Here is a 144,179-nt window from a genome sequence, read left to right on the forward strand (position 1 = left end):
GGTAATATTGTCTTGTATTTTAATATCATAAATGGTTTGCTTATTAATCATGTGATTTTAGTTTCAAAATATTAAACCGCTCTCAGTAAAGTTCTGAGGGAATGAGAATAGTTTTTTTCCTTGTAATCCATGGTAATTGTAGTCTCAAAAATATTATGTGCCTTTGAAAGCTGAATAAAGCCCATTGGGTCCAATCGTTGCCCACTTATATTCCACTTCTTACATGTCTGGAAGATTATTTAAATACATAGCAAAGCAAGATGACTCTTTTTAATGCAAGGCCATATTTCTAGTCCCTGATCTCACCAACAGATTCTACCAGTAGTCCTTATAATGATGACATCCAAAGTGGCTTTTAAGGCTAATGTCAACTCCCTTTACCCTGTAGTATCCATTTTTATATCAATTAAATAAAAAGACCAGACAACTTGAAGACTTTTCATTTATTCTGTAAAACCTGATCAATAATGCATTATAAATTGCAGAATTTTGCATGTCTATGTTATAGATAACAGTTTTCTATATATGTAGGCCCATAGAAATAGATGGGCCATTTATAATAACATTGAGAAATAGATAACTACTTTGCATAAGCATATATAAAATCCGAAAGATATAATCCAGTCCATAAAAGTAGGATACACAGCCCACAGTTACAGTTGCCATGAGAAGAAACCCCTCAGAAAACCCTTATAACTAAAACATTTTAAATATTTCATTCTTTCTTTTCATATTCATTTTGTAGATGTTACAAATCTTCTTATATTGTTTATGGGACTTGGTGATGCTCTTGCAAACTTTATGAAACAAAGTGTGGAAAAAATTAGAACAAAAGTACAAAAGGGAAACTAGCAAAAATGAAAGAAATGCTTTTTTTTTTAAGAGATGTGAGAATTTAAAGAGGACAAGTTGGAAATGGTCATGTATGCAGTGTGTTGGTACACATTCCCTTAGGATGAGTTGTTATGCCTTGGTAATATCACTGAAAGTAGAATCCCATGGACTACTTCTTGTCCCTCACATGAAGTTGAAATCCATGGATCATCAGTAACTGATGAAAAGTCTTTAAGATGTAAGCATATCCCTTCCTGAAATAAGAGCTCTCTTGACCTATCTGTTCTTCTACTCATACCACTCTTGACTTCAACTTTTCTGAAGCCTTAAGTCTGGACATGGCTCAGTTCCCTGAAAAGTTTCAAGATCATGAAAGTGAGGGAGACACAAGTATGAATAATAAAGAAAAAACCCGTAATTTAGTACAAACCACAAACCTGTGTATGAACTTAATCATCAATCATTCTTGAAATAAAAGTTTAATGCAATTTAATATGCCACATGTCACAAATTATGAACCAAATTGCAAAATATTACTAAGATTTTGGCAAGGTTATATATCTATATGGTTTAATATTTTTAAGGATGGAATGGTATTACTTTTCTGCATATTCATTCATTTTCAAATGTTTTCTAAAACTCTCTTAATGCAACCTAAGTCTTATATATTCTAAATTAAGGGTGATCCCGTATCTTTTTCAAATTTTTTTCTGTTCAAATGCATGACTTTAGAAATGGAGTAAAACTTAAAGACTCCAGTGTGTCTTCCTCTCTTCAAATGGGTAAGAATACATTAACTGTGGCCCTAGACATGCAGAATTCCCTTTTAAACACAGAGAAGGAAAACAAAACAAAACAAAACAAAAAAACATAGTTGTCCTGTATTGTATCACACAAGCCTTGGGCATGCTCATTAGGCCTTCTCCATTACTTGGGTATCTTAGGAAGGTTACAATTAATTTAATTTTTGGAGAAAGAGGGTGATGGATTACAGTGTGCTGCCAATCCTCAAGCCCTTAAACACAACCTTTAAAAGAACAAGGCTAGAAAAGCTTGTTAGAGCAGAAGTCCTGGTGTTTCCTCCAAATTTAGAATGATACAGAAGTTTCTTGTTCCTCCAACTTTCCCGGTTTCTTCTCAGGTGTGTTGACTATGCCAACTAGTCTGATAAACAAAGCAGAGATTTTCTGTTTGGAGCCATGTGATAACCAGTATGATCCTTCAGAAGGTGGGGTGGAGTGGAACTAACTCTTCAGCTAACTGCAACTCAAAGCCTAGGAGGGAAACCCAGGAAGTCACCATGCCCTAACAAAACTCCAGCACCCAGTAGACACATGTTTTCCAGATAACCAAGTAGACACTGTATGTTGAAAAATAATGCAATACAGCAATTCCGTATAGGTTCACTACAACTCATCTTTGCATGGACACCTTCCCACACAACAGGTATTTTATCAGGCGTGAGTAGAGCACTTGGACACTCTTTATTCCTTTTGTTTGGTTGGGCCAAGGCCAGGTTTCAATGAAGCAATGAAAAATCATTCTTAGCTCCTTGCTGATTCCAATTCCCAACAGGAAGAAAAGAATATGGTAATCTTGGCTAATGGCATAAGAGGCAATTCCACATGTCGACAATCTTTTGCTTAACCCAATGGCTTCCTCCAAAGACAAAAAGCAGCAAATCACAGCAGCTGATGGCTGTTGTGCTCAATAGGATTTCATTGTAAAATGCAACTTTGTTTTTACAGCTCTTGGAATGTGCCACAACATACAAGTAATAAATCCTGAAGAACTGGTAGGGAAGAAAACAAATAATAATGATACCTATAAAGAAAAGATTTTTCAGTTGTGCCCAGAACTCCTGGTGGGATAGTAAGGAGTGGCGAAACTTCCGCACCATGGACAATGTGATGAAGACCTGGAAACCCAAGAGAATCAACGCAACAGCTATGACAACAATGACTATCATATAGTTGATAACTCGCACAGAATCATGGCCAAGTTCTTTATGGAATCTAAAGCACTGTTGCTCATTGTATTCTTCGCTATTTCCATACTGAGAAACCACCAAGGGCACAACAATAACAATCACCAGAAGCCACATGGCAGAACTTGCAGCAACTGCATGCAATTTTCTATAGAATTCTACTTTGTCTCTACGCTTGAAGAAGATGAGGTATCTGATGACTAGTATCACCACGTAGAAGAGGAACGTGAGGTACATGTGGATATGTAACATGGCACTCACAAATTTGCAGAAGGGTAATCCAAACGTCCAAGTCCCTTTGATGAGGTATGCCAAGCGGAAAGGCACCGTCAGTAGGAAGACCCCATGAACCACCACGAGGTTGATGACAGCCATGGTGGTCACTGAACGTGAGTTCATTTTCACCAGCAAGAACAGGATGGAGATGAGGCCTACCAGTCCTCCAATGAGCACTATGAAGTAAATCGATGTTAAGTGGTGTGCCAGTATAGGGTCACAAGAGGAATTCTCAGAGGTATTATATCCATCCATTCTTCAAACATTACCTGCAAAAGCAAAAACACCAGTGCATCTGAACAAACTTCCAGACTGTTGATCACAGCTCCTCCAGTGCACTGACAAAGTGGCTCTGAAGTTTATCTGTTTTTATGACATATACTTTATCTGTTTTAAGAACGAAGATACCAGTCTCTGAATTTTTATAGTCTCTATACCTAAAACACCAAGTCGTTTTCATCAGTCAGTGTGATACTGATAATAATGCAGAACTGCAGACTGAGTTTAGGAAGAGGTTCACAGTTCTAAGAGCTCAGGGTCAGGCCACATCTGATTTGTCTTTTCTTTGGACAGAGTTGTAGGGAGGACACAGAACACAGGGACTCTGAATGTGAAAATATCTCTTCTAATCTCCTACTCTTTTCACAAAAGCATCAGGATTTAGCCATGAGGATTCTACCCCAAGGCTGATGAAGTCATACAAAATAGTCTAAGCATGGTTCTAGTCCTCTAAGTTCTTCCAAGTAAATAGAAGATGACCTAAGGATATTCATGCACAACTCCTTAAGAATGCTGACTAACTTGACCAAAGCACAGGGAAGAGAAGGCAACAGAGAGCTATATGAAGCTTCTTTTCTCATGGTGGTTTTAACATCATCCTCTATGAGGCCTTAGATAAGTTCTTTCACCTGAAATGTGGCATGACTGCCAATCTCTCATCTTGTATCTAGTGTCTTGCAAATTTTAAGAGCAAGCACCTACTCTCACTTCTTTGGACTCCTGATAAACCCCTTTTATGAGTGCTCATTCCCCTCTCTAATACATTCTCCAAGTTCTTATCTTCTTTATTTTATTTTATTTTATTTTATTTTATTTTATTTTATTTTATTTTATGTGTATAAGCATTTTACCTGCATCTATATGTGTGTACCACTCGAGGGCTTGGTATTGAAAAATGTCCAGAAGAGGATGTCAAATAACTCTGGAAATGGGGTCACAGATGGTTGTAAGCCACTAAGTGGATGCTGTGAGTTGAACCTGGGTCCTCTGGATGGCCAGCAAATGTTGTTCTCAACTACTAAACAATTTCTCTATCCTTCCACATTCCTCATTAATTATTAGTATTTTGAAATCTTTCAGTTTTACTACACAAGTCAAATCTAATTTCCTTTTCTTTTTCTTTTTTTATTAGATATTTTCTTTATTTACATTTTAAACGTTATCCTCTTTCATGTTTTCCCATCCAACCCCCCCATCCCTACCCCACTCCTCCTGTTCACCAACCCACCCACACCCACTTCCCTGCCCTCATATTCTTCTACATTGGGGCATTGAGCCTTCACAGGACCAAGAGTCTCTCCTATTATTGTCCAATAAGGCCATCCTCTGCTACATATGTAGCTGGAGCCATGGATCCCCATAGGAGGAACAACAATATGAACCAACCAGTTACCTCCACCCCCGCCTCCCGCCCAGAGCTCCCAGGAACCAAATCTAATTTCCTATTTAAATCTTTCAATTCTTTCGAATCCCAAAATACCGATAATATTCTTTAAGTACAATATGAACTTCTCAAGGAATTAATTAAAACATATTCTTAAAAGTCCAGAATGTGCTGGATTGCACCACTCAAAGTTTATAGGTTAAAAGAAAGAAAAGGAGCTCGGCCACGCCTAGCATTCTGACTTGAAAAGTTGGGTAATAATGAAACATCTAAGGTATTTATTTACTGATGTTAGGAAAATTGGAGCTGAGCAAGAACAGTAACTCACTGGGTACCTGGCCTTTGTAACACATTTGCAATCACTCTTAATGCTTTTATGAACATGTCTTCAAACGTGTATTGTTACACAAATTATAAACCAATTATTAAACAAATGATATTCACAATGTTGATGAATCTCAAAAGCTTTGTATAAACCATGTAAATTCTCAGCAAGGAAACAGTACTTCTAAAGATACAAAAAAGGTTAATGAAGTGTAAAAATATTATTTTATGTATCAAGTAGAAATGTGTGTATAGTAACTAACCAGACACACAGATATCCTAAATTTTCTGAGAAACAGGAAAGACAATTAGAAAAAATACAATCTCTAAAATCTTTTCTAGGAAAATAATAATTTCTAAAAAATTTAAAAATTCTATATAGTAATACAAAATGCCACAAAGTATGTGAATATATATATATCCTAAAAATTTCAAAACCAATGTGAGAGAAGACAGATAAATGTAGCCAAACTAGTAGGGGGAGATGTGGTCTTTAAATTGGTCTGTACAACACCGGGGTGATGGATGTCTGATGTCATCACTGAACTATACACTTAAAATGATGAGTGCTTATCTAATTTCTAATTTCATTAAAATGTGATGATATGCTAGCCCCAGAAAATCTCAACTTCTGTGGCCACAGAACACACTTCAGAGAGCTGTGGCCCACTTACCAGTATCTCCCTGGAAGCTCTGAAGTTGGCTGGGTTCTACTGGGTAGTCCCTCTATTCACCTTTCCTTTTTCTCTGTAAAAGAGCAGTTCTCCTGAGTAAAAGCAGTCCTGTTTTCCTTTGAGTCAAGCACGAAAATGCCACCAACACTTCTGCTCACCACTTCCTTACACCGTTAGCGTAGTAAGACTGATTCCTGAAAGAAAAGAGTAAGGTCAGTGCTTCTGCTACTTGAATCAATTTCTTTGTAAAGTTCCATGATCACTGCCTTTCAAATATCAGAAGCCCAAGTTAAATGATTTCTGTTTGCCAGGACTACATTATATTGGCCTATTTACTTTCACAGTAGGCTCCCAGCTGCATAACATGTTGTTACATAGAATTTAAGGTGGTGAAATAGTCTTGATGCCTTCCTTTCTGTCTCTCCATAAGCAGTTGCGGAGACACAAAACTAAGAGTCTATAGAGTGGTTCAGTCTTTCTTGTTTTGTCACATTTACAGACATTCAGAAGCTATAGTTCCAGAATGTGACTTTGTTTCTGCTGCTGGAGACAAGAGTTAGCTTACGATGGATATCCGTGTGCAAAAGGTTCAGTTCATCTGGTAACAGGGTCGTGGGCTGAGCCATTTGCTCTTGGGACAGTTGTGGCAGAATTCTGGGTTTTGGTACTATAAGTTCTGAACCTCAGATATGAAGATGACATTTTAAACATCCATCATAATGTTGCTGACTGTAAATGGAATAAAGCAATAAAAAGTCAAATCAAAGACTGAGGATTTTTGGCTGAGTTAAAGAAGGAGTCTGCTTCACAACATTTGCAACGCTACATGTAAGAGTCAAACACTGTGGTGTGCTTGTGTATTCACTATGAAATGCTCTCTTCAGTTCTGTTTGTTTTGGAAACAGAGTCTGACTAGGAGGCCCATGGAATTAGTTTTTATTGTTAACTTACATACCTACAATCACCTGAGATGAGAGAGCATCAGTTAAAGAATTGCTCAGATCAGTTTGTCTGTGGCCACGTCTGTGACACTTGTCTTGATTGATGTGGGAGGCCCCAGGCTACATTGGCAGCACCATACTTACCCAGGTGTGTTGGGCTGTGTGAGGAACCTAGCCGGGCATGAGCCAGCAAGCAGGATTGCTTAGTGGTTTCTGCTTCAAGTTCCTGCCCGACTTGAATCCTTGCCCCAACATCCCTCAGTTGACCACTGTAACTTGTAAAGTCCTCTTCCAAGTTGTTTTTGGTTTGGGTTTTAACATAGAAACATAAAAGCAAACCAGGACAGACTCTATGCTGCCTCAGACTCATAATCCTCAGACGCAGCTGGCTGGCTGGCCAAATACTGAGATTATGAGTATGTACTGAAACATCTGGCTCTGATTTCAATGTTTCTAATTTTTTTAAAAGTCTACTTTTCCTGATATACTTGAGCCTGATTTGTTTACAATGGTTTTCAACCTGTAGGTTGCAACCCCTTTGTGGGTCACATATCAGCTATCCTACATATCAGATTTTTATGTTATGATTTATAACATTAGTGAAATAATTGTTATGAGGTTGCAATGAAATAATTTCATGGTTGGGGGTCACCACAACATGAGGAACTGTGTTATAGGTCACAGCATTTAGAAGGTTGAGAGCCATTGCTCTAAAGTCTGTATTTTGCACTTTTTTTTTCATTCTCTTTGCTTAAAGTCTTAAGAATTCTTAGATTTAAAATATATTTAAACAAAAATTGTGTTTGCCTGTCTTGTAGCACTACAAATTCAGAGTATTTTGACTCTATTTTCCCCTTATTGTTTCCATGGGTTTTAAGTCTATACATGCTTTATTATTTTAGAATAAACAAATGGATGGCCTGTGGAAGTTTTTAGACGAGCTATACAACATGGTCACCATCGTCGAAGTCACATTGGTATTAGCTCTAAGGTTTGATGCTCTCATATGCCTTAAGAGACTCAAGCTCTCCATTTACTGCAACTAAACAAAATGAGATCATCTAGACAGTGTATTTTAAAGGAGCCGGTAGCAGATTTTAACCATCACAGCTACATGATAATGCTAAATGTGGTAAATATGCTGATAATTTTAAATTAAGCTAAAAAATTGTATTTTAAAAAATTCTTTTAAAAATACAAAAATTGGAACAAGTGATTCACATGAAAGACTTTTGGAAGAGCCATATGAATACCTACTACTGTTGATGCTGATATATATATATGTATATATATACTTACATACATACACACACAGTTTTTTTTTTTAAAAATCACCATATAATGAGGGAGACAATACTCCAATTAGACATCTTATAATACCAAGTAAATCTTCAGTAACAGGAATGAATTACATCTTATTGAGTTATTGGTTAAATGGGTTCCATAGAATTCCCCAATCCCAAACATCACAGAAAGGACTATTGCTTACTTTCTACAACCTGATAGTAAGATCCTGTTTGTGAAGACACCACTTACTTATGACATTGAACATGGGAAAATTAAGCTGGTTCCCAACTAGATTTAACTTTACTGACTAGTATTCATGGTGCTAGAAGGTACTTTGTACACACTAAACAACCAAAAGTAACCAGCTTCAAACTTATGACCTAAAACATTAAAGTTCCTGCAAAAATGATACTAGTGCACTAGTGACAGAAAAGTTATGGGAGTAAGCAAGTTTTAAGGTCTGCTCCATGAGAGGGAACCCATATGTGCCGCTGCTAGGGTGCTCAAAAAAGAGACTAGCTAGGTCATGGGCCGTGGGTGGAAACCGACTGTTATTCTGCTAAAGGGACATAGCAATATAATGACATAGTGCTATACACATAGATCAGTGTCTAGCTCAACTCGCATCATCAAATGCCTTCTTTCAGTAGGTGATAATCAACATTGACACAGCCACCCAATGTTTACAAAGTAAGAGACTTTGAAGCACTCAGTTCTAAATAGGATGTCTATATCAAATTTCTCTCTTCAAGGGTCAGGTATCTACAAAGAATAGGAGACAGAAAGATTAGAAGAGCCATAAGTAGTAGATGGTGCCTAGGAAACAGCTTTTCAGATATAGCAGGGCTTATAATATGTAAACTCACACAGATTGCAAAAGTATGTATATGATGTGCACAAGAAACTTAGAATACCCAAGATTCAATTTGCAAAACACATGAAAATCAAGAAGAAAGACCAAAGTGTGAATACTTCATTCCTCCTTAGAAGGGGGAACAAAATACCCAAAGAGGGAATTAGAGACAAAGTTTGGAGCTGAGACAGAAGGAAAGACCATCCAGAGACTACCCCACCCAGGGATCTATCCCATAAACAGCCACCAAACCCAGACACTATTGCATATGCCAGCAAGATTTTGCTAACAGGATCCTGGTATAGCTCTCTCTTGTGAGGCTATGCCAGTGCCTGGCAAATACAGAAGTGGATGCTCACAGTCATCTATTGGATGGAACACAGGGCCCCTAATGGAAGAGCTAGAGAAAGTACCCAAGGCGGAAGGGGTCTGCAACCATATAGGAGGAACAACTATACGAACTAACTAGTACCCCCAGAATTTGTGTCTCTAGCTGCATATGTAGCAGAAGATGGCCTAGTCGGCCTTCATTGGGAGGAGAGGCCCTTGGTCTTGTGAAGATTATATGCCCCAGTACAAGGGAATGCCAGGGCCAGGAAGTGGGAGTGGGTGGGTTGGGGAGCAGGGCTGGGGGAGGGTATAGGGGACTTTCAGGATAGCATTTGAAATGTAAATGAAGAAAATATCTAATAAAAAATTTCTATAGTTAAAAAAAATAATTCAAGAAACACAGAATCTCAGCACAGAGGAGAGGACATGTGTACAAAGTCCTACTCCTAACCAAGGAGCTATTTCTAATTGCTTCTTGCTGGGGCAATGGGGAATCAGTTTCCTCCAGTGGAGTGACACTGGGTATAATAAACACAACTCAGGGGCAGGAAAGATTCTACTTTCTAACAGTCAGCAATGATCACGATGATACATCTAAGCTCTGCTCACGAGTTCCAAATGGTCAAGACAGAAGAGAAATCTACCAATCTGTATTTAATCAGCAAACACTGAAGATGTCTGGATTTTATTCTGTTGTGTTTCTAAGATTGTGCCTATTGAATGCAAACAGTAAAAGGAAGAAATCATGACAGAACAGAAGTGGCATATATTTGATGATGTGATCAGCTTAAACAACACTCCTGGATAGATTCCAGTCCATGGAGTTCTGCGGTTTAGGGGACCTTGATCTCTCAGTGCTCTACTGGCTATTTGCTAATGAAGCATCTAGGTTAAAAGCAACCAAATAGTCTTCATGATATATATATATATATATATCACAGCCCAAAGATCTGCCATGGTGGAGAACTCCTAGCTTTCAGATATCTAAGCATGTTCTTCCAAGAGTGTCCAAAATAGTTTGATAAATTTTGGTCATGAAATGGGCTTCAGGCTCTAGGATGAGGTATTCTGGAAGACATAGCTCAAGTTTAAAAGTTCCTCTTTCAAAGATGGAATTCCAAGGGATATCAATAATCACATGAAAGTAACAGGCTTTACTCTCTTCAGATTTGCTCTCATGTCAGGAGGTATATCACCAAAGATAGTAAGGGGAAAGGGACCACAGTCAAATGACTCACCAGTGACAACTATTATAGTAAGGGAAAAGGGACCACTGTCAAAATCGCTTACCGGTGACAACTATTACATGAAGATAGATCTGGAGCTTAAAGAGAAGGTCAGAGTTAAAACAGTGAGGTCAAGAAAACTGGAATGAGAGATAAAAGAGTTTGAAACTGGGTATGAAATAACCATAAGGAGGAAATAAGAGGAGGGAGTGGGCTCTGGACCAGTGTCAGCAGACTGCCTGCTTCCTCAGAGCCCTCCTTCCTCAGAGAGCATATGTAAGGCTCCTTTGCCCTTTTATGTACCGTTGCCTGTGTTGCAGCTAAGTGGAACACACTCAGTTGTAAGGATGGAGATTCCCAAACTGCCCCATAGACAAGGAGTTAAATATTATGTAATCAACAACAACTCCAGCTCCATTGTGGTAGCTCCCATGGTGAAGCTACAAGTTGACTGTAGAAATGTGATATCAAACACAGCACAGGATAGTTTGTAGCCAGCAAAACACTGGACAAAACGTCATAGATAGTTAGGATCACTAGTTAACTGATAGATGCTTAGAAATTAATAAAAGTGGGATTTCATCCACCCCTAACTGGGTGAAAAACATGGATAGAGCATGCTCACCTATCATACATGTCAAGGCTATATGCACAGAGCACATGTGCCCTCTTCTGGCTCAGCCCATGATAGACCAGAATAACCTGTCTCAACAGAAAAGTGCATCTGCCTTTGTTCCATTTCAACCAGAAGGCCTCTGGAGATCCTGAGACAAACCAGCTCAACAGCTTTTCCTCTCTTGGTCTCAGGAGTATCTCTCCATCTTCCTTACCTTCTCATCCCGCCCCCCCCCCCCAACTTTCCTTAATAAAGTTCACTTCCACTTTGTCTACTCTCAATGGATGTCTACATTTTTCATCTCTGTTGGTATAAGACAAGAAGCCAGTGTTTCAGGTTGACAGCTGAGTGACTGTTGAGTTTCTGAAACCATAAGTGCCTGGGTCATGCAATCCTCTGGGGAGAATTGCCAATTCTTCTCAAAAGCTGCATCATGCTAATGCCAGGTACTGGGTTTCTGTGATTGGCCTCTGGGCAGCTTTCATGTCAATTAGTGCTAGATCTAGCTGCAGTCATCTTATATATGAGGAATCAAATTCCTCACATGCTATGTATGCCTCATGCAGTATTACTAGAAGTATTTCAGCCATAATTTTATATTCATCTACCTAGTTTCTTTATCCATTACTTCTTCATGCATCTCCTGATTTCTATCCAGGGTAAGTTTTCTTCTGCTTGGAAAACTCCATTTAGTATTTTATTTAATGGGAGACTGTGAATTCTTAGATTTTGAGAGTGCCTCTGAAAAATGACTTCATTTTATCTTCATTTAAAGATACACTTTAATGGCATAGCAGCATAGAATAAGGCTTTCTTCCAGCATGGTAAAGATGCTGTGTCATCATACTCTAGCCTTCATCATTGGTACTTAGGCCACTGATGCAGCTGCTGCATCTGTTAATGTTGTACTTCTTTTTTCTTAAGCTTTATGTCAAGTAGATGATTTTCTTTGTGCTGAGCATAGTCTTGTGTCTGTGGGTTTTTCTCTGATTGTTCTGATTGAAATTCCTCTTGTTTCTTAAGTGAACTAGTTGATGTCCTTTCTAACCTGAAGGAAGGCCTCACCTATGACCCTAGAGACACTGTTTTGTTCCAATTCATTCTTTCTTCTCACAGTTCAAATATACTTATGCTAGACATTTTCAGTGTTTCTCTTAAAGCTCTACTTTTTCCAACTCTTCTCCTATCTGGGTGTTTTCAGTCATTCTCGTTCACTTCTTTTATAACTAGCTATGTCTTTTCAATTAAAACAACTGTGTTCATAGTGAAATCCTTTCTGTTCTAGACTGCTTACTTTGATTAATAATTTTAATTGGCTTTTGACACTTTCTCATAAAGTATTTTATATTTTATACCTTCCAATTCTTAACTAATTTTTAAAATCTTGGTACTCACACTTATATTTATATGTTACTTTTCTTCTGTTTACTATTATATGATCATAATATTTCTCATATCTAGCAATTTAATATGAACTTTGGAAGCTTAGTTTTTAATGTAAATCTTCCAGGTTATAATTCTTTTCTTACAAATAGGAATTATCTTTTATTCCAGAATACATTTTGAGTCATGTTTTGTACTGTTTACCAATTTCCTCCAAATTGAAACATTGCAACCTAGAACAAGTAAACATCTGGAAACCTCAGAAAGATCCTGAAACTTACAAGCTTACCAGGTTTCCTCCCAAAGTTATATGGGGAATAAAGATGAGCTGAGGTTCTCCACTCCTTGGGTGGCCTGCAAGTCCTGGAGGGCACTCTAGGGCAGCAGCTTTTGTGAGTCATTGTCCATCCATGCTGTTGACTTTTCAATGACACAGCTGTGTATGTGTGACATTCCTCCTCAGTCTATAGCCCTCCAACCACAGTTCTGTAACGAGTGTACACATTGTTTTACTAACTTGAATGTGGCTACAGTCATAATTGATCATTCATTGGCTCCCTCTCTAGGATGAGTAAAAGTTTCTTCTATCTCTCCAGGACAAGTCACATAACAGTTCCTTCAGTCCTGGTAAGGCAGAGTTTACCGCTTTACTCTGCAGGCATTTTCTGTTCCCTTTATTTTTTAATATTTATTTATTGAATATTATACGTGTTACTACACTGTCGCGGTCTTCAGATGCATCAGAAGAGAGCATCAGATACCATTATGGGTGGTTGCGAGCCACCATGTGGGTGCTGGGAACTGAACTCAGGACGTTGGGAAGCTCTTCATGCATTTTCAACAATAGTCAAAAGTATTTATGCTGGGTACCAGTAGAAAATGATATAGACTAGCAGTTCTCAACCTGTGCGACACATATCAGATATCCTGCATATCAGATATTTACATTACAATAACAGTAGCAAAGTGACAATGAAATAATTGCATGGTTGTGGTCACCATGACGCTGTGTTAAAGGGTCTCAGAGTTAGCAAGGTTGAGAACCGCTGATTTTGACTCTCTTCAAACCTTTTCTTGCAAATCCATTTATATATCTGACATATTTTACAAAAATTTTCTGTTTTAACACTGTGGTCTCTCTCTCACCCCAGAATCCATCACATTAGGGAAGAACTTGAACTTGTAACTCTGGGTTAGAAAATGCCAGTATGGAAAAGATGTTTCTTAGGTTACTTCTTTGAGTTGTTCAGGAGGCTTGCCTGCTTTATTCATCACCTTGGATGCACATTCCAGCAAATCAATTTTGCATTTTACATAACTTAGTTAAGTTTGGTTCTGGAGGTTGACCCCTAGGGCATGGTAGGTAAGTATTCACCTTTGGTCTTTATCGCCAGCTCTGTGTTTTATTCTATTTGACCTTTTAGGTTGTTCTTGATGAAACCTCTGATCATCTGATAGTCATTTCATCCCTTGATGATTCAGATGCCAATGACATATGGGGTGTTTTGGTAGCACAGTAAATAGTGTTTTGAAACTGTTGAATTTAACTCAAGAGAAAAGGGAACTTACCTCTAAACATCGAAGATTAGATTCCTAACTTTGTGAATGTGCCACTATGAATTGAATAATTCCATTATGAATTGTAAATTATGGATGCTGTCATGAATTGTAAATTTGGAAGTGCATTATCTAATGCTTGCATAAGCAAGTCCACTCTTCAGTGTCCTCCAGTCACCTATGCCCTGGCTACACTGGCCTTGCTCCAAGTGCTGCAATATTTAGATTCTTTCTGTCCAGCACTCCCATCTCAGCCTCATTCTCCAGCTATCCACTAATTCTTTAGAAATCAATTCTGCTGTTAGTGCTTTAGGGAGGCTGCTTTATATCCTATGGTAGGTCAGATCTGTCTGGCCTTTTCTGTAAGAATGGTGTATGCTCTTCACTTGTGTGGCTAAACTATTACTTAGGCAAGCAGATTTCTCCTCAGCCACACCCTCGGGGTTACAAATTCTGAGAAGATGGAATGCTATACATTTTATTACCTTAAACACTACATAGAAGAATAACTAAATGTCTGTCTAAGAGCACAGGGTGTTATTTCATTCTTTGCTTCTGCTATTGTTTTCAAAGTTACTGTGGAAAAATTAGTCAATGCCTATGAGGCTCATTTTTCTCATCTAAAATGTGATCTCCAACTCAAATAATCAAGACAAATGGCATAGTGTATGAAAATATGTGAAAAAATATATAACTCAATAATTAATATCAGTTACTCTAAGAGAAAGAAAAAGCCAAAAGTATGAAGTAGAGATGTTTTCCCAGAATGTCCTAAGCATCCTCCACTAGCAAAAAAAGTCCCACAACATTCTGGGTTCTGGGAGAAACAGGAAAGCAGTCTGCAGGCAGCTGAAGCAGCAACAGTTGATGATGCTAAACTAAGTTCTGCCTTTCCACGACTGTCATCCCCAACGTTCTCAAGTCAGTGTGTTCTGTGGACATGCAATTTGTTATCTCAAGCTATCCCAAGGACCTAAGGCTTTCCCTGGCCTCAGAACTGGACCCCAAACTGTTTAAAGTGACATTCTTCACCAAGTAACCTGTGGAAGAAACTAGTCTAATCACAGCTAGAAATTGTTCATGTAGAGAAGAAGCACAGGAACGGGTATATCTTCCCACACTGCCGATGCCATCCACACAACTACTCATTCTTGCCTTGCCACAAACATCGTTTGGATTCTCCATCTAACTGACACACTTTGGCTCACTACTGGCCAGTCCTCTGACTCAGCTGCTACTCTTCTGACCTCATTTGGTTGTTTCTTAAAGAATTCCATGTGGCAATATCTTGCATCAGCCTGACTCTGAGGTTTGCTTTTCCCTTAGAGAATATCCCTTCTTCCAGCCCTAGCCTCCGCATCACTTATCATTCTTTCCAATGATTTCAGTTTAACCTTAAGTATTGGGCTAGCCATCTGGCAGACAGTAAGTGTTTGTTGACATGTCAGGAGGTTCTGTTAAACCACACAGTCCCACCCTGTCCTCAAGATCGCTCCAGCAGTACTTTCTTTTCAAGTCTTACTCTGGTCCTTTCCCCAGGTCTACTCCCAGGATGGCCTGTGCTGAGCCATCAATTTTATAGCATATTGGTTGTCTCTGTTAGTGTTCTTGATAGTGAAACTTGCTCATCCCACCTGTCTAGAACACACCTACCAACTAGGAACCTGGCCCTGAGGGACTCTCCTAGGGCTACCTTTATATACCTCCCTGGACCCAGCTTCTTGCCGATTTATATTTTCATTGCTACTGTGCTTTATTCACAGGGAATCAGAATATTGTTAGACTCCCAGATATTGGGTATGACCTGAAACGAGAGTGTGCCCTCAGCAGACGTGCATGCGCGCGCGTGCACATACACACACACACAAACACACACACACACACACACACACACACACACACACACACACACACACACACACACGGGGAGGGGGGGGGAGAGAGAGAAAGAGAGAGAAGAGAGAGAGAGAGAGAGAGAGAGAGAGAGAGAGAGAGAGAGAGAATGTATGTAAGAAAAGAAGCCTTCCTATACAGAGGGTATAGACTAACTATAGGAATGCTAAGACTTTTAAATGAAATGACCTAAACTCTTTCTTTCCTTCTTCATTTTTTTCCCTCATAAAGGTGATTCATTAGCCACGTGGATGAGTAGCTTACAGCCATTGCTTTGCATGTCTAGTGTCATACCAGCAGAGTTCAAGAGTGACAGAATCACCCGTGTAGGGAAAATGGCATTGTTAAACTCACAACAGGCCATTTTCTAAGCTATGAGAACTGATGACATGTTGGACCAAATGACTTTTATCAATATCACATCCAAGAATTGTATATTACATCCAGATTGAAGCAGAAACATTGAAATCTGTGACGATTCTTATGTGGCATTTGATGTTAGCTATGGTGAATATCTGCCTTGCAGGTTTTCAAATAAGACATAACAGGAGCATTAGTTAGTCAAGGCCAACTCATTTGTTTGAATCTAGACTCAATAAATATTCCACTTCTCCATTTGCCTGTTAGACTGAGACTCACAAGGAATAGTGGATGAGATCTAGTCCACAGATACTTTGGGCAGGCAACAAACAATAACAACAAACCCAGATGAACAAACAAACAAACAAACAAAACAGACCTAGAAGGCACCCAGGAGAGAATGTTTGAGATATAACAGTTAAAGTTAGATAAAGACACCACCTCATACATAAATGTTATCAATGAAAGGGAGTATAGTTACTCTATCTATAATGATTCCAGAAGCTCATGAAAGACAAACAATATGCCAAGAAAATGTGTAGCAGAAAAGTGAGGAAGAGCATGAAAACACAGCACAGAAAACAAAGAGACAGAGTAGGGAGGAGGAAAGACTGAGGGGTCCCTGACAGGAGGGCTGCTGTCACCCGGAAGCTTGGAGTCACCTATGGCTGCTTTCTACATCCAGGGAAGGCTGCAAACTGATTTACATACATAGCTGGCTGATGTTTAATAAAACATAAACTGTTTGCCAACAAGGTAGCTGATCCTGTCGACCTCGTGGAAAATAAGGGATGTCATTTCTGCTTCCCTGGTAGAAGCAGCCATGGCAACTGCCTGACGGCATGAGCAAAAGTTACTGGAGTTCTTCTGACGTCTCACCTATGCCTTTCCATCACACTTCCTCTTCTGCAGGAGTCCACCTCTCCTATGTTCCTGTGTATCCTCTGGGTCATTTCTTCAGAAACCCTTGCTTGTTGCTGTATGCATTCTTGGAGCTTCTCGAATGATTTATGCATATCTGATAGCCATCCTTTCCTTGGTTCGTTAATCCTCAATTTCACTCCGTACTTTTGTTATTTGTATACTTGTTTTTAACTTTGATTGCTTTTAACATAGCTTTAGTGCTCTAATAGTGGATATGAGTTGTTAGCTAAGCGGGTGAAATAAAGCTGAAGAATTCAGTGACCTTATTGCACGTTGTCTTGATAGGCTCCGGATTTACTCTAGACCAGATGTGAGGAACACAGAAGCAATCTCTGGCCCCTGAGAAAGCTCTCTCAGGGTGCTTAGCATCCTCTCTGTCTGTGCAGCAATTACCGGTCCTGGCCTGGGACCCCTTCTCTGTCTCTGATTGGTCCTAAAGGACCAGCAAGAAGCCTTGTCTCAAACTCCAATCCCCTTACCTCTCTTATTTTCCTACTTGAAAACTCTTCTTTGATCTCTTTTGGTCAGACCCAGAGTGCTTTCCCTGTTCTGTCATTTATATCTTTTTCAATCCATTTCAATCTAGCTTCAAGTCATATTGCTTCTCATTCCCACTTCTTTTTCCTTCATCCTACTCCTAGGTTTACCAGTCCAAGAATATTCTCCTTAATACCTCCAGGTTGTTTTTTATCCTTATGCGCTCCAAATGAACAGCTAGACAACCAGACTAAAGTCTTAATTGCATCATAAATGATTCTAATTCTTTTATTTAAAGCATCCCCCAGGCTTCTGCTGTGTATGAACGATATATACCCTTATTAACATGATATACTAGACTAGAATCCAATGACTTTTGCAAGCCTAAGCCAGTCTCCTCCCCCATCACATCTCCAGACAACTAGAGCACGAGAACTCTGTTGGGCTGCTTACATTTCTTGAACTTCCATCTATGTAGGCTCGCCTGAAGCTCAGCTGGTGATAACTTCCTTCTATCTTGCCAGTTCCCTCCTGATGCTTTGCCACAACTCCCTTGGGCTGTGTGGTCATTACCCATTTCACCAGGAATATGTCAAAATCAGAAGTGAGATGTGGAAGTGGTTTCTATGACTGTCTCTTAAAGAATCAATGATAGAAACAACACTAGTGAGTAGCCTACAAAAATGAGACTCCTAGAAATGTTATAGAAATTTACAGAGTAATATCATCCAATCCCCTATCCTCATGGGCCTATAGTCTATTTCCAGATCATCTTTCCATTACAGGAAGATTGGGAACTATGATCTACAGTGAGACTTCCCACCTTAGCTGTTAAGTAATATCATTTTAAGTGCTTTTATGTTTAGTAGGTAATGTAGATTGTCTGTAATGGATCAAGCACATCTCTACATTTAAATTTCCTTCTTCGTGGTAGGAGACAAATGCAAGATAAAGCACTTAATAGAATTCTCGAGTGTATAAAGAACTCACACGTAATTTTAAAAGAAGAGTTGTAAGTTAAAGATAAAGAGTGAAAATATCAAGTGGAAGAGAGGAGCAGAAAGGTTGTAGTAGCCAGAGGATAAAGGAGTTTAATATGAGATCGTGTCCCCTGGTAACTTCAGAAGCTACACGCATAAAGTCTCACTAACATGACTTCCCAAATATGAGCTGACTACAGACAATACAAGTGGACATGTCAGTTGTCAGGGAAAAGCCCATGAGGCCTCACCTACACAAAGAACTATAGGCAAAGGGGAAAGTTGGGAGTGAGAGAGGTGGCTTTCCCCAGCGAAGAGTACACTAAAGGGTTACTCAGTACTAAATGCCCATCCTTGAAAACATGTGTACAAGGGACATTATAAGCACTGAGCAGGTTATATTTAATTATATATATATATATTGCTTGTGTGTGTGTGTGTGTGTGTGTGTGTGTGTGTACAATAATGATCAATGGAAGGAAAGTCCAGGATTTCAAAGGCCATCAGGGATGGGTGTATGGAGGGGCTTGAGGGAAGGGGAAGGGTGAAATGATGTAATTACAATCTCAAGAAATAAAAAAAAATATATTTTTTTAAAAAAAGAATTAAAATTGTTTAGCAAAGTTCTATAATAAGTGCTGGGTTTTGAAGGACATTTTGAAGTTGTGCTTTTGCAGAGGTGGAAATCAAGCACTCCAGGGAAAGAAGAGGCTCTGAGCAAAGGTTTGGATGCATATGTTGGGTATCACCAGTTGCCTGTTATGACTGGGACACTGGAGAGTTGAAGAGAGAGCAGGTGTCTGCTAAGGAGTCTTACCAAATTCTCAGTGTGTGACTGTATGAGTATTTCCTATTTTAGCCTGAAATTACAAGAGATGCAGAGAATTTTAGATTACTAGATGACATTTCTATGTCTTCACCTTTAAAGCTATTTTATTTTTGCAATGGAATGAAAATTAGAGAAAAACCAAGCAGACAAGTTTATATCACTGAATGGACATTCTGTTGGTCAAGTTTAAACAAGGTAAGGTTTGACAAAGGTCAGCACCACATGGGAGAAATTGACCCTATACTGCACAAAAGTTAAAAATGGGTTGAAGAAAAAGGTTTGTGTTTTTAAGGTATGTCCATGCACAAATAATGACAATTCTGTGCCAAATACAAACACGAAAACCAAGATCTAATACTTGAACACTTTAGAACAATGAATCACATTAGAAAGACACCAAATTCCTCAGGCAAAAGAACTAAATTGCTACCTAGCTTCCTAATGGGGAAAGGGTAATTTTGAACATCCTCAGAGAGAAGGAAGAGATGTGAGAAAGACTCCAGGGCTGGAGAGGTGGCTCAGTGGTTAACAGAATTCTTCCAGAGTAGTTAACAGATCTTCCAGAGGTCCCAGGTTCATTTCCCAGCACCCACAAAGCATCTCCAAACCTGGTGGGAGTTGGTTCTAATGCTTTGTCTTAATTTCGCTCCCAAAAGCTGCACTTCTAACTGCCGAGGGTTCCCGAGGGTTGGCATTGATTGATAATAAAGAATTTCTATATAGCAAATGGCTGAGGGAGACAGAGGCAGGGTTTTAGATTGTATCTGCAAGGTACGGAGGGTGGAGGGTGAGCGGAAGAGAATTGTCACAATGGGGGAGCAAAGAGAACGAAGAGAACTTAAAGGCCTGCCAACGAGTAAGAATCTGAGAAAATGACCCTACGGACCCCTCTCCCGATTATGTCTGGGGTAGCAAAGATGAAATATAAAATTTAAAAGATGCTAACTAAGGAATACCAGAGGGGAGTATGTGCTAGCTGCAGAGAGGTTTAGAAGTGCCCAGCCATTGAGATAGCCAAGGCATATCAAAATTAACTGGCATGTATGTGACTTTCATTCACGAATCCAGAGCTCTTGGGCAGGTGCAACACGGGTGGGACCTGCTGGGATCCAAAGCAGATTTACTACAATCTGTAACTCCAGTTTCAAAGCATACTATGCCCTCTTCTAGCTTTGGCAGACACCAGGAACTCAGGTGGTACAAAGGCATACAGGAAGACATAACGGCCATACACAGACAAAAAATAATGTTTTAAATATTTATGTATTTTATTCATTTTGTATGGGTGTAAGTGTGTATATGGCCTCAGGACTGGCCCCCTGATATTGGGTTGCCTTTAGTGGACTCTTCCCAGTGAAGATCATTTCTTACACCCAGCACTTTTTGTTGCCTATAGTTGAATATTTTCTTTATTTTCACTTTCCTGGTGGCTACCGATGCTGAACCTTTTTCTTATATTCTATTTCTTATTTTGAGAATTGTCTCTTCTGTGCAATGGCCTATTAACTGATTGGACATCTTATTAATTGTTTCAACAGATTTACTTGATCTATCTTTGTGGTTTTCAGCATACATTCTTAAAAAGGTATTTTTTGCTAGCCATATAAAAGGACCGAGGTTAGGAAACAACATTTGTGCAGTTGTATTACTTAATCTCAGGCTCTGTTAATAATTTATCAACTACAGCTACAGTGCCATCTGGAGGCTGTGGGTCCTGTGCAGATTGTTGAGTAGTGCAGGGGATAGGATTTCCTCAAGGAATGAATAAACTTGAGGGAGAAACAAGAATTCAACATTGGTTGCCAGGTCTTGAATAAAGCATTTGGAAATGGACTCAATGTTACTCCACAGAGGATTATACATATAAGTGTGTTATGCTGACTGTGTGGGCTGTGTGTGGGTGCATGGGTATGTACGAATGTGTGTGTGTGTGTGTGTGTGTGTGTGTGTGTGTGTGTGTGTGTGTGTCTGTGTGTCTGTGTGTCCATGTGTGGGCATGGGTGGGTGATTGCATGCATGAGTATGTGGCAGCAACCAAATTAGGTCCTGAATTTGGAAGAACAAAGGGTGTATATTTGAGGGGTTAGAGAGTGGGAAGGAAAGGGGCAAATGATGTAATTATATTTTAATTTCAAAGAGTAGAAAAATTTAAAACAGAAATAAGCATGCACATATACATAGAACACTGACATCCCACCTTAACCTGGTCAGAATGACTACTTAAGTGTAGTAAGTGCTAAAATGCAGAAGGTGATGTAGAAAAATAACGATGATTATACAGTCCTGGTGAGGATGCAAATTAGTGAAGTCACTATGGAATCAGTCAGGTTTAAAATTCCTCCAAACACTAAAACTAAGCCAGGTGGCTGTGGTATGTGACTTTAATCCTAGCATGCTGAAGCCAGAGGCAGGCTAATCTCTTTGAGTTTGAGGCCAGGCTGTTCTAAAGAGTGAGTTCCAGGACAGTTAAGGTCACACAGAGAAACCCTGTCTTGTTAAAAATAAAACAGAAAAAAAATAAGTAAAACAAAACAAAAACCCCAAACCTAAAATTAAAATTTAAACAACCATATATTCAACCTCACTGTTCCTGATTGTACAGCAGAAGTCAGAAAACTACACAAATATGTTCATAGCCAAGGTTACTGCAGTATTCACAATAGCCAAGACAGCCTACAGCAAAAGAATGAAGACAATGTGGTATGAATACTTGGACAATCGTTTTCCTCAGACATAAAGAAGAATGAACTCATGTTATTTGCAAGGGAATGAATGGAATTAGAATCATCAAGTTAGTTGAAGTAAACTAGACTTGAAAGACAAATCTGGTTTTCTTTCTTCCTTTCTTTCTTCCTTCCTTCCTTTCTTTCTTTCTTTCTTTCTTTCTTTCTTTCTTTCTTTCTTTCTTTCTTTCTTTCTTTCTTTCTTTCTTTGCAAAATCTAGTTTTAAACATACACATGCATATGCACACATGCCCATGCATGCATATACACACAAATACACATGTGCATGCATACACCAATGAGAGTGAATGAGAACTCTTTGGACAAAGGTAAAGGACCAGCAGGAAGCAGGAGAGGATGAGGGAGGGTAAAGTGGGTGAATATTAGCAAGTATATATTAGCACATGTAAATAAATGTCTTAATGAAACCCATCATTTTTTACAATTATGCAAATAATTAAAAACATGCTAACAATAAAGACCTAATCCTCCCAGTTAATCTTCAAGTTAATTCAAAAGTTGCAGAATGCTTATATTTTAAATTGTGAAAAGTCAGTGTTGTCAAAGGCAATAGAGGAATCTAGGCTAAGCAAATACTGGGGTTCTTTACGTCATTTTATAAGAGTTCTGTAAATGGACAGAAATAATTACTTATAAATAAATGTTATTTAAATTAAGCAAAATCAGTCTGGGGTAGGTATATTTTCAGCTCTTTGACTGTTGAAATTCATCTCTCAGCTGACTCTTTACAACAAACTCTTGAGTTCTTTTTTTTCTTTGAGGCCTCTTTTATTGTCTGTCCTCGGCTCAACAAGCAGAGTTATCTGCTAACAGGAAATGAGATCACTCCTCCCACAATTCTCCAGTGGCCTCTCACCTTGCCCAGAATCACACCGAAGCTTAGAGGTATTCTACATCATCTTGCGGGGAATCCTGACAAGCTTTGCCTTTAGTCTCATCTTCAATCTCTTCCCTTATTAATATACGACACCTGAACATGACCATAGACATACCTCTGCCTCAGGGCTCTTGGACACATGTAAAGACCACCTTTTTAGACTGTTCTCCAGACAGCTGTTGAGCTTGCTAGCTTCTTTCATGCTCTGGCCACAGTCCTTACTCAGAGACTTCCTCCTTACTTTTCTGTTTGAAATGATGATGTCATCCACATTGACTGTCCTTGTCGATGGCATTTGTCTCTGCAGCTCGTACCGATGCGTTACACACGTATTTGCCTGTTTGTATGCCTTATGTTCCTGTGCACGTAGGTATTTTGTTTGTCTGCCCATTTGTCCTACTGATCACTATACTAGAATTAAAAAGCAAACAAACAAACCTGCTTTGTTCCTATTTTAATCCAGAATTTGGATTCAGTCTTTGTGAGTATTATCTTCTTGATATATAAATGTTTAATGATTAAAACTGGGCATCCTATAAATTCTAATGAAGCACAAAATCACCACGTAATCAATAAAACATGCTGCTTACAAACCACGAGAAGAGAAATAATCAAAGGCAGGAAGGACAATAGCGAACAGAAAACCTGCAAGCCAGCATCATACAATAATAATAATAATAATAATAATAATAATAATAATAATAATAATAATAATAAAAGTCAACAATCCTACCTAAGATTGGTGGCGTGCTATAATGCAGCACTTGAGAAACCAACACAGCCAGGGATTGGAGTCAGCCTGGGCTTCACAGGACTGTCTCAAAATACAGCCAAAACCGTTAATGAGCTGAATAACTGAACCAATATAAATGATGTGTGATTCGTTTGCTTTGTATTTTTTAAAAGAAATTATTTCTAGAATGGTGTAATTTAGAAAAATAACTGAATTTAAAAAATAAATCATATACTTGGCGAATCATCTCATAAAGCCATTACTTTAAAAAAGACAGAGGGGTTGAGGACACCAGGAGAACATGGCCACAGAATGATCTATGTAGACTCCCGAAGCAGTCATTGACCCTGAATGGGTATGTGCTAGGTCCTCTGAAAATATGTTAAGGTTGTGTAGCTTGATTTTCTTACGGGACTCCGACTAGTGGGTGTCGGGGATATCTCTTTCTTTTACTGCTCTTGGAACCCGTTTCCTCCTACTGGGTGGCTCCACCCAGCCCTGTGCACGGTGCCTGGTCTTAATGTAGCCTGTTACTCCATGTTGGGTTAACATCCCTGGGAGGCCCTTGAGCATTCCACTGCAGGGATTCAGCACTACCCAGTCGTTTTCTGAGCAGCACTTCTCAGCAGCCTTCCCTCTCCCTTGTCTTCTTTCTCCACTTGGCCTTACTCTACTGCATCCCCAGGGCACAAGGAACACATGGGCTACAGACCAGAGGACCAAGAACACAGAACTACAGTCTTTTGTGAAACTGAAGATCCTCGTGTTGCGAGACTAGATTAAATTGCTGAAGGCACTGAGACCCACATATGAACCTTCAGAAGAGAGCCAGGCACTCACTGGCTAACCTCGGATCTCTGTTTTGTTCCAGAGGCAAAAATCCCCGTGGTGGTGGCCGTGTCCTGTGTTAAGTCCGCGGAACCTCTAGCTCACTCGTTAGGAGCATGAGAGGTTCTGGAGCCCAGATAGAACGGGAACAGCTTCAGGGAGCAGGGGCGGGGGGGTGTCAGTCCTCCACCTTTGTCCAGCCCAAGAAAATCACATCCAGATTCCAATATTAGTTGGAAAGGAATGAAAGCAGACACTTTAATCGCTCTTGGAAAATCAGCAACAAGCTATCCGAAGCACACCAAGAACTCTGGGTGACAGAGGCGCAGTAAAGACTGTCTTAGCCTACCGAAAACCAAAAAAAAAAAAAAAAAAAAAAAAAAAAACCGCCAAGATAAAAATACCAACAGTAGATGAACGGCAACAACAGATCAATCGAGAGAAACCCATTTGAGGAAATCACATAACAGAAGTAGCATTTACAGCCCCCCTCCTCCCACACACTTTTTATATTTTCACTCTCTGGCGGTCATTTTTGTCTGCATCCTAGAAATAATCACCTGGCCCTTCAAAATCAATGGCTATAAAAAAGAAATCTCCTCTTGAACAGCTTCCAGTGAAATGAGACCTGGAGCCTATATAACCAAAGACCACTCACTCCAGTGCAAAAACTAAACAACGGAAATAACAGAAAAATGTGAAAGGGGAATGGAGACGTGGGGCTGGGAGGACTGGACTGGGTATAAATAATGGTAGGAGATGAATGTAAGCAGAATGAATAATTACATACACATATAAAATACTTAAACAGTACATTAATTTATTTTTTTTTTCCAATGCAGGCAGAGAAAGTCTGGTTTAAAGTCTCACTTCTCTCTTGAGAGGCTAAATGTCTTCCTTCCTTCCTTCCTTCCTTCCTTCCTTCCTTCCTTCCTTCCTTCCCTCCCTCCCTCCCTCCCTTCCCTCCCTCCCTCCCTCCCCCTCCCTCCCTCCCTCCCTCCCTCCCTCCCTCCCTCCCTCCCTCCCTCTCTCACGCTCTCTCTTTCTCTCTCTCTCTCTCTCTCACCTTCTGGTTACCTAGAAGGGAAGTGGCCCAAGTCTCTGTGCAGTCCTCCCAGGGAAGGGGAAGGGGAAGACTGCCTGGCTGCTCTTCCTTATTGAGACACCTTATTAAGATGCCTTGTGCATTTTGATTGTCCCCCCTCCACCCCACCCTGTCCTTTTGCTTCAAAGAAATCTATCCAGGGATTGTGATTTGCTCTTTAAAAAAAGAAAAAAAGAAAAAAAGACTGCAAAGTGCTGTGCCTAAAATTCCTGAGGGATTCAAAACTGTCTAGCCTTTTTGTCACCCTTACTGCTGAGTTCTTTTCCATTTTTTATTAGATATTTTCTTCATTTACATTTCAAATGCTATCCTGAAAGTCCCCTATACCCTCCCCCCGCCCGCCCTGCTCCAAAACCCACCCACTCCCTCTTCCTGGCCCTGGCATTCCCCTGTACTGGGGCATATAATCTTCACAAGACCAAGGGCCTCTCTTCCCAATGATGGCCGACTAGGCCATCTTCTGCTACATATGCAGCTAGAGGCACGAGCTCTGGGAGTACTGGTTAGTTCATATTGTTGTTCCTCCTCTAGGGTTGCAGAACCCTTTAGCTCCTTGGGTACTTTCTCTAGCTCCTCCATTGGGGGCCCTGTGTTCCATCCAATAAGTGACTGTGAGCATCCGCTTCTGTTTTTGCCAGGCACTGAAAGAGCCTCACAAGAGATAGCTATATCAGGGTCCTGTTAGCAAAATCTTGCTGGCATACGCAATAGTGTCTGGGTCTGGTGGCAGTCTATGGAATCAATCCCCAGGTGCATCAGTCTCTGGATGGTCCATCCTTCCATCTCAGCTCCAAACTTTGTCTCTGTAACTCCCTCCATGGGAGGGAGTTCCCCATTTTGTTCCCCATTCTAAGAATTATCCATACTTTGGTCTTTCTTCTTCTTGAGTTTCACGTGTTTTGCAAATTGTATCTTGGGTATTCTAAGTTTCTGGGCTAATATCCACTTATCAGTGAGTACATATTGTGCGAGTTCCTTTGTGTTTGGGTTACCTCACTCAGGATGATGCCCTCCAGGTCCATCCATTTGCCTAGGAATTTCATAAATTCATTTTTTAATAGCTGAGTAGTATTCCATTGTGTAAATGTACCACATTTTCTGTATCCATTCCTCTGTTGAGGGGCATCTGGGTTCTTTCCAGCATCTGGCTATTATAAATAAGGCTGCTATGAACATAGTGGAGCATGTGTCCTTCTTACCAGTTGGGGCATCTTCTGGATATATGCCCAGAAGAGGTATTGCTGGATCTTCCGGTAGTACTATGTCCAATTCTCTGAGGAACCGCCAAACTGATTTCCAGAGTGGTTGTACAAGCTTGCAATCCCACCAACAATGGAGGAGTGTTCCTCTTTCTCCACATCCTCGCCAGCATCTGCTGTCACCTGAATTTTTGATCTTAGCCATTCTGACTGGAGTGAAGTGGAATCTCAGGGTTGTTTTGATTTGCATTTCCCTGATGATTAAGGATGCTGAACATTTTTTCAGGTGTTTCTCAGCCATTCGGTATTCCTCAGGTGAGAATTCTTTGTTCAGCTCTGAGCCCCATTTTTTAATGGGGTTATTTGATTTTCTGGAGTCCACTTTCTTGAGTTCTTTATATATATTGGATATTAGTCCCCTATCTGACTTAGGATAGGTAAAGATCCTTTCCCAATCTGTTGGTGGCCTTTTTGTCTTATTGACGGTGTCTTTTTGCCTTACAGAAGCTTTGCAGTTTTATGAGGTCCCATTTGTCGATTCTCAATCTTACAGCACAAGCCATTGCTGTTCTATTCAGGAATTTTCCCCCTGTGCCCATATCCTCGAGGCTTTTCCCCACTCTCTCCTCTATAAGTTTCAGTGTCTCTGGTTTTATGTGGAGCTCCTTGGTCCACTTAGATTTGACCTTATTACAAGGAGATAGGAATGGATCAATTCGCATGCTTCTACATAACTGCCGGTTGAGGTAGCACCATTTGTTGAAAATGCTGTCTTTTTCCCACTGAATGGTTTTAGCTCCTTTGTCAAAGATCAAGTGACCATAGGTGTGTGGGTTCATTTCTGGGTCTTCAATCCTATTCCATTGATCAACCTGTCTGTCACTGTACCAGTATCATGCAGTTTTTATCACAATTGCTCTGTAGTACACTGCTGAGTTCTTCTAACTCCACAGAGAAGCATAGTGCTAGGCAAGCATGCTTATGTGACCAGTTAGGGGAGGGGAGGTCAGACCTACACACAACATGACCCAGTCATTCCCTTTTCTCCATGATTCACTTTCCAAGGTTTAAACCTACTGCTTTAAAAAAAATCATGATTTTAATTGCCTGCATTTCTGTGCCATGAAATTTCTTGTCGCCTTCCCTCATAGGACATGATTAGTCCATCCCTTGATTCAGTGTGTCCATGTCTTTGTTCAGTGTTTCCTTGCCATGATGCGACACTCCCTATACTGACGAGAAGTCTCTAGTTATCAGAACTGCTCTTCAAGTGTCATGGTGGTTTTCTTTCTCATAATCCTTGTTTTACTTAATAACAGGAACAAAGCACTAGCTGCCAATCACAGAAAGCCAAAGAGAAGTTGTAATGTATTTTCTTTGAATAAAAAATGACAATTACTGACCTAAAGATAGGAAAGATATTATAGAAAACTGCTAAAAATCAATGGTGAGAAAGGATTTTGTATCTACGACCTTGAAAAGGGAAGAAGTATGGTAATTTTGCTGCCGTAGTCAAAATGTAGAAGTTATAGCTACAGAGCATGGTAAGTGTGAGGCTTTGAAGGAGAAGCCATGAAGCAGGAGTGTCTGGAACTGCCTGCAGATTCTGCTACCCAGTGGGGTCAGAGTGTATCTTCAAGGATGAGATGAGCTGGTGTAGTCAGCAATGCTAGTGACTTGAAGCACCAAGACATCATAAAGCAAGAACCAGAAGAGAGTAGGTAAGGCTGTTTTCATGAGCTCATTCCACCCCACTCTAGGCCTGGTTCACCTATAGCACTGTATGTAGCAGACTCTCTTTCATTCTTCACCACCATGTAACCTGTGTTACTATCCACCTGCTCATCTGCCCTGAAGTCAGCTTTATTTCCTCCTGACCACTGCCATGGTTTCTTGGTTGTTGTTGTTGTTCCTTTACTTTGTTCTGCTCTGCTCTTCCCTCCCATTCCCTCCCATTCCCTCCCTCCCACTTCCCTTCCCTCCCACTTCCCTTCCCCCTTCCCCCTTCCCCCTTCCCCCTTCCCCCTTCCCCCTTCCCCCTTCCCCCTTCCCCCTTCTCCCTTCCTTTCCCTTCCCCCTTCTCCCTTCCCTTCCCTTCCCTTCCCTTCCCTTCCCTTCCCTTCCCTTCCCTTCCCTTCCCTTCCCTTCCCTTTTCTTTCCTCAGTGATTTTGTCTTTTAATCTTATTGTAAGAAGAGCAACTAAAAGAAACTAAGGAAATTTTCCTTCAGCAAATGTTTTATACTATTCAGTCTATTTCTCAGTATCTTTTATGCATCTGGGTTATTTATGACCTATTGTATTTCAGTTTTCAACATCGATGTTTCTAAGATGCTGAGCCATGAAGTGTCCACACCTTTAAATGGTAGATGGCACAGTGTTTCATAGAGTTGCTGCCTCCAGGGTTGATCAGCCAAGTGCTCACTGGTGGCATGTGTCTAAAGGTCACCATAAAAATCTTGGCAAACATTTTTGTGAATTAAGTTTTGTTCATGTTTTACATCATTTCTAGATGACATTTCATTAGCCATATTATGGGTAAATATTTATGAATATAGATTTATAGGACAAAACTGATTTAATTTGAAACATAATAAATATGACTGGAGGTCAAAATCTATTCTTATCTTTCTAATGTAAGCCTTTCCTAGTGAGTCAACTCTAAGCTTCATCTTTACTTGCTTTTCTTGTGGTTGTGTTTCTGAAATACGCAAGATGAAGCTTTGAGAAATGCTGTCATCATGCCATGAGCCACACACTAGCTTGCAGTTCTCTGTGAGCTAATCCACCTGGAAGGGAACTCCCCCCCCCCCAGCCTCCCCCCCCCCCCCCCCCGCCTCCCCCACAGTGGTTCTGCAGGCTCCTCTTGTTTTCATTCCCCTTCCTCACCAAGCAGAGCCCTGGAGAAATCAGTGATTTCCATCTTGATAATGAACATAATCTGCCAAGCAGTTCAGCTACCGCAGTGGCATCAAAGCCATAGAGTATCAACAGCAGCAGGAGACAGCAGAAACTGTCGGAATATGTGGCTGGGTCTGTTTTCCTGGATGGTTTCATCAGATGAATATTGAATTTTAGCTTTTGCTTTACAGCACTTAGTTTATGTTCTGCCAGTAAAGCTTGAATTTTAAAATAAAAATTGAAAATGTGAAGCCTTATTTATGAAGGAAATAGGTGTTTCTTTCGGAGAATGAGTTAACATCTATGGTTGGAAAGTGCCATAATTCTAAAGTGATTTTGATCTGCCAGAGCTCCCCTCTAACCTGTGATCCATAGTCCAGGGTGTCTATGAACTATACTCACGTTCCATCTTCAGGTGCTTCTGGGGTTCTTCTTTCTCACCAATACTGAGCATGTTTGCTCTGATTACAGCTATCTGGGGTTCCAAGTTGTGAGTCCCTCTCCCAATTCTGGCACCAAATAAAGATTATATATACATTAGTTATTATGCTCCCAAGGATTCTGAAATATGAGTACTTGTTACTCAGATGTTGAAAGAAGAGATATAAGGCTGTGGAAATTAGCAGGTCTCTTTCATCCCCTCAGCTAACTACCAACACTAATTAGGCTCTCAGAGCCATATCATGGGGGACTGGATCACAGACCTCTACTGCAACATCATGCTCTCCCTGGCTGGGAATTCTAGAGAACCAGCTAGTCCCTGTCTTTCCTCTGCTTATATCTCCATGACCAGTTGCTAAGATTCTTGAGGGCAATTCATTTGCATATGAAACAGAAGACTTAGAGAGATCATTTAAATGGGCCTACTCAGTTCTCTAAGACTGATAAATGCTGGAAAAGAAGCTCATCCTGTCGCAATGCCAGGGAGGCAACACTGTATTCTAAACTTAATTACCAAATTTTAATTTGTCCCTGAAAAAAAAATCCCAAGCTCTTCTAAAATATCTTTTTAACTCTTCTGAACCTTATATCTTTCACCTTTGAAATGGAAAATCATGCTGAGAATTTCTTAGGGTGGGGACTGTTCACATTCTCTGCCCCAGATGACTACACCCAAGGCATAGAACACCTAGCCATCAAAGGGCACCTGGCGTGGCATTTGTAAGTGCTTTCTGTCCTGTCTCGAGCAAAGCCCAGGAGAGTAGCCAGTTGTGGTCCTCTTCTCAAAGGTCTTGAAGTGCCAGACTTGAGTCATACTGTGCCTTTCCTCTGACTGTTTTCTGCGTAGCTCCAGGTTCTTCTCCCACCTCCTTCTGCATCCCAAGCCTTCCTGAAGGCCACCCAACTCTCCTCACTCCACACTCCCTTCTCATACAGCACAGCTGTAGTAACAGTTAGATATGCCTTAATGAATACTGATCTCCACAAGAGCATCCTCTCCTCAGATTCTTGCTGTTACCAGGCTCTGCTGTTCTTTAGGGTGTGGATGCATTTTCTGCACTTCATGCTGGTCTCCATCCTTCTTTGACTTAGACCTAAAGAGCTTCTGTAACATTGGAAATCTACCTTTCACTTTTATCCCCTCAACTTTTAGTCCCAAAATTTTATTCACCATCTCATTCATCATCTGATAGAAAATTTTTTTCACAAAAGTCCCCACTGGAAGGTGTGGTGCAAATTGCCTCAGTGCCCCATCTAATCTTCAGGTTCTCTATCTGGCTTGCTTTCAGCTATCCCTGTGCTGCACACTCTCTCTCAGCATGGCTGCAGTGGTCGACCTCTGACTTCTCTAAGATGGAACATTTAATCCCTTCCTGGAAAACTGACGCATGATTCACAGATGCCGAGGAAAGGATGACTGTCGCTATTGTGAGGATGGGAATGTGGCTGCTAGAAATCTTTAGGTCATTTCTACAAAATGCTAAAACCTATTTTTCTATTGTGAAACAGGGTGAAATTTATGTTAAAGTTAGGGTGATTTTTAGAAAGTGCCAATCCTGGAGGAAGGAAGAAGAAAGACAGCCATCCAAACCTCAACTGAGATTTTCTTGGCAAATTTGTGCATAGAAAATGCACTGCTGAGTGAAAGACCTATATAACAAAAACTTCAAGAATTTGAAGAAATGAGTTGGAGAAATATTAGAAGTCAGAAAGATCACCTATGCTTCTATCAGAAGCAATCTATGATTCAGTGCAATCCTCATAAAAAACACAATTCTTTACAGACCTTGAAGGACAATACTCAGCTTCAAGTGAATAAACAAAAAGCCCAGGACAGCTAAAAGAATCCTGTCCAATAAAAGAACTTCTGAAGGTATCACCATCCCTGATTTCAGGCTGTACTACTGAACCATAAAAAAATAAAATAAAGTATGATATTAGCATAAAACAGACATGTTGATCAATAGAATTGAATCAAAGGCACAGACATAAATCCACACATGCATGGACACCTGATTTTTTATAAAGAAACCTGAAATACAAAATGGAAAAAAAGAAACCATCTTCAACAAATGGTACTGTCTCACTGGATGTCTACATATAGAAAAATGCAGAAATGCAGATGGATCTGTGTCACCCTGAAAAACACTCAAGTCCAAGTGGATGAGAGACACCAACATAAAATCAGATACACTGAACATAATAGAAGAGAAAGTGGACAACTGCCATGAAAACAGGGGACAACTTCCTGAACAGAACAATAGCTCAGGCACTAAGAACAACAATCAATAAATGGGACTTCATGAAACTGAAAAGCCTCATAAGACATAGGACAAAACAGCAGCTACAGAATAGGAAAAGATTTTTCACCAATTTTCATATCTGACAGAGGGCTAATTTTCAAAATATCTAATGAACTAAAAAAAATCATTAAGCCAAGTAGTCCAACTAAAAATGGGGTACTGATGTAAATAGAATTCTCAATAGGCTTAAAAACACATAAAGAAATGTTCAACATCTTTAGCCATCAGGGAAATGCAAATCAAAAAGAATCTGAGAGCCCATATTACACCTATCAGAATAGCTAAGATCAAAAATACAAGTGACAGTTCATTCTAGGAAGGTTGTGGAACAAGGAGAAACATCCACCATTGCTGGTGGGAGTGAAAACTTGTACAGCACCCTAGAAATCACTATGGAAGTTCCTCAAAAATTTTGGGGATACTTATATCTCAACACCCAGCTATACCACTCCTAGCCACATGCCTAAAGGACCATCCATCGTACCACAAGGACACTCGCTCAATTCTGCTCATAATAGGATGTGGAAACAACCAACGAATTGGGAAAGAAAATGTGGTACATTTACACAATGGATTATTACTCTGTATTTTAAAAGAAATATGACATCATGAAATTTGCAGGCAAATAGTTAGAACTAGAAAAATTTTTCCTGAGTTAACCCCAACCATGAAAAACAAACATTTTATGTACTCACTCATAAGTAGCTATTAGCTGTTAAGTAAATGATAATCATGCTACGATCCACAGACCGAGAGAGAGGCTAAGGAACAAGCAGAGTTCTACGGGGAACACGTTGATCTCCCCGAGAAGGGGAAGTAGAATAGAAACAGGTGAACTGGGGTGAGTGGGAATGATGGAAATGGGATTAGGTTCAGAGGAAGTAATGGAGGAAGAGAGTATGGGAAGAAAAGTGGAATCAAAAGGCATTTGGGGGCCAATGTGGATACCAAGTACAGTAATAACTCCCTGGAATCTACAAGAGTGACTCTAGTCAGGACTCTTGGGAAGATGTGAAGCCTGAACAAGCTAGCTTCAGTAACCAGGAAAGGCTTTCAGCCATGGGACTACGACACCAACCCGGCCATAAAACTTTCAACCTACAATCTGTCCTGTTGGCAATATGTGCTAGGTAGGAAGGGTGATTCAGAACTTGTGGGCATTAACCAGCAATGACTGATCTAATGTGTGGCCCATATCACCAGAGGGAGTTCATGCCCAACACTCCCTGGATGACCAGGAACCAAAGAATAGATAGCCTAGAGACCTAGAGTTGCCAACATGATTGGCAAAAATAAAAAGTAAAAAAATAAAATCAAAGGAATGGTTGCTACAACTGCTCTGATATATTTACAGATTAGTCCCTGCTCTAATTGTCCAGTTGTCATCAAAGAAGCTGATGGAAGTGAAGAGCCACAGTCAAGCATTAGGTGGAGAGAGAACCCAGGTTGAAGATTTCTATCAGGTCCCTCTCAGAGTTCAGGGAACCTAACCAGAGAGGGAGGAACTATGGGAGTCAGAGGGGTCAAGAACATGAGGAGAACATGGTGCTTTTCTTCCTACTGGGTTGCCTCACCCAGCCTTGATGTTAGGGTTTTGCCTAGTTTTATTGTATCTTCTTGTGCCATGTGCAGTCAATGTCCCCAAGAGACCTACTCTTTTCTAAGGGTATATGGGATAGTGTACCTGGAAAAGAAGGGAGGTGGGAGGAGAGGGAACTGGGAGGAGCAGAGGTAAGGGAATCTATGGTTGAGATATATTGAATAAGAGAATAACACATACAGATTAAAAAGGGAAAAAATGCATTTCTAGACTGGCAGGCAACAAGATGGTCAATCCTAAATTCTACGTGTTAACAGAGATCTGGGTTTTTACAGTTCTATTTTGGTCTATTTCTTAGTCCACACTGGGTGCCTCCTTAAACTCAAATAACATAACTGTTCTGTGATTGAACCAGTTGCCAAGCAACCAACAACCTCCACCCCACTTCTGCTTCTGAAACAACTGAACAACCCAGATCTTTATGGACATTTCAAAAAATAAATCAGGTATACTTTGTATCATATCCTTTTCAGATTACAAAAGAAAATCAAGATCTACCAATGAAACATGTACAAACAAGAAAGCTATTCTTTAAGCCTCCAAACAGCCCCTTCCATTAAACTGATGACTGGCCGAGAGTTGGCCTGGATTTGTTTTGAATAGGCTGCTTGGTCACCAGTGATATCCCCAATCAATTAAACGTATCTTGAATTGCTGTTTTACTGTCTTCATATCACTGAATATAATGTTCAACTGTAAATGTTTTTTTATTTCTTCATATATTGATTGACCATTTTTCTTATTATATTAGAATCTCCATTTGTATAGTCACCATGATCATTTAGCTCATATGGTGCTGAATACACAGAAAAATCTGCATACTTTTGTGAGCTATTTGCTTAGTTTATGGTTTTATTCTTATCACTTTTACTATTTCTATGCTTTTGAATGATGCAAACTTTTCATATAATTTGTTCACTTCAGCCTAGAGATGAAGGAATACTTTGCCAGATGTTGAGACCAGAGTATCAATTACCAGTTATCTTTATTATAAATTCTCTTTCTGAACATCATGAAAAACTTGCATTTAATTTAAAATGCACCTGTTTACCCAAGAGGTGTGTAAAGATTGCTGTGATGGATAACATTGGCAAGCTGACAGTATCTAGGATTGTGTAAGAGACAGGTCCTTTAGGCATGCCTGGGAGAAAGTGGCTAGATTATGTAACTGAGATGGAAAGAACACTTTCCTTTAGATGGCACCATCCTATGGTCTGGGGTTCCAGATGAGGTCACCTGTAAAGAGCAGACTGAGCATCCATGTCCTTTGATCCCTGTTTCCTGACTGTGAACAAAATGTGATCAGTTGCCTCATGGTCTCTGTCAAGCCTTTCTTGTCATGACAGAAAACCCCCCAAACTGTGAATCAAAACATACCCTTCCTTCTTAAGGGTACATCTTCTCTCTTTCTTACCTTTGTTGAGTATTTTGTCCTCATCCCTGTTAAGTTAATTAATTGCATGGAAATAAACTAAGGATCCAAGGTAAAATGCAGTCAAATTCCTCAAGAAATTCCACAAAGAAAACGGACTATGTGAGGGGGGAAAGGAGATAAAAGAAGACTGTGCCATTAAAGCATAGGTGGGAACATAGTGGAGGAAAACAACACAACCAGACTGTGCTTAAATAGAATAGAGGAGCAGAAAGGATCGGATGATCAGAGAGTGGGTGAAAAAAAGAATGTGGACAAGTGTCAGGACACAAAGACAAACGCCAGCTCTGGAACGATTGCTAATGGTCAGATGCTCTTCTCTGGAGTGATCTGAAAAGCAGCAGGCAGCAAACTCACAATCTCTGCAGACTTTAACAACCTGGCTCCAGTTTTTCAGAGATATCCTCAACAGCCCTAACTGCCAGTAAGATGTATGATCAGTTCTCTTTTTAGTTCAGCGTTGGGCTCCATAGCTTGAAGTGAAAGAAAACAGATTTCTCTTCTGTGCATTTGACACAAGTTATTTTTTTTCTTATGATGACTCATCTATATCCACTAGTCTTCTGCCCTTTTAGAGCATACATAAGGAATTACATACACCTTCCGGTCCCCACCAGCACCGGGGTAGTTAGGGCGCGGAGTCTGCAGACACCTGCAAGGTACCCACAGGACCCTCCATGGGATCTTAAGACCTCTGGTGAGTGGAACACAGCTGTTGCTCCAATCACATCTCACGGGACCTGAGACTGCATTAATTAGGGAAGCAGAAAACCCGGCCTGATCAGGGGCCAAGTCCCTTCCAGGCCCTGCCAGCACCAGGGTAGCTTGGGCGCAGATTCTGCAGACACCTGCAAGGTACACACAGGACCCTCCATGGGATCTTTAGACCTCTGTGAGTGGATCACAACTTCTGCCAGGAGGCAGGTTTGAACACCAGATATCTGGGCACCTTCCCTGCAAGAAGAGAGCTTTCCTGCAGAGAGTACTCTGAACACTGAAACTCAGGAGAGAGCTAGTCTCCCAGGTCTGCTGACAGAGGCTAACATAATCACCTGAAGAACAAGCTCTAACCAGAGACAACTACAACAACTAACTCTGGAGATTATAAGATGGCGAAAGGCAAACTTAAGAATCTTACTAACAGAAACCAAGACCACTCACCATCATCAGAACTCAGCACTCCCACCCCACCCAGTCCTGGGCACCCCAACACACCCGAAAAGATAGTCCCTGATTTAAACACATATCTCATGATGATGGTAGAGGACATCAAGGAGGACTTTAATAACTCACTTAAAGAAATACAGGAGAACACTGCTGAACAGGTAGAAGACCTTAAAGAGGAAGCACAAAAATCCCTTAAAGAATTGCAGGAAAACATGACCAAACAGGTTATGGAATTGAATAAAACCATCCAAGACCAAAAAGGGAAGTAGACACAATAAAGAAAACACAAAGTGAGGCAATGCTGGAGATAGAAAACCTAGGAAAGAAATCTGGAACCATAGATGCAAGTATCAGCAACAGAACACAAGAGATGGAAGAGAGAATCTCAGGTGCAGAAGATTCCATAGAGAACATTGGCACGACAATCAAAGAAAATACAAAATGCAAAAAAGATCCTAACTCAAAACATCCACGAAATCCAGGACAAAATGAGAAGACCAAACCTACAGATAATAGGAGTAGATGAGAATGAAGATTTTCAACTTAAAGGGCCAGCAAATATCTTCAACAAAATTATAGAAGAAAACTTCCCAAAACTAAAGAAAGAGATGCCCATGAACATACAAGAAGCCCTCAGAACTCCAAATAGACTGGACCAGAAAAGAAATTACTCCCGACACATAATAATCATAACAACAAATGCACTAAATAAAGATAGAATATTAAAAGCAGTAAGGGGAAAAGGTCAAGTAACATATAAAGGCAGGCCTATTAGAATTACACCAGACTTTTCACCAGACAATGAAAGCCAGAAGATCCTGGACAGATGTTATACAGACCCTAAGAGAACACAAATTCCAGCCCAGGCTACTATACCCAGTCAAACTCTCAATTACCATAGATGGAGAAACAAAAGTATTACATGACACAACCAAATTCACACATTATCTTTCTATGAATCCAGCCCTTCAAAGGATAATAATAGAAAAAAAAAACAATACAAGGACAGAAACCATGCCCTAGAAGAAGCAAGAAAGTAATACCTCAACAAACCAAAAAGAAGACAGCCACAAGAACAGAATGCCAACTCTAAAAACAAAAATAATAGGAAGCAACAATTACTTTTCCTTAATATCTCTTAAAGTCAATGGACTCAATTCCCCAATAAAAAGACATAGACTAACAGAATGGCTACACAAACAGAACCCAACATTCTGCTGCTTACAGGAAACCCATCTCAGGGAAAAAAGACAGACACTACCTCAGAGTGAAAGGCTGGAAAACAGTTTTCCAAGCAAATGGTCTGAAGAAACAAGCTGGAGTAGCCATTCTAATATCGAATAAAATCAACTTCCATCCCAAAGTTATCAAAAAAGACAAGGAGGGACACTACATACTCATCAAAGGTAAAATCCTTCAAGAGGAACTCTCAATTCTGAATATCTATGCTCCAAATGCAAGGGCAGCCACATTCATTAAAGAAACTTTAGTAAAGCTCAAAGCACACATTGCACCTCACACAATAATAGTGGGAGACTTCAACACACCACTTTCATCAATGGACAGATCGTGGAAACAGAAACTAAACAGCCACACACTGAAACTAACAGAAGTGATGAAACAAATGGATTTAACAGATATCTACAGAACATTTTATCCTAAAACAAAAGGATATACCTTCTTCTCAGCACCTCACGGGACCTTCTCCAAAATTGACCATATAATTGGTCACAAAACAGGCCTCAACAGATACAAAAATATTGAAATTGTCCCATGCATCCTATCAGACCACCATGGCCTAAGGCTGATCTTCAATAACAACATAAATAATGGAAAGCCAACATTCACGTGGAAAATGAACAGCACTCTTCTCAATGATACCTTGGTCAAGGAAGGAATAAAGAAAGAAATTAAAGACTTTTTAGAGTTTAATGAAAATGAAGCCACAACATACCCAAACTTATAGGACACTATGAAAGCATTTCTAAGAGGGAAACTCATAGCTCTGAGTGCCTCCAAAAAGAAACTAGAGAGAGCACACACTAGCAGCTTGACAACACACCTAAAAGTTCTAGAAAAAAAGGAAGCAAATTCACCCAACAGGAATAGATGGCAGGAAATGATTAAACCTCAGGGGTGAAATCAACCAAGTGGAAACAAGAAGAACTATTCAAAGAATCAACCAAACGAAGAGCTGGTTCTTTGAGAAAATCAACAAGATAGATAAAGCCTTAGGCAGACTCACTAGAGGGCACAGGGACAGGATCCTAATTAACAAAGTCAGAAATGAAAGGGGAGACATAACAACAGATCCTGAAGAAATCCAAAACACCATCAGATCCTTCAACAAAAGGCTGTACTCAGGGGCTGGAGAGATGGCTCAGCAGTTAAGAGCACTGACTGCTCTTCCGAAAAGCAGAAGAGGTCGTGAGTTCAAATCCCAGCAACCACATGGTGGCTCACAACCATCCTTAATGAGATCTGATGCCCTCTTCTGGTGTGTCTGAAGACAGCTACAGTGTACTTAGATATATAATAAATAAATATTTTTTTAAAAGGCTATACTCAACAAAACTGGAAAACCTGGATGAAATGGACAAATTTCTAGACAGATACCATGTACCAAAGTTAAACCAGGATCAAGTTAACAATCTAAACGATCCCATATCCCCTAAAGAAATAGAAGCAGTCATTAATAGTCTCCCAGCCAAAAAAAGCCCAGGACCAGATGGGTTTAGTGCAAAGTTCTATCAGACCTTCAAAGAAGATCTAATCCAGTTCTGCACAAACTATTCCACAAAATAGAAGTAGAAGGTACTCTACCCAACTCATTCTATGAAGCCACAATTACTCTGATATCTAAACCACAGAAAGATCCAACAAAGATAGAAAACTTCACACTAATTTCCCTTATGAATATGATGCAAAAATACTCAATAAAATTCTTGCTAACCGAATCCAAGAACACATTAAAACAATCATCCATCCTGACCAAGTAGGTTTTATTTCAGGGAAGCAGGGATGGTTTAATATATGAAAATCCATCAACGTAATCCATTATATAAACAAACTCAAAGACAAAAACCACCTGATCATCTCGTTAGATGCTGAGAAAGCATTTGACAAAATCCAACACCTATTCATGATAAAAGCGTTGGAAAGATCAGGAATTCAAGGCCCATACCTAAACATGATAAAAGTAATCTACAGCAAACCAGTAGCCAACATCAAAGTAAATGGTGAGAAGCTGGAAGCAATCCCACTAAAATCAGGGACTAGACAAGGCTGCCCACTTTCTCCCTACCTATAGCCAGAGCAATTCGACAACAAAAGGAGATCAAGGGGATACAAATTGGAAAAAAAGAAGTCAAAATATCACTTTTTGCAGATGATATGATAGTATATATAAGTGACCCTAAAAATTCCACCAGAGAACTCCTAAGCCTGATAAACAGCTTCAATGAAGTAGCTGGATATAAAATTAACTCAAACAAGTCAATCGCCTTTCTGTACACAAAGGATAAACAGGCTGAGAAAGAAATTAGGGAAACAACACCCTTCTCAATAGTCACAAATAATATAAAATACCTTGGCGTGACTCTAACTAAGGAAGTGAAAGATCTGTATGATAAGAACTTCAAGTCTCTGAAGAAAGAAATTAAAGAAATTCTCAGAAGATGGAAAGATCTCCCTTGCTCATGGATCGGCAGGATCAATATAGTAAAAATGGCTATCTTGCCAAAAGCAATCTACAGATTCAATGCAATCCCCATCAAAATTCCAACTCAATTCTTCAACGAATTAGAAAGAGCAATCTGCCAATTCATCTGGAATAACAAAAAACCTAGGATAGCAAAAACTCTTCTCAAGGATAAAAGAACCTCTGGTGGAATCACCATGCCTGACCTAAAGCTTTACTACAGAGCAATTTTGATAACAACGGCATGGTACTGGTATAGTGACAGACAAGTAGACCAATGGAATAGAATTGAAGACCCAGAAATGAACCCACACACCTATGGTCACTTGATCTTTGACAAGGGAGCTAAAACCATCCAGTGGAAGAAAGACAGCATTTTCAACAAATGGTGCTGGCACAACTGGTGGTTATCATGTAGAAGCATGCGAATTGATCCATTCCTATCTCCTTGTAATAAGGTCAAATCTAAGTGGACCAAGGAGCTCCACATAAAACCAGAGACAGTGAAACTTATAGAGGAGAAAGTGAGGAAAAGCCTTGAAGATATTGGCACAGGGGGAAAATTCCTGAATAGAACAGCAAAGCCTCGTGCTGTAAGATGGAGAATTGACAAATGGGACCTCATGAAACTGCAAAGCTTCTGTAAGGCAAAAGACACCGTCAATAAGACAAAAAGGCCACCAACAGATTGGGAAAGGATCTTTACCTATCCTAAGTCAGATAGGGGACTAATATCCAATATATATAAAGAACTCATGAAGGTGGGCTCCAGGAAATCAAATAACCCCATTAAAAAATGGGGCTCAGAGCTAAACAAAGAATTCTCACCTGAGGAATACCGAATGGCTGAGAAACACCTGAAAAAATGTTCAGCATCCTTAATCATCAGGGAAATGCAATTCAAAACAACCCTGAGATTCCATCTCACACCAGTCAGAATGGCTAAGATCAAATATTCAGGTGACAGCAGATGCTGGCAAGGATGTGGAGAAAGAGGAACTCTCCTCCATTGTTGGTGGGATTGCAAGCTTGTACAACCACTCTGGAAATCATTCTGGCGGTTCCTCAGAAAATTTTACATGGTACTACCGGAGGATCCCACAATACCTCTCCTGGGCATATATCCAGAAGATGTTCCAACTAGTAAGAAAGAAACATGCTCCACTATCTTCATAGCAGCCTAATTTATAATAGCCAGAACCTGGATAAAACCCAGATGCCTCTCAACAGAGGAATGGATACAAAAAATGTGGTACATTTACACAATGGAGTACTACTCAGCTATTAAAAAAATGAATTTATGAAATTCCTAGGCAAATGGTTGGACCTGGAGGGCATTATCCTGAGTGAGGTAACCTAATCACCAAAGAACTCAAATGATATGTACTCACTGATAAGTGGATAGTAGCCCAGAAACTTAGAATACCCAAGATATGTTACAATTTACAAAACACATGAAACTCAAGAAGAATGAAGAACAAAGTGTGGACACTGCCCCTTCTTAGAATTGGGAAGAAAACACCCAAGGAAGGAGTTACAGAGACAAAGTTTGGAGCTGAGACAAAAGGATGGAACATCTAGAGACTGCCATATCCAGGGATCCATCCCATAATCAGCCTCCAAACGCTGACACCATTGCATACACTAGCAAGATTTTGCTGAAAGGACCCTGATATAGCTGTCTCTTGTGAGACTACGTCAGGGCCAACACGTAAACACGTAAGTGGATGCTCACAGTCAGCTATTGGATGGATCACAGGGCCCCCAATGGAGGAGCTAGAGAAAGTACCCAAGTAGCTAAAGGGATCTGCAACCCTATAGGTGGAACAACTTTATGAACCAACCAGTACCCCAGAGCTCTTGACTCTAGCTGCATATATATTAAAAGATGGCCTAGTCGGCCATCACTGGAAAGAGAGGCCCATTGGACTTGCAAACTTTATGTGCCCCAGTACAGGGGAACGCCAGAACGAAAAAGTGGGAGAGGGTGGGTAGGGGAGATGGGGGGAAGGGTATGGGGGACTTTTGGGATAGCATTGGAAATGTAAATGAGGAAAATACCTAATCAAAATATATAAAAAAGAAATTACATACATATAAAACTTATTCAAATATTCATAATGAATTGGACTATCTGACATCAGATGTGTCCTTGGTTTTGTACACAGCCTCTCTTAGTATCTATGATGGATAATGAAAACACACTGGCTACAGAGCTTCTCATGTACTTTACATCAATCTGGTCCCTACTAAGTACTCATAGGACCCTTAGATCCCCACACCAGGCATTTTCTCCCTAGGATATAAATAAAAGTTCTTTCCTCAGACACTGAAAATAAAGAATTTGGGTTGGAAACTTAATTAAACACTCAGCCATCATCTGTCCTCTATGAAAACAAAGCAGAAATAAGTGTATACATTGAAACTTCATTTTTAAATAGAAACTTCTGAGAAGAAACCATACACACTGAGGATTCTTTACCATGTACTGACTTCTTGAACAAACAAGACTAATGCACCCAAGGATACACAAGTTACCACTTTCAGCCAATGAGAAATGATACTGTTGTCTATACTTTCCTGATTTTCTCTTCTTCTTCTTCTTCTTCTTCTTCTTCTTCTTCTTCTTCTTCTTCTTCTTCTTCTTCTTCTTCTTCTTCTTCTTCTTCTTCTTCTTCTTCTTTCTTCTTTTTCTTCTTCTTTTTCTTCTTCTTTTTCTTCTTTCTTCTTCTTCTTCTTCTTCTTCTTCTTCTTCTTCTTCTTCTTCTTCTTCTTCTTCTTCTTCTTCTTCTTCTTCTTTCTTATTTTTCGTCTTCTTTTTCTTCTTCTTTTTCTTCTTTCTTCTTCTTCTTCTTCTTCTTCTTCTTCTTCTTCTTCTTCTTCTTCTTCTTCTTCTTCTTCTTTCTCTCTCTCTCTCCCTCTCTCTCTCTCTCTCTCTCTCTCTCTCTCTTTCTCTCTCTCTCTCTCTCCTCTCTCTCCTCTCTCCCCCCTCTCTCTCCCTCCCTTCCTCCCTTGCTCCCTTCCTTCCTTTAGGGAGAAATGAACCTGAATAAAATAGTGAAATGGGGGTGATAGGGATGACTTTTCTTTTTTTACCTTCAGAGCACTCTGTTCTACCAAAGACTTGACCATCACTTAGTCATCTAATTTCTCTGTTCCTCTTGTTGCCTAACAAGTTTTGTCCTTTTGTGTGTCCCACTTCTCTAAACAAGTTATCACACAGGGCTGAACACATTCCTAGCCAGGTTCTCCTGTTCCTTGTCTTTGGATCTCATCCATCATTCCTTCCAGAAAGTAGTCATCCTAGCTAGCAACAAAACCACATTGACTCTATGACATCACTTCATGTTTGGACTAGAGCTAGAACTCCCACCTCTCTCCACAATAAAGTATAGATATCCATGTAGGGCAGGAGTTGTAATTCCTTTCTGTGTTTATCACTTCTTAGCATGTCTGTTGTCTAGTTGTTTCACTGGGGAAGGACAGTGTTAATAGTCCTCTTGTGTCTCTCTCCCCAAACTCCAGCTCTGTCTCCTCCAATCCTGTTTCCATTCCAAGATCCATGCCATTGGAAGAAAATTACTTCATATCTCAGCTCCTAAAGTAGGTTCTTAACTTGTTCTAAGATAAATTGAACAGTGTGCCTTCATTCCCACCTCATCCTTAACATCAGCTCAGCATGAACATGTGACCTAAGAGGACCAATCAGAATGGGTTTCATGACTCCTCGGGTCGCTGGACAATGGCAAACTCCTGTTTTAAATAGTGGGGTGTGTTTTTCCAAGGACCAGTGATACTGTAGGCATGTGAAGCTACCCCTCACCTCAGGGTGCTAATGCTTACTGGTACCTGCTATAACAACTGTGTTTTAATGTGAAATAAAACAGGATGGAAAATGCCCTACTAAGATTTGAATCTGTCAAGGTCTGATTACAGCATAAAAGAAAGTGAAATCAGCCTTCTGCCCTAATAACAGCAGTGAAATTGCTGTGATGTCTTCATCTATAATGTGGTACATAGCATAAAAGACCAACACAGCTGGGCAGTCACTCCACAAACCAACACATGTCCTTTCGTACTTCCCACATCCAGACGCCTTTGTCTTTAAAAGAAAACCTTATAGCAATGCATTTTAAAATTCAGAATAAATATCTCCCAGCTTTAATGAGGATTAAACTAACACAAATGAGGGCTCCCCAGGTGCTCTGTAATGCCTAATGCTTGAGATAGAGATTAATGAGAAGCCATTGCGAAAATCATAAGAGCTTACATCCAGTTTCTGCACCCTGAAGCAACACAGCATGGGGTAATGGGACTTGCAACACAAGGGCAGATCAAAACAGCACATAGCAAAAAAGTTTCCTTTCTTGGATCATGTCTTTAAAACAAAAAGTGTTCCTTGAAAACTGAGCAGAATATAAACGTTCTTTGAGGTTACTTTAATAATCATAAGTTAAATTGAATGCTGTTAAAGTACTCTTTAACCTTTTTCAAGTTGTGCAAGGTCTGGGAAGATGAATCAGCCATTAATGTATTTGTACACAAGCCTGAGGGTCCAAGTTTAAATCCTCAGAAATCTGCATAGATGTCAGGTAGGCATCACCAAGCACTGAATTTGAGGACCCTGCCTCAGTGAGTAAGATGGATTGCAGATGATTCCCAATATCAAACTTTGGCCTCCACATGCACATGCACCCTACAAACATGCAGAAACACATATATACTCACAGGCATACAATCCACAAACATAAAACTGTCATGGTAGCAGAGACAAAATTTTTTGTGTGACTGGCAATTAATTACCAAGAGACCTACATTACTTAAAATTCCTGATCTACACTAACACTCTGGAACCTATGGGCGTGGTAATTTGAATAGGTATGGCCCTCATAACTATTTTGAGTGCTTGACACGTAGGGAGGTGCACCATTAGGAGATGTGGCTTTGTTTGAGGAAGTATGTCACTGTGGGAGCCAGCTATGAAGTCTGTCACATGCTAAGGCTACGCCCATTGTGGAACTCAGTGTCCTTTTGCTGCCTGTGGCTCAAGATGTAAAAGTTTCAGGTCCTCCAGCACCATGTCTGCCTTCACGCTTCCATGCTTCTTGACATAATAATTGACTAAGCTTCTGAAACCATAAACCAGTCCCAATTAAACGTTTTCTTTTGAAAGAGTTTGCCTTGGTCACGGTGTCTCTTCACAACAATGAAACCCAAACTAAGACAATGGGCTACACTGTAATTCTTTCTCCTGGTTTCTTTTTATGGTGTCAGACTGTGAAAATATCCACACTTATAATTTAAAATTTCTGAAATCTTAAAGGGAAACACAGTCCTTGGAATACACATTAATTGACGAGTTCCATGAGTAAAATTGTGGAGCGTCACACTACCAATTACCATGATTATATTGTTCAGCTGTATGTCTGGGTACTAATTACCATCTACTACAAAAAAGAAGGTTTTCTGATGAGTGCTGAACAATGTACTGTTCTATATGTATAATAGTATGCCATTAGGGTTATTGTAGTGCTATGTTAATTTAGCAGAATAATAGTTGTAGGATTTTCCCTTAGGGCCCATGGTTTATCTAGTCTCCGGTTCTTGGTTTTATTAGCAGTATCAGGTATGGATGCTATCTAAAAGGGAGGGTCTTAACTCATAAAAAATAAGGGGTTAGTTAGTTCCCTAACATTTGTGCCATTGTGTATCAATTGCCATGATGATACACAATAATTTAAATGATACAGAAAGAAATATAATAAGCCTATGTCCCAGCCTTGCAATTTAATGACCTTGCAAGTCTCTTCGCTTCAAACTATTAGGCCTTTTAACTTCTAGAGAATAATAATACAAGCCTTGCCACGCCCACACTTTCTCAAGACTGGGAAACAGGATCCCACTCACATTTGCCCCTAAACTATCAGCATAAAATCCATTCTATTATGTATCTCGGAAAATCTAAAGGCCAAAGTGTATATGTGCAGGGAAGGGGAACCATTGAAACAGAAGACATTTGCCTGCAAAACTCAGGATATCCTCTTTCTTTCTTTCTTTATCTGGCTTTATGTTGAGGTCCTTGATTCTCTTGGACTTTAGCTTTGTACAAGGTGACAAATATGGATCTAGTTTCATTTTTTTTTTTTTTTACATATAGACTGTCAGTTGGACCAGCACTATTTATTGAAGATTTTTTTTTTCATTTTTGGCTTCTTTGTCAATGATTAAATCTCCGTAAGGTGTAGTTTTATTTCTGGGTCTTCAATTCTATTCCATGTATCAAAATGTCTGTCACTGTATCAATGCCATGCAGTTTTTAATCACTATTGCTCTGTAGTATAGCTTGAGATCAGGGATTGTGATTCCCACAGAAGTACTTTTATTGGTACGAGTTGTTTTCCCTATTCTGGATTTTTTGCTTTCCCAGATGAATTTGAGAATTTCCATTTCCATATCTTTGAAGAGTTGTGTTGGGATTTTGATGGGGATTTTAATAAATCTGTAGATTGCCTTTGGGAGGATGGCCATTTTTGCTATGTTAATTCCAATCCATGAGCATGAGAGATCTCTCCATTTTCTGAGATTTTCTTCGATCACTTTTTTGAGAGACTTGAAGTTCTTGTCACACAGGACTTTCACTTGTTTAGTTACAGTTACTTCAAGGTATTTTATATTATTTGTGGCTACTGTGAAGGGTGTTGTTTCCCTAATTTCTTTCTCAGCCTCTTTATGACTTGTATACAGATGGCTACTGATTAGTTCGAGTTATTTTTATAGCCAGCCACTTTGCTGAAGTTGTTTATCAGCTGTAGAAGTTCTCTGGTAGAATTTTTGGGGTCACTTCTATATCATTTGCAAATAGTGATGCCTTTACTTCTTCTTTCTCAATTTGCACCCCCTTGATCTCCTTTTGTTGTCTTATTGTTCTAGCTAGGACTTCAAGTACGATATTGAATAGACAGGGGGAGAGTGGGCATACTTGTTTTTCCTGATTTCAGTGGGATTGCTTCAAGTCTCTCTCCATTTTATTTGATATTGACTGTTGGTTTGCTTTATATTGCTTTTATTATGTTTAGGTACGGGCCTTGAATTCCTGATCTCTCCAATACTTTTAACATGAAGGGGTATTGTATTTTGTCAAATGCTTTTTCTGACTCTAAGGAGATGATCATGTGATTTTTTTTCTTTGAGTCTATTTATATGATGATTTATATGATTTATATGATGGATTTTCATATATTTAACCAACCTTGCATCCCTGGGATGAAGTCTACTTGATCATGGTGAATGATGGTTTTGATGTGTTCTTGAATTCGGATTGCAAGGATTTTATTGAGTATCTTTGCATTGATCTGAGGTTCATTTTTGTTGTTGTTGCATCCTTGTGTGGTTTAGGTATCAGAGTAATTGTGGCTTCATAGAATGAATTAGGTAGTGTTCCTTCTGTTTCTACTTTATGGAATAGTTTGAGGATTATTGGTATTAGGTCTTCTTTGAAGGTCTAGTAGATTTCTGCACTAAAGTTATCTGACCCTGGGTTCTTTTTGGTTGGGAGGTTTTTAATGACTTTCCTATTTCCTTAGGAGATATGGGACTGTTTAGATAACTTACCTGCTCTTGATTAACTTTGGTATGTGGTATCTGTCTAGAAAGTCATCCATTTCACATAGAAAGTTGTTAATAACTATGAGCTAAAATTTGAATAGTCAAAGAGTTGGTTTCACTTATGTGATAAGTAACTGACCAGCATTTTAAAAGTGAAATGGAGGTTCCTTAGTAACCATGTGGAAGACAGCATGCAGTTCAGGTCATCACACAATTGGCTAATAAAGTTTAATGTAGACAAGTACATCATGACAGCCAAGAGAAACACAAGGAATTAAAAAAATGTTGATAGCAAGAAAAGCAAAGAAATCTAAATAAGACCAAATAAATATGAACACGCTGACTACAATTGGTTTCAGAGTTATTCAAACAAAAGTTTTCCAAGTTATCCCAATGGTATTTTATCTAAATTGTATTATAGGTAACATCATTGAACTTAAAAATACACACACACACACACACACACACACACACACACACACACACATATATATATATATTAGATTTTCTACATCATATCTAATATAATCTCCCTCCCGTGTGTGTGTGTGTGTGTGTGTGTGTATTTGTGTATTTGTGTGAAGGACATCATTGGCCCAGTTCTTTATGCTGCCTTATATACATGAGGCCATCACTAGTACATGTCACCATGTAGCCCTTCCACTGCATAATCAGGGTATATTAGTGGCTTCTTGACTTTGTGTTAGTCTGGTTGACTTGTTTTGTTGAATGAATGAAAGTAGAAGAAAGTATGTCAGTTCCAAACTTTGCCTCAGAAGTGCATTTTTATGTACTTCCCCACCCTCACCCACCCCCACCCCATGTCTCCATCATTACCAGGAGAAAAGAACACTACCCTAACTCTTAGTCAGGAGAAAAAGAAAGACAATACCTAGTATATCTAAACCTTCTCAGAGAGCACACAGTCAGCACATATCAGTCATGGGAGCAGCCTCCACTGAGGTCTGGAGAGCCACCCTAAGGTTTCAGACCTGGTGGCTTAAACCTAGCCATTACATGGGTCTCTGAAAACATAGCACCAATCCTTAAGATGCTGAGTCTTCTAATGACATACTACACCACATTCTTTGTCAATACCAAATGGAATAGAATGTTGTGAACTGTTTTTTAAATTATTGTTTCCATCTGCTTGTATAAAAGGAAGGCAAAACACTGCCATCTTTTAGACATCAGGATTACTTATGATCACTGAGAGTGGTAACCTGATACATTAATAATATCACTTGGAGACATGGACACAAGTGATGTGGATAGTAAATTTCAGTCTACTTTCAGTGGTCAATACTAAAAGCAATATTAAATATGCACAGATGGTCTCTATATTTTTCCATGTCTTGTAGTTTCCATCAAACCTATTCCCCAGGCATAGACCTCCAGAGTCCGTTAACCACAGTCCCATAATTTTTAAGTTTTTTTTTTTTCTCTGCAAAGCATATATAATCCAGGAGAGCAAGCCCAGGACATCGAGAGGGAAGGCACTGTACTCAGAAGGATCAGAGCAAAGAAACAACCCCTCTTTACTTATATGTGTTTAAGAGTCTATTGATGTCTTAGTCCCTCACTCACGCTCCATACTCCCTTTCCCTTGGGACTTCCCATGGGCAGATTTTTGTTTCTTCCTAAAACCTATTCATTTGGATTATAGATTTTACTGCTAAACAAATAACAGGGAAGACATGAAAAAGATGGTTCCCTGGGGAAAGTTAAAAAATTTCTAGAAACTTCAAAGTCTAAACATGGCTCTTAGACTAAAGTGTCTGTGTTGCTTCTAATGTGCTTCTACAATACAGAAAGGTCTGGCTGTCCCACTCCTTGGGCACTTCTGGTTTTGACTAATCAAATTTCAGGTCCGTTAATCCATAAATGCGTAGTTTTTTTTTCTCTACAGCTAAAAATCTGTGGCCCTTAGATCAACAGTTTGTCATAGACCTTGCTGTTTGAGAATGTCTGATAGGATATAATCATGGGCAGTAAAGCAGAAGACCAAGACACATAAGATTTCGCAGAGAGTTTGCCTAAGCCAGGAGATTCATGAAGCTGACTGAAGTCAAGAATAACAGTTTAAAATTTGCATTAGACAAGTAGAACTCCCCCCCCCCTTTTTTTTTTGATTTGGCTTTCTGAGAGGAGCTACCCAAAGAAAGACTGAATCCATGATTTAAAAAAAAAAAAAAAAAAGCAAACGAAGACTACAAAATAGATTTATAAAGCATTTGTGTCGTTCTTTACATTGCTTTAGGTAGGAAGCCCTGACTCAAACTACAGATCCTGGCTTTGCAATTCTGGGGCTTCAGCATCTGCTCTCAGGTTATTCAAAATGGTCCAGTACTTCAGAAAGAGTGAAGCCAAGAAGATCCTTACCATCCTGGTCATTAGGTAACACCTAGATCCCTGCTCTGAGTCAAGATATTGACACCAAAAGTGTTAGCGCATCCCTGCCTTAACCACAGTAACAATTCCTGCACATATTAAAATCGGAGGCACACTAACCTAGGTGACCTGGAGCCACTCTGTCTTTGCCTTGGTGTATGACTCCATTTTCCCCCCATATATTTGCATTAAATAATATAGTTTCTTCCCTTGCATGCTTTTCTCTAATTTATGGTGTCTCAGTAGTAAAGGAAGACTTATGGAGCCAGATCAAGTGGTAAGCCATCTCCACTATCACCCTTAAAATGTCTAGAACGCAATATTAATTACAATAATGTCACTGAGTATTTGACTAGGGCATATGGAGCTCTAACACCCATCTGGAGGGAAAAAAAGATTATATCATTATGTAAATAAATGACAATTAAAATGAAATAAACTAAATGAAAGCAGCTCCTATTACTCATTTCTTAGTTCTGTCCAGCAATCACATTCATCACATCAACAGGAAGCATCCTTAGCATCAAGTTGGTACATCTACTTCAATAGTATGCTACACTGAAAGGAAAAACAGCTACCTATAGCAAGCTATGGAGATAGCTTAGAGAGCAAAGCCCTTGCCAAGAGTGGGAAGAGGAATTCAGGTCCCCAGAAGCATGTAAAGGCCAGGTGAGTATGACAGTCCTCCTGCAGTCCTAAGAGACATGATCAAGCTGCTAGACAGACCAATAGACAGAGAGCTCCTGTCTCAGTGATGCTAGACAGACCAATAGACAGGGAGCTCCTGTCTCAGTGAGCGGCCTTCTCTCAATAGATGACATGGAGACCAGCCAATGAGGAGGCACAGCATCAACATCAGTCTCTGCTTTCAACAAACACATGTGTGTGATGTGTGTGAATGGGTATGAGAGAGAGACAGAGAGAGACAGAGACAGAGAGACAGAGAGTATATGCATATATACATACAGAGAGTGCATATGCATATATACATACATAATATATATGTATATATATATATATATATATATATATATATATAGTGATAATCTCTGGTTTTCTGGGGTTTCCTTCACAATGATGTTGTTATGAAGGCTAGAGAGGAGATGGGGTAAACCAAGCCTGAGTGTCTTGAAAATTCATCTTTGCGGCTCAGTAAAACTGAGTTGCATATTATTCCTAGTCTGTGGTTCCAAAATGTCCACAATCATATCTTTTTAGAATGGAACAAGTTTATTTAGCACACCACAAAGAGAACACTGAGTGTGTCAGTGGCAGAATCCCCCAGTAACAGCACTTTGGGGTTAGCATTCTGAAAACATAAAAGTAAGGGAAGAAAACGTGCCAAAGCAAGACACGGGAGTTCAAACGGATGAAATGATGAAGACAGATCCACTTCCATTTTCCTTTCTGAAGCATAGAGAGTAAAATAGGACTTCAGTGCATACCTCCAAGAGAAGCATTTTGTGAGGGCTCCCACTAGGTCACCAGCATGTAAGTTTCTCTGTTTGGAACCTTCTTGTGTTATCATCTGCAGAGCAAGCTTGGGGAAAGAGGCCCCATGCTGTGAAACCAAGATGCTTAGTGCCTGCATGGGGCACCCAGAAGGCATTTATTGACAGTTCCCTTGATTAAAAATACTCAAAGTGGAGAAAAGAGGGAAGCTGACAAGCAGCAGATATATTTAAGGCCCTTGAGTCTCTGGCTCTTGTACTCAATATCTAGGAACACCTCTCTGGTAAGCACTTAGTTTGGCAGATTTAGAATAACGTGGGATTGAATGGTCTTTGCACTCAGTGGAGCTCGTCTCGTGTTTACTGCTCTTTATGTATTGTACTGACAAGTTTAATTCACATTTGCCATTAGTGGTTTTCAAATGAGTGACATTTGTTTGTTTGTTTGTTTGTTTGGGTTTTTGTTTGTTTGTTTGTTTGTTTGTTTCGAGACAGGGTTTCTCTGTGTAGCCCTGGCTGTCCTGGAACTCACTCTGTAGACCAGGTTGGCCTCGAACTCAGAAATCCGCCTGCCTCTGCCTCCCAAGTGCTAGGATTAAAGGCGTGCGCCACCACACCCGGCTCAAATGAGTGAAATTTTAAATGAATAAAAGTACTAAGTTTCTTTCACCTAAGCATTAATTAATTAATTAATTAATTAATTAATATACGATGATAATCTTTAGTGCTGGCAAGAATAAAAATATATAACTTGATAGAATTGAAATTGGTAATGATTCTAGAAATCTACCAGGCAACATATACCAAGTACATTAATGTTCATTTAGGATAAGAATACTGCTCCAGAAGTAAGAAAAAGTTAACCCAGTGTACAGGTAAAAAACAAATGTGTATTCTATATCCAAGAACACATGTAAATACTATGTAAACCATGCTTCCCCTAGATGAGCTACTGTTTCCATTAAACAGTATTACAAAAAAAAAAAAGTAAAGTTTAAGATGCCCTTGAAAAACAAGAAAGACAAGTGTGTTTAAGCTACTAATGCAATAGTTCCCAACCACACAAAAGTGCCTTGAATTTCTCCATTAAAGGCAGTAACTTTAGTATTGTTAACTAAACAACATTCTTGGATGTAGAATGGAATTTGTGTCTATATGTATATTTTTTTCTTGCCTTTACTTAAACACAGTTTAATAAACTCTCCATCAGTCTGTATTGCTGAAGGAAGCATGCTCCACGTGTGCATGGTGGAGTGAGATCAAGTTGGAAATGAGCTGGGAGCTTCCTCCCTATGAGCTATCTTTTATAGTCCTTGAATGAGCCATGCAGGCTGCTCGGGGAGAAAAGGCACCAATGGTCTTAAACAGCCGTGAATCCTACAATCCCTGAGACCAATCTGCCAGGAAAGATTCACCCACTTATGCAGTATTAGCACTATTGCTGTAGGGGTCATTGACTCCTCTCTGAATTTGAGCTCTCTACAGAAGGGAACCCATGGCTCATACTGTAAACATGGACAAAACTCAATGGTGGAAGATATCCTAGGTCCAAGTGGGATCTGAATACTGTTCACCTTCTGGGTAAGACATAGCCATTACAACCACAAACCAGTGAGTCTTCACAAGATTGAGCCCATCAACTGTAAGGCATGAATATGGGGGGAGGGAGTCAGGAGCTCCACTCATCACTGATGAACTATTTGATGCTAATAGATTTGGAAGGTGGGGATTGCTTATTGTCTTCCACTGTATTTCCACTAATGACCCCATCAGAAACCAGTGGATAGTTCCAATATAAATGTCACCCAGATGGCACTGGTTAAATCAAATGAGTCATAAAATAAAAAAGACTTTAATTCTAGAAAAGAGAAGGAGGGGTTGAGGAGAGGTTGATAGAGATAGGAGCAAGATAAGAGGACTTGGTAGAAAACTCATCTCAAGACATTATATGCAAGTGGAATTTCTCAATAACAACAATAACTAATAGACTACAAAGAACAATAAGAGGCATTATATTGACATATTTGAATACATTTCTTAAGCAAAGCCTTTGAGTTTTGCACCTTCTTGTTGCACTACCATTCTGGTCACTTTCAATACTTATGCCAGAGATGAACTCAGGATCTATGGAGTCAGTGCCCTACAGATGCCTCTGCTTCCTCTCCCCACACAGCACTTTGAATGAATCTGCTTTTACCCAGGAGCAACCCAGGATGCTCTGCCTGATGTTGGATAGCATCTACCTCACACACAACACAATGTTCATTTTCCCAAGTTTTCCCAGTTGGCTTGGGTTTGGCTGCTCTCTGAAGATGGAATCTCACTCTGCTGTCTCCTTGCTAGTACTTGCAAAAGCAAGGGGGAAGAAATGCCTATTCCACTCGTAAAATCAAGTTCAAAACAATATCCTACTTAGTTAGAACAAAGGCTTCTTCTCTGGTCCAGCTTTTTCTCCAAGAATATTTTCAGAGAACAGATTTTCGTTGTTTGTTTTGTCTTTTTTTTTTTTTTTAAATGCCTGTAGCACTAGAGACTAGATTTGGGACTCACGTCAGTGACTAAGTTCTTTACCTGGGTTCAACATCTGTCCTAATTATGCCTCAGCTCAAGCTCTTATCAAATTTGACTTCTAAATCTGCTGGGCTGCTGTGGCATTTCCAAGAGCTAATATCTGCAGCCAGAGCACCTTAGAGGCTACCTGTTAGCTTAGAGGTCGTGCATACTCCAATGTTTTCTTCTGTTTGGAGGATTTTTCTAGTATCTAGAAGCTTCCAGGGCCAGAGAATTCACTTTGTTTTCAGGGGCAGACTGTGCCATTGTCAGACAAAGAGCAGCTGATTTCTGTGCAGCAAGCGCACTGTGGTTAGTAGTCTCGGGAGCTTTCTAATTACAGTCTATTTTTCCTTCCCAAACACAATTTTCTCATGAACTGCTCTCTCCTTCCTTCTTCATTTGCTCCCAGCCTTTGTCTCCCTTTGAATCTTGCCATCCTTCGTTACTGAGGAAAGGAGGGTTGTAGTGGTATGTGACTATAAAGCTCTAAATGAAGCTTTGCTTACTTCCATTTAGCTGAGCTATATTTAGAAGCTGACATAGTGTGCCCACAACTAACATATCCTGAATTAATATATTCAGATGATCATGATACTTCCTTCATCTAAAAACTGTTCTATTATGTGCTTTATAAATGCATTCAAGAATCTACCTAAAACATACTTTTGATAATACTTTTGATAAGTGTTGGTTGATAGTGACAGTGAAAAAGAAGGTATTATACTCTGCATGTAGCTTATTTGAACATCTTAGCTTGTCAATAATCTTCATAAATTATAACTTCAAAACTGGAGACATAGAAAAGCTATTGTTAGGAAAACCAGAATACAGTGGGATACTTAGCAGTTGATCTGGATATCTCTTCGTCCTTCCCATTCCTAGAATTTCCTCCTTTATAAAACCAGATGAAAATATCTGCCCTGTAACATAGTAAATATACACAAGCCCTAGCTCTCACCACCAAATTTACAAATATTTATGATCCCCTTGGCAAGCAATAAGCATTTAATATTAACATGTGAGAGGCTCCAGGAGGTTCAAGAGCGCCTGGCAGCCCTGAAGGCAGTGTTTTTCCCATAGGCTCCTGTCTGAGGTTATTCTGTTCTCAAGAACTTCCACCCAGGGCTGAGCACAGTTCACCTGGATCTACCACTAGACTCTTTAACAGGACACAGTAAAGCAAAGAGAAGTGAGTTACGGAGGCATGGGAGAGAAAGGGAAAGAGGAGTGAGGAGCAGGCAGGTGGGTGAGTGGCTGTTGTTTGAAAGCAAAGAGCAGTTGGACAGTAACTCACATAGAAATCAGTGTCTCATATTCCTTTGTCCATGCTCAGACTCATAGTCGAGAGTCAGTCATTACCACCTATGTGAAAAGAAAAACACACCATAAAAATCTACGTCTTCCTTGCTTATAAGGGGCAACAGTGCAAAGGACAAGATTTGGCATCAAACATCTTTTCCCCTTGATTATGGTCACATTTTCCCCTCACCACTTGAATGTCACTTTGCCAGAGCCTCTGCCAACCATACCTAGCAAGTCACTAGACCACGATCTTTGGGTTCTTATTTGCTACTGATATGCAATTGTTTGCACACCATTAGCAGATAATAAATCTTTTAATCATAAATGTATTGAGTCTCTGGTCTTTTCCCAGGGCTCACAAACTCTATTACATACCCATATATAATTTTAGTCGTCTCTAAACACTGGTGTGACTTTATTCACATGCTTTCAAAATAGGTGTGATCGTGTTTAGGGAGCAATGGTGAGAAAATCACCTTGTAAACACAAGCATGGGCCCAGCACAAAGCATGGGCTTTTTTCTGAATAACTCCAATTTTCACTGATTGGTTGAGCTGAAGACTATAGAATCTGTAGATACTCATAGCTGGCTGTGCCTATGAAAAAGTACTTTAGGACTTATCCTGCCCCTAAGCCCTGCTACATTCCTGTGTGATTGGAAGAATCTCAAAGAGACAAGTAGAGATTATTTATTCTTTTCAGAGCTTTGACACTAGTTTCAACCTTAGTATTTTTAAATTGTTTGTGTTCGGAATGAAAACGAAATTTTTCAGTCTCATTGGAGAAGGACCTAAGTAATAGCAACTACACACATGAATTATTTGTTTAAAAAGCATTGACATCAAGCTTGTCACTGATAACCTAATGATAACTAGGCATGAACCATATAGAACAATGAAATAAGGGTGATCCTCTGTTAACAGTACAACATGTCTTAAGCTGCCAACAAGAATTTTCAGAAAGCTCCCCCCGCCCTCTGTTTTGGAAGGACATTGTTGACATTAAACCCAGTGCCTTGTACACACTAGGGAAGCTCTCTCACACTAGCTACAAGATAGTTTAAAATGATTTAAAAATCATGGATGAAATAAACAGAACACCTCCTTATGGGGGTGGGGGAAAGGAGGATCTAGAAATGTAGTTTGGTAAGGTTAGCAGGCCAGTATGCAGAGAACACAGAAGACAAAGCCATGGTCTAAGTCAAGGTTAAAGTCAGACTGTTAATCGACTACACAAAGCTGACTTGAAAGGAAAGAAGCTTGCAGAACAATCCTCTCTGGTGCAAGACAAAGTACATCTTCTTGCTCACGTTTTTATTTTCAGGGGATGAGAAATAAATTCTCTTCAAACAATTCTACCTGAAAGTATCCAGGTGCCCTCACAGCCACCACCTCCTCTCCCCCCACCCCCAAAGGTGAAATCTTAGTCTGAGAAGCTCTGAATATCTGGCTGAAGAAGCTTGGGGCTGGGGGTGGGGCTTCTAAGTCTAATAAAATATGCAAAACAATAAAAGAATATATTGAAAGCAAATTTAAGACGTCTTGCCTCTTGAAAGTCATTTGCTCAGACGTCTTAAAAATTAAAAACCTAAAAGTTACTTTTTAAAAGTTAACTTTCAAAAATAAAAGGTATAGTCATAAAACTAGACTCTCAAGGGAAACATTAAACACAGAGAGTAAAACTTAGTGAATTATGTGCAATAAAGAATAAACACTCTTCAAAGGGAAGCATGGGAATAAACACACTGCACACAGGCTTCAGAAAGGTGCAGCCTCGTTTAAGTCATGAGGATGCCATGAAGCCCAGCGCAGCCTCTGTGCTTTTAGAACTGAGGGCACCAAGGCACAGAAAGACTAAGGAGCCCACCCATTTCCACACAGCTACTAAGGAAGAGATACAGCCAATTTCCAGCCCAAAGAACTGGGTTTCAGTTCTGTTTCCTAGCAACTGCCCTGTGATCCTGTGAGGAAAATGAAATCACTAAAGAGGAGCCCCATGGAGGATAAATTTGTCCCAGAATAAGCAATAGTGAGAGTGAAGCAAATAACTTTTTTAGAGAGATGATGGCTGAAAATTCTCCAGAATTGGAGAAAAGCATCAATCATTCTATTTGATAAAGGCCAAATTTCTTAAGTAGAATTTGAAAAAAAAAATATACAGACACAGATGAGTGAACCCCAGAATGGTAATGTGTAGGAGATGCTGACTAAGACAAATTGATAAAAATGAAAGCCCATTACAAAGGAGACTTCTTGAGGCAGTGATAGAAGCCAGGTAATGTGCAGGGTATTGTCCTAGGAGCAAGGGAAGATGACCATCAGCTACAAGGTGTACCTAGTGGGATTGCCATTGAGGAATGTGAGTAAAATAATGCCTTTTCATGCAAACAAAAAAAAAAAAAAAAAGAGAGTACCTTCAATAAAGAAAAATCTAGAGGACATATCTAAGAAAGAAAGAAAATCATCTAAGAAAGAAACTAAAAATTATAAAGCAAAATGTTAAACTGTACGCGCGTGAATAAATCTAAACCAATTTTCTAGAAATAATTAAAATCTATAACTGACAAATAAGAGCAAAAGAAATAGATTGATATGTTCGTATTCTCATTATTACTGGAGAGACTAATGTGTGAAAACTGTTCACTTGGGAAAGTTAAGGCATTTGGTGAGTGAAACTGATTTTTCCAGTCAGGTCAGAGGAGGTTTGACACAAACTCCAGAAAAATGTATAAAGAGAATAAACATTTGGCCAACACTGGTGGGCACACAACTTCCTACGAAGATGTCCGCACCCTCTGCTTTAGCCTCACGTCAATGCTACAGTAGATTATCAACTCCCTGAGCTACCAACTTACAGATACTACTAGTAAGACTGCTGGAGACTGTGCATTTAGGAAACATGCAGGAGTGTGCATACATCCTGAACTAATGGATACAGTCCAGTGATGGGAGGGTGTTTAAATTAATTCCCATTGCTGTGCAGTACTCAACTGTAAATCGCAATACACCTAAGCAGTGTGCATCCCATACTTGCAGAACAGGGCAGTCTAACAGAAATTTCTCTAGATGGAGAACATGGGCATAGCGTGAGCTCAGCAAAGCAGCGTGAACATCTCCCTGAACTGTGCAACATGTCTCACCTCAACTTAAGCTACACGTGAGACTGAACTAACATGATAAGGTTCGGTGGTCTTGCGGCTGAAACACTGTAGTGCCTTCTACAAAGGACCTTTAAAGAAGGAGCTGATGTGCTCAGGAGCTAGTAGTAAAGAGACTGGGCATTCATTGAGTGCTTACTCTGTCCCATATCAAGCTTTGCCTTAATCCTCCCCAAAGTCTCAGTCTTTTACCTACATAAGGTAAAGTGCCAAGCCCCGGGTAACTTCCTACCAGAGCTGCCAGCTGGCAACTGCTGCATTGTTAAGCTCTACTTTGGGCACTACTTGAGCTGCTAGTGAATTCATATTCATTCACATGTTTTCCAAGCCTTGTGTTAGCTCAGATGAGGGACAGAGACAAGACAAAGGCTATGTGAGTCAGTATGAAGGTGCCTCAAACAGCTGAAAACAGATCCATCTGCTCCATTTACACTACTCTTGAACACATACCTAAATGTCTGTATCCTACTATAGAGAAGAGATACTTGCTCACCCATGGTCATTGCCGCTCTTTTCACAATATTCAGGAAATGGAAACAGCCTAACTGCCCATAAACTAGTGGGCAGATAATGAAAATATGGTACACTACCACAATGGAATATTACTCAGCTATTAAGAAAACTGGAATCATAAAATTTGCAAGTAAATGGATGGAGACAAAAACAGTCAGCCTGAATGAAGTAACTCAGACCCAGAAAGACAAATATCACATGGCTTTTCTTCTTTGTAGATGTTAGCTTTGAACTATCAATATGTGAGCTTTATTTGGAATACTCACAGAGGTCAGTAAATTACTAAGAACCCATGGTATTGGAGACACAGAGATCTTTTGCGCTCATAAACATGCACTAGGGCAGTGATTCTCACCCTTTCTAATGCTCTGATCCTGTAACTCAGTTCATGTGATAACCCTCAGCCACATATTACTTTTGTTGCTATTTCATAACCATTAATTTTGCTACTATTATGAATTGTAATGCAAATGTCTATGTTTTCCAACACTCTTACATGAGCCCTGTGACAATGTCATTTTACCACCCAAAGTGTTCCATTCCACAGGTTAAGAACAACTGCACTGGGGGACCCTGGAAGGTAAAGCCCAGAGGGCTTGTACCCTCAAGGGAAAGAGTACAAAACCCATTTTCACCCAGAAGCCTGAAGCAGCTGTGTTTTCTAACCTGCTGACCTCGCACAATCTGTGTGGCTGATGTGGCTGAAGACAGTCCTTTAGGCCCACTCTCATAAACTTTTCTTTTCAGTCAATCTATACTACCTATTTTTATAAAAGGTGTCATACTTTACAAAGACTTTCAATGAACTCACATCCGATCTATATTTAGCTTACTTTGTTCCTCAAATGGATTTGGGCATGTTTTATTGTACACATGGGATTGAGTTAAATCATTACAAAAATGGTTTTCAGCAGATTATGCTGAGCATAAATGTACTGGCTAGTTTTGTGTCAACTTGACACAGCTGGAGTTATCACAGAGAAAGGAGCTTCAGTTGAGGAAATGCCTCCATGAGATCCAACTGTAAGGCATTTTCTCAATTAGTGATCAAGGGGGAAAGGCCCCTTGTGGGTGGGACCATTTCTGGGCTGGTAGTCTTGGGTTCTATAAGAGAGCAGGCTGAGCAAGCCAGAGGAAGCAAGCCAGTAAAGAACATCCCTCCATGGCCTCTGCATCAGCTCCTGCTTCCTGACCTGCTTGAGTTCCAGTCCTAAACTTCCTTGGTGATGAACAGCAGTATGGAAGTGTAAGCTGAATAAACCCTTTCTTCCCCAACTTGCTTCTTGGTCATGTTGTTTGTGCAGGAATAGAAACCCTGAATAAGACAAATTGGTACCAGCATAGTGGGGTATTCCTGTGACAACCTGACCATGTTTTGGGTGGACTGTGGAAGAACTTTGGAACTTTGGGTTTGAAGATCCATTCGTTGTTAAGATATTGTGTAGGATATCTGTCAGATATTGTGTAGGAGCTTGGAAGATAATGTTGAAAACAGTGCAGAAGATGGAGGTCTAGCTTGTGAAATTTCAGAGGGAAAATTAAAGACTCTTTTCAGGGCCATTGCTGTTTTGGTTGTGAAGATTCTGTAGTTCTGGTTAACTGGGGCTAAAGAATCAGCTGTGATTAACAAGATACCAGAACTACTAAAGCAAAAACTTTGCATTACTGGGACTATTGATGCTGGATAGCTGGAACAAAGAAATTAGCGGTGATTAAGAAGAGACCAGCATCATTGAGGTGATATCTCCTGGGAAGTGTTTTTTGAGAGCACAGAGGCTGTGTTCCAGAGATAGCCCAGGTTGTACCTTGTGCTGTGGCTGGACTTGGTAATCTATAAGAGTTACCCAGGTGGTACTGGGTTTGAAGGCATAAAGGGGTCACGCAGAGCAGCTGAGGCTTGGCACTGTGAGAGGCCATGGAAGGCCATTGGTGAAGGTGCAGCCTCAGTTGCAATTGACGGCCCAGGACTGAAGGGGTCATGCAGTGTTTTGGAGATGCCAGTACCCTGAGATGAACACCAAGAGCAGCAGCAGCAGTGGAATACAGGCATCTGGAGCCTAGAGGATGACTCGTGTGCTACAAAGGGCATGGCTGGAGAAGTGACCCAAGCCCTTGGAGGGGACCAGAAGATCGTGAGTTGGATCCCAGACATTGGATGGTTGGAGATTGATTTTTGCTTTTGATTGTGACTATGCCCTGATATTTTCCCTGTTGAAGGAAGAAACTATTTTAGTGGAACCCACAGTTAAGAGACTTTTAATTGTAAAAAGACTTTGGATTTTAAAAGAGATGGATACTTTAAAAAGATTGAAATTTTAAGACTATGTAAAGACTGTGGGACATTTAAAGTTATTTAGACCTTGGGGTGAATAAGAATGTAAGGGTTGAGGCTTACTAGTGATGTGTTTGTGTGTCAAGTTGACAAGGGGTCAATTGTACTGGCTAGTTTTGTGTCAACTTGACACAGCTGGAGTTACCACAGAGAAAGGAGCTTCAGTTGAGGAAATGCCTCCATGAGATCCAACTAACTGTAAGGCATTTTCTCAATTAGTGATCAAGGGGGAAAGGCCCCTTGTGGGTGGGACAATCTCTGGGCTGGTAGTCTTGGATTCTATAAGAGAGCAGGCTGAGCAAGCCAAAGGAAGCAAGCCAGTAAACAACATCCCTCCATGGCCTCTGCATCAGCTCCTACTTTCTGACCTGCTTGAGTTCCAGTCCTAAACTTCCTTGGTGATGAACAGCAGTATGGAAGTGTAAGCTGAATAAACCCTTTCCTCCCCAACTTGTTTCTTGGTCATGATGTTTGTGCAGGAATAGAAACCCTGACTAAGACAATAAATAAGCCTAAAATAGGCAAAGAAGGGTCAGATTTCCAGTTTGAAAGTCATGGCTACAGAGTTTGGCTACAGAGTCATGTTGCGCCAAACTGCATTCTTGCTTCCATGGGTTGTCTGTCTGCTGTCAGTGAAGCTCGCATAGATGCCTGCTGGAAAGGGTCTTCCAAGGGAGAGAAAGTAGAATACACTGGTATAAAGGGTGAAACTGTCATTATGAGGGGCGGAAGAGATGGCTCAGTAGTTAAAAGCACTGGTTGCTCTTCCAGAGGATCTGAGTTTGATTCTCAGCAGCCACAAGACAGCTTACAACTCTCTGTAACTCCAGGTCCAAGGGATCTGGCACCCCCACCCAGATATGTGCAGGCAAAAATATATCTGAAAAAGAAAAAGTAATTATGTCATAAGAAAGGCTAAATCGGGGTGGAAGAAAGGATAGCAAGGTAGAAGAGAGAAAATGACAGGAATAAATAACACTAAAGAATTTTCAGAAAAGTCATATGGAAAACTACTACTGTAGACGTGTATATACTGCACGCTGGTGCAATAGTGTCACAAACATGGTGGGAGTAACCAAACACTCCATGAGTGAATCTAAGTCCCATTTCACAAGCTACAACCCATATCTAGTATAATCCTCAGGCCAAGAAACTACAACTATACAGAGGTCATAGTCCCTAGAGAAGAACTTACTACTACTATTCTTCTAAATGTATTAAACTACATAGGATTAACTGACTGCCAATGACTTCTTATACCCTTACATAAATGCATGAGTCAACCCTCATCAGAGAAGCTTCTATTTGTTGTACATAATGATTAAAATAGAAACACACAATTGGCCAATGTACAATGAATAAGAGAATAGCAAATGCTTAGTCCTGAGTGAAGCATATGTATCTCATCCCTTCTTCCAGTGTTTGGGATTATCACAGAAGAGCGGACAGAAAGAGTAGAAGAGTCAGATGCAGTGGATGACTACAAGGAAGGATTATCATCTGATACAACATTGCAGATGCACACAGAAACTCACTACAGTTGCAGCAGCATGCAAACACCCTGGACAAGCCTAAGCCAGACCAAATCCTAGCACGAAGAGAGGGATTTAGTGTGATTCCACCAAAAGCCAATAAGGTATTAACGATATTCAGAGAGAGGAAAGAAAGGGGGAAAAAGAACTAAGAAAACTGATAAATTGACCATGCTTCTTTAGAAGTTATTTGAGCAACACAAATTGACCCTGAAAGACAAAGGAGACACAGACTGGATAGTAAGGGAAGAGTTAATTGGCCTAGTATAGTTAGGTAATGAAGAGTAAGAATGATCAAAATGCATTGCATGGAATATTAAATAACTAAAAATCAGAAGAAAAAACTTATTCTAGAAAATCAACAAACTAGGCACTCACCCAGGCACTTGGATAGTGATTTTCCCATCCTCTTCATATTTATTCTAACCAATATTCTACTAACAAGTATTAGTCTGGCAAGGATTATATAACCACTTCCTATTTCTATAAATGCCTTTGCCAAGGTCAAGGATTTTAATGAGCCTGTTTCTGATCTCTGCCCACAAAGAAAATTTGACACTAAACTTTTAATTTCTCTTGTTTGGAACATTATGGAGAAGAGAAAGTTCAGTGCTTTCAGGGAAGCAGGCTGGAAAACCATGGTAAGTGATGTGCAAAATGTTCATGGTGGAATCTGTTCAGAGTAAAGTTCTACTCATCCTAGCCATTGATGAAGGAAGACAAGATAACATAGCTCAATTATTTTTTATGAGACTCTTGGAAGCAAGAATATTTTTCATTATACAAAAGAACAAATATTACATGGACATATTTCTACAAATGCCTTAATTCTATCAAGTTCTTAGAAAATAACTATACAAAAGAGATTATGAAGGACTTGGAGAGAAAGAAAATCAGAAAAATTGCTTGATACGTACAGTTTAGCTTGGGGAAGATAAAAGCAAGTGTCAACTGAAAATGGATAATATGATTATTCTGTCTGTCCAACAAAATTAATATAATAAGCAAATGAACTATATTAACATATGTAAGTAGGTCCATCACCATAATTGTAATTTTAACAGCAGAAAAAGAGGTATTTGTCTTCTACAAAGAACCTCCCCAGGATGAGGAAAGGGTGGTCCAGCTGAGCCCATTGTACGTGAAAAGTAGGAGTCACTTGCAACATTGGAGCTGACTCAGACCTAGAGAGGCCACATTCTGTTCAGTGCTTCTTCTTACCAAAGATGGCCTGGTTTTTGACATCTTCTATTTGGTGCTACACTTACTTAGATGTCAGAAGGAGAGTCCAAATTTGTAGAAGTGAAAGCAAACAAGGGTTTCCAACCAGGAACAGTGAATTCCTATGGAGGGAGCAAGCATTCAGGGATGCATCAGAGTGGATCTCTTTAGGGATTTTCAAAAACATTTCTTCAGGACAATTGCTAAACAGAAGAACAATGGATGATGTTTACCAAGGATGATGCTCACACAGTCTATCACAAAGTAAGTGGTACATCTCTGCTATGTTCCCTGGAGTGAGGAAGCAGCAGCAGGAGATAGATGAGATGCCTCATTTCACATGAGAAGGCATAAGAAATAATACCAGATACACAGCACAATGCTGCCTTTTGTTATTATTTTCTGAAATTGTTATGAGACAAAATCTCACTGTCTCCAAAACTTTTTTCAACTTAAAATTTAAAGGAGCATGTAACCTGAAATACCTTCTCTTTTTCTCTCTGTAAAACTATATCAAATTATTTCTTATACTGTTATTAAATATCTAAACTGTATTTCTTTGCATTAAGTGAAATATTTTAACAAATATATAAATAAAATTTAAATTTCCTCTGAGAAGAAAACTAACTAGCTGCTAATTATTGAATATTATTTTTTTAAGATATTATTTTTGAAGCAAAAAGGAATCCCCCAAGTCCCTCCTCTACTCCATCCAAATGTGAGGAAGCCCTGAGCAGCGTGCACCTTCAGGTAGGCAGATGGTGGGGCACAGAACAAAAGTGTTTGTTATGGAGCAGAATGGAATCCCATTCTCTCTTATCTGACTTTTGACCTGTTTGGAAAACACTCGAGGCAGAGAGGCAGAGAGGCAGAGAGGCAGAGAGGCAGAGAGGCAGAGAGGCAGAGAGGCAGAGAGGCAGAGAGGCAGAGAGGCAGAGAGAGAGGTAGAGAGAGAGGCAGAGAGGCAGAGGCAGGCAGATTTCTGAGTTCAAGGCCAGCCTTGTCTACAAAGTAAGTTCCAGGAGAGCCAGGGCTATACAGAGACACCCTGTCTCGAAAAACCACACACACAAAAAAACAAAAAGCCTACTATTTACATACAACATTCCACAGGGTGTGTCTTCCTGTCCATTTCCCCAAAGGGCAGAAAGTGATCAATAAAACCACTCCCCATTTCTTTTGATCAATTTTGGTTCAAAGTCTATTTTTTATTAGATAGATATTAGACTGTCTACTTCAGCTTGTTTCTTGGGTTTGTTTGCTTGGAAAACTTCTTTTCAGACTTTTACTCTCATGTAATGTCTATTTTTATTGCTGCAGTTTGTTTCTTGTATGCAGCAGAATGATGGATTCTGTTTACAGATCTATTCTGCTAGCCTGTGCCTTTTTATTGGGTAATTGAATCCATAGCTGCTGAGAGGAATTAGTGACCAAAGATTGTTAATTTCTGTTATTCTAATGATGGTGGTGGTGGTAGTGTATGTATACATGTGTATGTATGTGTGTGTGTGTGTGTGCGTGTGTGTGTGTGTGTGTGTGTGTGTGTGTGTGTGTGTGTGTGTGTGTATCTATATTTCCAAGCAGACACAAGAAGGAAGCTGGAGTAGCCATTTCTAATATCTAATAAAATACACTTCCAATCAAAATTAATCAAAAGAGATAGAGAAGGACACTTCACATTCATCAAAGGAAAAATTGACCAAGACCAAGATGACATCTCAATTCTGAACATCTATGGTCCAAATGCAAGGGCAACCACATTTACAAATAAATGTTACTAAAGCTTAAATAATACATCAAAACATATACATTAATAGTGGGAGACTTCAATACCCTACTCATCAATAGATAGGTTATACAGACAGAAACTAAACAGAGAGAAAATGAAGTTAGCAGAGGTTATGAAGCAAATGGACCTAACATATATCTAAAGAACACTTTACCCAAACACACATGCCTTCTTCTCAACACTCCATGGAACCTCTCCAAATATTGACCATACAGTCAGTTACAAAGCAAGCCTTAACAGATACAGCAAAATTCAAATAATCTCTTTTATATTATCAGCCCACCATGGATTTAAGCTAGACTTTAACAACAATAAAAACAACAGAAAGCCTACACTGAGTCAGGGAAGAAATAGAAGACTATCTAGAATTCAATGAAAATGAAGGCACAACATACCGAAACTTATGGAATACAATAAAAGCATTGCTAAGGGGAACGTTCATAGCACAAAGCACCTTCATAAAGAAACTGGAGAGATCGCATACTAGCAACTTAGCAGAGCATCTAAAAGCTCTAGAACAAAAAGCTCTCATACCCAAAAGAAGGAGATAACAGAAAACAATCAAACTCAGGGTTAAAATAAACACTGTGTGTGTTTGTGTGTGTGTGTGTGTGTGTGTGTGTGTGTGTGTGTGTGTGTGTGTGTGTGTGTGTGTGAAATAAAAAAAAAATTAAGAGCTGGTTCTTTGAGAGCATCAGCAAGATAGACCAAGATAGACAAACCCTTAGCCAAACTAACTAAAAGGCAAAAAGACAGTAATAAGTATATAAGTTAATAAAATCAGAAATGTAAAGGGAGACATAACAGACACTAAGGAAATCCAAAGAATCATTAGGTCTTACTTCAAAAGCCTTTATACTACAAACCTGGAAATGAAATGGGTGATTTTCTTGATTGTTAAAACTTTCCAAAGCTAAATCAATTAACAATTGATTTGTTAACGATTTAAGTTGTCCTATAACCCCTAAGGAAATAGTAGCAGTCATTAAAAGATTCCCTACCAAAAAAGCTCAAGGCCAAAGAGTTTTAACACAGAACTCTACAAAATTTAGAAGAACACTTCTCAAACTATTCCACAAAATAGAAACAGAAGGAACATTGATTGCCAAACTCATTCTATGAGTTCACAATCACCATGACACCTAAACCACCCAAGCCTTGTATTGACCAGTTAAACTGGAGAGCAAGGTTCACATAGCATCACTTGGTATATAAGAGGATATGCTTCTCAGGGGCAGCCACTTCTTGAGAAGCCAGTATTTAGCATTAGAATACAAGCAGCATCAGGACAAGCTTCTTCAGAAGGGATATTGCTAAAGTCATTCTATGAAGCTAAAGTCATCCTGATACCTAAAGCACACAAAGATTCAACACAGAAAGAGAACTTCAGACCAATTTCCCTTATGAACATTATATAAAGTACTCAATAAAATAATCCTAAGCTAAATCCAAGAAAACATCAAAAATATTCACAATGATCAAATAGGCTCTATCCCAGGGATGCAGGGATGGTTAAATGTATGAAAATCCATCAATGTAATCTACCATATAAATAAACTGAAAAAAAAAAAGATCATTTCATTAGATGCTGAAAATGCCTTTGAAAAATCCATTTCCCATTCATGTTAAAAGACTTGGAGAGATCAAGCATACATGATGCACACCTATATATAATAAAAGTGATATACAGCAAGCTAATAGCTAACATCAAATTAAGTGGAGAAAAACTTAAAGCAATTTCATTAAAATCAGGGACAAGACAAGGCTGTTCACTTTCTCCCTATTTTTTTAATATAGTACTTGAAATCCTATCCTAGTACTTGAAGTCCTAGCCTAGCTAGAGCAATAAAACAAGAACTTCACATCTCTGAGGAAGGAAATTGAGGAAGATATCTAAACATGGGCAAATTTCCCACGCTCATGAATCAATAGAAATAGCTATCTAACACCCTGCACAAAACTCAAGTGCAAGTGGATCAAATGACCTCAAGATAAAACTAAACATAGTAAATCTAACAGTGGGGAACTGCATTGAACTCATTGGCATAGGAGACAACTTCCTGAGCAGAACACTAGGCTCTATGATCAACAATCAATAAATGGGACCTCATGAAATTGAAAGGTACCTGTAAGGCAAAATGACCATACATGAATTGGGAAAAAAAATCTTCACCAACCCTACACTGGACAGAGAGGTAATATCTAGAAAATATAAAGAGCTCAAGAAGTTAGACACCAACAAACCACCTAACTCAATTAACAAGTGGTGTGCAGAGCTAAACAGAAAATACTCATCAGAGGAATGTCTCTAGTGGCTGAGAAGCACTTAAAGAAATGTTCAACACCCTTAGTCTTTAGGGAAATGAAAAATCAAAACAGCTCTGTTTCCACCTTACACATATCAGAATGGCAAAACACAAACAAACCTCAAGGCACAGCACATGCAGGGAAGGACATGAAGAAAGGGAACACTCCCCCTTTGCTGGTGGGAGTGCAAACTTGTATAACCACTTTGGAAATCAATTTGGATGTTTTTCAGAAAACTGGGAATAGTTCTACCTCAAGACCCAGCTATGACATTCTTGGGCATATGCACAAAAGATGCTCCACCATATCGCAAGGACACTTGCTCATTTATTTTCATAGCAGCTTTATTCATAATATCCAAAAACTGGAAACAACCTATATGTACTTCAACTGAAGAATGGATAAAGAAAATGTGGTTCATTTATACAATGGAATACTACTCAGATATTAAAAGCAAAGACATCTTGAAATTTGCAGGCAAATTAATGCAACTAGAAAAGATCATCCTGAATGAGGTAACCAAGACCCAGAAAGACACTCTTAGTATGTTCTCACTTATACATTAGCCATAAAGTACAGAATAACCACTCTACAATCTACAGGCCCAAAAAAGCTAAGTAACAAGGAGGGCCCAAGGAAGGATACTTGACTCTCACTTAGAAGGGGAAATAGATAGACATCAGAGGTGAATGAAGGGAGAGAAAAGTGTGTAAGAAGGGGATCAGAGGGGATCAGAGGTGGAGATAAGATGTTCTGAGAGTAACACAGTCTGGGACAGGACTGGGAGAGGCATGGAAATCAAAGAAGCGCACCTCTTGGATAAGCCAGAAACCTGGGATTGGGAAGGGTCTAAAGAGTCCATGGCAGTTACCGTAGCTGAGACTCTTTATAGCCAGGAATATGGAGAGTGAAGTGACCTCCTCCTGTAGTCAGTTGAGACTTCCAGTGGAGAGAGGGGGGACACCAAACCACCCACAATATCTTCAACCAAAAATTTGTCCTGGCTACAAGATGGGCAGGGATAAAGATGGAGCAGAGATAGAGGGAATGAACAACTAATGACTGGGCCAACTTGAGACCCATCCCGTGGAAGAGAACCAGCCCCTGTCACTGTTAATGATACTCTGCTGTGCTTGTAGACAGGAACCTAGCATAACTGTCATCTGAGAGGCTTCATCCAGCAACTGATGGAAACAGATGCAGAGACCTATAGTCAAACATCAAGTGGAGCTCAGGGAGTCTTGTGGAAGAGTGGGAGGAAGGATTGAGGGAGGCAGAGGGGTCAAGTACACCAGAAGAAGACTTACAGAGTCACCTAACCTGGAACTATGGGGGCTCACAGAAACTAAACCACCAACCAAAGAGCATGCATGGGCTGGACCTAGGCACTCTATACATTTGGAGCAAATATACAGCTTGGTCTTCAGTGTGTGCCTTAACAACTGGAGAATTGACTCTGACTCTGATGCCTGCGTTTGGATCTGCTTCCCCTCACTGGGCTCCATTATCCTGTGACCTTCCCCTAGCCTTGAGTAAGCTAAACAAAACCCCAGGGTTTTACAACCTGGCTGGAGTCTGCACCTGGCCTCCCTGCATTTGCAATTCCCTCCCTGAGCTTTGAGGAGTTGATCACATGCTGAGATGCTCTGCAACTCAATCCAGCTAAAACAAAGGATGGGTCTGTGGATTTTCCATATATAAATGCAGAGTTGAAAATTAAACTTTGGGCCTTGATCAGAAACCCTTGTCTTGGCTTCATCCTTCTCTCACCCGCCAGTCCTTTTTCATTTCCAGCTTCCCTTTCAGGTATACCCAGTTCATCCATGGCTGCTGGACAGCTACATTATCTGGCCTCAGTAGTAAAGGATGTGCTTATTCCTGATCACCATGATGTGCCAGATTGAGTTTTCATGCATGAGTGGCATCCCCCTTCTCTGAGGAGAAGGGGAGACCGTAACAGGGGGGAGGCATTTGTGAAGGTGGGACTAGGAGGAGAAAAGTGGGAGACTGCAATTGGGATATGAAGTAAGTGGATAAATAAATACATCAGCAAAAATTAATTAGTTAATTAATTAATCAATTAAGAAAAAACTTCACTCCCCAGCCCATCCCAGAAATTAGGGTGCCAGCAAGCTTGCAAGAATCATTCCTCTCTCCTGTGTGAGCCAAATGCAACAAATGCCACTCTTTTTTAAAAGTCACCATAATCTTCAGGAACTGGGCTCTTTAGACAACCACATATTTCAAAATCACAGTTACATTCAAATCTGAAAAGAGAAGCAGCCTTGGAACTCTGCAGCTAGTTCATTTTGAGCACTGGCATTCAGGGCGTTCAGTGTTCCTCTAACATGGCCTTGGCCATGGTGTCCCTTATCGTCTCGCTTGCTCATTTAGGTATTTTTGAGGATATTGCTTAGTGAGCACCAGATTCTGCTATAGAACGCAAAGATATAGAATGTCTATTGCTGTAAACAGTATATTATATTAAAGAGACTATGATCACCAAAACGTAATTGTGGTTGTTATGAATAATACTATTAGCATACAAAATAAAGTAAAACGGGAAAACTAGGAAGATGACTTAGCATAACTTATGAACTAACTTTTCAGATGCTTTCAAGTGTAGTATTTTAGGAGTCCTTTTGGATAGGATGACTCTTTTGGATAGAGTCAAGCTAACTAACTGGAATATCCTCTGAGAAAAATCTTCACCAAATGTAGATGTTTCCCTGGAAGCTATGCTGTTGAAAAGCTGGGAGAATAAGAGGAGGACATAGAACAAAGTTATAGCTGCCAGAATTAGAAAGACTCTGAGTTAATTTTTTTAAAAATGTCAAATTCAATGAATTGAAACTTATTAATATAAGGATTATAGTTGCTAAGTAGAAATATGGAGGGAGACCTTAGATTTGGAGAAAGTGTGTTTGCCCTGGTTCAGGGTCATCCACAGTGTCCTGCCATGGTCACAGCAGAACAAGTTTATAACATGCTATGCTATGCAAGTTAAAACATAGCCATGCTAGGATTCCAATAGAGGTCATAGGTCCAACTCTTGGGAAATTTGTTGATGAGTATACCATCAGAGTGATTGATGTATTGGTTATGTCACAGTCAGATACAGGTATCAGGGTAGGAGCTGTTGATCCAGTGTTCGAAACCAAACTGCCAGAAATGCTAAAAGAAACGGGGATTCTGACACGTCTGTTAGCTGGTATGCAGTCACCAAGGCTTTGGTTGTTGCCATTCTGCCTCTGATATCAACACACAACAGAACTCTGATACTTTCCCTGATAGAGCAGTGGTGGCCTTGGCTGTGGCTCCCACTCAGGGTGTAAAGAAGCCGATTGTTATTAATGCCTTCAGACTGACTACATGATGGTAGCCTTGGAATATCAACCAAGACAACTTCAAATCTGGCCCAATGAAACAAACTATCTACCCAGGCATTAATTCATTAATTAAGCAAATGTCACTACCCTATTATACTATTAATTATCAGCCAAAATGAACTGAAACAAAAGACACTGTTAAGTTTGCCTAAGTAGAGTTGAGTGGAAGGTTTGATACCTCAGAACTACAGTGCCCATTGTGAACAAAGAGAGTCAGTTCCAAAAGAGATGATAGAATTAACCAAGAATTACAATAAGGCTGTAAAAACAAAACAAAACAAAAAACAAAAAACAAAAAAAACCATAACACCTGAACAACTGGTAATAAAGAATGTTAGCAAGCAGGATCCCAAACACTATCGAGAAGAAACGATGGATATAGTTATGACTTCAAATATTGTCCAGTGTTTCACAACAATTTTACATATTGTTTCATTTAAATAAAGCAACACAGAAAGCTTTTCCAAATACATTTGACATATATTCCTCCATTATTCCTAATGCTGACAATCAAGGGGATTCTAAAGGTATATTTGGTGACATGTAGGACATGTGGTATCATTTCAGCACTGTGACACCTCTGGTCTCAGTTACACAATTACTTCTGTTTCCTTAGGGTTTTGTGGATTCCAAAGTTGTGTAAGAATATATCAAAGTGAACAATTTTTTTCTAAGATCCCATTTACTATTTGGCAAAAGAGTAACACAAAAGAAAATACTTTTACAATAAAAAAGAAATACTTGAGCAGTTTTGGAATTTTTCTCAAGTCTCCTTGAAGGACATCATTAATTTGAACAGACTAACATTTTTATCATATCTAGACTTATTATTGCAGTGACAGCATACAATGTTACTTATGGTGCTAACACAAAGGCTTTCACATAGTAAATACTAAAAACTTTGCAGGGCTTGCTGAGTCTCACATTGGAAGAGCATTTTCATGAATAAGTCTGATTTTCTTCACATGAGCTAGAATTTAGGCCACTGTGGTATTTGAAAAGGTCTGTATACCTTTTCTTCCCATTAAAAAACATTTTTGCATCCCCTCAAACTTTTGTAGACAAATTCAGGTGATAGGTAAATCACCCTATAGACAATCCAGTGCTAAAATGAACAATTCTGGTGACCTCTTACTTTAAAATTATGAAAAATGACAGTGGAGAATGGGGACCCTGGGGCAAAGACGTTTGTTCCCTAAGCTCCAGCCACCTTTCTTCTCTCTTTTGTATCTGCTGTGAACTAAGAACAGTTGTTGTGGTTTTAATGTTTCATTTTAAATGGACACATGAATACTAACATGTTGCCTTCAACTTTCCTCAGCCTTCACAGCATAAAATGATTATTATGCAGCCTTTATTTAAAAAAAAAAAGTTTGTCAAACTTTTCTGGCCTAGAAGGTTTAGATAATATTTCTCCAACCAAACAGGATTTTGACAAACAGAATTGCCACCCCCTGATTGATCACCAGCTGCTCTTCCTGTTCTGCCTATTGACTAAGGTACTAACTTATAAATTGATTTAGAAAACAGGATAAGGAGTTGTAAAACTGAAAAAGTAATTTCTCAATTATATTCTGTAGCTGTGAGGAAACTGAAGCACAGTGAATTTAGTGACTTGCAAGAATACATTTAGAAAAAGGACAGAGCTAGCTTTGTAGAGTCAGAGAGTGACTTTTTTTTTTTTTTGCATTTCTAGTCACTTTAATAGTTGTATGAATGCATCAACAAAATTGCAAATCACAGAGTGATATACATAGATATAAAGACACACATGGAAGCATACTTTGAAGTACACATGGATTCATTGATAAAGTAAATTCACATGATGCAACAATCCCCTCTCTTTGCATGTACCTAAGGACATGAAGGGAGTATCATGGAGAGATGTGAGCATCTCCATGTTCACTATTACAATATTTCAACAGCCAAAATTAACAATGTCCATCCATAGATCAGTGGTAATGAAAATATAAAGACATAAATATAGTAAAAATTACTCCTTTGTCTAAAATAAAGGGGTTTTTCTATCTCTACCAGCACATATGAGCCCAGAGGACAATCCACTAAGTAAAACAAGACATACAAAAAAAATGACAAATATTATATCATTGAGAATGACTGTTTTTAAAATATTATCTTATTTCATTCCACATATTGGAAGTATACCATTAGTTGTATATAAGAGATAATGGCATTTTCAGAAAATAAAATTAATTGTACAGGTGTTTATTTATGAGTTCAAAAATTAATTTTAGAGTGTTTCTGTCACATAACTTAAAATTGGGATGACAAGGAGTGTAGTATGCTGAGAGTTCAGTTCAGTGACCAAGTGCTTCCCTTGCCTAAGCAGGCCCTGGGTTTCACGCCCAGAAATTCAAAAGTAAAACAACACACAGATTATTTTGAGCCAATTTCTTTAGAAATTTCTCAGGATGTGATTGCTATGATAATTTTTTTGTATTGATTAGGGTTATCAGAATGGTTCCAAATGAAATATGATGACATTGTCAATAAAAGCATTAAAGGGACTTTATACTAAAAACCACATCATTTTAAAGGTAAGTCTCTAAATAACTGTCTATAAATCTAACACCAAGTCCTCTATGATGCTGTAACTGGGATTCATTTCTGTTTCTCTTTTGGGACAAATTCTGAAATAAGTGTGTCCACTTTAATACCTAATACAAACTTGACTTCATTTTCAGAAGATATGTCACACACAGGAAGGAGAAGGCAATTCTTTTTAGAACAGAGCTTTGTGGTAAAAATCGAGGAGCTTTCTTTTCATAGCACTTGGTTCTGAAGATTCCAAATTAGACCCAGAAAACAACAGGAGGCCTGTTTTTATCAAGGTCATTGCAGAAACCTTTACCCCAGTACTTCAACACTTACCTTAAAAGCCAGATTTCCAGTATGAGTTGCTGAGTCGGGTTACCGGTCTAAATTCCAGAGAGGCTCTCCAGCAGCAGGGCTGTCTTGGCACATCCACCCTCCTTGTTCACAAAGTCTGTAAACTGACCACTGTGCAAAAGGAAGCTCAAGGGTTCTGTGTTCTTCAGGGTGTCATCAGACCACAAAACCTCAAAGCCATTTCAAGCACACTAGCACGAAAAATGCCAAGCATTTAAGGATGAATAGTCCAAAGTGAAAAAAAAAAATGACAGGAAGGCCTACTGTCAAGAAATGTTTATTAAGGTTTGTTGATTACTCTGTTAAGTATTTCTTATCAAACTTTATAGAGAATATGAAATAAAGGCGATATTATGAAAAACAGAAACAAGAGATGAGCCATGTATTATGTTAAGGGTGAAGTATTTTTTCTGTCTCTGTGTGTCTGTCTGTCTGTCTCTGTCTCTGTCTCTGTCTCTCTCTCTCTCTCTCTCTCTGTCTCTCTCTCTCTCTCTCTCTCTGTCTCTCTCTCTCTCTCTCTCTCTGTCTCTCTCTCTCTCTCTCTCTCTCTCTCTCTCTCTCTCTCTCTGTGTGTGTGTGTGTGTGTGTGTGTGTGTGTGTGTGTGTGTGTGTGTGTAAAATATTTTCTACACAGGTGACCCAGGGCTCCTTCTCTTCTAACTTTGGTGGTTAGTTCAGTATTAATATTTTCACTAATATACAGCAGTGACCAAAATACTCTACTCATGTCACAGATTAATAGAAAGCTTTCAATCTAAACATATTCTAGCAATGGATGAAGAATGCATTTGTGCATGGTGACTTTTTTATTTATTGATTTATTGTTGTTATTGTTGATGATGATGAGTGTTTAAGACACTGGGAAAGAAGATATGGAAAGTGTTAGAGAGAAAGGATGGGAGGGAATGCACCACAGTGCATGTGTGGAGGTCAGAGGACAACTTGGCAGAGTTAATTATCTTCTTCCAAATTGGTTCCAAAGACTGAACTCATCACAGGCCTGCATCCTAAACACGTTTACTCACTGAACCATTCAGTCCCGATTCACTCTTTAAATTTCAACAGAATCTTTAAATAAATAAATAAATAAGTAAATAAACAAATTTATACACACAATTATAAAGATATTATACTGTTTTGAAAGTAAGTTCTTTGTGCCATATGTGCATTATGTCAATATCATTAACTTTGAATTATTTTATTTTTTATTTAAATTATATAATTTTGCTTATTTTTTATTATTTAAAAATATTTTTAAATTTAAATATATTATGACCATATTCATCCCCTTTCCCCAAGTCTTTTCAGATCTTATCCCTCCTCCTTACCCATGCAAATTTAATTCTTTCTTAAAAAATAAGCAAAAATCTAATCAACAACAAAACTCCCCCAAACCAAGAAAGTAAAATAAAAATAAATCCAAAAATAAAAAACAAGGAACAAAAAGAAACATCAAACCATAGCCAAATAAAAGCATACACACAGGAAAAACAAAACCTGAAAAGTCCATTATATGTTAGTTAACTACTGAACATGGGGTCTATTCTGGAGTGGTTGATAAACCCAGTGTCACTCTATCAGAGAAACCTGTTTTTCTCTCTCAGCAGGTATAGGTGACAGTTCAGTTTTTAACCTATACCCTAGTGGCTAGGTGTTCATTCATTCATTCACTTTCTAAAATCATAACAAAATAAAATATAATAACTGTTGTGTTTTATAAAAAGATAAAGAGAGAAATTTATTTGGTAGGCTGTGCAGTCAGGTGTGGGGGAAGGGGGATGCCTCCGAGGGCCCATGCTGAGGCATCCCTTCCCCCTGAGGGACCAGCCACATGATGGTATAGTATAGAAAAGAGTTTATTCAGGGCATGGGGAGAGGAGTTAAGAGGATAGTAGAGACAGAGTTGGGGGGGCTGCCTTGAGCACGAGGAGAGAGAGGGGGTAGGGGAATGGGAAGAGAAGGGGAAGGAGCTAGAGGACAGAAGGGAGCAAGAAGGCAAGAGCAAGAGAGAGCAGAGAGGCGAGCAGTCCTTTTTATAGTGAGTCAGGCATAACTGGCTGTTGCCAGGTAGCTGTAGAGAGGAGCTTAGACAAAACATTAACAATAAGATAAAACAAAACTATAATATCATAGTTTGGCAAGACAAACCAATAGAAGGAAAAGATCAAGAGAAGCCACAAAAGTCATTAACTCATTTGTTTGCACACTCAGGAACCCCATAAAAATACTAAACTGGAAGCTATAATGTAAGCACAGAGGACGTGGTGCAGACCCGTGTTGGTCCTGTGCGTGCTGCCTCCATCTCTGAGTTTATATGAGCCTTGTTCGTGTTGATTTAGAAGGCCTTGTTTTCTTGGTGTTCTCCATGCTCTCTGGCTCTTATCCTATTTCCACCTCCACTTCCATGGGGTTCTTGAGCTCTGTGGTGGAGTGGGTGGGGAGTAGAAGGCATCCCATTTAGGGCTGAGGGTCCAAGGTTTCTCACTGTCTGCATGTGTGGCTGCAAGAGGAAGATTCTGTGATGATGGCAGAGCAAGGCACTGATTGACATGGATAGCACGATGTCACTAGGAACCATTCTATCACATTTGCTTTTCTTTTTATAGACCAATAGTATTTGATTTTACCATAGGTCTCTGGGCTATCTAATCTCAGTATCAGATATAGGGTCCATCTCCTGGAGTGGGCCTTAAGGCAATTTTTAATATAATCATTACTTTGTAAATCGTGTAATAGTCTATAAGCCTATGAGTTAGTTATAAAATTTGTTTTTAACCAACATCTTAGACACACCTGCATTTTAAGCTATATTTAGATGTATTTGTATTTTAAAATATGTTAGAGGCACCAAGTTGATACTAACCTTGAGTTCGTGTTACTTTACAGGCCCTAGTTAGATGTAACTTGATCATTTCTGGTGGTTTCTGATCTCCTTTACAGGGCTAAGATGGTAATTGTTTCAGCCAGCTTCTGGCAATCCATTCCTAGTTTAAGTAACTAACTTTGTAGTTTGAAGAGAAGGAACTTTACATCAGGAAAGTATTGAATTTCAGCAGTCATGTTTCATATCTGCACATGAGTAAAAATGTTGGTCACTAAAAAGACCTGTGGTTGGAGGTATTTCAATTTTTTGATATCCATAGTATCTGCAGATTAAGGAAGATGGAGGGATCTAGAGAGGGGCACTCTTTCGCAAGTTACTGAGGCACTTAAGGAACAAAACCTGCAGTGCGAGACATAAACAAGTGCCTGATTTCTAAGCATGCTTCTCTCAAGGAAGTGTGAGTCCCAGCTTAGCACTGAGGACTTGAGCAAAAAGAGACCAGAGGCACTAGATAGAAAAGACACCAACATGGGAACAGTATGAGAGCAGTGAGCCCCTTCTTACCATATGAAACTGAGTGTGCTACACTAGAAGGCATGAACTAGAAGTGTGAATCTCAAATATAGACAATTATGTGGTCACTTGAAAGATTAGGGACTTGGCACTATCCCCACAGCTACACTTGCACAGCAGGAAAAAATCTGCCCTCTGAATGATGATATCATATCGATTAGTTAATTCTGGTCTTCTGTAAAGTTAATCCAGGCAGCTATCCAGACAGGGCAAGCACTCTGCTTGTGCAGAAGTAGAGCTGCCACCTGGGATGACTGCTAACACACCTTCCAACCAGCTCCTTGTTTCAGTTTAGTTTGTTTTGTTTCTTTATGTGTTTGTCTCAGATAGGACCGTTTAAAGCAAACCACAGTGAACATGTTTAAACCGTGAAATACGTCTGCTAAGAGAGTATACTTTCTTTCACTGAAATCTAAATAGTGACTCTCTGGCCTGGAGACATTCCTGACTAACTTTTTAAAACATGCAATTATGAGACATGATTATGAACTGCATCTGTGCATGAACATGTCTGTAACTACATGTGATGACCAGTCTCTCCAGTATTAATGTGTGTATATCTTTCCAGCAAAATCCATTTTTTGATTTGTTTAGAGAGATGCTGATTTAGGATCTACTGCTATTTCCTCTTCTTACTTTCTTACAACTACTCTGTCTGTGTGTGTGTGTGTGTGTGTGTGTGTGTGTGTGTGTGTGTGTGTATGTGCACACACGCACGTGATCTCACCCATGTGTGGTGTGTCTATGTTCTGAGGATTAACCACAGGGACTCTACCACTGAGTTACACCCCAACCCTCTTCCCTCTCCCACTTCCTCTTTGCTTCATTGACCAATGACATACCAAATAGAGATAAATAGAAAATAGAAACAAATGCCCAAAGAGGTCTGGATGTGATTAGCTTGAAAGTAACTAAACTAGTTTGAAGAACAGAAATGAAATAAGAAGTGTTTCTACTGGACTCTACTCTTCAAATGAAATAGAAAATTAAAAAATAATGCAACTAAAATTAAATACTCAATTTATAAGAAGTAATGTGGAAGAGAAGCCAGAATTCATGTCTGAAGAAAGCAGCAGGCTGAAGGACAATTGTGGAAAAACATAAAATAGTAATTATGTAACAATCACAAAAGAAGTATCTCTTATGCCTATAATCAGTACCTGAGAAAGAACTTGGTAGAAGTGATGTTTTAAGAGGTAATAAATGAAGAGCTTCCATCTCTAGAAGAATTGGAGAAATCCCAAACAGCACGGGAAGAACAACAACAAAAAAATAATATACAGATTAAAGTTACGGAAAGCCAAAATTTAAAAAAGAAAAATTTAAAATAAGTTGGAAAACTATTTGTGTGTCTATAGAATGTGGGATTAAGTATCCAGTTTGAAAAGTGCACAGATGCAGTGCTCTCTCTCTCTCTCTCTCTCTCTCTCTCTCTCTCTCTCTCTCTCTCTCTCTCTCTCCCTCTCCCCCTCCCCCTCCCTCTCCCCCTCTCCCCCTCCCTCTCTCTCTCCCCCTCTCCCTCCCCCTCCCTCTCCCCCCCCTCTCTGTGTGCTCAAGCACATATGTAGACTAGAGTTCATTCTTCAGCATTGATATGAATGCCTCATTCACCTTGTTTTGCAGGAACATAATTTCTTATAGCGATCTGGGGATTTCCATTTAGACTGACTTTAGAGTTACCAGGACCCACCTGTCTGCAACTTCCTAGAACTGGAATTGTGAACATACCTTAACATGGCAGCTTTTCCCATGAGTGCTGGAAATCAAATTCAACTCATCACGTTTGTAAAACAAACACTTTTCTGGCCAAATTATGTTCCTGTACTCTGCCCAAACACTTTTAAATGAATGGCAATTAACAATGAAAAGAGGTGTTTGTTGTTTGTTTTTTGTTTTTTGTTTTTTGTTTTGTTTTGTTTTGTTTTGACAAATGGCAATGAGATTGAGAGAAAACGGAATAGTATTGCTCAAATTATAAGTGAGAATAGCTGCCAACTGAGGGTAATTTATCCACTGAATATATTTACTATCTACTAAGCTATCATATGAATCCAAATGATAATAGGTTGTATGCTACTGACAGGCAATAGAGAAACAACAAACCAACAACATTACAAAGAAAAGCAGTTTGGGATGAACAAGGGGGATCTACAACTGAAATAGGGTAATGTGGAGCTTAAGGATAAGAGAAAGTAGATGCAGGTAAACCTTAAACTATCGAAGGTGCAAGGTTGTGATGAAAATAATTACTAGCATGGTTTCAACGCGCGAGGAATCAAAATAACTAGTTCTAACAGGATAGGAAAATTGAACTAAGTGTTCTCACGTGCATACATCTCTACAGAGCAGGTAAGAAATACAAATTTATATTTAACCAGTTAAGAATGGTCGTCGTGCTCTTGCTCTCTTGCTCTCTTGCTCTCTTGCTTTCTTGCTCTTCCTCTGCCCTCTTGCCCCTTCCCCACTCCCCATTCCCCTCTCCCCCTCTCTCCATGTGCTCATGGCCAGCCTCCTCCCTCTCCCCATCCCTCCCCCTCTTCCTCTCCCTGTCCCTTTCTCTATCTCTCTTACCCTCTCAACTCCCCTCCCCATGCCCTGAATAAAGTCTATTCTATACTAAAAAGAAAAAAAAAAAAGAATGTTCATTGTATACATAAAGAACATCCTGGATGTAACTCTATGTAGATTGGAATGAGTAGGAATGTTCGTGATAATCAAATGAGTGGACTATGACTGCAAACACAAACATCTGGGCAATTATATTGTGTAAAAGACACCAGACACCAAAGAACATCTTGCGTGGGGTCATTTCTATGAAATTTCATTACAGGCCACACTGATGTACTGTGTTGTAAGCCCAGCTGGTGAGGACCACTGGGGACTAGTGGGAAGACTAAGGGCAGAACCACATGATGGGGGACTCTATGTTGTGTCTGACCCAGTGATGGGGGGCTCTGTACTGTGTCTGACTCGGTGGCTGGTTAACTTGGTCTCTGGTGGTTTGTCACTTTTCTACTGATACATCATACTGAAATAATGGAAGACTTTTTTTAATGAGCCACAATGAAAATTCTGAAATTCAATAAATGATTATTTCAGTCCCATCAGTCCTATGTAGTGCTTTGGCCAACATTCTCTTTTCTCCATGGGGGCTTGAGATCAACTGTCTTCCTTTTCCAGATCTCTTGCGTGCCAGGCTCATTTTCCGGAGCATAGTGTTGAAATATGCCCTTCCTCATTTTGAAATAGGTCAGGCTTATGCTTTATCTCCACTAAAACAAGTGCTAAAGCCAGGTGTGGTGGCGCACAACTTTAATCCCAGCACTCGGGAGGCAGAGACAGGCAGATTTCTGAGTTCACAGCCAGCCTGGTCTACAAAGTGAGTTCCAGGACAGCCAGGGCTACACAGAGAAACCCTGTCTCAAACAAAAACAAACAAACAAACCAAACCAAACCAAACCAAAAAACAAGTGCTAAAACAACTCCAAATCTATATTTGGAGCCAATTTGAGACAAATTTGCATATGACATCTGTAGGCCTCCAACTCTTACCCATTAACTCAGTGTGCAAAACAGACTCTGGCTGAACTTTGCTGCAGATCTTCAAAACCATTTCAATCACATGAAAGTGATGGCTTCCAATATTGGGTCCATGCAGAAGTGAGTGTGGTGATATTATCCCTGGATGTTTGAAAAGCCAGGCAATGATCTGTGAATTACAAAGTCTCAGGGTTCCTTGATGCTCATACAGAATCATTTATCCCATTCTACCTGCTCTTACCATAACCTGGCACTTAAAAACGGTTTCATTGACTACAAGATGAAATGCTACCTTATACCACCTGCCTTAATCTCTAAGTGTAACATAACCACAGAGAAAAAGTTAGTTCTGCATGACAGGCCAGAAGTGACCTTCACATTGGTCTTATCTGACTGGAATCGTCTTTTTTCCATGTGTGTGGCTGTATTGTTTCATTTCCTTTCCCATCTTAAAATATTCTTCATAAAATATATTTTAATCATATTCTTTCCCCTCTCCAACTCCTTCCAGATCATCCCCACATCCCTATCTATGGACATTCATTTTCTTTCCCTCTTTGTTTTTCTCTCTCTTGCTAAAAAAGAAAGGAAGGAAGGAAGGAAGGAAGGAAGGAAGGAAGGAAGGAAGGAAGGAAGGAAGGAAGGAAGGAAGAAAGGAAGGAAGGAAATCAAATCAATTAATCAAACAAAAAATAATGAAGTAAGAAAAAATACTAAAAATAAATTCCCATAAAACAAATGAAGTCTGTTTGTCTTAGTCACGTGTCCTGGGTACTAGGCCTACCCTGTCCTGTGGGTCACACACTCAGTAACACTCCTCTAGAGAAAAGTGATTTTCTCTTTCCCAACAGATAGCAAATTCGAACAGCTTCATGGCTAGGAGTGGCACTTTGCATACACTTCCTCTTCTCTAAGCTGTGATTTTTTTTCTTGCTGGGATCTATGCATGTCCTGCATATGCTGCCAGAGTCTCTGGATTGCATAGGAGCAGCAACAGCCAGAAAAACAAAAGCAGCTTCCTTGGAGTCACCCACCACCTCTGATTCTTCCATTCTTTTTACTACTTCTTCCACATAGATGCCTGAGCTTTTGCCGAGTAGTTGCCCCATTTAGGGCTGAGTGCTCCAAAGTTCCTTGCTTTCCACACACTGGCAGGTTGTGGGTCCCTGTGTTATCACACACATACTATGAAAAGAAGCTTTATTTAGGAGGGGTGAGTGATGTACTAATCTATGAACATAGCAATATATCATTTTAGGAGTCATTCATTCCTATGTTCCTTTAACACAAAAACAGTACTAGGTTTTTCGCTACTATCTATTTAGTTAGGTTCTTGACCAATTTTGCAGTGTCAAGCATGGGCTTCAGAGAATGGACCATACATGTCGCTTTTAAAGTGGTTGGTTACTTCCATAACATTTGTACCACTATGGCACCAGTACGTCCTGTAGGCAGGTCTCTACTGTAGGTCTCAAGGTTTGTAGCTGTGTGATATTCATGATTACGTTTTTTCTTCTGGTAGCATAAAGAGAACCTTTTAGCACCAGTGAGGACTGAAGCTTCTATTTGGGAACAAGTCTGATTTCTCCGTGTCTGATGTCATGGGTAAGTAGTGTCTTCAGCAACAGAGCTCTGCTATTGGGTTGTGCAGAGTAACTAGTAGCTTCGGCAGTCGTTGGTGGTATTTAAGGGGTCTAAGGGGCATCTTTGGCCAGCAGATCATCAAAATTTAGCCTATTAATGACACTGAATGTTTTGCTTGATGACAAAAGATGTGAAATTGGAGTACTGACTTTCTTATTATATGCTGACTTCATTTTAATCCATTTAAAGTGTGTACATAGTTAGGAATCTTCTACAGTGTTAGGTTTCTATGTGGCTGTTTCAGACAGCCTTTAGTGTTAGTTGTTCATTCCTATAGTCCCCCTTTCCCCTACTCTTTCATCCCTCTCCCTGCTAATCCTGCTATCCTAGTATCCTCTTTATCCCCTCATAGAAATACGTTATATTCCCCCAATAAGTCTCAATAGCATTGATCTTATCTGACCTAAATCTTCTCTTCCTCACTTAACAAACTAAAGATATGTGAAAACAAAAGCAAATGGCAAGGTTTTGAGTGAGTTCCTCTATATTCCTGGCTTCTTCCTCTTCCTCTTCCTAGTTGTCTTCTTCTTCTTCTCCTTCTTCTTCTTCATTCTTTCTTCTTGCAGGGGTCCCCCAAAGCTATACCAAACACTTCGAATGTTCTTTAACCTAACAAATGACGTCATGCTTTTGTTATATAGTACATTTTTTGTTTGCTTGTTGTCAATGAATGGTTACTTATAAATTTATTGATGTTAATTTTTATTAGATATTTTCTTTATTTACATTTCAAAAGTTATCCCCTTTCCTATTTTCTTCTCAAAAAAAATCTCCAATCCCTTCCCTACTAGGCCTGCTCCCCAACCCATCCACACCCACATCTTAGCCCTGGCATTCTTCTATACTGGGGTATAAAACCTTTACAAGACCGAGGGCCTCTCCTCCTATTGATGATCAACTAGGCCATTCTCTGCTACATATGCAGCTATAGATAGTAGTCCCACCATGTGTTTTCTTTGATTGGTGGTTTAATCCCAGGGAGCTCTGGGGCTACTGGTTAGTTCATATTGTTGTTGCTCCTGCAAAGCCCTTCAGCTCTTTGAATACTTTATCTAGCTCCTTCATTGGGGATCCTGTGCTCTGTCCAATGGATGACTGTTAGCATCCACTTCTGTATTTGCCAGGCACTGGCAGAGCCTCACAGGAGACAGCTATATCAGGCTCCTGTCACCAAATCTTGTTGACATCTGCAATAGTGTCTGGGTTTGGTGGTTGTTTATGAGATGGATCCTCAGGTGGGGCAGTCTCTGGATGGTCATTCCTTCAGTCTCTGCTCCGAACATTGTAACTCCTACAATGGGTATTTTGTTTCCCCTTCTAAGAAGGAACAAAGCATCCACACTTTAGACTTCCTTCTTCCCAATTTTCATGTGTTTTGGAAATTGTATCTTGGGTATTCTGAGCTTCTGGGCTAATATCCACATATCAGTGAGTGCATATCATGCGAGTTCTTTTGTGATTTGGTTATATCACTCAAGCTTATATCCTCCAAATCCATCCATTGCCTAGGAATTTCATAAATTCATTCTTTTTAATAGCTGAGTAGTTCTCCATTGTGTAAATGGACCACATTTTCTGTATCCATTCCTCTGTTGAGGGAACATGTGGGTTCTTTCCAGCTTCTGGCTATTATAAATAAGGCTGTTATGAACATAGTAGAGCATGTGTCCTTATTACATGGTGGAGCATCTTCTGGGTACATGCCCAGGAGTGGTATTGCTGGATCTTCCAGTAGAACTATGTCCAATTTTCCGAGGAACTGCCAAACTGATTTCCAGAGTAGTTGTACCAGCTTGCAATCCCACCAGCAGTGGAAAAGTATTCCTCTTTCTCCACATCCTCCCCAGGATCTGCTGTCACCTGAGTTTTTGATCTTCAACATTCTGACTGGTGTGAGGTGGAATCTCAGGGTTGTTTTGATTTGCACTTCCCTGATAATTAAGGATGTTGAACAATTTTTTAGGTGCTTCTCAGCCATTCATTATTCCTCAGTTGAGAATTCTTTGTTTATCTCTGTACCCCATATTTAATAAGGTTATTTGTTTTGTTTTGTTTTGTTTTGTTTTGTTTTGGAGCCCAAATTCTTTAGTTCTTTATATATATTTGATAATAGCCCCCTAGCAGATTTAGAATTGGTAAAGATCTTTTTCCATTCTGTTGGTTGCCTTTGTGTCTTATTGAAAGTATCCTTTGCCTTACAGAAGCTTTGCAATTTTATGAGGTCCCACTTTTAACTTCTTGATCTTACAGCACCAGCCATTGATATTCTGTTCAGGAATTTTTCCCCTGTGCCCATATCTTTGAGGTTTTTCCCCACTTTCTCCTCTATAAATTTTAGTGCCTCTGGTTTTATGTAGAGTTCCTTGATCCACGTAGACTTGACCTTTGTACAAGGAGATAAGAATGGATCAACTTGTATTCTTCTACATGCTAACCAGCAGTTGAGCCAGCACCATTTGTTGAAAAAATGCTTTCTTTATTCCACTAGATGGTTTTAGCTACCTTGTCAAAGATCAAGTGACCATAGATGTATTGGTTCATTTCTGGGTCTTCAATTCTATCCCATTGATCTATCTGTCTCTCACTGTACCAGTTCCATGCAGTTTTTATCACAATTACTCTGTAGTACAGCTTGAGGTCAGGAATGGTGATTCTACCAGAGGTCCCTTTATTGTTGAGAATAGTTTTTGCTATCCTAGGTTTTTGTTAAACCAGATGAATTTGCAAATGTCTCTTCCTAACTTTGTGAAGAATTGAGTTGGGATTTTGATGTAGATTGCATTGAATCTGTAGATTGCTTTCAGCAAGATGGCCATTTTTAGTATATTAATTCTGCCAATCCATGAGCATGGGAGATCTTTCCATCTTCTGAGATCTTCTTCTATTTCTTTCTTCAGAGACTTGAAGTTCTTATCATACAGATCTTTCACTTCCTTAGTCACACAGAGGTATTTTATATTATTTGTGATGATTGTGAAGGGTGTTGTTTCCCTAATTTCTTTCTCAGCCTGTTTATCCTGTGTGTAGAGGAAGGCCAATTATTTGTTGAGTTAATTTTATATCCAGCTACTTCACTGAAGCTGTTTATAAGGTTTAGGAGTTCTCTGGTGGAATTTATAGGATCACTTACATATACTCTCATATCTTATGCAAATAGTGATATTTTGACATCTTCCTTTCCAATTTGTGTCCCTTTGATCTCTTTTTGCTGTCTAATTGCTCTGGCTAGGACTTCAAGTGCTATATTGAATAGGTAGGGAGAGAGTGGGCATCCTTGTCTATTCCATGGTTTTAGTGGGATTGCTTCAAGTTTCTCTCCATTTACTTTGATGTTGGTTTACTGTATATGGCTTTTATTATGTTTAGGTATGAGCCTTGAATTCCTGATCTTTCCAAGACTTTAATCATGAATGGGTGTTCGTTCGATTTTGTCAAATGCTTTCTCAGCACCTAACAAAATGATCATGTGGTTTTTGTCTTTGAGTTTGTTTATATGGTGGATTACATTGATGAATTTCCATATATTGAACTATCCCTGCATCCCTGGGATGAAGCCTACTTGATCATGATGGATGATCATTTTGATGTGTTCTTGGATTTGGTTTGTAAGAATTTTATTGAGTATTTTTGCATGATATTCATAAGGGAAATTGGTCTGAAGGTCTCCTGCTTTGTTGGGTCTTTGTGTGGTTTAGGTATCAGAGTAATTGTGGCTTCATAGAACAAACTGGGTAGAGTCCCTTCTGTTTCTATTTTGTGGAATAATTTGAGAAGAATTGGAATTAGGTCTTCTTTGAAGGTCTGATAGAACTTTGCACTAAACCTATCTGGCCCTGGACTTTTTTAAGTTGGGAGACAATTAATGAATGTTTCTATTTCTTTAGGGGATATGGGACTGTTTAGATCATTAATCTGATCCTGACTTAACCTTGGTACCTGATATCTGTCTAAAAAATTGTTCATTTCATCAAGGTATTCCAGTTGTGTCAAGTATAGTCTTTTGTAGTAGGATATGATAATTTTTTGGATTTTCTTAGATTTTGTTGTTATGTCTCCCTTTTCATTTCTGATTTTGTTAATTAGGATACTGTTCCTATGCCCTCTATTTAGTCTGATTAAGGGTTTATCTATCTTGTTGATTTTCTCAAAGAACCAGCTCCTCATTTGGTTGATTCTTTGAATAGTCCTTTTTGTTTCCACTTGGTTGATTTCAGCCCTGAGTTTGATTATTTCCTGCCATCTACTCCTCTGGGGTGAATTTGCTTCCTTTTGTTCTAGAGATTTTAGGTGTGCTGTCAAGCTGCTAGTGTATGCTCTCTCCAGTTTCTTTTTGGAGATACTCAGAGCTATGAGTTTTCCTCTTAGAAATGCTTTCATTGTGTCCCATAAGTTTGGGTATGTTGTAGCTTCATTTTCATTAAACTCTAAAAAGTCTTTAATTTATTTCTTCCTTGACCAAGTTGTCATTGAGTAGAGTGTTATTCAGCTTCCACATATATGTTGACTTTCTATTATTTATGTTGTTATTGAAGATCAGCCTTAGTCTGTGGTGATCTGATAGGGTGCATGCAATGATATCAATGTTTTTGTATCTGTTGAGGCCTGTTTTGTGACAGACTATATGGTCAGTTTTGGAGACGGTACTATAAGGTGCTGAGAAGAAGTTATATCCTTTTGTTTTAGGATAAAATGTTCTGTAGATATCTGTTAAGTCCATTTGTTCCATAACTTCTGTTAGTTTCACTGTATCTCTGTTAATTTCTGTTTCCAAGATCTGTCCATTGATGAGAGTGGGGTGTTGAAGTCTCCCACTGTTATTGTGTGCTGTGCAATGTGCGCTTTGAGCTTTGCTAAAGTTTCTTTAATGAATGTGGATGTGCTTGCATTTAGATCATAGATGTTCATAATTGAGAGTTCATCTTGGTAGATTTTAGCTTTGATGAGTATGAACTGCTTCTCCTTCTCTTTTTTGATAATTTTAAGTTGAAAGTTGATTTTACTTGATATTAGAATGGCTACTCCCACTTGGTTCTTGGAACCATTTGCTTGGAAAATGTTTTCCAGCCTTTTACTCTGAGGTAGTGTCTTTGTCCCTGAGGTTTCCTGTGCAGCAAAATGTTAGGTCCTGTTTATATAGCCAGTCAGTTATCCTATGTCTTTTTATTGGGGAATTCAGTCCATTGATATTAAGAAATATTAAAGAAAAGTAATTGTTGCTTCCTGTTATTTTTGTTGTTATAGTTGGCATTCTGTTCTTGTGGCTGTCTTCTTTTAGGTTTGTTGAAGGATTACTTTCTTGCTTTTTCTAGGGCTTAGTTTTCCTCCTTGTGTTAGCGTTTTCCCTATATTATCCTTTGAAGGGCTGGATTCGTGGGAAGATATTGTGTGAATTTGGTTTTGTCATGGAATACTTTGTTTTCTCTGTCTACGATAATTGAGAGTTTTTCTGGGTTCACATTTGTGTTCTCTTAGGGTCTGTATAACATCTGCCCAGGATCTTCTGGCTTTCATGGTCTCTGATGAGAAGTCTAGTGTAATTCTCATAGGTCTGCCTTTATATGTTACTTGGCCTTTTTCCCTTACTGCTTTTAATATTCTATCTTTTTTTTTTTTAGTGCATTTGATGTTTTGATTAGTATGTATCTGGAGGAATTTCTTTTCTGGTCCAGTCTATTTGGAGTTCTGTAGGTTTCTTGTATGTTCATGGGCGTCTCTTTTTTTTTAGGTTTGGGAAGTTATCTTTTATAATTTTCTTGAAGACATTTACTGGCCCTTTAAGATAATAATCTTCATTCTCATCTATACCTATTATCCTTAGGTTTGGTCTGCTCATTGTGTCCTGGATTTCCTGAGTGTTTTGAGTTAGGATGTTTTTGCGTTTTGCATTTTCTTTGATTGTTGTGTCCATGTTTTCTATGGAGTCTTCTGCACCCGAGGTTCTCTCTCTTCCATCTCTTGTATACTGCTACTGATGCCTGCATCTATGGCTCCTGATTTCTTTCCTAGGATTTCTATCTCCACAGTTATCTCCCTTTGTGGTTTCTTTATTGTTTCTACTTCCATATTTAGATCCTGGATGGTTTTCTTCAATTCCTTCACCTGTTTGGTTGTGTTTTTCTGTAATTCTATGAGGGATTTTTATTTTCCTCTTTAAGGTATTCTACCTGTTTAGCTATGGTCTGCTGTATTTCTTTAAGGGAGTTATTAATGTTCTTCTTAAAATCCTCTACCATCATTATGAGATATGATTTTAAATCCAAATCTTGCTTTTCCGGTGTGTTGGGCTACCCAGGACTCACTGTGGTGGGAGTACTGGGTTCTGATGATGCTACGTATACTTGGTTTCTGTTAGTAAGATTCTTGCATTTGCCTTTCCCCATCTGGTAATCTCTGGTGCTAGATGTTCTAGCTGTCTCTGGCTGGAGCTTGTTCCTCCTGTGAGTCTGTAAGCCTGTGTCAGCACTCCTGGGAGAACAGCTCTCTCCTGGCAAGACCAGTGCACAGAGGACTGAGGATCATCTCCATCTCCTGGCTGAGGATGAAGGTCCGTAGTAGTAGGACCATGTCCAAGAAGCTCTGTTGCTTCTCCAGCTCACACTCTCCTGCGTGGACTTCCCTTACAGAGACACTGGAGAGAAAATTGGTGTTATTTATTGTCCCTGTAAAAATTCATATTGACAATGATTGAACAATGTTAGCAATACCATATAAATGAAAACTAAGCAACTGAGTAAGTCCAAAGACTATGAAGGGAAGAAAAGTTTATGTATCATTAGATTTTAAGAAACAAGGTCACAGCATATAGTACGTTTTAAAAGAACTGCCTATTACCATATCTTCCACAACCCTGTTTTTTAGTTCTATAAGGAGACCCTACCCATGGGCAAGCACCAATCCCTGACACTATTAATGATACTCTTTTATGCTTGCAGACAGGAGACTAGCATAGCCTTCCTTTGAAAGGCTCTATCCAAAAACTGTACTTACACTATATGTGAAAAACGTCAAACACAATAGGCCTCAAGGTTCGGTCTTCCACTAGATCTTTAAAGCTTCCAGTTGAATGTCAGTCCATTTATGGGTAATCTGTTCCTGAAGTTATCCAAACATCATACAACCCGAGTTTCCACCAGATCAACATGGTCAGCAGCATCTTGCCAAAGCCTGGTCCCCAAATACATAGCCAGTGTATTCTTACAGCCTTCTAGTGCCTAATATTAAATTTTTATACTTGTATGGACTGGTAAGAGATTTCAGCCTCCTCACTGAAATGAGGGACCCTATCCTGGAACTTAGTTTCAGTGACCATTCCCTTAAATCCAGCACATATTCTAGAGAGAGGCACCAAACTCATTCTGAGAATCATAATCTCTTTCCAAAGAAATAAAGTAGTTTTGGAGGCCCTTGCATTAGTTTCCCCCTCAAATATCTTGTCTCATTAGCAAAATTTTTTTAAAAAGACTTGCTTTATAAGACCTTTATTCCTTATTTTGAGAGTTGTAGCAGAGTATGTTTTATCTAAGGATGCAGTTATTCATTAATTGAAAAGATGCTTCTCCCTAGTCACTGTACTAATGTGGCTTTCTTGCTGCCTGTGAGTCATTTCTGCTTTGGATGGGGAATTGTCATCTGCCATGTAACATCACTCACAAGCCTCACTGAGCAGGTCATTGCTCTGATAAACAAAGGCTCTTTGTCTTTGATTACCCTCACCATTTGTACCAGTCTCCCCTCTCCCACAGTCTGTCATCCTATACCATTCCTGTAAAGTACACAGCAAACCTTAACTTATCAAATACACACACACACACACACACACACACACACATACACACACACACACACACACACACTCATTTGTGAGCTGGAAGTGTACGTCAGTGGTCAAACAAGCACATGACCATAATGTACACAGTACCCTGAGCTTCATCCCTAACATCACAGATAGCTTGGTAGTCTGTTCCAGTTTTATACCCATACAGCATTTGCACTTCACCAGAAAAGTATTCCAGGAAGTTAACACCTATAATTTATATACAACTGATTAATAGTAACACAAAACACCTTGCCTATTGAATATACTCAGTGTTTGTTTAGTAAATGGATAGATACATACTAACTGCATGCCAAGAGAAAGTTAAGAATTCCATGTATTTTTGTTCTTTTAATTTTGTCACCATAACAATTTTATGGGCATGAATCATTAGTCTCATTTTATAAATAAGGAAACAAACTAAAAAAAAAAAATGTGATAGTATATCCAGAACACCATTAACAAACATGTAACTTGGTATTATTTTTCCAGTCATACTAATTATATTTACAATCCAATTATCTAATATTTATTGAATCAATGCTGTCTTATGTTGTACTTGGCACCCCTGGAAGACAGTGGTTTCTTGTGTTCATTAGGTGTGTTCTTTAACATGTCCTGTAAGTATGACCGTCTGAATGGTGCTACTAAGAGCTATCTTCTCAGGTCTTTACCCTTTTCCCTCCTGAGCCAACTGAGGAAGTAAACATACAGAAAAGCTTCTCTTTTTCTGGAAACAGTCTGAACAAAATACAATCTCTTTATATCTCATCAGTTACCTCTAGTTCCTCATTATTGGAAACAGAGTCCTGTGAATCACTAAACTGCCTTTACCAAACAAGTGTAAACCTCCACACACCATTAGCAAGGGGATCCAGATAGGGCTTCACATACACTGATGATCTGATTTTTCTTCTATATGTCATTCGGTGCCATTGGGCAGTGCCATGGGCTGTGGACTGTATGTTTATGTCTCCCCAAATCAAGGTGTTAAAATCCATCTCCAATGTGATGTTCTTTGAAAGTGGGAATAGTGCCCTTATACATTAAATAAATGAGATCAGACCTTTCTCTGTACAACAGCAGGACAAAATGAGACTTCTGGAAGAAGTTCTGTACTATAGGACAAACCAGCACAACTGTGATTCTGGAGCGCCCATCCTACAAAACTGTATAAACAAAAAACATCTTTTTAACTCTGCTATTCGACCATAGCAGCCTTTGCAGACTGTGTAGGACCTCGTGAGTCATCCTGAGTCATAGTAAGAACTTTTTATTTTACTCTAGGAAGCCATAAAGGGTTTTATATAGAATAATGGTATAGTCCGTCACCAGCCTACAGCCTGTGATGACATGACAACTGTCAACACTTTAGTGACTGAAAATGGTCCAGGGTAGAGAATAGTAAGAAGCAAATGGAAATATGCTACAAGCGAGTTATAATGACTAAATGCAGGTGGGAGCCATGGAGGTGGTGAAAACTGGAAAGTTCAGAACCACTAAAGTAGATCGGATATAGAATATGAGCAAGGAAGAGAAGAGCCCAATGCATAGCTTCTGTCCTAAGTTATTAGCACCATTCTTCAATGAGATGAGAGTCTGTAGGAAGGCTGAGTTTGAAAAACAGTAAGAGTTCGATTCTGAACTTAATCAAGTAGAAGATACCAATTAGACACCCAAGCTTTATTAGACGGATACCTATACTTCCAGTTCAGTCACAAGTATTTGAAAATACCTCAAACTGTGGCTTTCATTTGTCCTATTACAATGAAACTTCAAAAATCAACTACCTCACTGGAACACAGTATTGGGTATAACTAAATCTGCACTGCCACTCAGAGCCACAAACGAGTTGTATCTTACTCATTTTAGTTGAGAGCCATTTTTATCTATGTTTACAAAGTCATGACCCGGACTGAGAAAGAGAATGAAGATATTAAATGGGAAAGTTAAGAACTAAGCTGCTAGAAGCTGTGACATTTCAAGGGAAGAGATGAGGAAAATGCAGGCAGCCAACTAAGAAGGCACAATGTGGCCCACTAGAATGAATATTTCAAATGGCTCTCCTCAATGTTGTCAACAGCCATGCTTTCAATGGCCTTAGCAAGATTCCCATCCCAAGCCTGTGGCATGCAGTATTCCTCCTGTAATCCCAAGTTTATCAGCTGCTTTCTATCCTGCATCTCACTGCCACCTCCTTGGAAAGTCCTTCCCTGACTGCACCATGACAAGGAGCTCTGGCTTGCTCTGTCATAGGCATAGCTCTGATTCTGTCCAGACACACCTGAGATGCTCGTGTGTACTTGCTTGAGTCTTTCTGCTCATTCTCAGTCACCAAAGCTAAACCCATGTGTGTGAGGGTGGCATAAAGCTGCATCACCCAGGAAACTTGCTGAAGTTCAGCTAGTTTGCATGGGAACAAAAGACTGAGCAACACCAAAAACCACAGGCTTGACCAACGTCTACAATTTAACTTCCTAGTTCTATTGTACTATAATTTCATAAAACGAGATTCCTTTTATACTTAATAAGATTTGATTTATGGCATAGAATGGCAGCAGAGAAATTTTTATGAGCTTTGTGTATTCTGGTTTGAAATTGTGTGTGTGTGTGTGTGTGTGTGTGTGTGTGTGTATGTTTGATTTAAAAAGTAACTTGACTCTACAGTTTCTTAGCTGAATTTTAGTTTAGCTGATCTATCTGGAGATGAGAATAAAGGCATTGAAATCATAAACTATTTAATTATCCCTTTTATATTCATTGGTGTTTGTTTTATAAAACTGGAAGCCGCAATACTTGGAATGTTTTGTAATTATTACATCTTTTTAATGAATTGTCCATTAATTGATATGTATTGGGCCCTCTTCATTTCTTCTGGTGAATTTTGATTTGAAGTCTGTTGATCATATATCAGAATAGCAATGCCAGCTTGTTTTCACTTTCTATTTCAAAACATACACTTCTGTTGAAGGAAATCACATGGGTCAAAGAAAAGCACGAAATATTGGAGAAGCTTCTGTCTTGATCTTCAAAAATTGGAAACACCCAATTATTTGAGGGAAATGAAAGAGATGGTTGAAGTTGTGGATTCTTGGCTATGGCTTAATAGTGGTATTGAGTCTCTATTGAGCAAGTATCTGATGTCTGTAAGAACTGGCTTTTTTGTGTTATTTTCAATCCATAGCAGAGAACCTTACTTTTGCTTTCTGCGTGCTAGGTAGGTTTTTAGAAGCAGTCATTAATAGTCTCCCAACCAAAAAAAGCCCAGGACCAGATGGGTTTAGTGCAGAGTTCTATCAGACCTTCAAAGAAGATCTAATCCCAGTTCTGCACAAACTATTCCACAAAATAGAAGTAGAAGGTACTCTACCCAACTCATTCTATGAAGCCACAATTACTCTGGTACCTAAACCACAAAAAGACCCAACAAAGATAGAGAACTTCAGACCAATTTTCCTTATGAATATTGATGCAAAAATCCTCAATAAAGTTCTTGCTAGGGCTGGTGAGATGGCTCAGTGGGTAAGAGCACCCGACTGCTCTTCCAAAGGTCCGGAGTTCAAATCCCAGCAACCACATGGTGGCTCACAACCATCCGTAACGAGATCTGACTCCCTCTTCTGGAGTGTCTGAAGACAGCTACAGTGTACTTACATATAATAAATAAATAAATCTTAAAAAAAAAAAAAAAAAAAAGTTCTTGCTAACCGAATCCAAGAACACATCAAAACAATCATCCATCCTGACCAAGTAGGTTTCATCCCAGGGATGCAGGGATGGTTCAATATACAGAAATCCATCAACGTAATCCAGTATATAAACAAACTCAAAGACAAAAACCACATGATCATCTCGTTAGATGCTGAGAAAGCATTTGAGAAAACCCAACACCCATTCATGATAAAAGTCTTGGAAAGATCAGGAATTCAAGGCCCATACCTAAACATGATAAAAACAATCTACAGCAAACCAGTAGCCAACATCAAAGTAAATGGTGAGAAGCTGGAAACAATCTCACTAAAATCAGGGACTAGACAAGGCTGTCCACTCTCTCCCTACCTATTCAACATTGTACTTGAAGTCCTAGCCAGAGCAATTAGACAACAAAAGGAGATCAAGGAGATACAAATTGGAAAGGAAGAAGTCAAAAAAAAAAGGTTTTCTTATTCTGAAAAGATTCCCCAGATCATACTCCTTGGGGTTATTGTTTCTATTGAGGGGTGTCTCCCAGATGTACTGAGAATTTAGATGTCATGGATACCACTGGACATTCAGAGTTCTTGGGCTTCACATCAGTGAATAAAAGTGCTATAGTTTGATCCACTGTTGGCCTCACGCTATTAAACTTCACGGTTAGTTCTACTAATAATATGTGTACTTGACCACCAAGGCACGTCTTTCTTTTCCTATATGCTTCCTAGATTGAGACACGCCAACTGCCACCTTCACCTTTCAGTGTGTCAGTAGGTAGTCTTCCTGCTCGGCACAGTTATTTCTATGGATTTTCTTTCACTCAGGGCTGGTGGCAGGCAAAACTGGGGCTCCCTCACCTACAAGCATCTCTGTAGTGTTGTAGGCCCGCATCTGCTCCACCACCTGTCCTTATCCCATGCAGCCACTAGTGCAGGTGCTGGGTTGTAGGGAAGTGCCAATGCAACACTGCAGGGTTTGGAAAGTTTAGTATGAGATATGGGAAAGACAGAGCTGGCTTGTGACAAGGCCAGGGCCAGGATGGTGGGGTTCTCAGACTCTTGAAAATCCAGGCACTGCTGGGAGTCGCAGAAGAGCAAAGAACAGTCAGGAGCCCTTAGGCTGGGGACAGCATCTAGCCCAGGTAGGGGGAAGGGCACAGGATGGAATGCTCCAGCTTGCCCCATTGGGATGATTAGTCTTACCTTGGTGGAGGCAAGCTGGTTGGCTGTGGCTTTCTACAAGAGATTAGGCTGTGGCTCTGTAGGCAAAGGCCTTCTTTATGGTTGTCCACAGTGGATCTTGGTGAAGAGAGACAGTCCATGGTTTCAGACAATTTATTGTCATGGCAGAAAACGGATGTGGAAAACCATACCCCACTTCTCAGGGTGGGTCAAAGATTAAATACCTTTTGCAGGGAGGAATGTCTGGGAAGGGAAGCTTATTGGATAAACCCTCTGAGCCTCTAGGTACCTTATTAACATGGAGAACGCTGTCTTGTGCCTCTGTGACCATAGAACATGCTTCTTTTCCCACTGGCTTGGTCTGAGATGTTAGGGATGCCTAATCTACACATGGAAGGGCTTGGGGCTCCTATGTGACTGATGACCACAAATCTCTCTATGGGTGGAGCTGTGGCTACATGACAGGGACCTGGTGCTGGGAGCAGGTAAAGCTCCTACTGTCCCTTCAGGGTCTCCTTTAGCTCAACCTTACCAGGCTTCCTCTCATGGTCCACAACCCAACATGGTCCCTGACCCAGGATTCCTGTGTAAGATGGTGTTCAGCAATTTGTTCTCTCTCAAAATAGTCTCTGAACACTGCCCTCCAACAAAATGGGCTTTCTTTCTACTTCTGACCTTCCTGAAAGAAACCATCATCTCAGCAAAACTTGCTAAAGAATTGGGGCCTAACACCAATCTTTGACACTATTGATGATACTCTGTTATGCTTGCACTCAGGAGTCTAGCATGGTTGTCCTCTGAGAGACTTTACCCAGCAACTGACTCAGACAGATGCAGATGCCCACAACCAGTGGATGGAGCATGGGTACTATTATGGAAGAATAGGAGGAAGGATTGTGGGCCCTAAAGGAGAAAGGAACTCCAACCTGGAAGACCAACAAAATCAACTAACCTGGATCCTTGGGGATTTCAGAGACTGAACATCTAACCAAAGAACATACATAGGCCTCCCTGCACATATATAGCAGATGTATAGCTTGGTTTGTGGGACCCAAACAGCTGAAATGGGGGATGTGGGTCAGAGAAACTGTTGCCTATCTGTGGGCTATGTTCTTCTAACCAGGCTGTCTTGTCTGGTCTCAGTGAGAGAGGATGCACCCAGTTTTGCAGAGACTTCATGTGCCAGGTCAAGAGGGTATGGATATCCAGGGCAGCCTCCACCCACTCAGAGCAGAATAGGAGGGGTTGGGGGGAAAATTTGTGAGAGGAGGTGATTGGGTGAGGGGCAATGAGGGAGATATAAAGTGAATAAGTAAAATAATAAACAAACAAGCACATTAATTAATAAGAAAGAATTGAGGGCCTTTGATAGATGTGGGCTTGTCTTAAGGTGGGAGGTGCCCACTAGGGAGCTGCACTCCTCAGGGTATGTTCTGCTTACATGTCTTCTTTGTCCCTTTTTGATGGTCTTTTCAATTATTTCAAGAACTTTTAAAGCTCCTCTAATTCTTTCTTTGAGATGCACACTATTGTTTTTCTATTGTGGCTCTTTTAGCAGCTTACATGGAGGTAGCCTGGTCAGTCATCTTACTCAGATGCCAGTGAAATTCACATATCCAGGTTTCTCCTTCTCAATAGCAAAATATTAGGTGACTGGTAAAACACCTGTATAGGACCTTTCTTGCAATCCTAATACAGGTATGCTTGAAGAAGTTGAAGCATAGAGATAAGTCTTTTGCTCAAGTTCATCTGGGTTTATAGCTTGAATTCAAGTCCATCTCTCCCTATCTAGAGATTATATCCTTATGTTGAGTTGTAGAAGGTTAAAGAAATGAAAAACATCTGAATACAGGAGTCTATTTCTTTTTTTTTTTTTTTTTTACCTTTTATTCATAGCTATAGTTTAATCATATATTTCTACTTTTTACATTTTTTTTAATTAGGTATTTTCCTCATTTACATTTTCAATGCTATCCCAAAGGTCCCCCATACCCACCCCCCAATCCCCTACCAACCCACTCCCCCTTTCACAAGATCACAGGAAGAACAGGCTCTACTCAGAGACAGGGAGGCCAGATAACACCAGACAAAAACAGATGACGAGAGGCAAGCATAAGAACAAAAGCAACAGAAACCAATTTAACTTTAGCAACATCAGAGCCCAATTCTCCCACCACAGCAAGTCCTTGATACCCAAACACACCCTTAAAACAAGATTCAGATCTAAACTCTCATTTCAGGAAGATGAGAGGACTTTTAAAAGATCATAAATAACTTCCTTAAAGAAATGCAGAACACAAGTAAACAAGTAGAAGCCCTTAAAGAAGAAATGTATAAATCTCTTAAAGAAATAAAGGAGAACACAAACAAACAGGTGAAGGAATTGAACAAAACCATCCAGGATCTAAAACTGGAAGTAGAATCATTAAAGAAATCACAAAGGGAGACAGCCATGAAGATGGAAAACCTAGGAAAAAGATCAGGAGTCACAGATGCAAGCATCAACAGAACACAAGAGATAGAAGAGAGAATCTCAGTGGCAGAAGATACAATACAAAACATAGACACAGAAGTCAAGGAAAATACAAAAAGCAAAAAGCTCCTATCTCAAAACATTCAAGAAATCTAGGATACAATGAAAAGACCCCACCTGAAAATAATAGGCACAGAAGAGGGTGAAGATTCTCAACTCAAAGGGTCAGCAAACATCTTCAACAAAATTATAGAAGAAAACTTTCTTAGCCTAAAGAAATAAATGTCCATAAGCAGGCAAGAAAGCTACAGAACACCAAACAGATGAGACCAGAAAAGAACTTCTTCCCATCACATAATAGTCAAAACACCAAATGCACAGAACAGAGAAAGAACATTGAAAGCAGTAAGGGGGGAAAGTTAAGTAACATATAAAGGCAGACCTATCAGAATTACACAAGACTTCTCACCAGAGACTATAAAGCCAGAAGAGTCTGGGAAGATGTCACGTAAACCCTAAGAGATCAAAAATCCCAGCCCAGGCTACTATACCCAGCAAAACTCACAATTACCATAGATAGAGAAACCAGAGTTTTCCAAGACAAAACCAAATTTAAACAATATCTTTCTACTAATCCAGCCATACATAGGATAATGAGAGGAAAAGTCCAATACAATGAGGGAAATTACACCCAAGATAAAGCAAGAAATTAATCTTTTCACAAAAAGCCCAAAGGAAGAGAAACACACAAATATAATTCCAACTCTTAACAACAAAAATAACAGGAAGCAATGATCATTGGTCCCTAATATCTCTCAGCACCAATGGACTCAATTCCCCAATAGAAAGATATAGGCTAGCAGACTGGATATGTAAACAGGATCCAGCATTTTGCTGCATACAGGAAACACACCTCAGGATCAAAGACAGACATATTCCCTCAAAGTAAAAGAATGGTCTAAGCAAATGGTCCCAAGAAACAAGCTGGAGTAACCATCCTAATATCCAACAAAATAGACTTTCAACCAAAAGTTATCAAAAAAGGTGGGGACGATCACTACAAACTTATCCAAGGAAAAATCAGCCAGGATGAACTCTTAATTCTTAATATCTATGCTCCAAATGCAAGGGCACCCACATTTGTAAAAGAAATGCTACTAAAGCTTAAAATACACATTGAACCTTACACAATAAGAGTAGGAGATTTCAACAGCCCACTCTCACCAATGGACAGATCATGGAAACAGAAACTAAACAGAGACACAGTGATACTAACAGAAGTTATGAACCAAATGAATTTAACAAGTGCCTACAGAACATTTCACCCTAAAACCAAAGAATATACCTTCTCCTCAGTACTTCATGGTACCTTCTCAAAGATCAAACATATACTCAGGGACAAAACAAACCTCAACAGATATAAGAACATTGAATTAATTCCATATATTCTATCGAACCACCACAGAATAAGACTGGTCTTCAATAGCAACAAAAACAACAGAAATTCCACATACATGTGGAAGCTGAACAACTATCTACTCAGTAATAACTTGGTCAGGTAGAAATAAAGAAATTAAAGATGTTTTAGAATTCAATGAAAATGAAGGCACAACATGCCCAAACTTATGGGACACAATGAAAGCAGTCCTAAGAGGAAAACTCATAGCTCTGTGTACCCCCAAAACAAAACTGGAGAGAGCATACACTAGCAGCTTAACAGCTCATCTGAAAATGCTAGAACAAAAACAACAAAAAGCAAATACAACCAAGAAGAGTAGAAGGCAGGAAATAATCCAAATCAGGGTTGAAATCAACCAAACAGAAACAAAAAGAACTATACAAAGAATCAACAAAGTAGGAGCTGATTCTTTGAAAAAATCGACAAGATAGACCAACACTTAGCCAGACTAACCAGAGATCACAGACACAGTATCCAAATTAACAAAATCAGGAATGAAAAGGGAGACATAACAACAGAAACCAAGGAAATTCCAAAAATAGCATCAGATCCTACTACAAAAGTCTATAGCCAACAAAACTAAAAAACCTGGATGAAATGGATGGTTTTCTAGACAGCTACCAGGTACCAAAGTTAAATCAGGATCAGATAAACCATCTACAAAGCTCCATAACCCCAAAGGAAATAGATGTAGTTAATGAAAGTTTCACAACCAAAAAAAAAAAAAAAAAAGCCCAGGACCAGATGATTTTAAGGTAGAATTCTTTGAGACTTTCAAAGAAGATCCAACACCAACACTTTTGAAACTATTCCACAAAATAGAAACAGAAGGAACACTACCCAATTTTTTCTATGAAGCCACAGTTACACTGATGCCTAAATCACAAAAAGACCCAACAAAGAAAGAGAACTTCAACCCAATTTCCCTTGTGAATATATATGCAAAAATACTCAATAAAATTCTTGCAAACCGAATCCAAGAACACATCAAAACAACCATTCACCATGATCAAGTAGGCATCATCCTCAGAATGCAAGGATGGTTCAATATATGGAAATCCATCAAAGTAATCCAGTATATAAACAAACTCAAAGAAGAAAAATTGCATGATAATCTCATTAGATGAGGAAAAAGCCTTTGACAAAATACAACACCCATTCATGTTAAAAGTATTGGAGAGATCAGGAATTCAAGGTGCATACCTAAACATAATAAAAGCCATATACAGCAAGACAATTGCCAACATCAAGCTAAATGATGAAAAACTCAAAGTGTTCCCATTAAAATCAGGGACAGAACAAGGCTGCCCACTTTCCACCTATCTATTCAATATAGTACTTGAGGTTCTGGCCAGAGCAATTAGGCAACAAAAGGAGATCAAAGGGATACAAATTGGGAAGGAGGAAGACAAGTTATCACTATTTGCAGATTATATGATAGTATACAAAAGTAACCCCAAAAATTCTACGAAAGAGTTTCCTACAGCTGATAAGCAACTTCAGCAGTGACTGGATATAAAATTAACTCAAACAAATCAGTAGCCTTCCTGTACTCAAATGATAAAAGGGATGAGAAAGAAATTAGGGGAGTGTCACCCTTCACAATAGTCACAAATAACATAAAATTATTATATTGTTATTATATAAAATTATTATTAGCTGTGACTCTAACCAAGCAAATGAAAGATCTGTATGACAAGAACTTCAAGTTCTTCAAGTTCTGAAGAAAGAAATCGAACATCTCAGAAGTTGGAAAGGTCTCCCATGCTCATGGACTGGCAGGATTAATATAGTAAAAATGGCCACCTTGTTGAAAGCAATCTACAGATTCAATGCAATTGCCATCAAAATTCCAACTCAATTCTTCTTAGACTTAGAAAGAGCAATTCTCAAATTCCTTTGGAATAATAATAATAATAAAACCCTAGGATAGTGAAAACTATCCTCAACAATAAAAAAACTTCTGAGGGAATCACAATCCCTGCCCTCAAGCTGTATTACAGAGCAATTGTGATAAAATGCATGATATTGATACAGAAACAGGGAATTAGATTAATGGAATAGATTTAAAGACTCAGAAATGAATCCACACACCTATGGTCACTTGATCTTTGACAAAGAAACTAAAACCATCTAGTGGAAAAAAGGACACACTGTCAAAAAGGGTGCTGGTTCAACTGGAAGTCTGAATGGAAAAGAATGCAAATTGATCCATACCTATCTCCTTACACAAAATTTAAGTCCAAGTGGATCAAGGATGTCCACATAAAACCAGATACACTGAATCTAATAGAAAGTGGGGAAGAGCCTTGAATACTTGGACACAGGAGAAAACTCCTGAACAGACACCAAATGGCTTATGCTTTAAAAGCAACAACCGACAAACGGGACCTTATAAAATTGAAAAGCTTCTATAAAGCAAGGATTATTATCAATAGGATAAAACAGCAACCCACAGATTAGGAAAAGATATTTACCAACCCTACATCTGATAAAGGGCTAATATCCAAACTATGCAAAGTACTCAGGAAGGCAGATTCCAGAGAACCAAATAACCCTATTAAAAAGTGGAGTACAGAGCTGAATAGAGAATTCTCAACTGAGGAAACTCGAATGGCTGAAACACTTAAGGAAATATTTAACAACCTTAGTCATCAGGGAAATGCAAATCAAAATGACCCTGAGATTCCACCTCACACCAGTCAGAATGGCTAAGATCAAATACACAGGTGACAGCAGATGTTGGCAAGGATGTGGAGAAAGAGGAACACTCCTCCATTGTTGGTGGGATTGCAAGCTGGTACATCCACTCTGGAAATTGGTCTGGCAGAAAATTGGACATAGTATTACCTGAAGATCCAGCCTCTCCTGGGCATATACTCAAAAGATGCTCCAACATATAACAAGGACATATGTTACACTATGTTCATAGCAGCCTTATTTATAATAGCCAGGAGCTGGAAACAACCCAGACGTCCCCCAACAAAAGAATGGATACAGAAAATGTGGTACATATACACAATGGAGTACTACACAGCAATGAAAAACAATGACTTTATGAAATTCACAGGCAAATGGGTGGAACTAGAAAATATTATCCTGAGTGAGGTAGCCCAGACACAAAAGAACACATGATATGTATTCACTAATAAGTGGATACTAACCAAAAGCTCACAATGCATATGATACAACCTACAGACCATATGGAGCATAAAAGAAAGGAAGATCAAGGTGTGGATGCTTCAGTCCTGCACTGAGAAGGGAACAGAATGGTTGTGGGAGATAGAAAGAGAAGGAGACAAGGGAGGGAGAAAGGAGGAGGAAATAAGAAGGGTGGCAGTATCAGAATCTGGAGGAGACATGAGAGAGGTACAGAGGGTCTGGACATCAGAAATTAGTTATAAGGGAGGATGAAGAACTGGGAGAGCCACTGGAGAGTCCCAGACACTAGAGAAACATGAGCCTCCCAGGAGACAATGGGATTGACTTTAGACATAATATTCAGAGAAGAAGGAGACAGAACGTGTAGAGACCACCTCCAGTAGATAGGCACCACCCTTGGTCGAGGGATGGAGCTACCCACCTACCTCAAAGTTTTTTTTAACCAAGAAATGTTCCTGTCCAAAGGAAGAACAAGAACAAAAAATGGAACAGAGACCGAAGGAAGGGCCAATTGGGGAACAGCCCCACCTGAGGATACATCATGTCTGCAGACACCAAACCCAACACTGTTGCTGTGGTTAAAAGTCCCTTTCGGAGAGGAACCAAGTGTGGCAGTTCCTGTGGAGGTCCGGCAAGCAACTGACCAATGCAGAGGCGGATGCTTGGAGCCAACCATCAGGCTGAACTCAAGGAACCTGGTCGGGAAGCTGGCAGAAGGCCTGGAGGAGCAGAGGGGGATTGGAAGAACAACATTGGCTGGCCTGACCACCCAGTTCTCTCAGAGACTAGACCACCAACCAAGGAGTGCACCTAACGGGATTTTTGGATCCAGATAACATATGTAGCAAAGGATGGCCTTGCCCGACAGCAATGAGAAGGGAGGCCATTGGTCCTAAGGAGGTTTGATGCCCCAGAGTAGAGGGATGCTGAAATGGTGCTGATTCCTATTGTCATTTTAGCCCCATTCCATCCTCACAGGATCAATTCAAAACCTTGCCTCTGTTTCCCCATTGTGTTTTGTTAGGAGGGTTGTGGAGTGGAGGCCTTGTAGAGGTGTGCTCTTTCTGAAAAGTGACTGTCATTTAGTTGAAGGTAGCTAGATCTTAGGTAGATTCAAAGAAAGTCTGTCTGTATCAATTTCTTAAATACACAAAGAATTTACATTCATGTTTTGGAAGTGAATATCTCCTTATGTAAGGCCAAGAAATAATTGTATGACAGATACAAACAAGTCCTGTTGATTTTGAAGATCTTCAGGAATCTCATTTGGGGCTGTTGAAGATAAAACTCTCCCCAAGCTTTCACACTGCAGCCAACACCACCAGGAAAAGCTTCTTCCACATAATGCACTGAGGTGGATCCCAGAAGAGCAGAAGTAACCACGGCAATATGGAGTTGTGCTCCCAAGGAGCCTGATTTACAGTGGAACTTAACAGGATGCTGAGAATTAAGAATGCCATTTAAAAGAAATTGGCAAAGAATTCTTCCATGATCTCTGTGGCCACACCTAAGTCATAAACAAGAGACTTGCCATTTTCCCAGATGCACAAGCCTCTAAACCAGAAATCCCAAATGTCCTGAGGATTATCACTCTATGGAGGATTTGTTTTGAATCCCCAACAGATGTATGAGAAGCAGCAGGGGAAGGCTGCCAGAAGGTTCTCTTTCCACTAGACTGTAAATTTGTCTAAAGATTAAGTCTTCCTAAAGACTCGTTAACAAGGACAGCTACAGCTACGGGGATTGACCACTTCCTGTTTTCTATCTCCTCTGCTATGTATTAGTGCCAGCCTAAACCAGTATGATTTGTTAGAAAGGAAATTTTCATTTTAATTACTTACCAAATACAGAAGAGTGTTTAAGCTTGCATTGCCTGCTTAGATTCTGTGACTCTAAGCATAATTTGCTTTACTGCCTATGATAATCTGCTAATCAGTGGTAAAAGATTCTATCTCTAATAGCAAAGAGACTGTATCTGCCCCGCAGCTAATGTGTTTCTTCCTTAAATCTAATTTTAAAGGGGGCTTAGTTCTCCCCACAGCATTTGTTGCTGTATACACTCATGAACATATCTCGACATAGCAGACATTAGTGCAGTTCACAGCATTCAGAGCTAGGTAAAACTAACTACACACAGAGAGAGACATACAAACACACACACAGAGACACACACACACACACACACACACACAGACACACACACACAGATACACAGACACACACACACCAGCCACCTGCCTGCCCTACTCTGCCTAGCACTGTCTATCCTTATGAGATACTAGCTAGCAGGGAAGGAGCCTCTCTGTGTGCTGTGAGCAATGTGTATGGTGGTTTAGCAACCGGATTCACTGGTTAAACTGACTAGTGGTTTGATGACTTGAGAGACATTACAGACACTGATATCAGAGATCTTAGTTCCGCAAGGCTAACATTCTCTTCAGGCTCAGAGCTATTAGGCAAACCTGAAAACAGCACCCATGCTCGTGTTAATGGGTTAAAGAATTCAGTTTTACTTTCCCCAAAACACATGGAAGTCTAAAAGTATTTGGGGGGAAAAAAGCAGGCTGTTGTTTGTAATAAAACTCTATGACAACTGGAGACAAACCACGTGGGGAAAGCAGGCACTGAGTCATCTCCAGCAGACGTGACTTGAGGACCGACCGTTAAGCATTTCCTCTTATGACTTAGTTCAGTTAGCCAAAGGCTTTTCATCCACTGACCAAAAAAACTTCTCTGCCGAGGTCTGAAAGGCGACACTAATCTATGTATGGGTAAAGAGATATAAATTTACAGAGCAGTTTGAGACTTTGTTTATTTAGCACAATAATAACAATAAGTTCTCTGAGGCCCATGAGTTTGTCAAGACCAGTGCCAAGGATGAAATAACTCCCTCTTGAGTTGTTGGTCAGAGATGTCCCAGAGACACCCCAAAACAATACAGGTTGTTGCTATTGATCTTGGTTGCTCACCAGAATTTGGTGGTAAAGTCCAGTTTCTAAAACCACCATACACATTGGTCACAGGACATGGAGAACTTCATCTTTGTTTGTTAGCTCTCAGAGTAATGAAACGTGCTATGCAGAGTTCTTCGGGGTGGAGGGCCAACAGTCTTACCCAGCCATGGACGCTGTGAAATGTAACCGTCACTGCTCTGTCAAGATATGTCCATGAGAGTAACGGTGGCACAGATGCTGTGGGGAGAACCAACGCCTTTTTTATGAGATTGAAGGAAGAAATGCATGCTTGGTCCTACAAATCTGATCTGATTGTCAAAAAGAAAATCACTATTAGCATTTTGTCTAGCTCTGCCCCACAGTTGCCTGGAAATAGCCAGGTGTGCCTGAATCGCTATAAAAGAGTCTGCTTGTCCCCTCTGCTCTCTTTTCCTCTTGCCTTCTTCCTCCAGTTCTGTCCTCTGGACCCTTCTCCTCTCTCTCCATGTGCTCATGGCTGGCCTCCACTCCTCTGCTCTCTCTTTCTGTCTTTCTCTGTCTCTACTATCCTCTCAGCTCCCCTCCACATACCCTGAATAAACTCTAGTTTATGCTATACCATCTGTGGCTGGTCCCTCATGGGAAGGAATGCCTCAGCATGGGCCTGCAGAGGCACACCCTTCCCCCACACCTGACTGCACATCCACCAAAACATATCCCTTCTCTCAATCTTTTTTTTTAAGATTTATTTATTTATTTATTCATTTATTTATTTATTTATTATATGTAAGTACACTGTAGCTGTCTTCAGACACACCAGAAGAAGGCGTCAGATCTCATTATGGGTGGTTGTGAGCCACCATGTGGTTACTGGGATTTGAACTCATGACCTTCAGAAGAGCAGTCAGTGCTCTTACCTGCTGAGCCATCTCACCAGTCCTCAATCTTTTTATAAAAACACACTAGTTACTCTATCCCTCTTTTGCTAGAGCAAGTGAAAAATGTTCCATCAATGAGAACAAAAAGATCATTATTCCTTTCTAAAAATAATGTGGGATGGTTTTGTTGAAGTCTTTAGAATATTAAGGTATGCAGAATCCTACTATAGGATGAAGCATAAGGAATACAGACAATGAAATCCAGCCCTATAACTTCCATAAGCCAATTCAGAAAATAAATTGAGTTTGACTTGTACTGGACTGTGAAGTCATGTCTGTTTTGCGGTGACCATTCTTCCTTTCCTTTTTGTGTTTTTTTTTTGTTGTTGTTAAGTGTGTTATGTGCACATGTGTGCACAATTCCCCCTAATTAAAGGCAGAAATCTAAAAAGAAAAGGAAAGGAATGATGTGGGATAGCCATGATCACAGATAATCATGGTCCAAGCACTTCCTTTCTGAAACCCATGTATGAGGTCACCAAAGCTCTCAAAATTCCTTCTGACACAAGTTGCTATAAACTCAATAGCTTTTAAAGCTTAGAGATAGGTTCTACAATATTCCTATGGTCTGAAGATTAAACTCAGAGCAGTAGCAAGAGCTATGGAAAAAAATCTCCCCTTGTTTGCTCCAGCTCTGGGGTATCCCAGGATCACTGACTTGTGTCTGTCTTTCTCTACTCCACATGGGCTTCACTGTGTAATTTCCCCTCTTGTATCTTACAAGGCTACCATCTCTGGGTAGCATCTCCTCAGGATCTTTACCTTATCTGTATCTGCAGAGACTCGTACTTCAATAACACTACCCTTCCAGGCTATAGGTAAACACATTCCTTTTTGGTGGCCATCATTCAGCCTGCCACAGGAGACCTAAACATAGCTAAGAAACCAGGCAATACAGTAATTGCAATAGACTTGTTTGCACTTCCTTGAAAGACAATGTTTTCTCTTTCAGAAGACTTTAAAACAGTACATTCCCACAGCTAACGGCCCCACCAAACCTGAGCCCACCTAGTAGCAATGTTCTGCTATGTGAGAAGACTGAACCTTTAAAATTACTTTTCCAAATACCCTGAAACAGGGAAGAGCATTGGAACTATTGTCTCTGATTAGTTAACGGACTCCATAGTTCCACCCTTGAGACCTCCCTGAGCACTAAAGAAACATCCCCAGGTTGCATACGGACTTTCAATTGTGAAATTAAGGGAAAGCTGATCAGAGGTTAGGGTGATGAAGAGCCAACAGAACATTTAGAAAGTGCAAGCACTCCACTATACAGGAGGAAGGGATCTTGCTTACCTGGTCAGTCCAATTTCTCTCCTGGCCTCTGACCAATCAGCAATGGAGGGCACAGAACAAAACTAACTGTAAGAAAATCTCCCGGGGACCTGCTGAGGAAAAGACAGTTTGTCCTATGACATGGATACGCACCTGAAGGAAACCAAGGAGAAGGAAAGGATGAGTGGAGAGGGAAAAGCAAGCAGCAGGAAGAGGCGTGGGAAGGAGGGAGGGAAAGGAAGAATTTACTACTGTCGTGGATTCGTGGGCAGAAGTGGATGATCAGCTATTGGATGGGTCACACGGGCCCCAATGGAGGAGCTAGAGAAATTACCCAAGGAGCTAAAGGGAACTGCAACCCTATAGGTGGAACAATATGAACTAACCAGTACCCCGGAGTTCTTGTCTTTAGCTGCATATGTATCAAAAGATGGCCTAGTCGGCCATCACTGCAAAGAGAGGCCCATTGGACTTGCAAACTTTATATGCCCCAGTACAGGGGAACGCCAGGGCCAAAAAGGGGGAGTGGGTGGGTAGGGGATTGGGGGGGTGGGTATGGGGGACCTTTGGGATAACATTGAAAATGTAAATGAGGAAAATTCCTAATTAAAAAAAAGAAATATAAGATACAGCTACAGTGTACTTATATTAATAAATGAATCCTTAAAAGAAGAAATATAAGATTACATTATTTCTCCCTTCTATTTCCTCCATGTACCTACCTACACACACACACACACACACACACACACACAATACTATACTATACTATACTATACTATACTATACTATACTATACTATACTATACTATTGTTTTTAACTGAGTGGGCAGGACAATCAGCTTTCCCACAACAGAGCATGAATCAGACTTTTAAATAGAAGAGCTGCGAAACACCAAAGTTACTGTGTGCTAGAGAGTCCCTGTCTTAAGCTGGCACACTCAGGAGGTGAAGGTATAGGACCAGGGGCTTCAAGGTCATCCTCAGTTGTATGCAAGTCCCACTTGCTCTATATGGGCCCCTGTCTCAACAGCAAGACCACCAAGCTTCTATCCCTAACAACAGGGATTTGGCCTTTATTAACGGAAGAATTGGATACAGCTAAGTGACTATTCTAAGTGTGGGTGGGTGTAGGGAATTATAAGAATCTTAACAGAGCTTTACTGTCCTGCTTGTACACCCAGGAAACCCTCATCTAAAATAAGCAGAATATAAGTGACTAGGTAGCGTGACAGGCTGTCCTCTTATAAGCGCAGCACTGTGAAGGACAATACAGGGCTCACTGGAAAATATAAAGCCTTGATTGAAAAGAAAAAATGTACATAAACACTTTTCATACAGAGGGTAAGTATACAGAAAGAAGAAGCACAAGTTCCCCTAGTGTGGTGGGGGTGGATGCAGGGTTCGATATTAGGGTAAGCTATGGCTTGAGAAAATTTCCTCTCCCCACCCAGGAACTGAACAAGAATTGAATTCTCGCAGCCTTTCATTAATTACACCAAGAAGGTGAAAGCATAATCTAAGTTGTAATCTTTGGGAAATGATTATATTAAATTAGATTAGATTATGATGGGGTTTCCATGACTGACTTGTGCTAGATTTATTAGGAAGAAAGAGACCGCACAAAGAAAAATACGTGCTCTGCATGATGTAATGCAGACAAGCAGGGCCCTGACCACAGCCTTCTTCATGCTATTTAGGCTTCCTGCTTTCAAATTCAGTCTAAATAAAGCTGTTTGCTTATAAAGAGGTTATCTTATAAAGCAGTCAGCCTCTGGCATTTTGCTATAGTAACAAATGTGTTAAAACCATTGATAATAGCAAGTAGTCTGGGCTAGTACAAAGCAGGGGTTATAGACTTTTTGACTTAAGTACCAGAGAGTAGCTATTTTAGGCTTAGCAGAGCCAAGCCATCTCTACTGCAACTAGTAAACTTGGCCACTGGAGAATGAAAAGACTGACAGACAATAAATTAACAGGTGCAGTTGTATTCCCATAAAATTGAATTGACATAAGCAGGATACGCACCATCAATACTCCTTTAGAGGACAAAGGAGAACATTTTCCCCAGAGTTAGAAATCAGTAGTTAGCAATTTTATCTTTTAGCAGTTACAACAACTTTTTAATCCCTACATTCACAGAGAACCAAGCCCCTCACTGGACATTTCTCACTGGGTGGTGCACTGAGAAAATGGTTTAAATATTGCCCGTGAAATTCAATTTCAAGGCGCAGAAGCATAAGCCATGAAATAGCCTGTTTGGATTTCCAGCAGCATTACTAGTGTCTTAACCACTCTAAACAATCATTGTCACACAACAAAATTATCAAAAAAAGTCCATCTCTGTCTCTGTTGCCCATCTGACTCAAGAGAATGTATCCTGGAGACATCACAGTGCAGCTCACGGGACAGCTTTTAGACTTACCTTCCAGAAGCTACATAGAAAGCTGCTGCCTTGGTGCAGTCCTGCAGCCTGTATTCTAGGGAGCACTCTGGGTTATCCATCTGGAGACCTGCAGTCAAGACAAGAATGATGAACTTTAAGAGAATTCTGATACTCTGAGCAGTAGCATCATTATCCAAAGAAGCCAGCGTAAGATCATTAGTAGGCAGCTCAGTGACAGACTTCCCTATTTACATATTTGGCTCCCATGAGATAAAATGAACATCAGAGTGCCTTCCTAGTGGGTATCGAGCCTTGGCTAAAGGCATAACTCCAGCAAGACTCGTTAGATCCTTACAGAGATGCAGAAAGGATGGATCAGTGGTCGAGTGTTGGTGCCTGTTGGCTCAGCATTAGTGTTTGTTTTGGTTGGGTTTCAGAAAGAGAAGATCATTTAGGATACAGCAGCCTGTGCAGAAGCTAGTGTGTAGCCAGGCATTCTATTGAAAACAACTTCGCAGAAGTGACTATCAACAGATGGTAGTAGATAAATAGAGTGTGATAACAAGACATCGTAGAGTCTTCTTCATCCATAGGGAAGAATAAAATTATTCCATTTGACTGAAAGTTGACATTAAACAGACTCAGCTAGACCCGAAAGACGAACATTGAATATTTTCACACATGTGAAGACAAGATTATGCACACACACTTACATACACATGTGTTAATAGGATTATTTGCGAAAAGAAGGGTGACTAATAAAAGAGAATAAGAGGGAGGTGAGCTTCACACTACATCTGGTCAAAGTATATGAGACACTTGAATAAGAACATCACTGACTGCCACTTTGTACAATGAACATGCATTGATCTTCATTTCTAAAGCAGGGAAACCAGGCAAAACAGACAATGGAGAAGGGTAAAAGACTCACTTCTGGGAGCCAAATGAGAATGTGCCTAGAGCCCTTGCTTTGTATAGGTCACTGCTTTGAGCATAACAAAATCTTTAACGTTTAAAAATTCAAATGACAAAGCTCACAGCTTGGTCCAGCTGGATTGGATGAACTTAGTATTACTATGGTCACCTGATGGCTCACTCAGCTGGGGCTGGGAGTCCTGAATGACCTTAAACACTTGGTAGTGCTTGCCAGGCAGAGGCACAGGAGCCCTGCTAGAGAAACCAAGTCTGCAGGAGTAATTGTGTTTGTCCTTGTGGTCAGTTCTACTTATGGAGGTCAGAGTTCTTTCTTCACATAGTAGCCGAGAAGGCAAATACAATAAGAAGGTATTTTCCAAGACTCTTTGACTTCCATCCCTGATGTCCTGTCAATAAAAAGTCCCAAGGCAAAAGTCAGGATTCTGGGAGCCTTTTCTGCCATGTAGTGTCTGGTCAGATGAGTGAATGTTCACTGTGGCTGATTTGGGCATGGCTGAGGTGAGGGCCACGCTATTCAGTCACAACCATGAATGACAGGAAAATAAGTGTATATGGGTCACACAACTTCATCATTGCTTTCTTTCTTTCTTTCTTTCTTTCTTTCTTTCTTTCTTTCTCTCTTCTTTCTTTTTTTCTTTCTTTTAAAACACTTTGGGGGAGTTGTGTACACTAAAGCACACATGGCATGGACAGAGAACACGTTGTCCTCCTCCTTCCACCATATAGGTAGGTCCCGAATTCTAGTCATCAGGTTCAACAGTAAGTGCCCTTACTGAGCCAGCTCCTCTGACACAGTTTCCTATGCTTGGGGACCAGATCATTTCTGAGAATGAAGTGATACATTTTCTGGGAACATAAAATTGAAACTTCTTCCAATGTACGTGAGCTGCATTTCCAAAAAGGTCAACCTCCAACTTAGGTTTTCAAGACTTTAGTACACAAGCCATTTTCATGAAGTTTTATTTTTTTTTCATTTACTTTATAACAAAAATGAAATCAGTTTCTGTTCACTGAATGATGCCATAAGCATGCCAATTCATATACTGAAGTCTACATTAGTTATTTTTCTCTTTGCCATCACCAAAACCCTTGTAAGAAGGGGCCTAGAAGGTGTCAGAGAGCTCTGCTCGGACATATATATTCAAGTTGACCAAGACACATTTAGAAACTTTTCCTGTGAGGGTCTTCTTTCTTCCACTTTTCTCTTCTCTATGAAGTCAGGAACTCATTCACTTTGGGATTTTTGTTCTTCTGAGGTTCAAACACTAAGCTTTGTCAGAACTCCTAAGACCTACCTATCCCCTTCCTGTTTCTTTCATGACAGTGGCTTTTTTCCATCTTCACCTTCAGATCTCCCCAGGATTATTTTTAGTGCTCTGTTAGTGATCTCAAATGTTTCCTTTCAAAACACCTGCCCTTCAGATGACCAATCAGTCTTGGTTTCCTCAGGGGTTTTCTACATCTCTGGAAAGCTCTAAAGCTATCCAACTGTACACTCTTCAAAACATGACTCAGAAGGTCTGATATGATTGTGATGGCTAGTCTTGTTGTCAGCATCCTTACATCTAGAATCAACTAAAACCAAGCAGCAGGGTATGCCTGTGGGAGACATTCTTGTTTGGTTCATCTGTGGTGGGAAGACCATCCTATTTCTGAGCCATACCTTCTGGTGGCAGCTCACATGAAGGGACATTGAACAAGGAAGCTTGGCTTTTGGCCTGCTTCCCCTCTCTCTAACTAGCAAGTTCATCGATCCTGTTTCTAAGATGTCCCTTTGTGGTGTTAGAACTTACCCCTTTGGGACTCCAATATAGACTGAAGACTGGCTGAGACATCCAGCCTCATGGGCTGAACAACTGCCTGATTCTTGGTTTTCATATCTGGAGACAACCACTGTTGTTAGACTACTCTAACCATAGTTTGCCTAAATTCTAATAAATCCCATATATGCATATATATTCAATCTATCAGTTTTGTTCCTTTAGAGAACCCTAATATATGAATTTATACACAACTAGCACTACATAATCCAAAACTCTTCTCAGAAAAATCCCATCTCCCTTCTGTTAAATGGTCTACATTTCCATATACAAGTCTTAATACTGCATCCAAGTCCATATCAGTCTTAGTCATGGTGGTAGTAATGTTGAAAGCGAAGCTCTACCAAGCCCTGACACCTCAAAAGTGACACAGAGCAGTCTCCATCCAGTGCACGTTATACCATAACCATGAGAAATCTACATTGCAGAAATGTGCAGAACTGACCATCATAGCTATGCTGCCAACAGGTTCAGTTTGCACAGATATACTCCTAAGAAGGACCAGAGTACAGCTATAGTATTCATGAGGTAGTATTCATCATCTAAGCTATAGGCTCTTCCCTGGGTGGGATCACAGCAAGGCTCAGATAATTGTAATTAACCTGATTGAGTTTCATTCATACCAAGGGACCCACTTGCATTCTGTACAGGCCTGCTATCTGCCATTCTGCATTTGCGTCTTCAGGGAGCATGCTCTTGGATATTCTAGGCAGGAGTCAAAAATTGTTTCTATAGTTAACCACATAATAACTAATTTTGTGTTTTTGAACTATATGTGGTCTTTGGGTGGTAAAATTCAGTATTACCAACCTCCAGACTGCTAAATGTTTCAAATTATTGAACTTCTTTATCTTATTATTAAACTATGTGGGACAGCCCAGACATTTCACAACCACTTAGTGTTCTTAGCATCTTGGGAGAGAGGACAGTTTTCCTCTGTATTTATTGCTACTATTTAACTTGGCGTTCTCTAAGTCTACAGACAGAACACATCCCATTGTTACAAACTTTGCCAGGGGGAACAAACCATTGAAATGTTGCTCTGAGCACTTCCAGAATTTCTCATTTAACTTCAGCAGTTATTCATGATTGACCTAGCATTCGTCATAGCTCTCCAACCAAGAGGAACAAAATTTCCCAAGCCTTTAGATAATTTCCCTGAGTAGCACTTTGGGGTCCTCACAGTTGCCTGTGAGTGTGAATGTCTGTAGTAAGGTATAAAATGCCTGCAGACACTAAAAACTTACCCAGTTAAGTCAGAGTCCTATTAAATTATACAGCAATACTGACTTTAAGTCACTGCAAAACTGTCTTATTACATGGTCTTTGAAAAAATACATAAAAATTTTGAAAAACATTCACTGATCAGTTTCCTATCCCTTTCCTCAAATTTTCCCCAAAGAAAAGTGACCCCTATTTTGGCTGCAAGTGGTCATCTTAAAACTGTAGTTCTCTTTCAAATTATTATGCTACAGTTATTTCAGATAATATTGTCAATGAAACTAGTTTTCAGTTTACCTTTTCAACATGTAAGAGGAAAGTCCCTATTTGTAACACCAGTTTGCTGTAGGTCCAAGCAAACACAGTCACTCTGGACAGATGGCTCTCTGGGGATATACTCTCCTACCCACATCTGCCTTGGTGATCTGCCAGAGATCTACCAATGCATCAAGCTGGAACAGGAGATTGTTTCTAATGCTTGTCTGCATGTTTCCTCTTGTAAATAAATAGTTTAGAGTTGCTGTCACAAAATCAGCTGCTTTCCTGGTAAGATACAACATCTGCACTTGCTATTCTACATAACCACAGCAGAGCAGGTATTCTGAGCTTACCTTGCCACCAGTTGCCACTAAGTTTGAGAAAGTTTCTCTGACTCCTGGCTTATGTGAATTATAAACCATCACCAGAAGACATTCATAAATAGCCAGTCACAGCGATTCTTTGACATCCATCTCATAAACCGCCTAGCCAATGTTGTGAGAGAAGGTGATGGAGGCAAATGACCCAGTCTCACTGGAAAGCACTCCTATACTTCCATTTGCTTGGTCCAGCAGCAAAATATTAACACAGGAAAAAAAAACAACATAAAAAATTAATTCCTATAAAATGCATTATTATACCAACACTCAATACACAAAGCCCACCTCAACTGGGGTTTCCCATTGTTTACTGGCACACAGCTCTCTGAATATACAGAACACAATAGCTTTGTTGACAATATCAATGACCCAGATTTTGTTTTTATATGGTTTGTAATTAATATCTTTTGCATAACACCAAGTCTCTGAGAGTTAAAGGTTGAGTCCCCACATAAAGCACCATTAGGATATGCCATAACCCTTAGGAAAGTAGATTATTAGTGATAGAAAATCAAATAACACACTGGAAATCCAGCCGTGCCTCTTCCTTTCCTGGCTTCCAAGAGGTGAGCAGAGTCCTCTTCTTCAAACTTCCACTTCCATGCTGTATCTCACAGGTCCAAAAGCAATGTAGCCAAGGACTGAAATCCATGAAACCCTGAGCCAGAGTAAGCCTTCCTTTTCTCTAAGCTTTTTACCTCTGGTATTTTGTTGCTGTTAAAGAAAGCTGACTAACTTGGAGGCTAATCTCTCAGCTTGTGTCTATTTTCCCTTCTGCAATAAGTGCTGTGTCCTCCATCTGGAAAGATATTTATTCTTGTCAACAAAAGATAGGTCTTGGATCAAAAACATGTATTTGCTTTAATACCCATATACTCTCTCTCATTCATATATATATATATATATATATATATATATATATATATATATATATATATATATTGCATGTGTCTGTGCATACTATTAATATACTATTGTGTATAGTTTTTATGTTTTTCTAAACTTTGAAATGATCCTTTAAGATACTGAGAGGGGACCAGAATGGGGACAACATTTGGGATATAAATAAATAAAGTAATTCATTTAGAAAAGAAGGTGCTGATTCTAGTTTATAAATGATGGATTTTTTTATTGAGGCTTCAGATTTTTTTTTATTTAAGTTAAACTGATTAGGGAAATGAATGCTACAGCTCACCAACTAATTACAGAAATACATGCTGGCTTTTATGAATTTTTGTCTATTTTTAATGACTTGTTCCAACTAGATGGAACATATATTGTTTCAGAATAATATTCTATTTCTCTTTGTAACAGGTGAGGCTCCACTGTACTTGGTTGCAATTTAAAGAAACTATTCTTATAAAAGTATCCCTAATCTAGCCTGAGATAACCCAGGCAATAACCTGCATATCCTAATCTAGCCTGAGATAACCCCAGGCAATAACCTGCATATCCCATAGCTGGTGAGAACGACCCTCCTCTGTGCTCCAGAGTAGAGACGGCTAGCATAGCAAACTATCTTCAGTTTGTTCTTTTCTCTTTCTAATTGCTTCCCTGGCACCCTACAAATGACACAGACATTTAATAGTCACAAGATGTGGAAACATAATGCAGGGCGAGGAGCAACAACAGCCTTGCAGCAAACAGCTGAGGCTGCTCCAGTGCTGGAATTGGCCGGTCATGATTAGCATGTGTGCTTCTGTAAAGCAACCTGTACCATAGTTTTGCTTGGATTCAAAAGGATAAAGGAGACTGTATGTACAAGTCTGTAAGTATATATAAAGACATAAAAGAGGTAATGGAATTCAGTTTTAAATGTCTTCCAATACTGAGCTGACAGTCCTAGTTTGGACTTTTGTAAAAGGGTAAAATATAATCCATTTGTTGACTGAGATGGCCACACAGGCCTGGTGAGCCAAGTGCAATCCCTGGATCCCACAAAAGAGTGAGAAATCTGACTCTTGAAGGTTAATCTCTGACCTCCACACATCCCATGGCAAGTATGCCCACATCCATACATGCACATCATACAAATAATAATAATAAATAATAATGATAATTTAGGGTGAAAATAATTTGCAAGAAACAAGCTCAAACTCAAATTTGGATGGGATCCAAGTGGCTCGTATTGCCACATGTTAAGTGAAATTTAACCTAGAATGCCACTAGCCATGTCCCTCTCTATGTTATACATACAGTAACGATCTGACTCCAACCCTGTAATTTGGTGCACTTTTGGGTGGCAGGAGCAAAATAGAACTGGCATCATAATATGGAGACCTTGAAGCTCATCAAAAAATGGTGAGAAGCCAGTGAACCTTTGTGCACAGTGCCAACACATTCAGCCTACAGTTGTAATGTCATTATCATTATACAGATGAGATGCCTCTATGGCATTCCTTCAGAATTTTCTGGGGACAATGGATTTCATAGTAGACTGAAGCCATGTTCCAAGAAATAAGGGAAAGCGCCAAAACAACCTAAGAATTAATATCATGATTTTATTCTTGCTTCCAGGCAGGAATCTTCTGACTCTTTAGCCAGTTTTTGGCATTTCTAATATGAAATGCTAATGGATAATATCACAGCTTTCTTGATAAAGTACCTCTGAGTCTAATTGTCCTTCTAGATATACAGAGTTGTCACTTGTTAGTTTTGTTTCTGCTCTGAGTTGACCTGCTTAACTAAAGCTAAAGCTTCTACTGGATGATACAATTGTCCCTCTGTAATGATGGTTTCTGTACCAACTGTGGATTCTCTCAAATGCAAACTGATAACACCTTTCTAAAATGACATGAACAAACTTCTCGTCATTGTCCTCTAAACAATACAATATATCATTATGTACGTGTTGCTGGCATGGTATTAGGCACTACAAGTGATTTACAAGTGATTTAAATTTTGCAGTAGGATGTGGAAAGGTCAAATGCAAATATATGTCACATGAGGGCATTGAGCACCCACTTATTTTGGAATCCACAGGGCGATGGAAACAATCACAACTGTACCCTCCTCAAGGAATCACTTCATTAAATAAGATAATGAATGCAAACTGCACAGGCTCAGCCAACTGTAAGCATTATATTAGTAGTTAGTGCATTTTTGTTACGTGTATCATCATAATTATTATGTAATTATTCTCTACTTGGGACATTATACAAACACACTCTGCTCCAGTTTCTCACTTTCCTTACACTGCTATTTAGCTAGCCATGGCCTTAGACGGTTTTATAAAATAGTCATGTGTGTGTGAAAGCAGAACTCTAGCTATGAATTCTGATCCTTTTCCAAGGTACAGATGCTCATTGTCAGATCAGTGTGCATACTCTAGAGAATAAACTAGGGAAGCTAATGAGAAGGGTGGCAAGCGATAGTTTTTAAACAGAATTTCTTGCTGATAATCGAGCCTGGGGCTTTCAAGCTCAGGCACAGCAAACACAGCAGGGTTATCAGGGCTCTTTATAGCAATAAAAGAATGGTAAATCATCTAGAAGCTTAATACAGAACCGAGGATCAAATTTGCTAAGAAGTAGAACACAGCCCCAGCAATGTGGCTTCACTTTAATTGAACCAGACTCTGAGCAATGGCAGCCTGAGTTAGTATAAATTGATAACTATCTATGTATTAGTGGAGGCTAAGAACTAAAGGTGATATTACCTACATCTTAAAGTAGCATTCAGAGAAAAGCAAACATGGTTCTAGTTATGGACAAAGCTTTGTGATGATGCTTAGGAGGGGTGGGGTGGGAGGCTCAGGGAACCTGTGCTGTACTTTCAAAGATTAAACTCAGACCCTAAATGCTGAAAAAAAAAAAGTGATCTGTTGAACACATGCACCTAAGTCATTAGATAAACATGCATACAGCAAACACTCCAGGAGAGTGGCCGAGAAGGTGCCACATTCTCAATTGCCTAAATGCATCATCAAAGCATCTATTTTTTCCAAAAATAATATCAATGAGACAATGAAAGTATACAGGAAAGTGTTAAAAAAAAATACAGGAAAGTGTTATACATAAGTAAGGAAAGGAACAGCAAGCAAAAATCCTCTCAGGAGCCTCTATGTTAATTTAATGTGAAAAACAACTTCAAAATAGCTACTAAAGTATCAAAAGTTTGGAAATGAGGCTTGTTTGCAAAGTAAAGGGAACCATGATGACAACCCCTCACCAAATCAAACTCTCGGGAGATAAAAGGTAAAAGGCCTAAACCCAAGTTCTGAATTTGGAGGTAGAATAGCTGATATTGGTTTACTATACAGGTTTTTAAAAAAACCTACAAACTCGAGATACATCAGTAGAGGTTGTATAAGCTGAAGAATAAAGAGGGGAAATAAAAATGATACTAACATCTCAATAACCACATCGAATGCACTCAGCAATGTCCAGCATCCTACCACAAACACTCAACAAGCCGGAGAAGGATAACCTTTTTACTGACAATAGCCGATGTCATACATAATGCTATGAAGCCGAGAGCTTCCTCTCGAGATCAGAAATAAGATAAAAATGGCTGCTTTCTCAATACCTCTTCCAAACATTGCACCACAGAGTCTAGACACACAGCTAGATCATAAAGCATGAGATCAAGATCATGAAAAAAATCTATAAAATCATTTTCTGAACTGGATGTGGTGACAGACTCCTTTAATCAGAGCACTTAGAGATTTCAAGGCCAGCCTTGTCTATACAGAGAGTTCTAGGGCTACACAATGACACCCTCTCTCCAAAAATAATATGCAGCCAAAGTTGCAAGGAACATGATCTTTTATACAGAAATTCCTTCTAAGAAATCTCTCGCCGGGAGTGGTGGCACACACCTTTAATCCCAGCACTTGGGAAGCAGAGGCAGGCAGATTTCTGAGTTCGAGGCCAGCCTGGTCTACAAAGTGAGTTCCAGGACAGCCAGGGCTACACAGAGAAACCCTGTCTTGGAAAACCAAAAAAAAAAAAAAAAAAAAAAAAAAAAAAAATCCCTCATTAACTACCTAAGCTAAGTTGCAGAATGCAAAATTAACCTACAAAATTTCATGGTGTTTTCTCACAGCTGCAATGATTACTAAAAAGATGAAATTGAGAAAATCTTGAATAGAAAATCTCACCAATAGTAAAATATGAGTAAATTTTAAAAGAAAAATGCAAATCTTAGACTGTTTGTGGGAGCTTTTGTAGAATAAAATAATAAAACTGTAAAACTATGTAATAGAATTAAAAGCAGTTAGAAAAGTCTGCAATAAAGAAAGTTTTTCCATATAAATCATCAGTTAGGCAATTTTCTTCTTAAATGTGTATAGAAGCTTAAGAAAGGAAAAGGAAACTCATAATGGACATTATCAAAATTTTAAATGTGTTTCAAAGGATATCATCAAGAAAGTGATAATAACTTACTAAATGGGAGAAAATCACACATCTTATAACTGCCTAGCATCCAAATGCTCAAACTACTATTACAACTCAATAATAAAAATCCAATTTAAACTGGGTAAAGAGATTAGGTAAAAATTCTCCAAAGAAAATGTACAGATTCCCAAAATCATACCAAAATATTTGTATTGCTATTAATTAGGAAAATTTAAATCAAAATCCACGATGAGATATTGCTTCATACTCACTAGGTTTCTTGTAGTCAAGAGGAGGGAGGGGGGAGGATGAGAAGGAAGAGGAGGAGAGAGAGTGAACAAGAAAAAGAGGAGAAGAGGTGAAAAGACAAGCATTTAGTCGCCTAGAAGTTCTGCTTGTAGACATATCAGAAAGAAAACAACAACAACAACAACAAAACAGAAGCATGGTGTCTTAGGGGTTACTATTGCCTCGATGAAACACCATGACCAAAGCAACTTGAGGAGGTAAGGGTTTATTTGGCTTACACTTCCACATCATAGTCCATCACTAATGGAAATCAGGGCAGGAACTCTAGCAGAGCAGGAACCTGCACACAGGAGGTGGTAGAGAGGCCATGGAAGGGTGCTGCTTACTGTCTTGCTCCCAGTGGCTTGCATGGCTTGCTTTCTTATAGAACCCAGGACCACCAACCCATGGATAACCTCACACACAATAGGATGGGCCACCCACAACAATTAAGAAAATGCTCTATAGGTTTGCCTGTAGCTCAAGCAATTGAGGCATTTTCTCAGTTGAAGCTCCCTCCTCTCAGATGATTCTAACCTGTGTCAAGTGGACATGAAATTATGTTCACACATGGGCACTAAAAATTGTGGATGTATGGCACTATTTTTCATAACAGTGCAAACTGCACCTAACACAAATATCATCAACTGCAAATGAATTAAACAAAGCTTGGACTGTTCAGGCAGCAGAGTATTATCTACCTATGGAAAGGAATGTAATGCTGAAACCCACAGCAACATGAACAAGCCATTGACTGTTAAACAGACCACATAAAGACACATATTTTGATTGATTCCATGTATGTGAAATGTCTCCACTAGACAAAGCTGCTGTACACCAGGTGTTAGAAGGAGAGAGTAATTAAGATTGAGAGCTAACAAACATGAGGCTTCTTTTTGGAATGACAAAAAAAAATTCTAGAAATAGTAATGACAAGTGCACCACATTATGAAAATGCTAAGACACACATACAAAATTTAAAACAAGAACTTCATTTAAAGTCGTGTGTTTTTAGATGCTTCTACATAGCAGTTTCCATATGGTTTTTTAAATGCCTTTAGTATTAACTATCTCTCCCAGTATTCCCAGAGTGACTTTGTCCTCCCAATATTCACTAGACTCTTCCATAGCACTGTTTCCCTTTAACCTTTACATCACCACACTCCATCTCCCATCCCTTGAACTCCCACCCTTGGTCTCTGACTAATTTCATGAATTTTGTGGTTAATCCCAATGAAACACACATATCTAAGATTCAAAGCTAATATCCTCAAATGAGAGAAAACATGTGCTTATTATGGGGACGTCTGAGAAAAAATTGTTTCCAGTTCTATTTACCTGAAAACTTCATGATTTCATTTTTATTAACAGACCAATGATATTCCATCATATAAAACTGTAGCACATTTTCATTATCCCATTGATAGGCAGCTAGACTGATTCCATTTCCACAGACCACACACATCACAGCCTAGAGAGTGGGGGTGGGACCAAAGTCCCATTCCTACCTGAGAAGTAATTGACTGTTGCTAGGTACTGGAGATAGAGGGTCAGAATTCTTTATAGATGTGACTCCTGGTACAAAGTAAGATGGTTGGATAGAGGGTACAGACTAGGAAGGACTGGAGGAAATGGGAAACATTGTCAAAATACATTGTATAAAATGCTCAAAGAACCAATATTTTTAGTAGAAAAACTTTAAAACATTGAGCTCTAAATAGAATGCCTTTATCAGACCTCTCTCTGCAAGGTTCAGGAATTTATATAGAAGAAGAGGCAAAAACAAAAAACAAAAAAACAAAAACAAAGAAACAAAAAACAAAACAAAACAAAACAAAAAACTTCAGCAATGTGGCTGTATATAAAATTAACTCAAACAAATTAATAGCCTTCCTTTATACCAATGATAAGCAGGCTGAGAAAGAAAATAGTGAAACAATACCCTTCACAATTGTCATAAATGATATAAAATATCTTGGTGTAACTCTAACCAAACCTTTGTTTGGTATGACAAGACTTTCAATTCTTTAAAAAGAATAAATTGAAGAAGATCTCAGAAGATGGAAAGATCTCCCATGTTCATGGATCAGTAGTATTAAAATAGTAAAAATGGCCATCCTACCAAAAACAATCTACAGATTCAGTGCAATCTCCACCGAACTTTCAACACAACTTTTCACAGACATGGAAAGAGCAAATTTTAACTTCATATGGAAAACCAAAGAACCCAGAACAGTGAAAACAATTCTCAACAATAAAAGAACTTCTAAAAAATAATAATAAAATAAAGAACTTCTGGGGGAATCACCATCCCTGACCTCAAGCTGTCCTACAGAGCAATAGCGATAAAAACAAGAACAAGAACAACAACAACAAAAAAAAAAAACCAAAAAACAAAAAACACCTCATGTTATTGGTTCAGAGATAGACAGGTCAATCAATGGAATAAAATTGAATACCCAGAAACAAACTCACACACCTATGAACACTTGATCTTTGACAAAGAAGCCAAAGCCATAAAGGGGGGGGGGGGACATCTTCTACAAATGGTGCTGGTCTAACTGGTGGTCTGCAGGTGGAAGGATGCAAATTGATCTATTCTTATCTCTTTGTACAAAGCTCAAGTCCAAGTGGATCAAGGACCTCCACATAAAAGCAGACACACTGAAACTTATAGTGGGGAAGAGCCTTGAACACATCTGCACAGGGGAAATTTTCCTGAGTAGAACACCAGTGGCTCAGGCTCAAAGATCAACAACTGACAAATGAGACCTCATGAAACTGAAAAACTTCTATAAGACAAAGGAAACTGTCAACAGGATAAAATGGCAACCTACAGAATGGGAAAAGATCTTTACCAATCCTACATCTGATAGAGGGGTAATATTCAATATACATAAAGAACTCAAGAAGTTAAACTAAAAAAAAAAAAAAAAACAACAACAACAACAACAATAAATAACCTAATTAAAAAATAGGATACAGAGCTAAACAGAGAATGCTCAACAGAGGAATCTCAAATGGCTGAGAAGCACTTAAAGAAATGCTCAACATTCTTAATCATCAGGGAAATGCAAATCAAAATGACCTTGAGATTCCACCTTACACCAATCAGAATGGCAAAGATTAAAAACTCATGTGACAATAGATGCTGGAGAAAATGAGAAGAAAGAGGAACACTCATCCATTGTTGGTGAGATTGCAAACTGGTACAACCACTCTGGAAATCAATCTGGTGGTTCTTCAGAGAATTGGAAATAGCTCTACCTGAAGACCCAGATATACCACTCCTGGGAATGAACCCAAAAGATGTTCCACCATACCAGTAGGACACATATTTCCCTATGTTCATAGCAGCCTTATTTGTAATAGCCAGAAGCTGGAAACAACACAGATGTCCCTCAACAGAAGAATTAATACAGAAAATGTGGTTCATTTACACAATGGAGTATTATTCAGCTATTAAAAATAAGGACATCATGAATTTTGCAGGGAAATGGACAGAACTAGAAAATATCATCCCGAATGAGGTAACCCAGAACCAAAAGGACGGGCATGGTATGTATTCAGTGATAAATGGATATTAGCCAAAAATTTCAGAATACCCGTGTTACAAATCACAGACCATAGGAAGCTTCACAAGAAGTGAAGCCCAAGTGTGAAATTCTCAAAACCACTTTAAAAAAAAAGAAAAAAAAGAGAAAAGGAACAAGATAATCACGGGAGGCATAGTGAGGAAAGGAACTGCATGAGAAAGGGAAGGGAGAGGAGAAAAGAAAAGGCAGGATCAGGTATGAGGAAAAACAGGAGGGATGCCCAGAGGACCAGGAGAATGAATCAAAATGTGCAGCAGCAGGGGTTAGGAGGCAAGGGAAAACCTCTAGGTATTGCCAGAGACCTGGGATGGATTCAATGGGGATGACATTAGCTGAAATGCCCAACACTGGGGAGATGGAATCGGAAGAGACCACCTCCAGTTGAGGCAGGGGGCCACCTACTCATCTTCAAATTTTTTAACCCAGAATTGTTCCTGTCTAAAGGAAATGCAAGGACAAAAATGGAGCACAGATTGAAAGAAAGCCCACCCAGTGACTGGCCCAACTTGGGATCCGTCCCATGCACACCCACCATACCTTGACACTATTACCAACACCATATGGTGGATGCATACAGAAGCCTGGCATAGTTGTTCTCAGAGAGGCTCTATCAGCAACTGGCTTAGACAAATGCAGATACTTATGGCTTACCATTGGATTGAGGTTGGAGACCAATATGGAAAAATTAGAGGAAGGGCTGAAGGAGCTGAAGAGGATTGCAACCCCGTAGGAAGAACATTGTCAACTAACCAGGACCCCTCAAAGCTCCCAGAGACTAAGCCAAAAACCAAGGCGCATACATGGGGTGGTTTATGGCCCTGGGAAACATGTGTGGCAGAGGATGGCCTTGCATGGCCTCAGAGGGAGAGGATATGCTTAATCCAGTAGAAACTTGATGCCCCAGAGAAGAGAGATACTGGTGGAGAAAAGGTGGGGGTCGATGGAGGAAGCACCCTCTCAGTGGTGGAGGGAGTAGGGAAGCGGTGAAGAACTCGGGAGTGGGGGGACCTGGAAGTAGGGCAACTGTAAACAAATAATTTAATAAAGATTTTAAAAAGTAGTTTGTAAGAGCCAGAGTGGTAGATGACTCCAAGGAAGCAGCTTCCCCCAGACACAACAGATACTGTGACAGCATGCGCAAGCCCTGCACAAATTCACCAAGATAAAACTCCCAGCACCAAAGGGGAAGTGGGCACAAGAAGCTAACCAAGAGGCTATTTGCAATTGCTACCCTCTGGGAGAGGATAATTCAGTTTTCTCCACTGAAATGACACTAGGTATATATTTCTCCAAGGCAGGCCTCACACTCGAGAGTATCTGGACATCCCACGCAGTGTGTGTGTGTGTGTGTGTGTATGTGTGTGTGTGTGTGTGTGTGTGTGTGTTTGTGTCTGTGTGTCTGTGTGTCTGTGTGTGTCTGTCTGTGTGTGTCTGTGTGTGTGTCTGTGTGTGTCTGTGTGTGTCTGTGTGTGTCTGTGTGTGTGTCTGTGTGTGTGTCTGTGTGTGTCTGTGTGTGTCTGTGTGTGTGTCTGTGTGTGTCTGTGTGTCTGTGTCTGTACGTGAATGCATGCTTTTCTTGGGTTTGGTTTGGTTTGGGCTTGGGATTTTGGTGGGTTGGTTTCTTTTCTTTTTCTTTTTCTTTTTCTTTTTCTTTTTCTTTTTCTTTTTCTTTTTCTTTTTTTTTGAGAAAGAGAAAGAGAGAAACAACATGAAATGGTGGATAAGAAGTAGGGAGGTGAATCTGGGAGAAGCTGGGGAAACAATATTATCAAAATATATTGTATCAAAAATTTTAAATAAATAAAAAATAATTTAAAGTGGTGAATATAATGCTGTATGCGTTTTAATTATGTCTCAGTGAAACTTTAAATTTTTCTTATGTGTATACTGTGTTTGCATTATTTCCTCCCTTCCTCTAAATCAGCGGTTCTCAGCCTGTGGGTTGCAGCCATCAGAAAACACAAATTTCTAGTGGTCTTGGGAACTGCGACACTGCTCAGTAGCAAAATTGCAGTTATGAACTAGCAACAAAAATAACTTTATAATTGGAGGTCAGCACAACATGAGCAACTGTACTCAGGGGTCAAGCATTAGGATGACTGGGATGCAGTGCTCTAAACCCACATAAACAAAAAATATACATACTAGTATCTTATTTATATATATTTATATCAATACAACCTGCTAAATTTACTTTGTACGGAGATATTTGTTAATCTTAACTGTTTCATAATTTCAAATCTCGGTTCAGGGCAGTAGTTCCTAACCATAATGTCAAATGCACTAAAAAAATTAAAATGTATTTGGAGGATAATAAATCGTCCTATAATTCAATTGTGGTGATAGCTGTGTGGTTTTTGAGTGGTTTAGTACACACATCTGAACAAAGCTCACAAAGAGCACCGGGATACTGCAGCCTGGAAGACAGGTACAGCCGAGGAGAAAGGAAGAGGAGAGCTGGTCCCACTCAACTTCTCTCAGCTAAGGAAGAGATGCTGAGAACCCAGGTGGGAAAGATGGGGAGAAGTGGACAGATGTGCCTAGATCCAAGAGATTTGTAATGTGTAAACATCTCCAAAAGATGGAAACAAGCATGGAGATAAATGACAGTCGTCTGTAAATGAATGTGGTATTGGAGTAATTTTCTCTAATTAGCCCTTCAGAGAATAACTGCCAGATAAATCTAAATAAATAATGAGAAAGCGCTGCTTTGACCAAGATGCAAAGCTATTCTGCAAATGTTCTGCATAAAACGTTACATCTTTCTTAATTGGTCTTGGCAACTGCTCAGAAAATCGCATTTAATTGTTTTATTGTGAGGCAAGATCTCTTGCTGTACCTTCTTCAAACCTACATCCTAAAGTAGAGTCGTTGTCAGGGGCTTAGGATAGAGAAACCAACGTGCGTGCTTGTGATGCTTCATGATAAACAGAGCAACATATTTTATCTCAAAGCCAGTGTTAAAGGACTTAATAAATGGAGGCCTCTATTTCAAGTAATTATTTCCTTCACATTTTCCAAGTAGGTAGCAAAGAAGAAGAGAGACTGTCATTACTTATCTGTAAGCAAGCATGTCACCTTCACCCCCACCCCCATCACCGAACTTTCCCATCACAATCTACTGTACAATTCCTGTACACAATCTACTGAGCCTAGTCTTTGTACCTGAGAGCACTCCATTTGGAACTCATTGATGGGACGTTATTATAATATCTTGTTTTTTGTCTTTTCAGAATTAGATAGCTTAAAGACAAAATGTTTTGCTAAGATAACAGTAAAAAAGTAACATTCTGGACTTGAAAGTGCAGTTGATAGATTCTTAAACATTTTACTAGACTGTGGATGTCCCTGGCTTTTACATCACTGAAGTGAAAGACGGTCTTCTACTGCAATCACTAGCTGCCAATTTTCTTCATTTCATACCCATAACTCGATACTAATAAGAAAATTAATGTATTTTTCTAATTAATATTAGTGATTTAGCAGTAATAGAATATAAGAGTTTCTAATGTAGTAAGCTCTGCAAAGTGTGTCTAGAACTTTCAGAGTCTTCAAAACAAACAGCTATTGCTGTAGCAAACCATCTTAATGTAGCTTACAAAAATACAAAAACAGTGGCTAAACAAATTATAGCTAAAGAAAAACTCAAGGTAAAAGTTGATACTGTAGTTTTATGGACCATCTAGAGACTGCCATATCCAGCGATCCACCCCATAATCAGCTTCCAAACGCTGACACCATTGCATACACTAGCAAGATTTTGCTGAAAGGACCCAGATATAGCTGTCTCTTGGGAGACTACGCTGGGGCCTAGCAAACACAGAAGTGGATGCTCACAGTCAGCTATTGGATGGATCACAGGGCCCCCAATGGAGGAGCTAGAGAAAGTATCCAAGGAGCTAAAGGGATCTGCAACCCTATAGGTGGAACAACAATATGAACTACCCAGTACCTTCTAGAGCTCGTGTCTCTAGCTGCATATGTATCAGAAGATGGCCTAGTCGGCCATCACTGGAAAGAGAGGCCCATTGGACTTGCAAACTTTATATGCCTCAGTACAGGGGAACGCCAGGGCCAAGAAGTGGGAGTGGGTGGGTGGGGGAGTGGATGGGGGAGGGTGTGGGGGACTTTTGGGATAGCTTAGAAATGTAAATGAAATAAATACCTAATAATAAAAAAAAGATACTGTGGTTTTAAAAGGCAAACATTAGGTTCTTACAAGATATACTCAGTGGAAATTAAAAAAAAAAAAAAAAAAAAAAGACAGCATCTGATATACCTGACTGCAAAGTGTGTTTGTGTGTGTGTGAGTGTGTGAGTGTGTGAGTGTGTGAGTGTGTGTGTGTGTGTGTGTGTGAGTGTGTGTGTGTGTGAGTGTGTGTGTGAGTGAGTGTGTGTGTGTGAGTGTGTGTGTGTGAGTGTGTGTGTGTGTGAGTGTGTGTGTACATATATACATACACATTTCAGTAGATTCCAGATACAGTCAGACTTGCTTTACTGATAAAGTGAGATAGTACCCATTTGGAAAATAGTACTTTAAATTAAATCACTCTACACATCTTTCTACAACCAAATAGGTTAGAAGAGAAGAAAACATTAAAAGTTATTTTGTGTTTATTTTGAGTTCTTGGTCCCCAGCTGATTTCAAATTTAGGACACCAAAAACTTCATTTTCCACTCTTGTTGTATCTGATAAAGCTACAGGTTATCTTCAAATATTCTTGGTCAAACTGATACTGAAATATAGAGCTCCAAGATATATAGCAAAGATCTGAAAGGAGGCAAAGAAACTGAGACAAAGTGTTCATGATTACTTCCACACATTGCATAGCAAGCACTCCCCCCGGAGTACAGACATGTATCCTCCATGACCTGTTCTAGCAGCATTTCAAACAGGACAGGGACATTTTTTGCTGCAGGTTCTCATTCTAATATCCTTCCCAGGAAAGGAGTGAATCCCTGGAGGCAGAATTATTTCCAGTGATTTGGTCACAAAGAAGCACAAAGCATGGGCGACACTGTAGGATACACACTCACATGATAGGGGAGTAGGTGGGTATTTAAGTAGACAGGAGCCAGAGACTTGAGTGTACACCATATCTGCATCAAACATTCTGTCTGGTGCTTTGAATAATTTACTCCTCACAGCAGAACTATGTCCTCATTTTTAAAATGCACAAAAGAGGAAAGTTTGTTACCAAAGGCGAATGAACATAGAATAGGAATTTTAAGCCAGGCTTATCTGTCACTTAATTGTAGGCTCTTTAAAAGTTACTACATCATGATTCATCATAAAAAAATGGTTTATTTCTCTAAAATGAAAGATGAGGATATTCAGTGGCTACTAAATTATACAAAATGCATCTATCTTATGCTAATTATTATGAAGGAAATCTTTACTGGATGTAAATGTGTTTACTCTTGGATTTCATATTATCTTTCAAATACACAATCTCATTTGAGCTAAATATTATTTTATCTAAGGCTCAGAAAACTTCCATATTCAAGTTTGATGGATGCCACTTCTTTGGTGTCCTTACAAACATTACAGATTCAATATTTGGAGAACAAACTTTACAGTTAAGAATTATCAGCTATAGAGAGGATAAGAAGAAAGACCAGAAACAAAAGACCTTCTTGTGTCCTTTTTTATTCAATCATTGTTTCATTCAAGCTTTATCTATTTATTATCTTTGCCATATATTTACTTCTTTCCTAAGTAACTTTTTTTCTGTTTTATTTCTTTCACTTATTATTTTTTGAGAATTTTGAACATGTGTGCCTTATTTGCATCATGTCCACCCCTACCACTGTCCCCTGACTTCTGCTACCACAACCTCCCTCTCAAATTCATGACCCCAATTTTTAAGTTAATACTGTTATGTGCACACAGACACACATGAATACTATACTAAATTTAATAGGTATTGTATATTGGATAGATTTTCTGGTTAAATGTTTTATATTTATTTTAAATTTCTCAAAAAGTCTTGAAATTCTTAATAAACTTTTCAGTAACTGTAAAAAATAAAGAATTCTAGTAATCAATGCATATGAAACAAATGCAATGTCTTTTAAAAACAAAACAAAACTTCAGTGGGCTGGAACTATGACCAAGTATAGAGTGCTGGCTACACAAGTGTATGGATGAGAGTTCAGATCCTCATCTCCTAAAACATAGCATCAGCACGGCAGCTTCCCTACAAACTCACCACTAGATGGACAAAGACACAGGGCCCAGGGCAGGTGGGTGACTACCCAGACTGGTGAGTTCTAGACACAAGTGAAAGACTCAGCCTCAATATGCAGCCCCAATATGCAGGTGGAGAAAAATCAAAGAAGACTCCAGACACCAACTTCTGCCTATACCATACATGTGCCACACACACAGACACACACACACATTTTCTAGTAGAGGCAATTGAATTACAAGAATGTATTGACTTGTACAGTCTTCTCACACAATCAGTGATAAAGCCAAAATCCTGGCTTCTGACTCTGCGTCATCCCATTTCTCTGGAGTGCTCCTGACAGTGAGAGGCTGGAATCAACCCTAGTCATTTCATTGCCGGTCAAGGTTATAGGACCTTATCCAAAGCTGCTTCCTAGTGGTGACCAGGGAGACAACCATTTTGCAGAAACGCTGCCTCTCTTCCTACAAAAGTCTGTGATGGTGTCGCAGGGGGAGCTATTTCCTCTCAGGATTTTTGTTTGTTTACTTATGTTAAAAACAGAATTTTAATGAAAGATGCCTTTGAGGGATAATATGCTGCTTAAAAAAAAATCATTTTTTTCCCAGCTTATAACCTAAAGGACTCTCCGAAGACATGGAAACCTCACAAAATTGCACCATAAAAGACTCTAATGCAGTGTGTGTGGCACACCCCTGTGAGAGTCGGGGGTGCAGTGTGTGTGGCACACCCCTGTGAGAGTTGGGGGTGCAGTGTGTGTGGCACACCCCTGTGAGAGTCGGGGGTGCAGTGTGTGAGACACACCCCTGTGAGAGTCGGGGGTGCAGTGTGTGTGGCACACCCCTGTGAGAGTCGGGGGTGCAGTGTGTGCGACACACCCCTGTGAGAGTCTGGGGTGCAGTGTGTGCGACACACCCCTGTGAGAGTCTGGGGAATGTAGGAGAGCTTTGAAAAAGCAGAATCTGGATAGAATTAGCTCCCTCATGCAAACACCTGCACACACAATCAATAACATGACGACAAAGGCTGGATGCTCACCCCACACGGGCTGGGCAAACAAGAGCACTGATGCTCCTGGCCATGACTAGGCTAAAGAGAGCTGTCACAGTGGAAAGAGCAGGACCAATCCCCTGAACTGAGCTCCACCAACCAAAACAGACAGGTGAAACAGCTAAGGACATTTATATATTCCTTATTTCTATGTGGTTTAGTAAAAATAGCACAATCGCTTCTCGGCCTTTTGGCTAAGATCAAGTGTAAGAATAGCACAAGCACTGTCCCAGGTCATTGGAATGCCTACAGGGTACTTACAAATCTTCCGGATGGATTTAAAGAAAACATATATGTGCACATGATACATGAAAATATAAAACATAACACACACACACACACAACAGTATTATAGTTTGAATCTTGAATGTTCCCCAAGAGGCCTAGTAGCTGAAGGTTTATTCAGTCTTATTATTGGGTGATGGTAGAACTTTTAAGAGGTGGTACTTAACCTGTGAAAGTTAGGCTGTTGGAGGGGATACTGGGACTCTGACTCTTTCTCTCTGCTTTTTCCTGACACTAAGCGTACAGGTTTATTCTCCAATGAACATGAACTTCCACCATGACACACTGTGACAACGGATAAAAGCAAACAATAGTCCTACCTGCTGTAATACCTACAAACCACAGCAATAGCCAGAATGACCAGATATCCCAAAAGGTTCAGTAGAGTCATTATAGCCTAGGGAGTATGCAATAGCTATCTGTTCCAACAGGAAGAAGTGTAGGATTCACAGTGTAAATCCAGCCCAATACCCATGGCTAGTAAGGCCAGGGGCCCTAGATAGGTTCTAACTATAGAACTATTATTAGCCCTAAACCAGTATACTTCCTAACTTCCTTCTAAATGCTTCTCCATATACCCACAGCTAAGCGTAGCTCTTTCCTGTCATCAAGAAGCTTCTTTGTGAAGCAGGAAGAGACCATTACAAAAAAAACCACAACTTGTCAAAATCCAGGGATCAGCTGGCCATGGAGCGTCCGATATCGGTTAATGTACTACAGCCCCTCTAAACTAAGGCTCAGGGACGTCTTAGAAGAAGGGGTAGAAAAATAGTAAGAGCCACAGAACCAGGATGTCTTCTGTGAGATTGTGCCTTCCATGAGTGATAGGGAAGCTGCACCCAAGGGATTAATGATAATAGGAAGTGACCTGCAGACATGGAGGATGTAAATCTCACGAGAACCCACCTCTAGATGAAGAACTACAAACAAGCAGGGGCTACTACAAACGGCAGAATCAGTTTTGTCCAATGCTAAGCCCTAGGAGAGGTTAATCCCAAGTGCTCAACTCTAAACATATATATACACCTGCACAATACTAAATGAACTCAACATGTTGTATGTATGAATTTGTATGTATGTGTACATATGTAACAAGAATTACAGAATAAGAAATCATGAATTTGTGGAGTAAGAGGCCATGGGAAGTGTTGAGGAGGAGAGATTTTTATATATGAAAATCTCAAAAGAAACCACATATAGTATACTAACATAATGTGTGTGTATGTATTATGTATATATATATGTATATATTGTGTAAAGTGTAAAATGTATAAAGCATATATTTTTCTGTTTATATAAAACACTTAACACATTATTTATGCACTCAGTCACTCAGTGCCTAATAAATGCTGATTAAGGTTTTCTTTGCTCTGTTTTCTGCTTCTCAACTTGATTTTTCCCTCAAATACTCTGAATCCCTTTTTCTATTTTGCATTTAAAGCACATATCCATGGGTTAAAGAAATCGTATGGCGCCTGCTACTTGAATAGGCAGGCAGCAATGCCTCTATCAGCCCGGCACCCTTCCACTTCGGAAGGTAAGCAAATGGAGTGGGCAGCTTCTAAGGTTCATTGCCTCACCTTGGAGACTCAGACACACAGGCAAACAATCTAGAGGGGTGCAACAGTTCCCTTGTCTCCTGCAGCCTTATCGCCTGAGCAGCCCGCAGCACTTCCTTGTCCTGAGGCTGCTTAATATCAGCTGTGGTGTTGCCCAATGTTTGGGCCAGATTCCTTCCCCAGATGATAAGCCCATTATTTGCTCTAGCAATATGTGAAGCTGTGTGTCACTGAACCAAGGCCAACCCTCCTTTGCCTAGGAGTTTGTAGTGGTGCTTTCTCACCTCCAAAGCTTTGGAATAACTGCTACAGCCCTGTATAATCAATGCTAAAATATCAACAGGATGATAGTAAAGACTAAATTAGTAAAGCAAGAAGCCTGTGGGCAAAGACCAGATGTCCTTGTAACGTTTCGCCAGCAAAACACACTCGGACAACCAGATCCTTCTACGGCAAAGCTTTATTGCTTACTTCTCAGGAAGACCCCCAACCCGGAAAATGGAGCTGTTTAAATACCCCTCTGTGTGACGTGTCAGCTCCTGATTAGCTGCTCACCCATCACCCCACTATTACACCCCGGGATGGGCAGTGACTTGGCACTAATTTACTCCAGCACCTGCGCACATTGCTTGTTTACTAGTTAGGCACTGTAGAAGCCAGCGCCATCTTGTAATGTCGATTGTGCACGGCTTCCCACAACCAGACTGGAAAGCACTTCAACAAGAATGAAAAACACAGGCAGAACAAAGGACCTGTTTCGTCCACCTACCCATGCCTGGAAATCCTAGGGGGTGGTTGGAGTTGAGTATCTCCAATGGCTCTCAGACATTACACAGCTCTACCCTTCTGATCTCAGCCACAACTCGGGGTCACTGGGTTCCCTTGTCATACAGTTCCCCCAAAAGAAACGTGCTATTATTTTAAAGCATGTGTTGTAGGTTGCACTTGTGTGTGTGTGTGTGTGTGTGTGTGTGTGTGTGTGTGTGTGTGTGTGTACTTGACAAATATCCATCTTTTTCACAACCCATCCTTTCAGGCTGCTCAAGCAGTATGTGATTTCTCCAATGTGTCACCTTACTTTGAATGCCGTGCCTGACACACAGTACATGACATGCATTTGTTGAATAGTATGATTTCAGTAGTGACCCTGCAAAATGAATCATTTAGATAAATATTCCTAACCTCAACTAGAATCATGCTGAGAATGTGCCAGCACAGCAGGGCTTTGCTGGAGCCGTGTGTAAAGTAGCCAAGGCCTTTGGAAAAGCCTAGATTGTCAGACTGGATCCTGGTCAATCCATGTCTCTTACAGCCCATTTTGTATTCTATACCTGTGCTAACATGCATCCAAATCCCAGGAAAACACAAATTATTCTCTGCTCAATGACTGCAGTCTTCTTTTTTTAGACAATCAGCACACAGCTAAAAAGCATGCCAGACTCTGTAGCTGCTCTCCGATGTTGCAGGCATCTTATATCTGCCACTTTCAGAAAGGAAAGGCCCTGTATCTACTTATGCCTATCCCCTAAAGCATCTGCCAGTCTAGCACGTAGCAAGCCGTTCTCTGACTAGTTATTAGCACTTGTCAAAATTTTGCATGCATGACAGACATGGGCGACTTAGAATTTATAAGGATGTATTTTTGTATTTATGTGATTACGAAAAGAAACTAAAGTCAAATCCTGAACAGTGAAAAGCAGAACTCTCAGTGCTACACTAGAAAGTGATGAAACCCAAGGGTTTTTTTGTAGGACTGTGGAGCTGCCTCAGTGGGTGAAATGCTTTCCAGGCAAGCATTACAAACCAAGTTTGAATTCCTGGAAGGCATGAGCCCTGTGTGGTAGCATGAATCTACTACTACTGGTTCTTGTGAGATGGAAGGTGGAGACAGAATATCCTAATGTCCTGGGGCCAGCTACCTGGCATATACAAGAGTGAACAATAAGGAGACCATGTCCCAAACAAGGTGGAAGCTGATGAGCAGCTCCCACGGTTGTCCCATGACTCCCACGGGTATACCACGGTATGAACACATGATGCACGTACAAGTACACTCACACACAAACACACGCTCAGGAACACAATTAGTCACTGAAAACAATGTCCTTTGCTAACTATGCAAAAGTAAACTCCATAGTCTCTAGTGGGTCAAGATAAAGGGGAAATTCTTACAGGGAGGCCTCCAAAAACACAATCTGGGTAATCTCTAGCTTTAGCATGTGAAGCCTCATAGAGTGTGTGTGTGTGTGTGTGTGTGTGTGTGTGTGTGTGTGTGTTTGTGTGTGTGTCGATTGTTCTCAATGGAAAATTATAAGTATAAGAAAATGAAGAATGGTACACGGGACTGCAAGCATCCATTATTTAAGCTTCAATAATTCTGAACAGGAGACATATCTTGTCCCATTTCTATCTCCATCATTCCTCCCAAAATTACATTTTTGAAAAAAATATACTACAGCACTTAATTCACAAATGTTTCAGTCATATATATAAAAACTCTTTTTTGAAAGAATGTATTATTTTCACACCTAAAATCATGGTTTCTTAGTATCTTTTAAATTTCTTATTAAAAATAGATTCTTCTCTCTTACAATACTTCCCAAGCAGTTTTCCCTCCCTCCACTTCCCCAACCTTCAACTACTTCCCCATATCCACTCCACTTCCATTTCCTTTTCAGAAAGAAAAATAATTTAGTATTCTTCATATTTATTGACATCTTGATATATTCAGTTAAAATTCAGATTTTCCAAAAATTCAGATTTTTGATATTGGTTGAATTTCATAGTGTTTGTTTTTGGGGCTGGCTTGTTTGAATCAAAACCCAAGTAAGGCACACCCTTTATCCTGGTTGATCCAGCTCAGAACTTCTATATCCATTCACCTGCAGGCTCCCCACACTCCTCACTATTTTTATTTGTAATCCATCCTGTGATGCAAGTGGGTCCCTTGTTCTCCAGCCTTCTACACACTGGACTTTCTTGGTACGGCACAGCTCATGGCTTCGCCAGCAGTCCTGTCCCTTGTGTTTGCTGAGCCTTTGCAGGTTACAAGAGATTCGGAGTTGACATCTGGAAACAACATTTCATTGCTTCCTGTCACCTGAAAAGATACATAAAATTTTTTGATTGTATTTTCTGTAATAAAACCAGTCATCAGGTTCACCTTAAAGGGTCAATCTGAGCTGTTTCTCTGTTTGCAAGTATATGAGTACGAATGTGGTACCCTAACTTATAGTTAGCTTACAAAGGGCAAAATAAATGTTTTCCTTTCCTTTCTCTTTGTTGGGGAGATTCCTTCCCAGTGGTGTTCATGGGGTTTAAGTTGTGGGTCACAGCACCTATGGACATGTGGATTTAAATATATTTGGTATGCTTCGAGTCATTATCATTAATATCTGTATCAATGGTCTACTTATGCCTTTTTTAAAAGAAGAAGGCTCTCAGGTCTTTTCGATGTGGCCTGAAAGGTTGGCATTGACTTCCTAATCTGCCAGACCAAGGCTCCAGGCTTATTTTGCATAACTGCCATCCCAACATGGACCTGGTCATTTCTCCAGAGAGCACTGGTTCCTTTATGAGAACTGGGATTTAGGGCTGTGGACCAGACACTTGGGATAATCATTTTCTTCAAGTTGCTGCTAGACATTTTTCAGAGGAAAATAAAAAAATGAGAAAAATGTAACTTTCAAAACAAAATGCACCATGAATTTATAGAGTCCACAGTGACATTTAAAAGTCAAATTACAGCAGCATACACAGCCATGAAATTTCTTTGACTTCATATTTGAATCTCTTTCCTCATATACTAAAAATATTGATTTAAAACTTAACATTAACATAACTAACATAATTTCCTTTACTCTAACACATACATGTTTATAAGCAAGTGCATACAGACATGCATGCACAACAATTATACATATATACATCTGATTTATCGTTTCAGACAATAGTATTAATGCTATGATTGCTGAGCACAGTTTTAAATTCCTCAGTTGGGATTACTCTCTGTGTGATATGTCTTTCCACAAAGAGTATGTCAGTAAGTCATATTTTTAAAAACACTTGAGTCATTACTCTTATAAATAATCAAGTAGTTATCTAGATTTAGGCACATTCATGTTATTTGACCCTTTTATATATTGATTCTCTTACAATTATGTAAAGAATATATATAGATCCAAAGTTAAATCTACTAAGATGTGTACTAAAATGCCTGTCTTCCAGCATTATCTTCTCCAGTCTATTTTTTTCCACCCTTAGAAAGAAAAATTCTTGCAGGTGTTAGGCTTATCCTTTCCCTGACTTATGAATTAAAGTAAATGCTTGTGTCATCTCCAACTTTAGGTAAAAGGCCAAGCAGTTTTCTTACTTCATGCTACGGTTGTGTATGGTTACTGTCTAAAAGTTTGGTATTTTATTTTGGCTTCAATAATCTGTATTTTCATATTTTACACAATAAATAAACAATGCTTATAACAACAAAATCCAATACAATGAAATTATTTCAATCCCAAATGAACTTACAACAATAAGAGCAGTGACATCTGGGTGAAATGAGCACAGGCAGATCTCACTTCCTTCAAGGGTTTCTGTGTCTCCCTACACTGAGCAGGTAAAACTTCTATAATCTAACCACAAAGTATCACCTCTAAAAAGCACACTGAGATACTGTTATTGCTCTAACAATACAGTCCAAGCTTTATTAGAAAATTCATAAGCAGCCGGATCTTGCTCACATCAAACCAACCCTCTTGTTGCCTTCTTTGATATAGTCCCAAACTGGACAGACGTGCTCTCGGTGCTTAAAACTGGCAAGCCTCACTATCCTCTGAGGAGTCTCGGTAGCTCTCAGGCTCCTTCCAGATCCCCATTTTTCCACTGAAAATGCCTTATCAAACTGCTCAAGGACAAGTACCATGAATATGGGACATCATGGCTCAAATTGCAGCCGATATGTTTTTTCTATACTTACCATTCTCTGTCCCTACGCTCTAAGCTCCTATTCTGCAGTACCCAGAAATGATAATAATATTAAAAAGTAGCATTCCTAATATAGTCATCAAGTAGTCATCAAGAAGACAATAAGTGCAACCCATTTCCCATATGCCTAGAACATCACTCTTAACTTTATCTCATTGACTGTTAAGCAATTAATACCCTCCATTCCTATAAAAGAGACCAAGGTCCAAAGAGTTTAGGAATTTGGTTCCTTTTAACAGCCCAACACTAAGTCAGAATATTTACAGAACACTAGGAATGCATAGCTGCCCAGAGGTAGGGCACTTGTCAAGCATACACAAGGCCCCCTTTATAATCCTCAGCAACACATGCACATGTACCAGCACGCACGCGTGCGCACACACACACACACACACACACGCCAGCAACATGTACAAGGTAAGTGTGAAACACTGCATAAATATTACTAAATCTGTTGAGATCACTGTTGATAAAAATGATACATTCTTAATGGTCACTTCTCTTAGAAAAAAACTATGTCATGATTCAGTTTAGATAGTGTGGGTGTGGGAATGAAAATAGGAATAGCTGAGTCTGTGTAAGTTTGCTTGTATGTATGATTTCAGAGCTGATTGCTTGGCACTGGGCAAGCCATTGATGTGCTCTTCCCTGCACCTCTCCCACTCCTAGATTTATTCAGTTGCTTACAATTATTTGTGAGGCCGCAGTCAATGTTTTTTAACCAGAAAAACTAATCAAAATGGCAGCACAAAATTAGTTATATTACTTCACATAGATCACATATTTAGCCATGCCTTGCCTATAATCTCATCTTAATAAGAACTTGCGTCTCCTAAAATTAATTTTTCTAAACCAAGTAAAAATTTATATTTTTAAAAGAATAAAATATTCAGAGAATTGATGAAAATATTTAGAAAGGACTATGGACAGTTTGTTTATTTACCCTTCCATTTATATTCTGAGAGTTTCGGATGGCTACATCAACTGATTGGATTCATCTGCATTAAAACCCCCTGAGAGTTTTTGAAAAGTTGAACTAAAATGCAATAATCAGTTGAACTCTTAGGCATGAGCAGAAATAAATGTAAAGAATGCTTTCTCTCTGTTATTTGACCGGCATAGAATGTGCTGGGATGAGCTACAAGAAATGCATTATTGATGTGTTGTAATAAGGGATGCTTTCTTCTCTGTTCGAATAATGATTTATTTTCTATTAACTGTGCCAGGAAATATTGCCACTGAAGGTTGTTTTCAGCACAGGGGAATTGTATTCAATTCCATGCCCAGCCTCTCCATCTACCACAACAGTTCTGGGGCTTTGTCAACGAGGTGCCATTTATGTCAGAGCACCCGCCTTCTCCTTCAGTGGGGAATCGATGGAACCAAAGTATTTTTCTTTCCCTAATCATACCTTTTGTTCCATACCTTGAATAGTCTTCAAATTCCAAGTGATTTGTGGTTCATTCACGCTGCCACCATGTTTCATCTGTACAAAAATAAGCCTTCAACCGTGTTCCCATTGAGAAGATAGTCATACAAAAGAAAAAAGGCAGTTAACCTTGATTTTTTTCAAAGAGTCAGCCTGTACTTTGTGTTTTGCACAGTGGTGCACTCCACGGCCCATTTTTCTAAATGCACATGCAAATTACAGCTGCACATCAGGCGCTTGTGCCATAGCGTCACGACAATCTCAGACTCCAAATGAGCAAACTTTATTTAGAATATGAATTAGATGAGAAAAGCTAATTTGTATTTACTGTGAAATTTATGAATGTGTGCTAGAGTTATTAGTAATGTTGAACCCCAGCTACATGTGATAATGATTTATTTGTCTTCTATTAGCATTCAGTTGGCACTGACTAATCAATACACACTAGTGAGTATGTATTTCTTCTTTGTCTTTCAGCAGTGGAAAGTCTCTGCATGCCAAGCACTGTTCTAGACATATTCCCCAGTCTGACTGGGGTGGTGATGTAGGAGAAACTTGGTGCGATGTTAATAGATGAACTGTTGCAAACTGAACTGAGTGTCCTAGGGGAGGAGAACATAGGCATGTCATCTTCTTCAGTCTGGGACATATACCTGAGGCCTAAGGGTAAAACAGAAGTAACAGCTCTTGTTCTCTCACACCTCAGTCTAACCAGGCGCTTGCTCCTTCAAATCCTGAAACCAGATTAGCAAGCTTAGCAGATGAGCAAAGGCTCCTGTGTGTAAGACTAGTGAACTGAGTTGGATGGCCAGAACCCACGTAAAGAGAGGAGAATTAGCTCCACGAATGTATCCTCTCCCCTCCACATGCATGTAGTGATCCATGCGTACCTGCATGTACATGCACACATCATACACAAGCATACAGACAAAGCCATAATTTATTTATTTATTTTTCAATTTTTTATTAGACATTTTCTTCATTTACATGTCAAATACTATCCTGAAAGTCCCCTATAAACTCCCCCTGCCCTGCTCCCCTACCCACTCACTCCCAATTCTTGGCCCTGGTGTTCCCCTGTACAGTGCCCTACCTCTGGGCAACTATGCATTCTTACAATTCTGTAAATATTCTGACTTAGTGTCTTAAAAAAAAAGTTTGGGCCTCTCTTCCAAATGATGGCTGACAAGGCCATCTTCTGCTACATATGCAGCTAGAGACCCGAGCTCTGGGGGTACTGGTTAGTTCATATTGTTGTTCCACCTATAGGGTTGCAGACCCCTTCAGCTCCTTGGGTACTTTCTCTAGCTCCTCCTTTGGGGGACCTGTGTTCCATCCAATGGATGACTGTGGGCATCCACTCATGTATTTGCTAGGCACAGGAGACAGCTATATAAGGGTCCTTTCAGCAAAATCTTGCAATAGTGTCTGCAATAGTGTCTGCGTTTGGTGGCCAATTAAGGGATGGATCCCGGGTAAGGCAGTCTCTGGATGATCCATCCTTTTGTCTCAGCTCCAAAATTTTTCTCTGTAACTCCTTCCATGGGAATTTTGTTCGCTATTCTTTTTTATTTTAATTTTTTTTAATTAGGTATTTTCCTCCTTTACATTTCCAATGCTACCCCAAAAGTCCCCCATACCCTCCACCCCACTCCCCTAGCCACCCACTCCCACTTTTTGGCCCTGGCGTTCCCCTGTAATGGGGCATATAAAGTTTGCAAGTCCAATGGGCCTCTCTTTCCAGTGATGGCCGGCTAGGCCATCTTTTGATACATATGCAGCTAGAGTCAAGAGCTCCGGGGTACTGGTTAGTTCATAATGTTGTTCCACCTATAGGGATGCAGATCCCTTTAGCTCCTTGGGTATTTTCTCTAGCTCCTCCATTGGGGGCCCTGTGATCCATCCAATAGCTGACTGTGAGCATCCACTTCTGTGTTTGCTAGGCCCCGGCATAGTCTCACTAGAGACAGCTCTCTCAGGGTCCTTTCAGCAAAATCTTGCTAGTGTATGCAATGGTGTCAATGTTTGGAGGCTGATCATGGGGTGGATCCCTGGATATGGCAGTCTCTAGATGGTCCATCCTTTCATCTCAGCTCCAAACTTTGTCTCTGTAACTCCTTCCATGGGTGTTTTGTTCCCAATTCTAAGAAGGGGAAAACTGTTCACACTTTGGTCTTCGTTCTTCTTGAGTTTCATGTGTTTTGCAAATTGTAACTTATATCTTGGGTATTCTAAGTTTCTGGGCTAATATCCACTTATCACTGAGTACATATCATTTGAGTTCTTTGGTGATTGGGTTACCTCACTCAGGATGATGCCCTCCAGGTCCAACCATTTGCCTAGGAATTTCATAAATTCATTCTTTTTAATAGCTGAGTAGTACTCCATTGTGTAAATGTACCACATTTTTTGTATCCATTCCTCTGTTGAGGGGAATCTGGGTTCTTTCCAGCTTCTGGCTATTATAAATAAGGCTGCTACGAACATAGTGGAGCATGTTTCTTTCTTACTAGTTGGAACATCTTCTGGATATGTGCCCAGGAGAGGTAATGCGGGATCCTCCAGTAGTACCATGGACTAAGGCTGATCTTCAATAACAACATAAATAATGGAAAACCAACATTCACATGGAAAATGAACAGCACTCTTCTCAATGATACCTTGGTCAAGGAAGGAATAAAGAAAGAAATTAAAGACTTTTTAGAGTTTAATGAAAATGAAGCCACAACATGCCCAAACTTATGGGACACTAAGAAAGCATTTCTAAGAGGGAAACTCATAGCTCTGAGTGCCTCCAAAAAGAAACTAGAGAGAGCACACACTAGCAGCTTGACAACACACCTAAAAGTTCTAGAAAAAAAGGAAGTAAATTCACGCAAGAGGAGTAGACGGCAGGAAATAATCAAACTCAGGGGCAAAATCAACCAAATGGAAACAAGAAGAACTATGCAAAGAATCAACCAAACCAGGAGCTGGTTCTTTGAGAAAATCAACAAGATAGATAAACCCTTAGCCAGACTCACTAGAGGGCACAGGGACAGCATCCTAATTAACAAAATCAGAAATGAAAAGGGAGACATAACAACAAACCCTGAAGAAATCCAAAACATCATCAGAGCCTTCTACAAAAGGCTATACTCAACAAAACTGGAAAACCTGGACGAAATGGACGAATTTCTAGACAGATACCAGGTACCAAAGTTAAACCAGGATCAAGTTAATGATCTAAACAGTCCTATATCCCCTAAAGAAATAGAAGCAGTCATTAATGTTCTCCCAACCAAAAAAAGCCCAGGACCAGATGGGTTTAGTGCAGAGTTCTATCAGACCTTCAAAGAAGATCTAATCCCAGTTCTGCACAAACTATTCCACAAAATAGAAGTAGAAGGTTCTACCCAACTCATTCTATGAAGCCACAATTACTCTGATACCTAAACCACAGAAAGATCCAACAAAGATAGAAAACTTCACACCAATTTCCCTTATGAATATCGATGCAAAAATCCTCAATAAAATTCTTGCTAACCGAATCCAAGAACACATCAAAACAATCATCCATCCTGACCAAGTAGGTTTTATTCCAGGGATGCAGGGATGGTTTAATATAAGAAAATCCATCAACGTAATCCATTATATAAACAAACTCAAAGACAAAAACCACATGATCATCTCATTAGATACTGAGAAAGTATTTGACAAAATCCAACACCCATTCGTGATAAAAGTCTTGGAAAGATCAGGAATTCAAGGCCCATGTGTGTACCCTTGCATTTGGAGCATAGATATTCAGGATTGAGAGTTCCTCTTGGTAAATTTTACCTTTGATGAGTATGAAGTGCCCCTTCTTGTCTTTTTGGATAACTTTGGGTTGGAATCAATTTTATTCAATATTAGCATGGTTATTCCAGCTTGTTTCTTCAGACCATTTGCTTGGAAAATTGTTTTCCAGCCTTTCACTCTGAGGTAGTGTTTGTCTTTTTCCCTTAGGTGGGTTTTCTGTAAGCAGCAAATTGTTTGGTACTGTTTGTGTAGCCAGTCTATTAGTATATGGCTT

At 39.6% G+C, this 144,179-nt stretch overlaps 1 protein-coding gene and 1 pseudogene across 9 annotated transcripts; one reads left to right on the plus strand and one right to left on the minus strand.

Moving 5' to 3' along the window:
• Positions 1 to 428: 428 nt before the first annotated feature.
• Positions 429 to 75,085, minus strand: Gpr141 (G protein-coupled receptor 141). 9 transcript variants are annotated; one of them, XM_011244313.2, is made up of 6 exons: positions 74,879 to 75,085; positions 55,739 to 55,806; positions 30,204 to 30,310; positions 12,684 to 12,880; positions 5,759 to 5,952; positions 429 to 3,366 (listed from the first exon to the last, which is right to left on the minus strand). In XM_011244313.2, exon 6 carries the CDS (start codon positions 3,350 to 3,352, stop codon positions 2,435 to 2,437), a length of 918 nt encoding a protein of 305 aa, XP_011242615.1. In that variant the 5' UTR covers positions 3,353 to 3,366; positions 5,759 to 5,952; positions 12,684 to 12,880; positions 30,204 to 30,310; positions 55,739 to 55,806; positions 74,879 to 75,085; the 3' UTR covers positions 429 to 2,434. The 9 variants fall into 9 exon arrangements, with proteins under 9 accessions (XP_011242615.1, XP_011242616.1, XP_011242618.1 ...); XM_011244314.2 differs by having other exon boundaries at positions 12,676 to 12,880; XM_011244316.2 differs by lacking the exon at positions 55,739 to 55,806.
• Gm19154 (predicted gene, 19154) lies at positions 71,527 to 72,403 on the plus strand (annotated as a pseudogene).
• Positions 75,086 to 144,179: the final 69,094 nt, after the last annotated feature.

Source organism: Mus musculus, chromosome 13, assembly GCF_000001635.26.
Source record: "Mus musculus strain C57BL/6J chromosome 13, GRCm38.p6 C57BL/6J".
Lineage (NCBI taxonomy): Eukaryota > Metazoa > Chordata > Mammalia > Rodentia > Muridae > Mus > Mus musculus.

Excerpts from the sequence above, each read along its gene's own strand:
- Gpr141 (XM_006516705.3), bottom strand. The coding sequence starts at position 3,352 with ATGGATGGATATAATACCTCTGAGAATTCCTCTTGTGACCCTATACTG.